This window comes from Mobula birostris, chromosome 1 (assembly GCF_030028105.1).
Source record: "Mobula birostris isolate sMobBir1 chromosome 1, sMobBir1.hap1, whole genome shotgun sequence".
Taxonomy (NCBI): domain Eukaryota; kingdom Metazoa; phylum Chordata; class Chondrichthyes; order Myliobatiformes; family Myliobatidae; genus Mobula; species Mobula birostris.
This window is the reverse complement of record NC_092370.1, coordinates 116,271,560-116,385,309: the sequence shown is the minus strand read 5'-3', so window position 1 is coordinate 116,385,309 and position 113,750 is coordinate 116,271,560. Positions and strand designations below refer to the sequence as shown.

Here is a 113,750-nt window from a genome sequence, read left to right as displayed (position 1 = left end):
ACCTCTGAGCTAACCCACTGAAATGTGTTTTGTTTTCTCACTCTGTAGTATCTTTACATGAGTTTTTGTCATTGATGAGATCACACATAAATACCAATGCTTTGTATGTAAACTAATCCTTCAAACCATCCTAAGATCCTGCCCTCCCTCTGTATCTTTTCACTCCAAGGCTGCTGTTGGTCAGGCTGCCATCTCCTGTTGAGTGAGTCACCTTTGTTTAGTTGGATTAATGGAGGAAGCATTGAACTGCTCTGCACTGCCAGAAAGGCAGAAAATATGCATTCCAAGCTTAGGAAGAGCATATAAATCCCACTTAAGAAGGCTGGTTGAATTCCAAATCTCTTCCCAATTCCCAGCTTTGGTGTCATTCGAACTCACATTATTATCTTTTACCCCTTTGAAACTGCTCGACTCATGCACTGTTTAGGAGAGAAATGGAATTAATATTTTTGCCAGTACCAGGAGTCACGGAACCAGACGAGTCTTCCCCCTGTTATTCAAAAGTGATTCATGACTTTCACCAGACTGGTGATAGACAGCTAATCCACGTGGGAGGCAGAATGAAACGGCGTACCCTAGAAATGGCGTAACAGGGCAACACATCTACCAAATGGTACAGAATCCGATTAATTGACCTGTCTACTTGGCCTTGAATCAAACCTCTTCGCATAGCCACTGAATTATGGCTCTCCAAGTCACAGGCAGTGCTCTGTGCCTGTGAGTGATGGTGGACTCTCAGCATTAAAAGTTGCCTGCTTTTAATCAGAATAACCCTTGAAAATATGCCTTATTATCTCACAGACTTACATCAAGGACTTGAGCAATGTAATTCTTCGGAAATGCTTTTCATATTTGGGGATCATCTATTAATAATCTGAAACCCATAACTTTTTAGCTCGTGATATGTCTTGACAACTATCATATATAACCTTTATTGAAATGACACTAGGCACATTCTGTTCACCATTTCTCCTTCACTGTGCAGCGCTACCTCGATTATGATTTTAATTCTCTGCGTACCGAGAACTGTCACTGTGGAATTGCAAAACAAAACTCAGAGAAGTGCACATGCAATTTTGAAAAATCTGCTTACGTTCAAGTGCAAGTAATGAATGTAACACAATTTACTGGAGACAATTTTGAATCTTACTAAAGGCCTTCCCAAATGTCTCATGCTGTACTGTAATGGCTTTAGGAGAAGGTAACATGATCACTGCTACAGCAGAGAGGGATAATGAATAATTTATTTCACTATCATAAAATGTTTACATCAACCTGATAGTCAGAGTCCACTAAATCTTATTTAACTCTAAGGAGCAATTAGATCTCAAATTTGAAAATTTATTATTTCTTGCAATTGTGGTCAGATTCCAGGCTATTCAGCCCAACAAATGCATGCTGACCCTTTAAAAATCAATCTGTTCAATTCCTTTGCTCTGCTCTCTCCTTGAACAACTACAACAACTTCTAGGAGAACTTATCCTTGTGAAGGCTTCTGTTGGGTCATAAACCGTCCTGTCAATCAATGCATAACAACTGGTTGATGTGTAGAATTGTTTCCCTTGTCTTTGTGGGTTTTTTTCCTACTGACTGTTATTCTATGTCCTCAGCTCTCTGCGATGGGGAACAGAGAGTCGCGGGGGACCCCTCAACCCGGTCCACCCTGTGACTTAATTTCAAACTTCAGTCTCTCCCCATCCCCATCAATACTTCAATTAACAAAAATCTATCAAGCCCAGATTTAAAATTAACTATTGCCCTTTGCAAAAGAGGGTGACAAAGTTTGATCATCTTGGGCAGAAGTGAATTTCTAACAATTCTTAAAATGCCAGTTTTAATGTTCAGTAATTCCAGATTCCTCTTCAGGGGCAAAGTTCCTATCCTTCTACTCTCTCAACCTTGCTTCAAGCCTTCTTTAAAATCCCCACTGGTCTTCTTAATTCTAGAGAATATAGCTCCAGTTTGTCCAGAATTTCCTCACCCCTAATTTAATAGCCAAGTTCCCAACCTTTCATGAAGTGTCATCCACCCCTCCCCAAGGACTGGTGCCCAGTGATTTGGCCTGGACTTTAATCCAGGGCTTGGGTTAAGCTTCCCAATGGACAGAAGATACAAACGCTTGGGAGTATGGATGACCAGGCTTCTATACACTATTATCAGACTCTTGGACAGACATCTCATATGCTAAAAGATAGACACTTGATCTCTCAATCTACCTGGTCATGGCCCTTGTACTTGAATTGTCCTCCAGCACTACACTTTCTCTGTAACTGTAAAATATTCTGCTTTTCTGTTTACCACTTTGAGGTTATTATGTGCAGAATGACCTTTCTGGATCAGACGCAAACCAAAAACTTTCACTTTATCTCAGTAGATGTGTCGATAATAAACTTATACTGTACCAATAATTTAGCATTGGAGGGCGATGGATGAACATTGAATGACTGGATTGTCACTCACTATCTGTTCAGTGTAACGTCCAGGCACTGAGTCATTGATGATTGTTCGTCCCCTGGGATCTTGCCCTCTAACTCATAGGTACAGATAATGCACAGCCCAAATTTTGTGTTCCTCTCCCTGGTGAGTTCAGAACAGGATCATTATCCACGTTCACTCCCAGCCATTCAGATTCAAATTCAGCTTCCTCAACAATCTGTGACAGCTCTCCAGAGTTGACGCGCTGCCCCACCAGCTGTCCACTGCCACTCTCCAATTTCCTCCATTCCCAGCATCTCTTCCTTAGGCCATGAACTCCAGTCTCGGGTCATTCCCACTTCTATCTGGTGGGTGATGAAGGCAATGTGGGACACTGGACTCAGACCTTCTTTACTGTGAGCGGGGAACATTTCACCTTTTGAAGTCACTCTCTGGCCACCAAAGGAGGGGATCACTGGGCATTGGGCTCAGCAGCAAGTGGAGTCACTAAACTGAGAGCTTGTGGATGGGTTCAGGAGATTTGGTGGCATTTTGGTGAAGAGTTCAGGGGTGCTCTTCCTCAAGACCCATGGGCCAATAACTTTCTTCAATAAACATCACAAAAGCAGATCATCTGGACATTTATGGAACCGTTAAATTTGTCCTCATTTCCCGTACCACATTAACAGCTTCATTGGCTGGGAAGATCTTTAGGATAATGTGATGTTACATAGAACATAGAATAGTACAGTACAGCACAGTACAGGCCCTTCAGCCCACAATGTTGTACCGACCCTTAAATCCTGCCTCCCATATAACCCCCCACCTTAAATTCCTCCATATACCTGTCTAGTAGTCTCTTATGAAAAAGTTTAGAGTGATGCAAGTATTTCTCCTTCTTATATCTTCTGCTTTCTTCCTCTCTTCTTTTCTCTTTTGTTCCTCTCTTATTCCCTTGTTCCCATCTCTCATTACCTTTCTTTTCTCCTGTATCCTTTATATTTTGTCTGTTAATCCACCTGCACCGATATGAAACTAGCACCACCGATTCCGGCACTGTAAATATGAGGATAAGTAGCACTTCTGTCACATATTAAATATGTTCATATAATTCCGTTACATCATCACTTTCAATGTTTCAGAAATTAAAATAAACCATCTTTATGAAGTTTCCATACAGGTTTTAACAGCAATTCTGTTTGTGGAAACAGGAGAGGATGGGAAGAGCTAACTTGCAACACACAGAAGCAAGAGAGACTGGGTTCTGATGAAGGGTCTTGGCCTGAAACGACAACAGTGTATTCATTTCCATAAATGTGGTGCTCCTCCAGCATCTTGTGTGTGTGTGTGTGTGTGTGTGTGTGTGTTGCTCTGGATTTCCAGCATCTGTAGACTCTCTTGTGTTAGGGACTGCAGATGCTGGAAATCTGGATCAACAAACACAAAATGATTGGTCATTTTCTGCCATAGATACTGCCTGACCTGACCTGCTGAGGTCTCCCAGCATTTTGTATGTGTGTGTTGTACCTGAATTACATAGCCCTTCTTCAAACATGCCAAATATTGTCAGTGTAAGTACAGTAGGAGGGATGTGCCATTTCCTGTCCATAGGATCTCCCAAAGGCCTTCACAGCCAATGAGAAACTGGCCCACTGTAGTCATTTGCTGTGTGCGCAAAATTAAACTCAGCCAACCTCTAGCAATGATAGTCAAACTTTTGATCCACGATTTGGCTGGGAAATGCAGCATGTTCATCAGCTGCTACCCACTTGCTTCTATTTTGTGCACCTGCTCACAACGTTTACTCGGGGAGGTGCAGACTTCTGGACTGTGGGATCTTACTGTGCAGCCCAGGATCTGCAGCAGTTTTAGTGTGTGCTGGAGACAGCTGGAGGATTCTGCCACGTGTATCACCTTGTCTATGGTTATCAGTCATAAAGACTATGCAACTGGTCTACTGCCTTAAGTCTTACATCTTAGACTTCTTCTCAGGGTGAGGAGTGTGAAACTAGAGGACATAGAATAAGGTGACGATGGAAATATTTTAAAGGGATCTGAGGGGCAAATTTTTTATATAGAAAGTAGCGGGTAAGTACGAACGAGCTGCGGCTGAGGTGGGGACAATGATGACATTTAGACCGGTACATGGAAAAGTCTTGGAGGGAAATGGACGGAAAATAGGCAAATCGTACTAGCTTAGACAGACAGTTCATTCACCAGGGAGCAGGAGGGCTGAAATGTCTACTTCCGTGCTCCATATTACTCTGAGGTCCCACTCGCCAGTATCCTCCCCAAGCATTTCATCTGGGAATTGTATTCCAAAATTGTCAGCGCATTAGGATTGTGGAAAAGACTTCCTTCCTCAATACCTTAATGTACATTGGGTAAATGGGAACGACCTTTTGGTCCATTGCTCCCTGAACCTTTTCCATCCACCTGTCCAAATGGGATCACTGACCCCAGCTGAACCACTTCTTCTGGTAGCTCGTTCCTATCTACCCGCTACTTTCTGTATAAAAAAAATTGCCCCTCGGGTCCCTTTAAAATTTTTCCCTTCTCGCCTTATTCTAATGTCCCCTAGTTTTACACTCCTCTATCCTGAGGAAAAAGTCTAAGATGCAAGTCTTAACGAAATTGAGTGTGCTGATCTAGGAAGGTATTACAGAAAGTCTTTTCACAAAGCTAATATGCCAACAATCTTGGAATAGGTTTCCAACAAACTGTTGGTATTTTGATAGCAGTTTGTCACATCTCCTGGTCCCGCTGCTCTGCCAGTGCTGAGTCGGTCAGCTCCAGCGGAGCAGACAGAGCCTGAAGCCTGCACTGGCCTCTCATTATCTGTATGGTAAAATGAAGCAAGCTGTGCATGAGGGAACGGACCAATCTGAGTACTAATTAACTTCTCATTGAACTCTAATGCCCCTTTTGCTGTGCTCTCTCATACTACAGACTATGATTAGTTTAATTGTGCATCAGAGGGCTCTTGCCTCTGAGCCATTGAGTTGTGGAGTTGAGTTTAAGACTCAAGAGATTTGACAGTACATTCCTTGTTGTGGTGTAACTTAGCATTGCAGACTGGTTAGAGATGATATGAGTCTATAGAACAAGCCTTACCTTTAGAAGGTGTGAAAGATCTAGCTGCTTTTCTTCTGTGTAAGAAAAGTTCCCCTCAAGCAACATTGATGAGATTGATCTTTCTGACCCCTGCGAGGCACCCCTCCAACCTACACTTTGAGCACCTCGAGCGGAGTAAAGCTCCCAGCAGTGTTCTTGGACAAAACCTGATGGGCACATTCTGATGGGTAACTAGAAGCTTGGTCAGAGGCAAGACGGAAAAAGGCGGGATTCGCAAGTTCCTGCTTTAATAAGTAAGGCAGAGATTGTGCGGAGGTGAGATTAAAGGCTTGTATTCTGTGGAGAAGTGCTTCCTCCCAAAGCAACAAGCCAACTCTCCCATGGTGTCTTGAGATTTTTGTGTAAAGCTGTGATGGAGTTTAATAGACCACCTAGTTAGTTTCTTAGACTGAAAATGAACTGTCTAGCATTCCCTGAATAGCTGAGTTAATTCTTACACCAGTGTTGTCAGCCAGTGGCTGTGTGATGTAAAATCAACTGAACAGTTTATAAATGATCACATTCATTACAAATATCACTGTTCACCTTCTGTGGATTTGGACTCCGGTCACGACAATTTAACATAAGGACATTCCCGTCTTATCTTTGGCTGAATTAAAGAGGTAAATCATGGTCAGTGAGGAGGTTGATGGAACTGTGGTACCGGCCCTGATGGGATGCAGATGCAACTGTCGAAAAGGAGCAGCACTCCTGTCAAATCATTTTCCTTGGATGTCTAGGAACAGAGGATCCGTTGGGAGGCTACTCGGCCCCTTTATGTTGTTATGCCAGAATGAGAGCCTGGCCGGATGCTTACTTTAGCTCCAAACGCTTTCTGCCTCTTGTCCAACAGTGACGTGTTGGCCCCCATCCCAGATAGGGAGAGTGAGTCCCAGATTCCCGCAGCTCCTGTGACATCAGGTTGAGATTTTAGTACTTTGTACACAGCACTGTCCAGGGGCGGCAGCTGAAACCTTTTTGTGACTCGGTCCGCTGACGGGAGTTGAGCTACAACCTTTGACCCCGAGTAAAGGGAGTGAAGAGAAAGTGAGCAGAGATGGAGAGAAAGGAAGGAGCGGGACAGGGAGGGAGGAGAGGGAGATGGGAGGATGTACTGCTGAGGAGAAGGAACAGGGAAAGGAAAGTAGGAAAGAGGAGGGTTATGGAGCAATAGAGGAAGAGGTGAGGGAAGGGGAGAGGGAGAAGGTGTGAGGGAGGCACAGAGTGGGACTACCGGCCAATTAAAAATGAAGCTTTCCCTCTATAATCACCCCGTGAGATCCTTTCAAAACGGTGTGACAGACAACAAACAACCCCATCTGCCGCCTGGACAAGTACAAAGGGAATTGGTCAATGCCCCGTTACTTCCCTTGGAACCGTCCTCATGACATAGGAATCAATATGGTAGGTAAATGTTGGAGCCATCCACTAGAGATTTACTAGGGCTGAGTATATTCCTAATCAGAGCTCCCAGGTGGAGGCATATTTTAATTATTCATCCTCAGGCATTCCGCGGCAAGACCAGCACTCCCTGTCCAACCCTAACTACCACCGAGGAGGCGGTGGGATCAGCCGCTGCCTCGATCCTTCGCAGTCCGTGTGGAGAAACTGCCTCCACGGTGGTAGTGGGAAGATCCAAGTTCAAGGAGTATGGGCAGAAGGCGGGAACAGGGCACACGCAGCGGGCATGATGGGCCGAATGGCCCGCTCCTGTTTCCTGTATTTAGACCAAGCGCTGATGAATGTGTCCCCGAGCGGAACCCGCGGGCGGCGGCGCTCCCCTGCACCTGCTGCCCTTGTCCTTGGTGGGACGGGAGACAGATTTTGGGACGTGTGTCCGAGGAGCCCTGGGCGGGTAACTGCGGTGCATGTTGGAGAGGGTGCACACTACAGCCACCCACACTGTACCAGTGGTGAAGAAAGGGAGTGTTCAGGGTGTGGGATGGGATGGGGTGGGGTGGACGGGGTGCGGAGCGAAGTGGCTGCTTTATCCTGGATCGCGCGAAGTTTCCAGAGAGTTGTTGAGGGCGAGTGGCGGGTTTACCAAATGAAACCCCTACATTGGCGATTCTCGCAAATCTAACTTATTTCTGTCCTCAGTTCCAACCTTGAGCGCAATTTATCAAAATTAATGCACGCAGCTTTGGGCCCGAATGATTTAATTGCATCTGCACCCGGTGGCGTTATTGTCGCGTGTCGGCGAGGAGCGGGCGTGGGATGTGGGACGGTCGGAGCCTGCGGACCAGAGTAAGACTGTGGAGCGAGCTGATGTGAGACGGGAGCACAGCACCCCCTGTTAGTCCTCAAACCTTTTTGCACCTTGCATTGAAAAGCCGTGGTTTCTTTTCTCTCCCCCCACCCTGATCAGCAAGTACCACAGCTCCCAGCGTCATCCGAGGAGCCGCTACAAGAGGCAGGGCCGGGACAGACGCTGTCCAGAGGTACCAAGCACATCTCCATGCGCCGATGTTGCACTGATCCTCGCCGCTCTGGTCCGGATCCCGGGCTGACTGTTCAAACTCCTCCCGAGATCGCACGAAGCCTTGGTGTCCCCGACCCCGTGGAGACGGGGCAGGATTTAAGGCGGGGGTTGAGTGCTCTGGGAGCGGCTCCGTGCGATCGGTTGTCTGGGCGCCGGCTCGCCCCATCCAGGATGTCGCGGCTGGAAGGTGCCTGAAACCGGAATTATTCGGTGCGTCTACAAAGGGGGGTGGGGGCTGCAGGGAGAGCGGCCGGAGCCCAGGACACCCCCCAGTTGTTGTCAGATTAATCCGGACACCGCTGGGTGCGGGGGAGCGGAGCGCAGAGTGAGCAAGAGGTCCGGCGGCACGGTCCGATCCCACCGCACGGCCCCGGAGCACAGATGCATTTTCGACTCTTTTCTCTGGCCCTGCTTCTTGTGAACTGCATGGATTATGGGCACGGCCTGAGGCAGCGAGGCAAGCGGAGCAGGAGAGGTCAGTGTCGGCGGCGGGACCCCCCGACCCATTCCGCAAACTTCCACCGGGCGCGCTGCAGTTTTACGCGGAGAGCTGATCCTGGGGCGCAGCGCGATGTGTCTGCGCGCTGAGGGGTTGCCCTGTCCCGGCCGTTGGCCCGGGTCATCAACCGGTCCCCAGCCCAACAGAGAGGAGGTAGAAGTCCCATCGTATCCCACCCTCTCCGCGGCCGCTGCGGCTCCTGTCCCGGGCACGGCGGTGAGTGAGGGGAGAGAGGCATGTAACTCTCCCCAGCCCAGACTGTCTCAGATCTTGCCACCTCCCCACAACCGTCCTCAACTCCCTCCGCTTCCCCAGACCCTTCCCCTTCTCCAATTGCTCTCCAGTATCTCAACCCTCTCCTTAATTCCTCTCCCTTTCCTCAAACCCCTCTCTCCTCTCCAAACTTCTCTCTACCCAGTCCCCTCTTCACTGCCCAATCTCTCTCCCCATCCTCAATCCCTTTTCCTTCCCAAAAATCCTTTCACTGCAGTTCCTATCCTCTCCCAAACACTCCCCAACTTCTCTCCCCTCCCACTCCAATCTTTCTCCCTCCCCAGCCAAATTACTTTTCCCTTCCCCTACTCTGCTCACTTCCCCAATCTATCTCCATCTCCTAAACCCTACCCAACTCCTCTCCCCTCCCATTCCCTCTCCACCTCCCTACCTACGCACAACTCTTTCCCATCCCTTCTCGCCTCCCAATCCTGTCTCCCCATTTCCTCACCGGACCACTCTCACTCTTCTCTCTAAACCCTATTTCCAATTTATACTCCTTTCTCCAATCCCCTCTCTAAATCCTCTCCCTCTCCCATCTCCCCTTCCTTTCCCAATTCTCTCCTTGAACCCGACCCCTCTTTCCTCTTTCTCCAGTCGCTCCCTCTCCTTTGCCCACTGTCCCACACGACTTCCCGGGATCTGTTTCATTTCCCCAGCGAGTGTAGGTGTAGGTGGGGCTGAGATATCCCAACAAAACTCGGAGTTGTACACAGACGTGCCCAATGCGTAGGACCACAGGGTCCTGATACATCCCGACCCTCCCCAGTCGAGGCGGGAATTCTGAGGATCAATTCCCAGCAGGACTGCCTGTTTCTACTGTGAACAGTCATAAGCTCTGAAACCTCCCTCGCCCGTACTGCATTGATGGTAGGGCCGAACCTAACCGAGCTGACAATACTGAGAGAGTGTCACACTGTGAGAGGGGTGGTCATGATGGAGTGTGGGAGGGGATGTAATGAGGGAGTGTCACACTGTCAGATTTGCGTTACTGAGGGAGTGCCGTAGTGCTGGAGGGGCGTTAGAGGCAGCGATGAGGGAGAGTCACACCACGGGAAGGGGACTAATGAGGGGCTGTTGCACGCAATACTGACGGTGTGCATTTTTACGAGTAGTCATTCACATGAGACGTTCGCTGTAGTCTTGTCTGCCCGCTCCTATTTGTGTCATTGTTTCCCCGACACTTTGTTAACAGAGAGCAGGCTGCTCTCCTTTGGTCACCGCCAGAATTTATTGCCGAATGGATATCACACTATCCTGCCATTATTACATTGCTATCTGTGGGATCTTGCTATTCAGAATTTGGCAGTCTGATTTCCAATGTGGCTGTACCTGTTGGGGCTTTGGGGTTCGAAAGGTGCTTTAAATACGGTACAAAATCCTGTAGCGTGGAAGTGTTTCGCTACCGGATCAGAGTATGTTGAACATTATTTTATAGTGTGTTTGTAATTTTCTCAGACTAATAAACAGGAGATAACTTTGCTAAGTAGCTTGTGAGGTGTCAGGCGCGCTGTAGCGGTTGACTGGTCTGGTCGAGAGGAGCGCGGCTTGTTTGTGAATCCAATCAGACATAGGGAGGCTGGCTCTCAGCTGCCCTCAAGTGGCCAGGAAGCTTCCTCTCTATCACCTGACCGAGGCGGCTCAAACCTCCACGGCTCTTAACGTGATGTCAGAATCAGAATATGATTATTTTTTAAACTTGTTTTACATAGCCTTAGTTATTCGGTTGAGGGAGTGCATCTTGCAATCAAGCACTTAAGTTGGTTCTATACCATTGCTTTATAACCACCCATTCTCCTGCAACACTCCCTGTCTCTGTAACCACCTCAACCCCTACACCTCTACATCCCTTCCTACTTCTGCGACCTCTATAGCCCTTTCAACCCTCCCTATCGCTGTAACACTGTCAGACCCCTAACTCTGTAACCACCACAATCCCTCCCTGTCTCTGCAAAACCACTCTGGTCGCTACAAACCCCATATTTGTAAAATCTCCATCAGTCTCTGTACCCCTCCCTATCCATGTAAGTACCTCCAGCCCCTCCACTCTCTGCAACTCCTTCCAGCCCTAAGCACATCGCTCGCTCTGTAACCTTCTCCAAGCCCTTCATCCCTTCCTATGTCTGCAAATCCCTCTAGTCACTACACCCCTCTCTATCTCTGTGCCCCCTCCAGCTGTACACAATCTTGCTCCTATGTACTTGTCCAGCCCTTACACCACTTCTGATCTCCATGACCTTCATGTACCTTGGTATTTCTGTAACCACCTCCCGTCCTTTCACCCCTCCCTGTCTCTTTATGCCCTCCTGCCCTTACCCTCCTCCCTAAATGAAACACTACTCCACCAGGGATGTCTTCCAGCTACTAATTCCTTAGCACCCATGTCAACTCTCCTATTGTCCTCACCATCTGATAACTCCTCCAGCCCTTGTATCCGTTCCTATTCCCCAAGTGCTCCAGCCCTTACACCTGTTCCTAACTCTGTAAACTTACACTCCTTCCCCAAACCTTATGTTAATGCAGGGCATGGTATAAATAAGGAAACAAGAAGCAAATGTAGTGGGACTAATACAATTTCCTAGAGGGACTTTAATATACAGTGCATATACATTTTGCAAAGTAAATAAGCAGTGATAGTTTGGGAAATAAAATCATGATCTTATACCAGGTGGTTTCCCAGACCAGGATATTGAGGGAGTGAAGGGGAACGGTCTGCTTTATATCTAGTGCCGTACACCTTATATCAATTGGCTTTTAGAATAATAGAATTCTGCAAAAAAATGGAAATGATTTAGTTCAATCTGGAACTAGTGTTCTAAATCTGAACAAAATAATTGGGAACGCATAAATTAGTAAATTGGGAAACAACATTAATAAATATGACCATAAATAAGCAAGAAGAAACAGTCATAGAATTAGTACATAGCTTATATCAAGAAAACTCTTCAGAGAGTGAAAGCCTGGTAGAAAAAAATTGTCCTGCCGTGACAAACAAGAGTTATAGAACGCCTTAGATCAAAGTCCATAATGTCAGCCAAAAAGGAGCTAGAAATTTTCAGATGCCAGGTAAGGGAGACTGAAACTTGGATAAAGAAAGATAAAGCAGGAAATGAGAATTAATTAGTGAGAAACATAATAATAAACTTTCCACGGATCTGGAAAAAGGGAAATATGAGCAGAAGTTAATATGGTTCCTGTATAGACTGAGACAAAGGTAGCTATAATGGAGAACGAGTAGGCAGCAAGGAAATTAAACAAATATTTGGTGTTGATCTTCACTGAAGACACAGAGAAACCTTACTGAAACAGTGAACACCAGGACGAGAGGCGGAAAAGGCAAAGGTAATTAATGTTAATTGAAGAAAGCTGGAGAGGCTAATTTAACTGAAAGACAGAAGTTTCCCAAGTCCTGCACCCCGGGGTTTAAAGAAAGTGGTGATAGAGCGAGAGAATGTACCGGATATCATCTTCCAAAGATCCATAGCTTCTATAACAGATTGGAAAGTAGAAAGCGTGGCCTACGATTAAAGAAAGAAGCGAAAGAGAAAGAGGGAAGTGTAGAACAGTTAGCTCGATATTCTGGTAAAGCAAACTGCTGGACCCCATTGAAAAGTCAGTGTGAACAGAGAACTTCAAAGATAATAAAATTGACCAGAGTCAGTGTGGATCTATGAAAACAATACCATTTTTCACCAGCAGATTTGGACTTTCACAAGGCCATTGAACAACAGGTTATTAAACAAGAATGGGAGCACATAGGGTGTGTAATGGCTTGGTTGTTTGACAGGAGGTAGGGAGAAGAAGTAGGTCACATTTTGACATTGTTGGGATGGGTGGCAGTGGCTAATGGGATTTTCAGAGATTGGTTCTGGGACCCTGCTGCTCACAATTATGAGCAGTGATTTTGCAAGAGAGAATCAAAGTGAAGTATATTGAAGCTTGCTGGTGATACAAAACGGGGTGGCATACGGGGGCAATGAGGATATGGCGGAGAGGACTGAGGTTTACAGAGATGGGCAGAATGAATGGGTGAGGACAAGGCAGACAAAATGGAGTATAGAAAGGTGTGAGGTGAAATAGTCTATTTTTTCTATTTTTGTTCTATTTTGTAGAGAAAAAAATGAATTCAGAGCATTTTCTAAATGGTGTGAGTCTGAAAGGTATTGATATTCAGGGTATCCTTGTGCACAAAACACTGGAATTTAACCCATGCAGATAGAGCAAAGCAATTAGCAAGGCAAATATAATGCTGACCTTTATTGATTTGTGTAGAAGGGTAAAAATGTCTTGTATGCTACCAGGTGAGAATACATCTGATATTTGTGTAGAAGCTTGGTCTCTGTATCTAAGGAAAGATGTATATTTTTTTGTGATGAGAGAGTGTAGCAAAGATTCACCAGAGTGATCCTGGGATGAAGGATCCCAGATGTCATCCTGGGATGTCGTACAACAGGGCTTAAGATATCTAGGTATGCACGCTCAAGAGCTTAGTAGGATCAGAGATTCTCACAGGACTTGACAGGGGAGAAGTGGATGTGATGTTTCCCCTGTCTGGAATCATTCTCATTGGTCATTCAGGACAGAGATGAGAAGAAATGTCTTCATCCAGTTGGTAAATCTTCAGAATCATTCACCCTGGAAGGCTGTGGAGGCTTCGTCACTGGGTATATTCAAGAGAAATATAGACAAGTTTTTAGATATTTAGGGAATCAATATTGGAAGGTTAGTGTAGGAAGATGGCACGAAAATAACAGATCAACTGTCATCTTATTGAATGGCTACTGGGCAAGAAGTGCTAGATAGCCTGTCCCTGTATCTATTTTTCATGTTTTACATTCTATCCCTGAACTCCTCAAGCACTGTCACTGTAACACTCTCCAGCCCCTAAACCCCTCCCTTTCCCTGCAGCCTTCACCAATCCCTGTAACCCCCTCTGGCCCCTACACCCCCACTCCCCTTATCCCTGTAACCCTTCCCAGCTCCATAATCCTTTGCCTTTGACCGAGTCCTCCCCAGGTGTACCTGGTGCACTCAGCTGCCTGTACCTGATCTCTGCACTTTCCTTCCTGAACCTCAGCTTCACTCTTCCTCCCCACAGCATCAAAGTACCTTGGGCTGATTTATGGGAGAGGCTTGGTGAGCATTGGGATCTGAATGGAGTTAATGGGGAGTGGTGAAAGGAAAATAGGTTTAGTGCAGATGGATCAGCATGTTGACATCGTGTGGAGGCTTGTGTGCTTCAGGGACTTCATCAGGTGATGCCAGCTCAGGGCCACCCATGTTGGAATGACTGTGGACGAGATCCCAGATGAAGATTGATCCAACCCCAGCTCCTGACTGGCCCACCTCCCACCTCCCACCCCCGGGCCATGCCATATGAAACAATAACAACAAGTGCAGATGGTGCTTCTTGTCCAGCACGGGCTTGCTGGCTGAAGAGACTGATTGCATGCTGAATGACTAATTAGGAACCTTAACTGTGATGTAGCTTCTGTGAGCTCCTTCATGTTGTAAAGGCAAATAGTAGTTAGCTCCATCAGCAAAGGCTCCCTTACTGGAGGCAGTAAACCCTCACCCACCCAGAGCCTGATGTAGCATGGTGTCAAGTCTCACAGGACATGATACTCCAGGTTCTTAAAGATACACTACACTTACATACACTAGAGTAGGAAGCCTCAGTCTTGGTTAAGTCAAGTCAAGTCACTTTTTATTGTCATTTCGACCATAACTGCTGGTACAGTACACAGTAAAAACGAGACAACGTTTTTCAGGACCATGGTGCTACATGAAACAATACAAAAACTACACTGAACTACGTAAAACAACACAAAAACTACACTAGACTACAAACCTACCCAGGACTGCATAAAGTGCACAAAACAGTGCAGGCATTACAATAAATAATAAACAAGACAATAGGCACAGTAGAGGGCAGTAGGTTGGTGTCAGTCCAGGCTCTGGGTATTGAGGAGTCTGATGGCTTGGGGGAAGAAACTATTACATAGTCTGGTCGTGAGAGCCCAAATGCTTCGGTGCCTTTTGCCAGATGTCAGGAGGGAGAAGAGTTTATATGAGGGGTGCGTGGGGTCCTTCATAATGCTGTTTGCTTTGCGGATGCAGCGTGTGGTGTAAATGTCTGTGATGGTGGGAGGAGAGACCCTGATGATCTTCTCAGCTGACCTCACTATCCGCTGCAGGGTCTTGCGATCCGAGGTGGTGCAATTTCTGAACCAGGCAGTGATGCAGCTGCTCAGGATGCTCTCAATACAACCTCTGTAGAATGTAGTGAGGATGGGGGGGCAGGAGATGGACTTTTCTCAGCCTTCGCAGAAAGTAGAGATGCTGCTGGGCTTTCTTGGCTATGGAGCTGGGGGATTTCAGGTTGTATACTGTACACATTCTCTGATATTAAATTGAACCATTAAACATCATACACACTATGGGACTGGTGGCTATGCGGTCACACAGTGTAGTTCACAGAATGTATTGTATAGGACGTGGGGCTTCACTTACATACCAGTCCTGAGTAAGTTGGGTGTCAGTCCGGGGGAAGGTGGGGAAAGGCGCGGAGCCCATTCTACTGCCTTGCTGAGGATTTTCTCCATTTTCTGCTTTTCAGTGCGACAAGCAACATTCTGCAGCTTTTTTTTGTTGTTTTGCAAAGTCAGGACAGTGAGCTGGGCCCGACTATTCGTAGCTACTTCTTCAATGACCTTTCCCCTCCATTGTACAGCCGAAAGTAGGGATGTTCACCTATGACTGCACAATATTCAATTCCATTCCCAACTCAGCTCATGAAGCAGCTGGTGCCTGCACACAGCATGACTTGGGTAATGTTCAGGCACAGGCTGAGTAAATGCCACGTAACATTTGAGCAATCCAAGTATTACCGTAGTGTTTGCTGGTTATACTGAGCTTTCCCTTTCTGTATGGTTGTGTGGAGGAAATTCAGACTGGTTGGCAACTGGTTAACTCGCCAGTAAGACTCACCCATTATGTGCACACATGCTGCTCTCAAGTTAGTGATTGGCCTCTTACGTTTTGATGCAGACTTCTGTTGTTTCCTTAAAAGGTTTTCAGAATGAATTGTACGATGTAGCAACACTGCTGGTGATTAGTCGAGAGGTTATGTGACACATACTACGAGATATTGTTCATTAATCTGTAATACACTGGAATTTGGAAAACACTTCGTGTTTTTTGGGCTTGTGTATTCTACTTGTTCGGTAATTTTGATTTATTTCAATGGCAGCTTTATACTGGAACAACTCCAGTTTTCTAGAGAACGGAGTTACAATGGTTGCACGATTCAAATAGACACTCATTTCAGAATTGTATCCTATTGAATTCCAGCTTAGAAAATGTCCATATTTAGATCCCAAAAGCCTGGATGCCCATATGTCACCAATGCGCATCAATATTTCTAAAGAAAACATGTACCCCAGTTGAAATAAGTTAGAAAGGTATCATTACAGCATGATTTTAGCTTAACTATATACATGCAAACTCACTTCAGATTATAAGTAAGCCCTTTAGAAAATACTCTTGAAACCTTTGGTCACAATCCTGCCAGAACTCCGCCCCACAGGTCTTCAAGCAATCCCCTGTCAGAGGTAATCTCTCAGTGCCAATCTGATAGTCAATTATAATGGAACACAAAATCTTATATACAAATAATAAACAAATATATTTGCTTCATGGTGGTTTTTAGGTCTGCTCTTTTAACGCCTGTAGCAGCTGAAATAACAAACACAAGCATCCTGTGGAACGCATTAACTTAGCTGGGAGTTTACATTTGAACGTAGGGGTTGCATGCGACAATGACTGAGGCGGTATTCTACCACAATTCAGCTCAAATAACACGAACAAACTATTGATGAGTATATCTTAGGCTGGTAGCATTCCATTCTTGAGATCAGAAAGCTCTCCGATCCTGCAACACCTCTTGACAGACCCACTCCTCGCTCGGTTATTCCATATTGCCACTTTAGCGTTTTGTTTTGCACTATTTTAGATTGCCCTACAATCTTGGCAAGATTGTAACAAAACCACCCTGTTGTTTGGAGCCTCTCACTGTCTTACCTGTTCTATTTATTATTTCTGTGTGTACTACTGGTCTGCCAGCTTCACCTGAGCCAGAAACTCCGTGGCATCCTGGTGTGTACGACAAGAAACTGATCTGAAAGTAGTGTTGCACTGTCAGAGGTGCTACCTTTTGGAAGAGACATTAACAGAGGAACCACCTGCTCTCTCAGCAGAGGTATATGGTCTTGTTGTACAATATAGTGAAGGGGGAATGATTTCTTACCAATGTCAGGCAGATACCAATCCCTCCATCCACTTCACCGAATCAAGAGATCTGATCACAGTCATATTGTTTGTGGGAGCTTCCTTGTGGCTACTACAGTGGTCATGCTTAACCAGTACTTCACTCTGTCCATCCCAGAATGGCCCATAGCTAGGAAAAGTGCAAAGGAAGTGCAACGTTTTACTCCTGTCTGAACGTGGAAGGGTAGGGATCTGTCAACTGAAAGTAGAGATCTCTCAAGTGGGCAGTCCCCTGTAGAAGTTGGCGCAACCTGCAGTGTACTGAGGGTTTGGAGACTTGGTAGATGCTCAGGAACTCGATGAGTATGATCAGCTGCAGAATAAAGATCTGTCGAAGAAAATTATATTCACCAGAATGGCTGTAAGGGTGAACAAGGCCACCGGCCAAACTTAGTTTGGCCAATTGATTGGAAGAGCTACCACAATGTTTCCTGGAGCTGCAGGGGCAGTGTAACACTACTGCCTGCTAAAGTAGACCCTGTCCAGGGTTTGTAAGTGTTGTTAAGGCTGAGGCCCATGAGGATGAGGAGAAATAGATTCTGCTTTACAACATCAGCTGGCCATGGGTTAAAAAGTGGTATCTGTGTCAAATTACTGTTTGCTTAATGAATGGTAAGTAATAAATTCTGAGAACATTGCTGGCCCGTGTGGCATTTACTTTCTGTCCTCAGTTAGATGTTTGTGGTGGAAGGACCTACTGACATAACTTTGTTGGGTCAGCTTAGGCTCGAGCAGTTGGAGAGGGTCTAGAGTCACGTGTAGGATTACTCCAGGTGAGGATATCAGGTTCTCTTCTCCTGTTGGGTTGCTGTGGCAACATAACACCTTGCTGAATGCAGTTTCCATTCCAGATCAGTCTTTTCCACATGTCTAAATGGGTTTGGTTTACTATTGTCACATATACCGAGATACAGAGGAGAACTTGTCTTGTGTACTCTGTCCAGAGCAAATCATTATACAGTACTGTACATTGAGATAGAATAAGGTGAAACCGTAACAGTACAGAATAGAATGTAAATGCTACCGACAGTGAAAGATCGTTAGCAGATGGACCGTGAGGCCAAGAGTCCATCTTATCATACAAGAGTCTGACAGTAGTGGGATAGAAGCTGTCCTTGAGCCTGGTGGGCATGAACTCTTTCTCTGAATTTGGCACTGTAGGGTAAGGATTGGCAGGAACGTGACAATTTGGAGAATTGCAAGGAGAACCAGATACCCTCATAAGTTTCACCCTGGGATTGTTGAATATAATTCTGTTTTTCAGTGTGAATGATCTTTTGCTTATATGCAGGACCCCAAAACTACAAAAAAAAGACTTGCATTTCTTTAGTGTGAAATCAAAGATCCCCAGAACACCTGAAATTCTGTAAAGTCTTTTTTTCAGTCTGGGTTGATACAGGAAACACAATGGCTAAGTTGTGTACAACAAGCTCCCACAAAGAGCAATATCATGGTGGCCTGATAATCTGGGTCTCTGATATTATTTGAGGGATAAATATTGCCCCATCCCTTTCATATGTATCATGGGATTCTTTATATGCAATGAGGGAACAGCTGGGTAGTAAAAGGGGGGTCCTGATGAAGGGTCTCAGCCCAAAGCATCAACTGTTTACTCTGTTCCATAGATGCTGCCTGGCCTGCTGAGTTCCTCCGGCAATTTTGTGTGTGTTGCAGAGAACAGTTTAAGTCCTCTTTTGAAAGACTTCTCCAATGGTTCAGCATCTGTTCAGAACTACTCAGGATTATTGACTTGGAGCCGTGACCTCCTGTGTCAGAGGCAAGAGTGGTCAACCGAGTACTCTTGGTGATAACATATTCTGTTGCCTAACAGCTGCCCTCCCCCCACCCCAGGTTGGCATTACATCGGCTCTCTAGGTCTATAATGGAAGCAGGTGGGATTTAGGCAATATACAAGTGGTGAGTGGTTATAGGGTGCTACTGGGCTCTCAGTGAAGAACTCCCAGCATGCCCGGCCTGGAGTTCGTCTACATGGCATCTTTGGTTAACTTGCGGAACTTTAGGAGCATTTTTTGATTTGAACTGATGAGAGCTTAAAAATAAATAAAAGTAAAATGTATTTATTATCAGAGCACATACATGTCACCACATACAACCCTGAGTGTTTTGTTCCTGAGGGTATACTTGGCAAATCTATAGAATGGTAACTATAAAGAGGATCAATGTAAGATCAAGTAGAACATAGAAGACGACAAACTGCAAATACAAATATCGATAAATAGTAGTAAATAACAAGAACATGAAATAACAAGATAAAGAATCTTTGAAAGTGAGATCATTGGTTGTGGGAATATCTCAATAGATGAGTGTACTTATTCTCTTTTGTTCAAGAGCCTGATGGTTGAGAAGTAGTAACTGTTCTTGAACCTGGTGGTTCAAGTCCTGAGGCACCTGTACCTTCTACCTGATGGCAGCAGCAGTGAGTGAAGATCATGGCCTGGGTGGCGAGGATCTCTGATGATGGATGCTGCTTTCCTACGACACTATTATTTCATGTAGATGTGCTTAATGGTTGGAAAGGCTTTTCCCAAGATGTACTGGGCCAAATTCACTACCTTTTGTAGGATTTTCTGCTTAAAGTCATTGGTGTTCCTACACCAGGCCATAATGCAGCCAGTCAATACACTTTCCACCATGTATCCAAAGAAGTTTGTCAAGGTTTGTGATGATATGCTGAATCTACACAGACTTCTAAGGAAGTAGAGGCACTGTCATGCTTTCTTTACAATTACATTTATATGATGGGTCCAGGACAGGTCCTTTGAGATAGTGACACCCAGGCATTAAAAGTTACTGACATTGGGTGAGAGGTTGTTGTTATGACATCACTCAGCCAAATTTTCAATCTCCCTCCTGTATGCTGATTCATCATCCCCTTTGATACAGCCTGCAACAGTGGTGTCAGCAGCAAACTTGAATATGGTGTTGGAGCTGTACTTAGCCACACAGTCATAGGTGTAAAATGAGAAGAGCAGGGGACTAAGCACACAGCCCTGTGGTGCTCCTGTGCTGATGGAGATTGTAGAGGAGATGTTTTTGACAATCTGAACTGACTGGGGTCTGCAAGTCATTTAGTCAGGTGACCAAAGGATTAGCCAGAAAAATAGGCTTTAAGGAATGTCTTTAAGGAGCAGAGAGGGGGAATTAAGAGAGGGAGCTCCCAAATATGAGCTTAGACATCTGTGAGCACAACGGCACATTGTAGGGGTTTGGAGGGAGAGGAGGAAGATTTGATGATGGAGAGGAGTGGGTTGCTCGAGAGGGCAGAGATGAAGAGATGTTGAATGCTTGTAGATTTATTGCCACATCAGTTTCTAAAGTACAGTACAGTACATTTGCTGGTGGTTGGACCAAATAGTGGGGCATTGGCTGTGGCATTTAATCTAGTTCCTTTGTTTGGTCAGGAGTCCTTTTCCTCCCTCTCATAAACACTACATTATAGTATCATATTTAAACCAAGCCTTTTGGCAGCAGTTACTAGATTTGAGAAACAAATCCAAATTTTATCCGACGGAGAAATACATTCAGATAGATCTCCCTTGTTCTCAGCCCATGCCTGCTTCTTAATTACAACAGGTATGTATGTGGGGGTTTTTCACTTTACCATTGATTATATTTTCCTTGAGGGCTACTGGTGTGGACTGAAGTGTCCTTTCTGCAGAAGAACTTTGGCGTTGTGAAGTCTGGTTACTGGAGGCAGATCCAGGTAGCTGGAGAGGCACCCTTTCTCCACAGCCTGCATCCTCTCCAGGTCACCTCTCAGTAACTAACAGTTCTTGTAATCCAGCATGACAGAGGAGAAATATAGTTAGAACCATTGAAAACTATGAAGTCATAGAGCTGTGGACTTCCAAGTTCCAACAAGGAGACCTAGAGCTCAGCCTCATTGTGTGGTTGGGTCATCTATACTGGGATCTTGGATATTTCCCTGCGTGGGGTCCAGGGATGAGGTCTTGGTCGGGGGAGAAGGTGGGTTGCTTCTGCTACAATATTAACAGTTCTACCAAATGCTTGATAAGAGAAATCATTTCCATCGGGCAGGGAAGTGGTGTAAACAAATTATCACCCAATTCTATTCTGGTGGGGAGTGGTGAGGTATTGTACTGGGAGCAAGTATACATGAATGAGTCATTCTTACCAAAATCCAGTATAATTCCCAGCTTCCAAACAAGACATTGGTGGGGAAATGGAATTTGGAACTTCCACCAACACAGGAATGGAAAATGTTTGCCTTATTTCGTGATCACTATTCTTCTGTCCGGGGTGTTGAAGCATGGACAGATATATAGTGGGTGTTTTTACTAGAAATGGCTTTCACAACTTTCAAACTTTACCCCTCCCCTCCCCCCCCCCCCCCCCCCCCATATCAGACACTGATCGAGGGTTGTTCATATTAAAAGCTGAAGCAGCCATGGGCTGGGCACTGCTTCCATCAGTCATATCAACAGTGTTTGCTGTGTAACCGTGGCAACGTTTAGACTTCTTGATTTCCCACTGCTGTCACGTCAACAGACTTCAGCGAATTGCAGTTTCATGTTCTCATTCCAGTTCTGCGGGCTCTGAGCTGACTGATAAAATCAATGGAAACCGCAGATCCATCCACAGAGGGTAGGAGACATCAGAAGGGGTGGGCAAATGGTAGCTTTGGAGGTGGTTCACCCCTTCCACCACGACCCTGTGAGCATCTGTGCACTCCTAATGCACAGCTTACCGTTGCATGTGCTCTGTCTCCACTAAGTGATTCCGGGCCAGAGATCGACAAGAGTGGCAGGGATATTGCTTTTGTTTACAACGAGGCTTGGGAATGTCCTTGAATCTTTCCTCAACCCTGCGGTCCATTGTTGCCTATCTCAGAGGCCTGAAAGGATCTGTTTAAGAGCCTGGGGTGAGGCATCCAAGTGAATGCCTGTCCAATGAGGACCATGGAGTGTAATTAGCACTTAATCCCTGAGGTGTTAATTTTCCTGTGATTTGGCATGTTTACTGAAAATAGTGCTGGTGGTATCACCCCTGTGACTTGAGGTGGTGGTTATCCATAGTCCAACTCTCAGAAGCAAATACAGCAAGTGGTCCATATGTTTTGGGATCTTGCCAGAAACTCCAGCAAGAGGAGGGGCCGCACGTGATTTGGTGTTGGGTGACCGGCCTGTCAGTGTGTCAGTGCTTAGAGAAGAATGCTCATAGCTCCTTACTTTTTAAGATAGCTGTACATAAGGGTAGGTATGGACCTTGCGAGAGAGTATAGAAATTGGAACAGGGCAAATTATGAAAGCATTTGGCAGGAACTAGGGAGAGTTGATTGGGAACAGGTGTTTTTGGGCAGGTCCTCACCTGACACGTGGAGGGTGTTTAAAGACCAACTGCTCAGAGGACAGGTCAGGTAAGTTCCTGTCAAAAGGAAGGCCAAGGATGGAAAGGTAAGAGAGAACCTTGGGAGGTGATGAAGAAGAATGAGAAGTATGTAAAGCTTAGGAAGCTGGAATCAAGCAGAGCCCTTGAGGATTATAAAGAAACTAGGAAAGAACGTGAAGGGAATTAGAAAAGCCAGCAGGGGTCATGAAAAGTCTTTGGCAAGAAATATTAAAGAGAATTGCAAGACATTCTCTACACACATCAGGAGCAAGAGGGTAACCAGGTAGAGAGTACAATCACTTGAGGATAAAGGGAGGGGGGAACATTTGCTTAAACATAGAAGATGTGGGTGAGGTTCTGAATGAGTACTTTACATCAGTATTTACCAAAGAGAAGGACCTGGAGATCAGAGTATTAATATGCCAGAGCATTTAAAGGAGGAAGCAGTGTTAGATCTCTTAAAGAGCATTAAGGTTGATAAGAGAGGCATGTTGTTTCTGGACGCTCAGTAGAAAAGCCTGGCTCATCCCCTGGTGCACTGGTAGCGCTGGATCAGCAGATCAGCAGCAGGAACTCCTACATTGATCTTCTGGTCAGGGAAGAGCAGGGGCTGGAATCCCTTCTGGCATTCAAAGGGAGACATACCGGTGGAGGACGACTGGAGGATATTGTGGATGATCTCTGCCCAAACCAATTGGGAGCTTCAGGATGCGCAGTTGAAAGAGGCAAGACAGCGCAGGAGACAACTGCTGGTTCACTCTCTCAGTCTGGCCGTTGGACTGGGGGTGGAAACTCGATGAGAGGCTGGCCGTGGCTCCTTCAAAGAGCAGAAAGACCTTCCAAAAGCAGGAAGTGAACTGTGGAACATGACAACGCTGTCTTGAGAGAAGCCATGGAGCCTGAACACATGTTGGACCATGAGTGTGGCAGTCTCATGAGCCAATGGGAGCTTATGGAGGACAATAAGGTGGGCAGCCTTGAAAAATCGACCCACAATGACCAAAATGGTGGTGTTTCCATTAGACAGGGGCAGACCAGTGATGAAATCTACTGAGGGGTGGGATCAGGGGCGGTGGGGCACAGGCAGTGGACGTAAAAGTCCTGCGGGATGCTGGCATGATGTCTTGTTCCGAGTGGAGGTGGGACAGGCAGATACAAAGTCATGGACATCTTGGGAAATAGACAGCCACCAAAATTGTCTCTTTATAAACTCCCAAGTCCATTAAATTCCCAGATGTCCAGCTAAACGGGAGGATTGACCCCATTCCAACACTTTGGAATGCACCGCAACAGCGACAAACAATCAGTTGGGAGGTCCCCAATCCGGGTCTGCGTCCGACTGTTTGGTGGCCCTCACCTCTGCCTCTATTCCCCAGATCACCAGAGCAGCAAGACACAAGTGAGGAAGAAGAGGCTCTGGATCAGCACTGTCCTCAGATCCGTTGAACTGCCAGGAGAGAGCATCGGCCTTTATATTCTTGCTGCCAGGATGATAGGTGAGGATGAAATTGAACTGTGTGAAGATGAGAGCCCACCAGGCTTGACGTGAGTTGAGTCTCTTTGCATCCTGAATGTAAGAGAATTTCTTGTGATCTGTCCAGACCAAGAGTGGATGCTCTGCCCCCTCCAGCCAGTGTCACCATTCCTCCAGGGCCTCCTCGACAGCCAGAAGCTCCCGGTTCCCAACATCGTAGTTCCAGAGAGGAGCGACAGGAAAGAAAGACACTGGGTGCAGCCGGCTATCTGCAAAAGAGCTCAGAGAGAGGCCAGCTCCAATGCCGACAATGGATGCATCCACCTTGCCTGTGAGTGGCTGCGATGGGTCATTAAATTCTTGCAGCCATTGGGGACCACCAGAATATCTACCTGGTGGTGGAATACTCGTTTCCTGTATGCACGCGGGAGTCTGCGAGGGTCTGAAGGCGGGAGACATTCCTAGTCCGGGTGTGGGAACTGGAGCATTAGCAGCAGAGATTGTCGGGGCAGCAGAAAAGGAGGATCTGCGAGATGCTGGGAGTGGGACTGATGCAGCCAGGGGCTGCTGAATTGCATTTGTGAGAACACTAGTGGCTGCCAGCTGATGCTGGCTGTCCACAGTGATCTCGTGGACGGCAGCCATGAGAGTGGAATTCTCAGACACCCGAGTCCGATGGTCTGCGGTGAGCTGTTGAACAGCTGCGGACGGGGATGATTCCTGTTCCTCCAGATGACACTGGGCTTGTCGGTACGAGATTATCTGCCTCATTGCTTCAGTAATTTCACCCAAAGCAGATTCAATTGCCTGTAGCTTGGGGCCTACCTGACCAATGAATCTCAGGGCCAAGGTCAGCCACTCTCTCTCTCTCTCTGCTGGGTCCATCTTTGTGTGGTTGAGACTTGCTGTCAACGGGTTGGGATATGGCCCAAGTGCGGAGCGAGAGACACTGAAGCAGGTCAATAGTTCACAGACTTTAATGCAAACAGAGTTAGAGGGAAAGGAAAACAATAAAAACTAGGCCAGACAGGGCCATTAACTAAAACTCTCAAATGGAAAATGAAGCCAACACTGCGGCTGAAAGGAAAATTAAATAAAAGACACATCAATGTCGGTTGACTCGGCAGTCCTATTTCTCAGGCAGCAAAACGCTGTTGTTGTGCTTTGCTCAAGTCTCGACAAGAGCTACGACGAAAAGAATGCCGTTAGATACCGTCACAATGAAATAATAATTAGCTGACACGTGCACATTCACGAGTGCAATTGCCGAATCTGCTGCGCTGCCGAATCCGTGGTTGTGACATGCTGTCTGGACTGGAGAGCATGTCTTACGAGGATAGGGGTGAGTAGCTTTCTTTTTGGAGAAAAGGAAGATGAAAGTTGACTTGATAAAGGTGTATAAGATGATAGGATGATCGAATTTCAGCTAGAGACTTTTTCACAGGGCTAATACTAAGGGGCATACATTTAAGATAATTAGAGGAAAGTATAGGGGGGATGTCAGAGGTAAGTTTTTTTACACAGAGAGTGGTGCGTGCGAGGAACACACTGCTAGGGGTGGTGGTAGAGACAGATACCTGAGAGGCATTTAAGAGATTCTCAGATTAGGCACATAGATGACAGAAACATTGCAAGGCTATCTGGGAAGGAAGGATAAGATTGATCTGAGAGTAGGTTAAAAGGTCAGCATAACATCATAGGTGGAAGGGCCGGCACTGAGCTGTAGTGTTCTGTGTTCTACATTCAAATGAAAGCTTGTTGAAGGTGAGGGAAGAGCACTGTGTGAACAGGATTAAGGAAAGCATTGGAGTGATGACACAATCTTGCTTGAAGCCAGTGTTCGATATTGGCTCTAAAGTGGATGGACTAGGACCAGAATACCATCAGAAAGAGAGGAATCTTTAGTGAGGTTGAAGGAAGTTCATGCTCAGTGGTGAGCTCTCTTTAGACGTTTAGTAGATATTGTTGTGTATGAACTCTGACTTAATTCGGATTCTCCCAGCCTTTAAAAATAGTGGGTCTGGATCATATGAACATCAATAAAATGAGACACCAGGGGTCATTTCCAGTGGGGTATAATTGAACCTTGGCCAGACCACATTTGGAGCACATCTGGAAAAAATATTGAAGGATTGGAGAAAGTGCAAAGCATAAAGGATGCTTCCGGATCTACTTGGATAAATGCATGGCTAATCCATTTCTGGATTAATGGCATTGTCTCTGGAGCAAGTGGGACTTTTTCCAGCTGGTCAGTTAGAACTTGACCAATTAGTTAGAGTGTGTCCAATATCCTGCAGGGTGGTTTCCTGGTGCTATTGGACAGGGTTTGATCTAATCTGACAGGGGTACGGAACAAAAAGTAAGTTGGTGGGGTGGTCCAGTTAAATACAGAAAGAAAATTAAATTATTCCAGTAGGCTAAACAGGTATGGGTATAATACCACATGTGGCAGGAATTACAAATATTTTAAGTGAAAGGTCTGCTGAGCATATCAAATGAATTGAAAGCATTGATCAGCACTTGGCGATCTGATATCATTGCTGGGACAAGAGTCAGTTGAAGAAAGAGCAGGGTTGGAAACTCCATATTCCAAGTCTAGAATCTTCAGGTGAGGTGGAGGTGGATATAAAAGAGGAAAGGGCATTGCAATATTGACTAAGGAGAAGTTATTGATGGAGGATATACCAGAAGGCTCTTCAAATAAGGACATGCGAATAGGACAAAGAGATACAAAGGTATGAGCAGCTTGCTGGGTCTAAATGCTATCCTCCCTATAGACAGCAGGGGTTGGATGAACAGATATGTAGCAAACTGCTGAGGGGTAATGAGTAACAACATTGTCCCCGTCGAGGTCTTCAACGCTCCTGATTTTAACTGGGGTCACGGTGTGAAAGGGCAATAGGGACTGGAATTTTTGAAATGGGATTTTCAAAACAAATCATGTTAAGAGAGGAATAGTCATTGAAAAGGGAAGAATCGTTTGATATCAAGTATAGATAAATCTTCAGGGCCTGGTGAGGTATATTCTAGATTGTTATGGAAGAAAAGAGAGGAGACAAGTGTTTAAGCAATTCACAAAAAATGTTAGAGGTACTCAGCAAGTCAGGCAGCATCTATGGAGAGAAATAAATAGTTGACGTTTTGGGCCAAAACTCTTCATCAAGACTGGAAAGAAAGTGGGCAGAAGTCATAATAAGAAGGTGGGGGGGGGCGGGGTGATGAGGTGAGGGAAAGACTACAAGTTGGCAAGTGATAGGTGAAACCAGGTGGGGTAGCAGGAATGAAGTAAGAAGCTGGGAGGTGATAGGTGGAAGAAGTAAAGGGCTGGAGAAGAAGGAATGTGATGGGAGAGGACAGTGGACCATGGGAGAAAGGGACAGAAGGGGGAAAAAGGAGGGGGTGAAGGGTAGGTGAGTAGAAGAGAAGAGATGAGAGTATAAACAGAATGGGGAATGAAAAAAGGGAGTAGGGGAAGGGAGAGAAATTACTGGAGAAATCAATGTTCATGCCACCCTCTCCTCAGGTGCTGCTTAATTTGCTGAATTCCTCCAGAATTTTGTGTGTGTTGCTTATGATTTGATGCATCTGCAAATCTCTTGAGGTTACGGCAGATTTTTAAATCCTTTCCGGACGTGGGTGGAAGTGCCCATTAACTGGAGCATAGCAAATGCGATCATTTTATTCAAGAAGGGCAGCAAGAGAAGCTGATTACATATCAGCGAGTCTAATGTCAGTTGTAGGAAAGATACAGAACAATTCTATGGGACAGGGTTGATCTCCACTTCAAAAGGCAAAGATCGATCAAGGAGGATGTGCTTAGGTAGAGATCTTGAAGAGGTAATGGTGTTAAGGGCAGTGCAGTTGGTATAGTCTACATGAACTTTAGCAAGGTTTTTTTAAAAACTGCTTCTTGGATAGGAAACTGATCAGAAGGTTAGAGTCCATGGGATCCAGGATAAGCTGGAAAATCAAACCCAACATTGGTTTAGTTGGAAGCTGATGGTTGACAGCTTCTGATTGTGGAGTGCAAGATTGTGTGCAGCACTAATAGAAACTTTCTCCTGAGCAGACATGTCCAAGGCCAGAGGGAACAGGAATAAATTGAGGAGTCAGCAGTTTGAGGAATACCTGATGATTGAAGCCTAGAACTTACTGCCTGTGTAGATGGTGGAGGCAGAGACTTGGAGAGCATTTAAGAAGACCAGCTCTTGTATCGCCAAGGCAGGGAGAACTCTGGACCAAGTGAAATGAGGTTAACATAGATGGGTGCTTGACGGTACCAAGGACATGGTAGACAGAAAGGGCTGTCTCTGTGTAGTTTGGTGCTTTGAACAAAGAACATTACAGCACAATACTGGCCCTTTGGTCCATGATGATTCTACGAGATCCCGTGAGCGTGGGAAACTCACATTGAGTGTTGAAGGGAGTGAGAGTCAGTTCCTTTGATTCAGCGAAGTAGAAGCCAGTGAGTTTTAAAAGGAGAGCATCAATGTTTGGTGGTTTAAAGGGAGCGGTGAAGGGGACGATGGGTTAGTTACAAGAAATGGGCGTCAGAGTGCCATGAGTTCATGAGCAGGACCCAGCAGCTGGTAAATGGAGTGGGAAACAACGTTTTAAAAGGAGCTGGAGCAGCAAAGTCCTGTGATATTAAAAACACCTCTAGGTTAACACAATCCCAATGGGTTTAAAGTGAGCAACATCCAGACAGCAGGAAAGAGAATGTGGGGGCTTTAAGGGGTCCAGGGCGATTAAAGGATTGAGGAACAAGAGTTCCAGTGAGTTTAAACTATTAATCTGTGATTACAGAGCAACACAGAAGCCACTAAGTTTAAAGGGAGTTGGGACAGGAACTTGGCCAGTTTAAAGAGATCAGTGTTGGGACTCCCACTGCATTAACCTTCTGGATATAGGTATAGGATATATGATGAGTAAGTCTGTAGATGTCAGGCAATCAGTGGTGGTGATGGTAGTGAGGAGGGTATCCTTAGGCTACAGGATGATATTGATCAGTTGGTAAATTTGACAGAGATGGAATTTAATTCTGGTAGGTGAGGTGATGCATTTTGGAGGACTAATAACAGTCGATGTATACAATGCATGTTCAGATCCCTGGGAGTATTCAGGAACAAAGGGATGTTGGCGTACAAGTCTAAGAATTCCTGAAGGTGGCAGCACAGATAAGTAAGGCCATGAAGAAGGTGAAGAAGAACTAACCTTCATTAACTAGAACATAGCACCTGAGGAGAGAGGTTATGGCTCAACTTAATAAAATATTAATTTGGCCACAGTTGAAGTAGTGATCACCTTACTATAGAAAGAATGTGTTTGCAGGGGTGAGGATGTAGAGGACATACGCAAGGAAGTCGCTTGAAATGTAGACTGGGTAGGTTGAACTTGTTTTCTTTGAGGGAGGTTGAAGGATACTTGACTGAATACATGAAGTTATGAGAGAGTAGATGGCAGGACACTTTTTCCCAAGGCAGCAGTGTATAAAACTAGAGGACTCAGGATTGTTAAAGGGCAGGAGGTGTAGAGGGAATCAGCAGAAGATATATTTCTCACCAGAAGGTGGGTGGAATTTAGAGCACATAGACAGAGGGGGCTCTGGAGTCAGAGGCTGCCGTTGTACTTAAGAAGTCAAACATTTGAATCACCTGAGGCATTAAAGGTTATGGACCAATTGCTGGTAAGTGGGATTAGTACAGATGGGAGCTAAATCATTGATATGTACATGATGAGCTGAAGGGCCACTTTCTCATCTATTTGACTCCATGATTCTATTAGATCCTGATGAGTTCAAAGGAATGCAAGACACAGGATCCGGTGAGTTTAAAGGGAACAGAGGAAACCGAAATCAGTGAGATTACAGGGAGAAAAAGAAACAGAAACCAGTGAGATTACAGGGAGAAGAGGAAACAGAGATCAGTGAGATCACAGGGAGAAAAAGAAACAGAAATCAGTGAGATTACAGGAAGAAGAGGAAACAGAAATCAATGAGATTACAGGGAGAAGAGAAAACAATAATCAGTGAGATTATGGGGGGGAAAGGAAACAGAAATCAGTGAGGTTACAGGGGAAGGGGAAACAGAAATCAGAGAGATTACAGGGAGAAGAGAAAACAATAATCAGTGAGATTACAGGGGGAAGATGAAACAGAAACCTGTGAGATTAAAGTGAATGCAGGAAACAGAAGGTACAATAAAATATGCAGGTTCTGGAAATCTGAACAAGAGACAATGTTTAGTCAGATTGTAGCTATGGAAGGAGGAGCAGTTAATGTTTGAGGTAAAAAAAAAGAACCTTTATCGGAAGTTGGAAAGAGACATAAATTAGTTTTAAATTGGAGAGAAGATGGGGGTGGGATGGATGGGGTAAAGGAAATAACCATGATCAGGTAAATCAAGGCTGTCAAAAGGATGAGTGATTAATGAGCTAGTTAGTGGGTAATGGAGAAGTCTGATGTGCTGAAAGTACAGGCTAATAGAAATATCTGTAGTAAGGTGGGACCAGGATCACCTTGGAGATGAAGCAGTTAGAGGCCGATAAAGAAGTGTGGTTGTGTCAATTGTAGATCACTAGGTTTATGTTAGTGGAGAGGAGGAAACAGAAACAATAAAAACAAAGTTCTGAGCCATTAAGACAGAAATAGGCAATCCTGATCTAGACAGAGAAGGTGAGTTATCAGAAGTTAAAGAATTTGATACTGAGTCTACAAGGTGGCAACGTGCACAGACAGAAGGTGATATGCTGTTCCTCTAGCTTGTGTTGCATCTTACTATGACAATTACATGGCCAGAGACAGACCAGATCTGATCAGAGTAGGAGTGGACTGGAGAATTGAAGCTGCAGCAACAAAACTCAGAATCACTTACTTTGATCCCACAAAACGATACTCTGTCTGTGCTTGAGTTCTCCGTTTTTGAGAACAAAGAGAACAGTTATGGAACTGGCTGGTGAACACGAATTGCTTTACCTTCCACTCCACCAGCCTCTGCATTTAATGGACCATTCATCACCATTTCCATCAGCTCCAGGATTCTACCAGCGGACACATTATACTCCCCCCTTCGCCGTCAGAATTTTGAAGGTGCTGTTCCTTTCACGAGACCCTGGTTTGATCTTCATCCTCACCAACCTCTCTCACTATATGGCACTTTCCCATGTAGGAGGTGCAACACCTCTCCTTCCTTCCGCCGTCCACGTGAAGTAGTCTCTGCAGGTGAAACAGAGACTGACGTACACTGCTGCTTGTTCTGTCTGCTGCATTTGCAGCTCGTGCTACAATATCTGCTATACTAAAAAAATGAGACACAGACTGGGGGATCACTTTGTGGTGCTGCTGTATTCAGTAGGCAGGCAAGGGAAATCCTGAGCTTCCTGATGCCTGTAACTTTAATACCCAATCCCACTTCCGGCCTAACTTCTCTGATTGTCCCCTCTTGTACTGTAATCATGAGCCCTAACAGGCTTATGGGATAGCATTTCATCTTCACTCTGGGTACACTGCAGCTTTCCAGAATCAAAGTTTACTCAGTTTCATTGCCTGTATAAGATAGAGTCATAGTGGTTTTAGCCATCATCTGTAATTTATCCACACTGCAATCCAGGCCTCGCCCTGTCAGTTCTTTCCTTTGTGTTACTCTTACCATTCTCAATTTATCTATAAGATAAGGTAAGGTTAGCTTTATTTGCCACATGTACATCTGGGTGCCACAGTACCATAGCGTGTAGCATCATGCTTAACAGCAGCAGTGATTGGAAGACTGGGATTCAATTCCTGCCACTGTCTGTAAGAAGTTTGCACGTTCTCCTGTGATCACATGGGTTCTCCAGTTCCTTCTACATTCCAAAAGACGGAAAAGTTAGGGTTAGTAAGTTGCGGGTGCTGGAAGCATGGCGACAGTTGTGGACTGCATCAGCGCCGCGCCTCCCAGACTGTGTTGGTAGCTGATGCAAATGGCACATATCACTGTACGTTTCGGTGTTTCAATGTACATGTGACAAAGTTAACCTTCCAGGCACCACAAAATAACTTTTCATCTCTTTCCCAGTTCTGACGAAGGGTCTTTAGCCTGAAATGCTAACTTTGTTTTTCTCCCTGCAGATCAGCTAGATGCTTCCAGGAATTTCCATTTTTGTTTCCGATCCAGAAAGTGTATTTAAAAAAAATACCTTCAGACATTAAGTGGAATGTGGAAACAGAATCTGGAAAGGTTTAACAGGGCTCACTGAATGTAAAGGTTGCAGCATACAGAATTTGGTGAGATTAAAGGAAACCTGAAACAGAGTGTAGTAATTATGGAAAAAAATGAAGATGCATTGAGAAAGTGAGTTTTAAGTGTGCAAGAAAGAGAATTCAGTAACCTAAAGTAATCCAGTAAATGGAAGAGTATGAATTTAAAAGGGAGTGGGAAACAAAGCCCTCTAAGGGAGCACTTGAATCAGAGTTTTGAGAGAGGGTGCAAAGTGATTCATCAAAATGATTCCAGGGAAGAGGGTCTTTAGACTGGAGAAGCTCAAGTTTCATTTCAGAACAGGGGATGTGAGGGAAGATTTTGAAATCAGGAAGGGTACAGGGTAGATAGAGAGAAACTGTTTTTCTTGGTTGGCAAGTCAGCAAGCGGGAGATGAAGAATGAAGATGATTGGCAAAAGCACCCAGTGACAAAATTTTTCAGATAGTGAGCCTTTGGCACCTGGAGAAGCAGTGGAGGCAGATTCAATTGCAGTGTTCAGAAGAGAGCTGTATACGTAAGTGAAAAGAAGAATTTGCAGTGTGTTGGGACAGGACTATTGTGTTTATACGAAGTACTTGTCAATAGCGGGCTGAATGGCCTGGAGTAAATGCTCTGTGATTCTGTGGTAAAATTCAAAGGAGTTTGCCAGCACCTGGTCTGAAGTAGTTTGAGATTTTTTTTTTTTGCAGAGACCTGAGGTTGTTGCAATCACTGAGTCCTGTTCTGAAACATGAACTGTAATCCTAATTCTTTAATCCTAAAATTCCCATTGGTTCTGCGTAACCTTACAAAGCAAAGATATGAACATCCCCAAGTATGTGCTTGGACTAAAGTGAAGAACTGGAAGGAGAAACAGACTTAAAATACCATTGGGGAAGAATACTATGCTTGCTGTGTTTAATGAGACCATTGCCTGCCAAGCCAGTGAATAAACTGCCTGAATTGTAATGGATTTTGAAATAAATCTGGTTCTTAGTAAAGCTCAAAAGGTGGAATCTGAAATAATATAAAGAAATATTGGAAATGCTCAGCAGGACAGCAGAGAGGCCTCAGGCCTGAAATGTTGACTGTTACTCTCCTCAGAGATGCTGCCTGATCCACTGAGTGTTTCCAGCAAAGTGTGCCATCTCACTCTTCAGAACTGTCAGATCCTGATGTGGGCAGCAAGAATCGCCCCAAAGTGCCCCTGGAGTAGTCTTAGGGCCAGGGATGATACTGTGAGACTTCTGTTAGAAACCTGCTGGACAGACCTTCTGCACTCATCTCCCGTGGAGTTTGTTTGGGGCTGGGGGATAAGATGTGAGGTGGAGCAGGGTGGGGCAGAAGGATGTTAGGGGTGCCGAATGCAGTTTTTTTAGAACGTGAAACATAGAATGCTAAAGCACAACCATGCCCTTTGGCCAACAATGTTGTGTTGACATTTTCACGTACTCCAAGTTCAATCTAACCCTACCCTCCCGCACAGCCCTCCATTTCTCTTTAATCCATGTGCCTATCTAAGAGTCTGTTAAGTGTCTCTAATGTATCTGCCTCTACCCTTACCTCTGGCAGTATGTTCCATGTACTTACAACACTGTGTGAAATCTTGATCTCTGACATCCCTCCTATACTTTTCCCCAATCACCTCTTGCATCAGCCATTGCCACCCTGGGAGAAAGGCCTGGTTGTTCACTCAATTTTTGACCCTTATCATCTTATGCACCTCTATCAAGTTGCCTCTCAACCTCCGCTCCAAAGGGAAAAATCTAAACCAGCCTGCTGAACCATTTCTGGTGTCTCTACTCTTTATCCTTTCTAAAGCATCCACATTGTTTCGAAAATGAGGCTACCAGATCTGAACATGATATTCTGTGTGTGCTCTAATCAGAGTTTTATAGAGCTGCATCAGTATCTCGTGGCTCTTGGACTCTGTCCCATAACTAATGAAGAACAATACACCATACACCTTCTTAACCAACCTATCAACTTACGCAACAACTTTGAGGGATCTGCAGTCATGGACCCCAAGGCCCATCTGATCCTGCACAGTGCAAGATTAACCCATTAACCCTGTACTTGCCCTCAAGTTTGACCTTCCAAGGTGTATCCCTTCATGGGACATAGCCCCAGAAAAGAGAGGCGTTCTTTTAGAATGGCGATACGGAGGATTTCTTTTGCCAGAGATTGGGTGAATCCGTGCAATTCTTTGCCACAGGCAGCTGTGGAGGCCAAGTCTTTATGTATATTTAAGGCAGGGGTTTATAGATTCTTGATTGGTCAGGGCATGAAGGGAGCAGGGAGAAGGCTGGAGATTGGTGCTGAGGAAAAAATTGGATCAGCCATGATGAAATGGTGCAGCACACTTGATGGGCTGAATGGCCTAAATCTGCTCCTATGTCTTATGGTCTTATAGTCTCATGGTCTGTTCTGGTTTGAACACCATCTGCCACTTCTCAGCCCATTTCTGCAGCCTATCAATGTCCCGTTGTAACCTATTTTAACCCTCAGATTCAGCTAGCGGCTTAATCGAGGGGAAAGCAGCCTCAGGCCCGGCCAAACTGGAGAAATCTCGTTTGGGTGGATGCTGCGCAATGTGTTCCCCTGTTACAAATCCGAATCACGAAATAACGAACAATACACAATATGTGATTAAACCAATGAGCTTTATAATTCTTAATTTGACTATAGGTTAGTAAAGAATCAAAAAGGAAAAGGGCCCATTCTCATCAAACAGTCTAATGTGCAATGCTGGAGCTCACTGTGTTCCAGTCTGTTCTCCATTGATTTTCCCCTCGGGCGTCGATTCCTGACCCCACTCCAAGTCCACTCCATCCTGCAGACAATGGCTTCCCCGTTCTGGCACCTTCTCTTGCCATCTTCCACCGAACAAAAGACCGCAAAACCTTCGCTCGGGCACACGAGAAAGAAAACATCTCCCCTCGTTGGCCAGCGCACATTCCTAAGTCCCCGTTGTCTCTAGTCATAACCCAAACATTGCTGCTACAGTGAAACCTTTACATTACAGCGTGTTACACTATGACAACCTTCTACTCTATTCACAACACCACCGACTTTCATGTCATCTGCAGACTTACTAACCCCCCTTCCACTTCCTCCTTTACAAAAATCACCAAGAGCAGGAGTCCCAGAACAGATCCCTGTGCATTTTAATGAAACCTAAATTAGCCCAAGTTACACAAACTAGTCAGTGGAATGTGTTGTCATCTGTGCTTTATTTTAGTGCAGCGGCTAAAAAGTTTTTGCTGCTGTCTTGTTCTATGCCATCATTGGTACATAATTGTTCTTCCCACCAGTGTCCATCCATTCAGTAATGAAGTTCTTGGTGGATTTTCTTTTCCCAACTTGTTCACGTTTTTTTTCCCACTGAATACAATCCGAGCTTCCTACTTTGTACCAGTGGCTCCTTCCAAAGGAAATGTAAAGTGTTTCGGGACACTGAGAAGGAGCAAGGTGTGTGAGAAGTGCAGGACGTTCCGCTTCAGATAATGTACTGAATCAGCTCCTGATTTGAGGCAGTGTGCTGCGTCTGCCCAGGACGCAGACATTTCACCTCTCCCGGAAGTTCCGGGAGTCTCCTGCATATTGATAGTGGCTCCCTGATGCCCACAAATTATATACAATATCATAGAAATCAATTTTTTTGAGAGCGAGCGAGAGAAAGCAAGAGAGAGCGCAACAGCGACCACGAGAGAGAGCGCGAGAGCAAGCAAGCGAGTGAGAGAGTGTGAGAGAGTGCGCGCGAGCGAGTGAGAGAGAAAGCAAGTGAGACCGCTTGAGAGCGCATAGGCGACCACGAGAGAGAGTGAGTGTGAGCGAGAGCACGCCATGGCAGAGTGTTCCAAAAAAAAATAAAACGTACGTCACCCCAGACTACACTAAAGTGTACCCCTGCCTAATAGGGGTCAAAAATAATGACAGTGTTGCTCGCTGCACTGTTTGCAACAGTGACTTTTCTATTGCCTGTGGTGGGTTAGACTGTAAAAGACATATTGAGGTGAGTTTAAAAGGTGTCATTCATTCATTAGCATAGCTAACATTATTTAACCTAGCTGGCCAGCTGCTAAGGGCTACTCTATTGCAGACATCCCACCTCTCCCGGAAGTCTCCCGCAAATTGATGGTGCTACCTCCCTGAAATTAGTTTTTGCAGGGTGGGCTGTCTGAGGACGGGTGTATTGAGTCTGATATCTCAGCACTGCGTCCTTGATGTACCTGGCATGCAAAGTTATGACTAGCGAATGGTTTCATGGAGAATTGTCTTCTGAGGTGTGGCTCGTGTTCTGCAATGAGGACTGTACAGAGTAGAAATTGGCGACGTCTTCACACCCTCTCCGAACACGGGTGACCTCAAAAGGGCCGTTTCCAGGATTGAAGCAGGGGTGGCACTGGAACTCGAGCAGAGCTTATAGGAGAGGGGGGAGAGGCTGGGGGGGGGGGGTTCCAGAGGAGGGGATGGCAGAGGGAAAAGTAGGAGAGCTGAGGTGATGGGGTAGAGACTTGCAACAGGTGGAAAGAGACGACAGTGGGAACAAATGAAAGGGTAGGGTCAGCTGAGGAGTTGGGATGGGTCACAGGATGGGAAAAGGTGATCAGGTGGGGTCATTCCCCCACCTTTCCACCAGCTCACACCCTCTCCGACTGACTACTGTTGCTGTGATAGAAGTTAAGACGAGGGCTTGCCTCCTAAAAGAGGAGTACTTTGCAGAGTTTGGTTTGGAGCTGACTCCACCCAGACAAGGGGCTGCCAGTGCATAAACCCGGGGAGTCTGAGCCCACCCGTATAGGTGGACAGCCCGTGTTTTATTTTAATGGCGAGTATCAGTTATCAGTGGGTTGGTAGGGCATCCATGTAGTGACTGGGTGCTCTGGCGCTGGAGTGCCGTGCATTCCAGGACACATCAGAATGAAGCTTGTCTGGTCACTGAGCGGACACCAAGAGCAGTGGAGCGGACGGTGAAGAAGGCTAGAGGCCACAGCTGCGTCGAACACGGACCAGCATTGACTTGTATAATGGAAACATACCAGACTGCAGATGCTGGAACATGCAGCAAAAACCAAACTGCTTAGTGGGCCGGGCAACACCTGTGGAGGGAAATGGGCAATGAACATCTGGATCAGATAAAGGTTCTTGACCAGAAATGTTATCTGTCCATTTCCCTCCACCGATGCAGCCCGACCAGCTGAGTTCTCCATTATTTTGTTCCTTTGCTTTTACTTGTGCACTTAATATTCAACCTACATATTTGCTAACATTAAGTTTTCATTGCAGGTTGAATGGTGCACCACCAACGTTAGGGTCATCTACTAGAGAAGTAAGGGCCTTGCAGTGACCCTCTCATGCTCACTGATACATAGACTCTTCCTTTACCACTGTCTCTGTGCTGCACGGTGCTCTGTCTTTCAGTCGCTGGACCTCTCTATTCTGTTAGCCTTCCCTATTACCTGAGCACTGGTGTGGTATCTTCCTGATTGTGCACTAGAATCCCTAAAGTGCAGCTTTCTGTGACTTCTCCCCAATTAAGGCATACTCTGTCCTTTCTTTTCCTTTCTCCATTACTTGCCCTTACTCTGTTTCTTTCTTCTACATTAACATCAGCAAAGTAACCCTCTGAACAACTCAGCATCTCCCCTACCCTTGTGTCTTTTGCCTCCTTCCTCCAAAGATATCAACATCTATTGCAGAAAAGCCGAGGATTCAGATCTAATTTCTGTATAGACCAATGCTCACAGGTTGCCAGCCTGAAAATGGCCCTCTGTCTCTACTCACTGCTCACTGTAAGCCATTCTGTTGCTCAAGCCAAAATATTACCTTCAATGACATGCAGTCCTTTCCTGGGACTTAACCCTTTGTGAGACACATGGTCTTACATCCTCCAGAAGTCCAAGCATCTGCTGCTTCTCCCCTACCCACTGCGGTCAATATTTTCTCAAAATACTTTAATAGATTTGTTAGACACAATTTCCATTCATGAAGCCACGCTTACTCCAATGATTAGATTGCTAACAAACACACTGCTATTGCTTCCTTAATAATTGGTTCTAACCTTTTCCCCAACAAACAATAAACATTAGGCTAATCCGTTCAAAGTTGCATGCTTTTAAAATCACTCCCTTTTCTTTGAATAGAAACATCACGCTGGTAGTTTTCTAATCCTCTGGCACTTCACCAGAATCTACAGATTTTTGGGAGATGCACTATCTCAGTAGTCACTTTGTTTAAGATCCTAAGATGCAAGCCATCTGGACCAGGGATCTTATCGTCCTTTCGCCCCATTAGTTTGCCTAATACCAATTCTCTAGGGATGGTATTTAATTCCTTCCCAGTGTTAATGGGATTGTTTGTTGTATCTTTCACTGTATAAACTAATGCAAGGTATCTCTTTAACTCCTCTAACGTTTCCTTATTCCCATTATTTCCCCAGTTTTATTCTCCATTGCACTGATGTTTACTTGTAAGTCTTCATTCCTCTTTGCATACTTAAACACACTCTTATCATCTGTTATTAAATCCTTGTTCGTTTGCTTCATGGTTTATTTCAGCTCTTTTATTAGCTTTGTTTTCTTCCCCTTTGCTGGATGGTATCATGAATTACCTCCTTAACTGCTGGTCGACTGTCTTTCCTGTTTATCTAACATCCCAATCCACTTTAGCCAACTCTGTCTGTGCTCATTCTTTTTATTAAATTGAACACCATTGCTCCTCTCAAGCTCCAGTCTCTCTCAAACTGGATGAAAAATTTTGTTATACCACAAATACTATTTCATAGAAACAATATTACTCTGGAATCCATATACTACTAAAATCCTCATGCTCTGTTTATCTGTTTGTGACCTCCAATTAGCCCAAACGGTGCATTACAGCGGCACTTTTTTTTTTGACTAAGGCGACTTAAAATGTGCAAACTTACAGAATGCATGCAAAGTTCAAGGTTATATATTAGTATAAACTTGCTCACTCGGCAATCACAACCCGAGCCGATTCCAGCTTTAGTGGAAACTGCGACGTGACACCACAACACATGGTTGTGGCCAGCCACAGCAGCACCTCACAATGCTCACAGAGCCCATTCCATCTTTCACGGAAACCGTGACGCGACACCATGACGCATGCGTACGGCCAGTCTTAGCAGCGCCTCACGATGCTCTCAGAGCCCATTCCACCTTTCATGGAAACGATGAGTGCCCCATGATCAGGAGGGAGAGCTTCTAAGCCATGGACCGGACACTTCGTGATGTATGCGGCGAGAATGAGGCCTTCGGGGGATATTTCAAACATTTGCTGTGTTGATTTCCATCAGCTTCCAGCAGTTGTGAAACGTGGAAATAATGCTGATGTGGAGAATTCATGCATAAAAAATCCTACTTATGGAGAAGCTTCATCAAGTTTCAATTGAAGAGAAACATGCAATTGAGCGAGGAAGAAGGACGATATTCTGAGTTCTTATTGGATGTTGGAGAAGCCAAGATTGAGAAAAATGAAAACAATGAAATTGAATTACCTGAAGATATGATTCTGCCAGCAAAGACTAGGGAAGAATGCATTGATTTCATCTACCTGACATTTGACAATCCTGCAGAACTGTTCTCGAGGAATTCTATCTTGGATCCTCTCAATGAAATGATGCGAAAAATAAATTCACATACATTAGACGCTTCCTTGGAATCATGAAAGAATACTGTTCCTTCAATGCCGTAAGTGAAGGAGCTAACGCCACTCATTTTCCAACAGAATTCCTTGATTCAGTCGAACTCTCTGGATTGCCACCACATAAACTGGAATTGAAGAGGGGATCTCCCATCATTTCAGTGAGGAACTCGGATTCACCAAGGCTTTGCAATGGAACGCGAATGATGGTGGAAGAACTGCACGACAATCTCATCATAGCCAAGATAAACATTGGTGCGTTCAAAAATGACATTGCCATGATCCCAAGAATGACTCTCAGTTTATCAGAAGGGGAAGATGTCCCTCTTCAGTGGAGCCAGTTCCTGATACAGTCATGTTTTGCTATGACTATACATAAGGCACAAGGCCAAACCATGGAGAATATTGTTGACCTATCTGGAGAAACCGGTATTCCAGCATGATCAGCTGTATGTGGTTTTAAGCTGGGGAAAAAGAAATGAAAACATTAGAGTATTCTTGAAGGGTGGCAGATCAACCAGAAATGTTGTCATCAAAAGTGTCCATCGTTAGACGAAGAGGAGCTATATTTGTCTTGCTATGCATCTTTCTTCTTTAATAAGCTGAGTTTTACTTCTTTAATTTCCAAAGCACATCACATCAGACTGCACTGCCTTTTTCCCAAAGGGTGCCCCAACGGGTCACCCGGTTGTCTAGTTATTTGTTAAAACTGCCTCATTTATCCGTTACCAGACACAAGGTAGTCTGTTCCATGTGACTCCAGAATGCTCTAGGAAATTGTCGTGAATGCATTCTATGAATTCATTTTTGCAGCTGCCTTTCCCAACTTCATTAACTCAATCTACATGACAATTGAAGTCACTCATCATTACAGCATTGTTCTTTCTATGCATTCCCATTATTTGCCAGTTTATGTCCCTTCCCACATCATGGGTATGCACCACTCTTGCCAGTGCCTTCTTTCCCTAGCTGCTTGCCTCTATCCGAATGGACTCAGCATCATTGGAGCTTAGTTCCCCTCTCACAGGCGGACTTACTTTCATATCATGTTCACAGTGCCACCCTCCACTTCCTTCCTATCCATCCTCCCAGAAGTGAAATATCTCTGAATATTAAGCACACAGCTTGAATCACCTTGCAATGGTCCTTCAACCTGTTCATCTCCATCTGTGCAGTTTGGAATTGGGATTGGAGCTGTTTAATATGTCACACGCACCAGGGTACAGTGAGAAGCTTTTGTTCGCAGACAAATCATTCCACATGCACGCAGATCAAGACAGTAAAAAGAAAGCACAATGCAGAATATGGTGTTACAGCTGTAGAGAAAGAGTTGTGCAAGTGAAGTTCAAGGGCCATGACAAGCTAGATTAAGAGATTAAGCGTTCACTTTCAGTGTATGAGAGATCGTTCAAGAGGATATCTTGGTGGGATAGAAATTGTCCCTGAGCCTGGTAGTACATACTTTCAAGGATTTATATATTGGGAGAGGAGAGAAGAGGGTTGGAGGAGTCCTCGATTACATTGGCTGCTGTCCTGAGCTATCAGAAACTACAGGCAGAGGGCCTGATTTGAGTCACGTACAGAGCTGTGTTCATTTTGTTCATCTAGCATGATTGCTGTTTTTCATTAGGGTGCAAAAGCTTCAGGTTTGCTATTTTTACCTTTTATTGTACATGGCCCTATTTGTCTCTCAACACCAACTTCCCTTTCTTTTGGTTTTGTGTTTTATTTGTTCTTTCACTTCATTCCTGTCCTTGTTCCAGCTCTCTGCCTGGTTTCCCATCCCAGTGCCATTCTAGCTTAAAGCTTCCCCTACAGCAAAAGCCAACGCCCCTATTAGTCTTGATGCACCATGTATGTGAGCTGCTCCACCTGATCCCACCTTTTGCAGAATTGGTTCCAGTGTCCCAGATATCTAAATCCCTCTCTGGTTCACCATCTCTTCAGCCATGCACTTACCTGTTCTATTCCCCTGATTCTGTATTCAATAGCACATGGTGCTGGAAGTAATCCTGACAATATTACTTCAGAATTCCTGCTTTGTTATTTCATAACTCCTTAAATTCATTTTATTCTCATCTCTCTTAAAGAGGATCAAAAGAATGATCCTGGGAATGAAAGGGTTAATATATGAGGAGTGTTTGATGGGTCTGGGCCTGTATCCATTGGAGTTTAGAAAAATGGGGGTGGGGCGGATCTCATTGAAACCTATAGAATATTGAAAAGCTGGCAAAAAGTGGATGTGAAGAGGATGTTTCCTATAGTGAGGGAGTCTAGGACCAGAAGGCACAGCATCAGAATAGAGGGACATCCATTTAGAACATAGTTGAGGTAGAATTTCTTTAGCCAGAGGGTGGTGAATTTGTGGAATTCATTGCCACAGGTGGCTGTGGAGGCCAAGTAATTGGGTATATTTAAAGCGGAAGTTGATTGCTTCTTGATTAGTAAGGGTTTCAAAGGTTACAGGGAGAAGGCAGGAGAGTGGAGTTGAGGGGAATAATAAATCAGTCATAATGGAATGGCAGAGCTGGTTTGATGGGCCGAATGGCCTAATTTTGCTCCTGTGTCTTATGGTCTCTGATTTTGGTGCCAATATGTACTGTACAAATTACCTCTGGTGTCCTTCATCTGCTCTTTCAAGATGTTCTGCAGCCGTTCCTGACATGCTTGACCCTAGCACCACGAACTTGCCACCTAATGTTCCCTCACAATAAAATCCACTATTGCTCAGTTCTAACACTCTCCTTCCTCCCCCTTCTGCACTCATCCACCCACACACATAAGCACAGTGGGCAGCATACACACATAAGACTCTACATGGTTAAGGGTCAGCATTTAGGTTCTGTGTGATGAAACAGGAGATAAGACCTTCTCAAACTTGTCACTAAACTACCTGCCTTTCTTTCTTTCTCTCTCTCCATCTATCTCTATCTGTCAGTCTGTTTCCCGAGCTGTCTGCCTTCCAGTAGCTCTTCAAGCTGCTCTATAAGACCATAAGACATTGGAGCAGAATTAGGCCATTTGGCCCATCGAGTCTGCTCTGCCATTTCATCATGGCTGATCTATTTTCCCTTTCAACTCCATTCTCCTACCTCCTCCCCATAATCTTTCACACCCTGACTAATCAACCTCTGCCTTAAATATACCCAGTGACCTGGCCTCCACAGCTACCTAAGGCAATGAATTCCACAGGCTCACCACCCTCTGGCTAAAGAAATTCCTCCTCATCTTTGTTCTAAATGAACATTCCGCTATTCCGAACCTGTGCCCTCTGGTCCTAGACTACCCACTATAGAAAACATCCTCTTCACATCCGCTCTATCTAGGACTCCTAAATCCCTTTGCAACTTGGAGTTTTGAATTTTCTGCCTGTTTAGAAAATAGTCGATGCTATTGTTCCTTTTACCAAAGTGCATGACTATACACTTCCCGACAGTGTATTCCAGCTGCCACTTCTTTGCCCATTCTCCTAATCTGTCTCAGTCCTTCTGCAGCCTCTCTGCTTCGTTAACACTCTCTGCCCCTCCATCTATCTTCATGTTGTCCACAAACTTGGTCACAAAGCCATCATTGAAAAACATTGATATATTACATGAAAAGAAGCGGTCCCAATAGCAAACCCTGTAAAGCACCACTAGTCACTGGCAGCCGACCAGAAAAAGCGCCCTTTCTTCCCACTCTTTGCCTCATGCCAATCAACCAATCCTATATCCGTGCTAGTATCTTTCCTGTAACACCATGGGTTCTTACCTTGTTAAGCAGCTTCATGTGCGGCACTTATCAAAGACATTCTGAAAATGCAAGTACACAACATCTACTAATCTGCCCTTTGTCTATCTTGGTTATTATTTCTTCAAAGATTTCCAACAGGTTTGTCAAGCAAGACCCTCCCTTAAGGAAACCAAGCTGACTACGGCCTGTGCTGACATGTGCCTCCAAGTACTCCAAAACCACATCCTTACCAGTCGACTCCAACATCTTCCAAACCACTGAGGTCAGACTAACTGGCATATAATTTCCTTTCTTCTTCCTCCCTCCCATCTTGAAGAGTGGAGTGACATATGCCAGTCCTCAGGAACCATGCCAAAATCTAGTGATCCTTGAAAGATCATTACCAATGTCTCCACAATCTCCCGGACCATGGAGGGCAGTCCATCTGGTCTGGGTGACTTATCTGCCTTTAAACCTTTCAGCTTCCCAAGCACCTTCTCCCTAGTAATAGCAATTGCACTTACTTCTGCCTCTTGACACTCTTGAACTTCTGGCACACTGCTAGTGTCTTCCACAGTGAAGACGGATGCAAAATACTTATTTAGTTTGTCTGCCATTTCCTTCTCCCCCATTAATTCTTCTCTAGTGTCATTTTCCAGTGGTCTGATATCTACCCTCACTTCTCGTTTATTCTTTAAATATCTGAAAAAAAGTTTTGGTGAACCCTTTGATATTATTGGCTATCTTACCTTCATATTTCACCTTTTCCATCCTTATGGCTTTTTAAGTTGCTTTATGTTAATTTTATAAGCTTTCCAATCCATCCACTGACTTCCCACTAATTTTTGCTCTATTCTATGCTCTCTCTTTTGTTTTTATGTTGTTTTTGACTTCCCTTGTCACCAACAGTTGCATCATCTTGCCTTTAGAATACTACTTCTTTAGTATTTATCTATCCAGTGCCTTCTGAATTTCTCCCAGAAACATCACCAGTGCTGTTCTTTTGTCATCCCTGCTGGTGTTCCTCTTCAATTAACTCGGGTCAGTTCCTCTCTCATCCCTCTATAATTCCTTTTACTCCACTGTAATACTGATACATCTGACTTTAGCTTCTCCCTCTCAAATTGCAGGGAGAAGTCCACCATATTATGATCACAGCCTCCCAAGGGTTCCTTTACCTTGAGCTCTCTACTCAAGTCTGGTTCATTACACAAAGTCCAATTGAGAAAAGATTTTTCCCTCGTATGCTCAACCACAAGTTGCTCGAAAAAGTCATCTCGTAGGCATTCTACAAATACTCTCTCTGGGATCCAGCAACAACCTGATTTTCCCAATCTACTTGCATACTGAGATCCCCTATGATTATCATAACATTGCCCTTTTGACGTGCATTTTCTGTCTCCTGTTGTGATTTGTTGCCCACATCCTGGATACTGTTGAGAGGCCTAGATATATCTCCCATCTAGGTCTTTTTACCCTTGAAGTTTCTTAACTCTACACACAAAGATTCTACATCTTCTGGTCCCATGTCACCTCTTTCTAAGGATTTGATTTAATTTTTTACCAACAAAGCCAACCCCCTCCACCTACCTACCTACTTATCCTTTTGATAGGACGTGTATCCTTGGATGTTAAACTTCCAGCTATGATCTTCTTTCAGTCACGTTTCAATGATGCCCACAAACTCTAACTGCATCACAAGGTCATCTACCCTATTCTGTATACTGTATGCATTCAGATGTGGAGACCTTCTGTCCCGTATTCATCACCCTTTTCAATTTTGCCCCCATGTGACACTGTAACTGATCCCTCTGACTGCAATTTTACCCCATCACCTGCCTGTCCTTCCTCACAGTCTCACTGCACTCTGCATCAACTTGTATACCAACTGCCCCATCCTCAGCCCTATCACTCTGGTTCCCATCCCCCTGCCATTTTAAACCCTTCCCAACAGCTCCAGCAAACCTGCCCGCAAGGATATTGGTCCCCCTTGGGTTCAGCTGTAACCCGTCCCTTTTGTACTGGTCATACCATACCCTCCCCAGATGGGATCCCAAAAGTCCAGAAGTCTGAAGGCCTGCCCCCTGCACCAGTTCTTCAGCAACACATTCATCTGCCAAATCATCCTATTCTTACCTTCGCTGGCGAATGTCACAGGCAGCAGTCCAGAGAACACTACCCGGGAAGTCCTGCTTTTCAGCTTTCTACCTAGTTCCCCAATGTCGTTAGTGCCAATATATACTAAGACCTCTGGCTCCTCACCCTCCCTCTTTAGAATGCAATGGACCCAGTCCGAGAAGTCCCTGTCCCTGGCACCTGGGGGGTAGCCCGAAAACTCACGTCCCTTACCAAGCAACACACAAAGTGCTGGAGGAACTCAGTGGGGCACACAGAAACTTTAACTGTCCATCCCCCTCCATAGACGCTGCCTGACCCGCTGAGTTTCTCCATATTTCTGGCATCTGCAGTCTCCCGTGTCTCCCTTACCAAGCTATTTCTTCTCCCATCTGCTGCTTGCGTGGTTTAATGTTAAATGATGCTTGGTGAGCATGTTATGAAGCTTCTTTGTTTATTGTATCGTGTTAAGGGCACTGTACATGTGGAAATTGCAGTGTGATTGTGAGTCCTGCGAAGGACGGTGTAGGGTATGTGCATGGGTTTGCTGGCTGGATTGTGCTGGATAATCGTAATGGAAGGAGAGCTTCCAATGCTTTTCACAACAGCACAACACATGTATGATGGCATAAGTTTGATGATGGGCAAATGATGCCGACTGATGCCGTGATGGTAGTTGCAGCAGGTCAATTCCTGAGCTTGTACATTCTTGCCATGATCAGATGGGTTTCCAGCCTCCTCCCACATTCCTAGGACGAACGTTAAGGGTTGGGGAGTCGAGTGGATGCCACGCTGGCCCTGGAAGTGTGGCGACGCTTGTGGTGTCTGCACAGTCCTGGCTGATTTGGCTTGATGCCATTGATGCATTTCACTGCAAGTTTGAATGTACATGTCTGGGGAAAAAAAAAGCTAATCCATCCTTTTCTTTCACACAGCACTTCCTACAAACAACAGGGTGACCATTAGTGTGTGCCCTGCTCTGCCAGATGTGGATGAATAGAAATCGTCCTCTGGCATTGGTAGTCCTCCCACGTTCTTTCACTGAGACAAAGCCATGGGATCTTTTACACCAAACAAACAGGACAATCAGGGCCTCGAATTTAACATCTCATCCACCATTGTCACCATCGTCAACGAATCATTTATCTTCTTGCCCAGAGGATCTTGCTGCACATGAAGTTGGCCACGGCCTTCCTCTAAACACCAGAGAAAGTATTTCATCAGCTGCAAAATCACTGGGGTGTGATATGCTTTGTCTGGAAAACAATACAAGTGGATTTGACCCAATCAATTAAAATGGCACAGGAAGAGTCTAGTCGGCCCATCTGTCCATGCCGGCTCCGAGAGGAGACATCCCACCAGTCCCATTCTCCTCTTCTTGTTCCCTGAAGCCTTACTATTCCCCCCCACAATGTCCACCAACTCGTCTTTGAATACTCCTTCCCTCTTACACCAGAGGCCAACTGCAGCAGCCAATCCCATCTTTTGTGATGCAGAGGTGGGGTGGGAGCCAGTGCCCCGGCAGAAATCCACACGGCTGTGGAGAGATACGCAAACTCGCACAGGCGGTGCCGGGAGCCAGACTCGAACCTGGGTCACTGGAGCGGTGCGGCAGACGCACTACCCGCTGCACTCCCTTGCTGCCTTGCTGTGACCCTTGCAGATGAGGCGTTTGCTGTCTTTTTCCTCACTAACTCAGCTAGTCCTTTTCATTAAGTCACAAGCTGCCAAATCTGGTGTCTTGAGTTTAACAGCACAATCTTGGTCACAAAGCCCAAGCCTAATTTATTTCAGAAGCAGTCAACACATGCACTTTTCCAAAGCCTTCCTGTTAACACTGAAGATACTATGGTTGCTCTGGGAATTGCATAATGCGATTATCATCGATCATATTGGACTGAGATTTGATACTTGTTTCACCAAGTTCTGGTTTCCATGACGACTACCTTGTCTCCTCTGTGTAACAACCTTGCAAAGCATTCTCCTGGCAGCTACCCGGTTGCATTTTTTCAGGTGTTAAGTGGATATATTTTCATTGGATCTAGAGATTCTAGTTTGTCAGCCCCATAAACACAATTTTGGGCATTTTCACCCTGCCTTTCTCGCTACCAACTATCCCTGAACACTCTCAGCCTCCTCCCAGGTGCTCCCATTTTCTCCCCCATCCCAGAATGTACTGGTAGGTTAATTGGTGACTGTAACTTATGCTTTGTTGCCCATAAGCGACAAAACGATTCAGAGAAGAGTTGGGGGCAGGGGTGGGTGTGAATGTGAAAGAAAAGGTTGCAAGGAGACACGGAAATGGGGTGGATTGAAAACTGCATGCACAACAAACCACAGGCATAAACCTACTCGAGTTCCTGACCCCAACCCTGATCCTGACCCTGGCTTGTACTCCCCCTCATGTACCAAGCTCAGTTTGTCGGTAAACTTTCACGTTCCCGACACCTGGTGACCCCCCCTCCCCACATCTGGCATGGCCGTATATTGGCCGTTGCTGTATCAGCACAAACAAAGCATCTTGAGGAAAACAGAGGGTTCCTGAGGAACATGAGGTGTTAACCAGTAGCACATGGCCGGCCTCATGATGATCTGTGAATGACAAGAACTTGGTGGGCAGCTGTTCCTTCCAGGTTGGTGCAAAACCAGCCTGGAAAAATGTGCTCAGCTGTGGCTTATGAGGGACAATAGATCCAAGGAGAACAAGTAGAAAATGGCTGGATATGGCAGCACTTCTGAAAGTGGGAACTGTTTACAAGTGAGTGAAGGAGGGCCAAGGTTATAGAACTCAGAACATTACAGCATAGTCCAGACCCTTTGAACCACAACCTTGTGTCCACCTGTTAATCTACTGTACGATCAATCTAACGCTTTGTTCTCCATTTTTCTATCATCCATGTGCCTAAGAGTTTCTAAAATGCCCCTAATGTATCTGCTTCTGGCAGGGAATTCCATGCGCCCAAAACTTTCTGAGTAAAAAAAAAATACTTACCCCTGATATTCCACACCCCCCCCCCCGGACTTTGCTCCCATCACCTTAAAATTATGCCTCCTTGTATTAGCTATTTCCACCCTGGGAAAATGTCTCTGGCTGTTCACTCTATCTATGCCTCTAATCATCTTGTACACCTCTATCAGGTCACCTTTCATCCTCCTTTGCTCCAAAGAGAAAAGCCCCAGCTCACTCAACTTTCCTTCATAAACATGCTGTCTAGCGCATGGGAAAATAGACTATGAGGGTAAGCTAGCAGAGAGCATAAAAACTGACTGTAAAAGCTTCTGTGAATATGTAAAAGAAAAAGATTAAATCCTTTACAGTTGTCATTGGTGGGATTTGATAACGAGGAGCAAAGGCATTTTGGAACAATCATTTATATTGTTTCTGCCTTCACAAACGAGGATACAGTCAATCCGCAGGAATGTGAGAGGATGCAGGGAAAGGAGCTGAATAAGCTTTGGTCAGGAAAACATGTGTGTAGTTGATGGCATTCAGCAGGGAAAATTTCCCCAGCCTCTGAGATCTACATCCAATAAGGAACAGGCCGCGGTAATAATAGATGGGTTGCTGATCATTTTCCAAAGTTCTGTAGACTCTGGATGAGTTCCAATAGACTGAAGAGTAGCTATTGTTACCTCACAACTTAAAAAGAGGAGTGAGAGGAAACAGGATGTTATTGACGAGTCAGTCACGGAGAAAATGAAAGATGCAACAGAGCAGAAGGAAAATGGTGACAAGATCAGAGAAAGTCAGCATGGGTTTATGAAAAGGAAATCAAACCCCCATTCTTGACAACTCTACTCCTTTTTTTTTGGTTTTGAGGATGTAACTATCAGAATAGATAAACCAATAGATGTGGTGTATTAGGACTTGCAGAGATTTGCACATAAATGATCTGCCTGCAAACTTGAAACACATGGGGTTGAGGCAAAGATAGAGAACTGGCTAGCAGACAGGAAACAGAGAAGCAGTAAACAGGACTTTTTCACGGTGGTTGGTAGATTGTCGTGGAGCATCAGTCGGATTGTTGCTGGGAACCCCCTGTTTACAAGGTGGTGATGACTTAGATGAAGGGATTAAATGTAATGGGTGGGAGGGCGAGGAGGATGCAAAGAGGCACCATTGTGATTTGAATGGCTTGAAGGAATGGGCAGATACGTGGCAGCAGAAATATAATGTGGGAAAATGTGAGATTCTCTACTTTGGTGATAAAAATAAGAAGGCAGGTTATTATTTGAATGGCAATAGATTGGGAAAAAGGGAGGTGAAATAAGACCAGTCGAGGAAGATAAACACGCAGGTGTAGCAGGCTGTTAAGATGATAAACGGCTCGTTGGCCTTCATAATGAGAGAAGTAGACTACAGGATTAGGCTTACATCACTACAATTATACAGTACTTTGGTGAGTCCATACTTTCAGAAATGATTTTGATCTCTGCTGCAGGGGGTATGTAGCAAAGAGTGATACATATGAGCAATATATAGCAACAACTTAACCCAACGATTTTTGAGAGGTGGGAGGGAAACCAGAGCACTCAGAAGAAACCTTCAGAGTCACGGGGGGAGCTTGCAAGCTCAAAATTAAAATCAGGTTCTCTGCCACCTGCCTGTATTCCACTGGTAACCTTGCCAAGAGAGTTTGATGATTTTCCTAATGTGTATAGTGCTGTGGAGTGTGAGCTGGTGTGTCCAGTGCTGGTGTGCGGATTGAGGTGTGAGATGGTGTGTACAGTGGTAGTGTTTGTCTTTCTGCTGGGACTGCCTCTCTACCTCTTCTCTTGGCCAAAGGCTTATGAGTCTGCACGTCTGCAGGCACTGTCCCAAACCCGGGATCGATAGATGGCTGGAAATCTTGTTAGTTCTGTGTGGACCCGACCTAATGCTCACCATTGAAGCCAAGTGTGTCACATCTGGTCTCCGAGTGTGCATGGGCATGGTGCTGTTTGAAGCTGTGAACTCTGCTGTGTTACATCAAGAGATGTACACTGCTACATCTGCCTTGCCCCAGAGCTCCTCTCATCTCATATGGATTTGATTTTGTCTTATCTCATCTCCAATTTTAAATCCGTTCATTGTTGCTTCTACAAGTCATCTGACCATTTTTAATTCTGTCACATATCTCTTCTATAATTATTTCTAAAAAATTGCTGATAATTAAACCTTGAAATATTTTTTACATAAACAACTGTGTGCAGGTTTATTGCAATATCTCTGCTCAAATTGACAAGGTATGGGTACTGAGAATTAAGCCTGGCTACACAGAGATTACAAAGGGAAGTTTTGCTTGAATGAGAGTCAACATTATGTTGCAGAGAAGCTGGTGTCTGCTATGTGATGATGGCTGAGGGTTCAGGGTTCATGTTTTGTTTAAAAGAAGTGGACTTTAGCACTTTTGGATGCAATTTCCTTTTTCAAATACTTTTATTTTGCTCATTATTTATGCACTGTATAAAATGCTAGCTGTGGTTTGACATAATTTATATAATTTCTTTTGGCAAGTCACCATTGTTATTTTTCACTTGTCTGCTTAGGAAGAATGTTAAAAGTTGTATTTGGTTCTAACATGAGCTCTGGACTCCAGCCCTGGGCCAGGCTTGAGAGTCCCCCAATCCCTCTGGCTCTGGTAGTCGTGCCTACAGCTCTGAAAGTCCCAAGCTCTGGAATTCTCTTCCTAGACTTCAAGGCCTATCTGGCTTTCTTTTTATTTGGAACTCTTACTTGATCAATCCTTAGTCTGCAATTACTGATATTCATCTTTGCATCTGATTTGGGATCTTTATATCTTGTTAACTGATGAATCCTTGCCAGACAGAGTGGTGCAGAAAACTATTCTGAACGGCAGCATATGGTTCTACAGGGAGGATATGGTGGCACTGGAGGAGGTGCAGAAGATTAACATGAATGGTGCCTGGGTTAGAGAATGGTCAACATTAGGAGGGATTGTTGTCTTCTTTAGAACAAAGGAGTTTAGGAAAAGGTTTATTTGAGGGATATGAGGTTAGGAAGGCCTGTGACAGGGTTAGGAGGGAGGCACTCAATAACCAGAGTATTGTGTTACTGAGTGGATGTATTATAGGGGAGGGGAAGAAGGGACCCTGAAAGGTTGGTGACAGTGTTTGTTACGAACCAGCTGGGTGTGCACCTGGATATGTTGAATGGCGTCCTTCTGTGTAGTGAATTTCCGAGTCTGAGCTACAGTGTCCATTTCAGTTCAGCAGGAAGCATAAGATGTCCAGTCTGCCCATGGCACACAGAAAAGTCACTCAGCCCAGGGGGGCTGCAGTGTCCTCTGAGATTAAACCAATGATCTACAAAGCAGAATGTAAGAAGCTTGTAATTTGTGAATTGTTGCTAACTATGATGCTAATTTAATGGTTTAACCAAATTTAAAAGTTTCTATGATGGATTTGAAGACATTATTTAGGTCCCAGTCTGCTAGTGTGAAAATAAAAGTCAGACACCTCTGTAGTCCAAAGCCAGGTGCCCTGGTAGCACAAATGTGAATTGGGTTAGTCTTGACACATCTCTGACTCTCTGTGATCTTTATTGGAGTTTTGATACTTCATTGTCAGACTGTGAGTAAGATTTCTGCTTGATCTGAAACCTCAGCTCAATCTGGCAACAAGTTCAAATCCTGGAGTTTCAAGGTTTATCTACTGGTCTTTCCTGTGTCACCCATCCTGTTACCAACTGTCCAGCACCGGACAGGTTATTAGCACAGATGTGGTCATGTATCTAACACCTAAAGTGTGACACAAGCCCATCTCCAGGGTGGAGTGCTGGACATAAGATGCCTTTGCACTTTTGTTACCTTGGGCAGAGAGGGAATGCTGAGCTTTATTTGTTTGTTAAGGAAGCCCTGGTTCCCAGTCCATGCTGGGCCCCACTCTTTAGGAAAGACATTGACAGTTTAAAGAGCTACAGTGTGTATTCTCTGGGCTGCTGCCTGGTACAGTACTTAAAACACTGGATGGAGACTTCTTGTCAGTGTCCTAGATGCAGGTAACCAGAATTATAGGAGATTGGATGAGGGAGCTGGACACAAAGTGATCAGGTTGGAGCAAGAGAGCAAGAAACCATGGGAGTCAGAAATCCAAAGCAAAAACAGAAGTTCATGTAATGAAGGCTCTGTGTGTGTGTGTGTGTGTGTGTGTGTGTGTTGGAGGTGTTTAGGGAATAAGTGCAATAGGACCATGTGTGTGTGTGGGAGTGGGGTTGAGGGTGGAGGAGGCAAGAGGGGTAAGGAATTATGTATGTGTTTTTGTGCATCCAAGTATTTATGTGTGTGGGGTGGATGGGGAGGGGAGCTAAATGTTATGAAGACTGCAGGTGTAAATGTGACCAAGATTTTGTATGCATACATGTATGGATGTGTGACCAAGACCATGTGTATACAGTATGTAGGAGGGTCAGTACTACCAGGACTGTCCATCAACCTATGCCAACATAGGTTGATGGGTCGAATGGCCTGTCTTGGTGAAGCAATGACGTGGGCTTGTCACTGTTCCATGTTTCACCTGCACTTACCATTGTTTCCAGCTCCCACTTCAGATATTGAGTTTACTCCAGATATACTAAAGGACTTCACAGTATCCCCACGTGCCAGGGGAAGCAATCCTTCTCAACTTCAGTTGTTCATCGGGTTTTGATCATTTTATCATTACTTGAGATGCCTTCAGAACTGGAAGCAGGCCCTTTTGGGGTCTGCATTTAAAGTGCTCAGACAAGTTCTAAAGCCCAGAGGAAGTATTTTCCCCAACCCCTATCCCCCACGCCCAACTCCAGAGTGTGGTGATGCTTTGTTTTACCAGTCACTGCTCTGGTATTGTTGCATGGTGGAGCTCTGAACAGGACCATGAGTTGTCCACTCAGGCATCCTAACAGTAGATTCTATTATATGGGGCAGCCGAGGCTCTCATTCTCTCTCAAATCCTCCGTTTTCCTTCACACATCAGACATCAGGACCCTTTCAGTGTCCCAACACACTCCCATGCTGAGCATTAAGAGATGTGAATCTGGTTGGTGAACAGGGGCAGTGTTACTGTGTGGTAAATGGTTGCCACCATCGTGTCCTCCTCCTAGTTCGTAATTCATTCCAGTCTCTGCATGTCTTCACGTTCACCTGCCTGATCTCACCCCCTCCACCATCGCTGCCTTACGTTTGTCCGCTTGTGTCTTCGAGCTCCAGAATCCCCTTCCTAAACCCCGCTACCTCTTGCTCTCCTGCCGGAAGCCACCCTGGCAGCTATGCCTCAGATGTGACTTAGTGTAGTTATGTTACTATGGTGACACTCCATACAGTGCACTGGGATGGACTTTCCACGTTGAAGATGCAGAGGTTGTTATTACATTTGTGTTCTAGGGCCACCCCGTGCTTTTCCACGGTCATAATGGATCGCTGTCTGTTGGGGTTTAGCACTCTTGTGAAGATATGGTTTCAGTGTGAGCTTTAGTTCCAGCTCCTGACCCTGCTGTTGGATTATCTCCCCTGTTGTTATTCTGCAGCAAACGCAGGACTGTACCCAATCTGTAAGGGCTGTCTCCTTTGTTCGAAGGATAATGGATGCCTTAGCTGCCAGCAGAAGCTGTTCTTTTACCTCCGACGACAGGGAATGCGTCAGTTTGGTGAATGCCTCCACTCCTGCCCCTCGGGGTACTATGGTCTGCGGGCGCCTGAGATGAACAGATGTGCAAGTAGGTCTCACATTATTGTATTTGCTTTGCTCTGCTTATGCTATGCTTGCACCTGCAGGCACAACTTCTTTTCACACTAAGCCCAGGCAAGGATTTGGTTTCACATTTAAGAAGCAAATCTCCAGAGTGCTCACTAGGCTGGGCAGCAGTGATGAAGAGAGGAACCTCTCTCAGCTTCACTTGAACATTTGTATTGCAGCTCCAGCCTACTTTTACTTTGTAAAGTTTCAGGGATCAGAGTGTCCCCTGGCCAGCCCATGGGTAATGGCCCAGTCTGAAGCTGTCACAAGGTTTAGGCTGTGGCTGTCTCTGAAAGTGGCTATCTACTTACCGGTTTATTTTGGTTTGATGGTTTGGGGAATACATCTTGTTCGAATGAGCAGTGCATACATGCCTCTTGCTCTGATTAACACTGGTGTATGATGTGGTTTCAAAGCCTACATTCTCTTGACACGGTTTAAATGTTAGAAATGAGTGCTGAATGTGTTTTCATTTTTTGCCGTCAAAATACTCCTCTGGTTGGTTTTCAAACCTTGGAGGCATTCTCCCTTTTCTGTGTTTCCCTGGCATTTCCTTTAATTATTGCTGGTCTCCCAGGTGGTAACTGGGCTGGGGGTGAGGGTGCGTGGAGAAGTGATGCCCAGCTGGGGTTGGAGGTAGAGGGGTGATGTTGGTGGGATTGGGGATGGAGATAGATGGGTGGTGTTTGCTGGGGTTGGGGGTAGAGGGGGGATGTTGGTGGGATTGGGGATGGAGATAGATGGGTGATGTTTGCCGGGGTTGGGGGTAGAGGGGTGATGTTGGTGGGATTGGGGATGGAGATAGATGAGTGATGTTTGCTGGGGTTGGGGATAGAGGGGTGTTGGTGGGATTGGGGATGGAGATAGCAGAGTGATGTTTGCTGGGGTTGGAGGTAGAGGGGTGATGTTGGTGGGATTGGAGATGGAGATAGATGGGTGATGTTTGCTGGGGTTGGGGGTAGAGGGGTGACGTTGGTGGGATTGGGGATGGAGATAGATGAGTGATGTTTGCTGGGGTTGGGGCTAGAGGGGTGATGTTGGTGGGATTGGGGATGGAGATAGATGGGTGATGTTTGCTGGGGTTGGGGGTAGAGGGGTGATGTTGGTGGGATTGGAGATTGAGATAGATGAGTGGAGTTTGCTGGGGTTGGGGGTAGAGGGGTGTTGGTGGGATTGGGGATGGAGATAGATGGGTGGTGTTTGCTGGGGCTGGGGGTAGAGGGGTGATGTTGGTGGGATTGGGGATGGAGATAGATGGGTGGTGTTTGCTGGGGTTGGGGGTAGAGGGGGGATGTTGGTGGGATTGGGGATGGAGATAGATGGGTGGTGTTTGCTGGGGTTGGGGGTAGAGGGGGGATGTTGGTGGGATTGGGGATGGAGATAGAAGGGTGGTGTTTGCTGGGGTTGGGGTAGAGGGGTGATGTTGGTGGGATTGGGGATGGAGATAGAAGGGTGGTGTTTGCTGGGGTTGGGGTAGAGGGGTGATGGTGGGATTGGGGATGGATATAGCAGAGTGATGTTTGCTGGGGTTGGGGGTAGAGGGGTGATGTTGGTGGGATTGCAGATGGAGATAGATGAGTGGTGTTTGCTGGGATTGGGGTAGGGGGGTGATGGTGGGATTGGGGATGGAGATAGATGAGTGGTGTTTGCTGGGGTTGGGGGTAGAGGGGTGATGTTGGTGGGATTGGGGATGGAGATAGATGGGTGATGTTTGCTGGGGTTGGGGGTAGAGGGGTGATGTTGGTGGGATTGGAGATGGAGACAGATGGGTGGTGTTTGCTGGGGTTGGGGGTAGAGGGGAGATATTGGTGGGATTGGGGATGGAGATAGAAGGGTGGTGTTTGCTGGAGTTGGGGTAGAGGGGTGATGTTGGTGGGATTGGGGATGGAGATAGCAGAGTGATGTTTGCCGGGGTTGGTGGTAGAGGGGTGATGTTGGTGGGATTGGGGATGGAGATAGCAGAGTGATGTTTGCTGGGGTTGGGGGTAGAGGGGTGATGTTGGTGGGATTGGGGATGGAGATAGATGGGTGATGTTTGCTGGGGTTGGGGGTAGAGGGGTGATGTTGGTGGGATTGGGGATGGAGATAGATGAGTGATGTTTGCTGGGGTTGGGGATAGAGGGGTGTTGGTGGGATTGGGGATGGAGATAGCAGAGTGATGTTTGCTGGGGTTGGAGGTAGAGGGGTGATGTTGGTGGGATTGGAGATGGAGATAGATGGGTGATGTTTGCTGGGGTTGGGGGTAGAGGGGTGACGTTGGTGGGATTGGGGATGGAGATAGATGAGTGATGTTTGCTGGGGTTGGGGGTAGAGGGGTGATGTTGGTGGGATTGGGGATGGAGATAGATGGGTGATGTTTGCTGGGGTTGGGGGTAGAGGGGTGATGTTGGTGGGATTGGAGATTGAGATAGATGAGTGGAGTTTGCTGGGGTTGGGGGTAGAGGGGTGTTGGTGGGATTGGGGATGGAGATAGATGGGTGGTGTTTGCTGGGGCTGGGGGTAGAGGGGTGATGTTGGTGGGATTGGGGATGGAGATAGATGGGTGGTGTTTGCTGGGGTTGGGGGTAGAGGGGGGATGTTGGTGGGATTGGGGATGGAGATAGATGGGTGGTGTTTGCTGGGGTTGGGGGTAGAGGGGGGATGTTGGTGGGATTGGGGATGGAGATAGAAGGGTGGTGTTTGCTGGGGTTGGGGTAGAGGGGTGATGTTGGTGGGATTGGGGATGGAGATAGAAGGGTGGTGTTTGCTGGGGTTGGGGTAGAGGGGTGATGGTGGGATTGGGGATGGATATAGCAGAGTGATGTTTGCTGGGGTTGGGGGTAGAGGGGTGATGTTGGTGGGATTGCAGATGGAGATAGATGAGTGGTGTTTGCTGGGATTGGGGTAGGGGGGTGATGGTGGGATTGGGGATGGAGATAGATGAGTGGTGTTTGCTGGGGTTGGGGGTAGAGGGGTGATGTTGGTGGGATTGGGGATGGAGATAGATGGGTGATGTTTGCTGGGGTTGGGGGTAGAGGGGTGATGTTGGTGGGATTGGAGATGGAGACAGATGGGTGGTGTTTGCTGGGGTTGGGGGTAGAGGGGAGATATTGGTGGGATTGGGGATGGAGATAGAAGGGTGGTGTTTGCTGGAGTTGGGGTAGAGGGGTGATGTTGGTGGGATTGGGGATGGAGATAGCAGAGTGATGTTTGCCGGGGTTGGTGGTAGAGGGGTGATGTTGGTGGGATTGGGGATGGAGATAGCAGAGTGATGTTTGCTGGGGTTGGGGGTAGAGGGGTGATGTTGGTGGGATTGGGGATGGAGATAGATGGGTGATGTTTGCTGGGGTTGGGGGTAGAGGGGTGATGTTGGTGGGATTGGAGATTGAGATAGATGAGTGGAGTTTGCTGGGGTTGGGGGTAGAGGGGTGTTGGTGGGATTGGGGATGGAGATAGATGGGTGGTGTTTGCTGGGGTTGGTGGTAGAGGGGGGATGTTGGTGGGATTGGGGATGGAGATAGATGGGTGGTGTTTGCTGGGGTTGGGGGTAGAGGGGGGATGTTGGTGGGATTGGGGATGGAGATAGAAGCGTGGTGTTTGCTGGGGTTGGGGGTAGAGTGGTGATGTTGGTGGGATTAGGGATGGAGATAAGTGATGTTTGATGGTGTTGGGCATAGAGGGGTGATGGGAGGGGGTGGAGATGGAAGTAGAAGGTGATATTTGGTGGGTTTGGGGGTAGAGTGGTGATGGGAGAGTGTGTGGATAAAGATAGAAGAGTGATGTTTGCTAGGGTTGGCAGTAGAGGGGTGATGGGAGAGGGTGTGGATGGAGAGAGGGTGATGTTCAGTGAGGATGGGGCAGAGTGATGATTGGAGGGAGTTCAGATGGAGATAGAAGGGTGATGTTGAATGAGGGTAAGGGTGCGGATGGAAATAGGATGGGTGGGGTAGAGGGGAGATGCTCCATTTGTAAGTTTGTTCAGGTCTCGTGGCTTTGTAAATCCAGACAACCCACACACACCAGTTCTAAGAGAATGGAGAACAGGAGCAGAGTTGACCATTCAACGAACAAGGGCAATGAACTCCCTAGTACTGGTAGCCTAGTTGTAGTCCCATATATTTGATGGTAACGTATTACCACTAAGACCAGGAATTATATCATGAACTCTGTTATCCTTATGTTCAATCCGGGTAGCCTCCAACCTGATGGCATGAATATCGATTTCTCCTTCTGGTAAAAGAAAATTCCTTCCCCATCCCCATTTCTTCTATTCCCTACTCTGTGTCTTACCTCTTCATCCCTGCCTAACTCCTCCCCTGGGTCCCCTCCACCTATGGTTCACTCTCCTCTCCAACCAGATCCCTTCCTGTTCAGTCCTTTCTCTTTCCTACTCATCTGACTTCACCTGTCACTTTCCCGCTATCCTCCTTCCCCTCTCCCACCTTTTTATTCTGGCATCTTCCCCCTTCCTTCTCAGTCCTGAAGAAGGGTTGTGGCCTGAAGCGTTGACGGTTTATTCACTTCCATAGATGTTGCCTGACCTGCCAAGTTCATCCACCATTTGTGTGTGTTGCTTTTACCCTGGGTGGTTTTAGTAGAAGTTAGAGGTCAATGATGGCGCTTTTGGTTTGCTGACTCTGACTGAAGATCTGTTGCAAATCATTACGAGACCCCTGCCACCAACAACATTGCACCCATGTTCCTGCCAATGGTCAGCAACACGTAGAGGCCCATGGTGAGTCCATCTTCCCTCTCCAAACAGAACATTGATAGAGTCTTCTTATTCACGACCGCATAAAAGTTGACAAGCAGCTTTTATTTCCAAAGCAGGTTAATTTTGGAACAAATTTGGAAGGTAATCTGAGAAATATTTCTTCAAAACTGTACTTGGCTGTTTTAAACCCCCAATGAATTTTCTCATTGAGTTCCTCACCGTCACTCATGGAGGCGCTCCCAGCCTTGAGGGTTCGGCCAAGGCCAGCAGATGCGACAGATGTGCTCAGGCAGCCAGCGGGGTGAGCTAACCAATGAGTGACACGCAACTTGATTTCTAATTCTTTCCCAGCTCATGAGAGAGCAAACCTGACAGGGAGCAGAAATGGGCATTGTGTTGAAGTGGCTGCATTTACTTCCATGGTCCAAAATGCCAACAGCTTGGAAACAAACCAGGAAAGTGGTCTGAGCCAGTGCTCACACCTGGCCCTCACCCTGACCCCCTTAACCCCCCTTCAATCAGATATGGTTCCCCCAGAACCCCTGATTCACTGCTTTGGTCTCTCAGAATGAGAGTGCCTTCCACAGACTTTGTTTCACTCATTCATTACTTCTTCATAATTCAAAATATTTTCATTCTATCATTTATGTGAATTTATACTATTAGTCATCTTTTTTTATATAATGCAGCTGTCAATACCTCCCTTGCCATCTCTAAGCCTGAGTAGAGAGCATCTGCAGGAAATGCCATCCGCTCCAGCCAGGGTGGTGTAGTGAAGATGTTGCTGAGTGTTTGTCAGAGGGAAGCTCTCTGATCACTGAGAGACGCACAGCTGGTTTGCAGCTGGCCTTGGGCTTTATGGGACAAGAGAGTCTGGCTGTCAGGTGTGCCTGTGGCGTACCAATGTTAGTGTTAGAGCATAAATGTCCAGCTTACTGGTGACATCTTCATCCTGAGAAATGAGCTGCTGCGAGTCAATCATCCGGAACATGAGTTATTAAAATGGGAAGCCCGGAGGATATGAGGATGGAGGCTGTCAACTAACCATCTGGCTGAGTCATAGCCAACAAGTTGCCTGTTTCCTGGAAGCAGACTCTGACCTTTTAACAAGAACACCATCAAAGGGACTAATCACACTATTCCCGATATCAGGGTGGCCCAAAGTGCCTTACGCCTGTGGTTGGAAATGTGGTCCCCATTGCAGGGAAGGTAGCACCATCAACATGTGCATGGTAGGATCCCACAAACAGCAGGATGAAAGTGAACAGATGTAGGTGCGTTAATCAAGAGATTGATGTTGGGTGGCAATGACAGGGGACAAACAAGGGCTCAGAGACACAGAGGAAGACACTTCTGAAGCCAAAGCCCTCTTCATTACATGTAAGCAGGGATTACATGTAAAAATTCCTGGAGAGAATTTGAAGGGGAAGAGCTAGTTCTTTCTTCGTTTTTTAACAGAATGTAGATGTCCCTGGCAAGACTATCACTTATTGCCCATCTGTAACTGCCCTTGAGAAGGTGGTGATGAGTGGCTTTCTTGAATAACTGCAGTCCTCCTTGTAAGGATCTCCCACAGAGCTTTTGGGGATGGAATTCCAGGATTTAGACCCTGTGACTATGAAGGACCAGTGATATATTTCCAAGTTAGGATAGTGTAGTAGATGGAAGGGAAGCCACAGATGGTGCTCCTGTGTTCCTCTTACTGGTAGAGATCCTGGGTTTCAGCTGTTGGAATAGCTTGGGTAGGGTGACTGAGTGTATTTTATAGATTGTAACCCTGCACCTACTGGGCATTGATAATAGTGGGAATGAATGTTAATAGGCAATACACAATAGGTGCAGGAGTAGGTCATTTGGCCCTTCGAGCCAGCACCGCCATTCACTGCGATCATGGCTGATCATCCACAATCAGTATCCAGTTCCTGCCTTAGAAACATAGAAACATAGAAAATAGGTGCAGGAGTAGGCCATTCAGCCCTTCGAGCCTGCACCGCCATTCAGTATGATCATGGCTGATCATGCAACTCAGAACCCTGTACCTGCCTTCTCTCCATACCCCCGATCCCTTTAGCCACAAGGGCCATATCTACCCAGATATGTGTGGCCACTAGGAGATCCCGCCCCCTCTGGCAGACAGAGCACAGGCGCCCAGCGAAACAGTCTCCTAGCCTGTGTCCCCCACCATGCACTCCCCCATCCCTTCCCACTGATCTCCCTCTCAGCACTTATCCTCGTAAGCAGAGCAAGTGCTACACATGCCCTTACACTTCTTCCCTTACCACTATTCAGGGCCCCAGACGGTCCTTCCAGGTGAGGCGATACTTCACCTGTGAGTCAGCTGGGGTGATATACTGCGTCCAGCGCTCCCAATGTGGCCTTCTATACATTGGCGAGACCCGACGCAGCCTGGGAGATCGTTTCGCTGAACACCTACGCTCTGTCCGCCAGAGGAAGCAGGATCTCCCAGTGGCCACACATTTTAATTCCACGTCCCATTCCCATTCTGATATATCTATCCACAGCTTCCTGTACTGTCAAGATGAAGCCACACTCAGGTTGGAGGAACAACGCCTTATATTCCATCTGGGTAGCCTCCAACCTCATCCCCATAATCTTTGATTCCGCTATCTTTAAGAGCTCTATCCATCTCTTTCTTGAAATCATCCAGAGACTTGGCCTCCACAGCCTTCTGGGGCAAAGCATTCCACATATCCACCAATCTCTGGGTGAAAAAGTTTTTCCTCAACTCCGTTTGGGGTGCTTGACGAGCCATCAAAGTGGGTTACTTTGTCCTGGGTGGTACTGAACATCTTGAAACATGTCGAGGATGCTCCATCTCTTTCTGGGATCACATGTGTTAAGTGTGCAATGCATTCACACTCTGATGCCGGCATCTGGGTCAGTGGACTTTTCAGTGCATGTGCGAAGGCATTTTTAGGAGTTGCTGTGGCGGATGGATGCCACCATCACCATGTTGGAAGCCCTCGTCATTAATAAAACACCCAACTCAGCTGATAGTTCCTTTGAGGGCGGCTTCTACCTAGTGAATATTTCAAGGTTTTGGCGTTTCTCTCATTAATATGATTGTGGAGGTCACTATCATAGAGCAGGTACGGACAAATAAACAGCAGCCAAATGATGAGTGCAGTGATGGAAGAGAGTGGATCTGTCAATCTGGAGATACTGTAACTCCTGTCACTAGGTACTGTTCTCCAAGTAGGATTTCTCTTCCTCTGATTACCTCCCCTCACCCTTTACTGTAAACTCCCTGGTGTCAGTGATCATGGGATTCACTAGAGAGAGAGAGAGGGGGGGGGGTGTAAAGAAAGGGAATGAGGACTCTGAGAGGAAGCTGGAATTCAATGGGAACCAGACGACTGTGTATGTCACGCCTTTGCCAATACCCCTGCAGATGCTCACTGTATGTGGGGCACTGTAGCAGAACGAGAAGCTACTCGTCAGCAGAACGGCAGGATGGAGCGACACAGATCAGTGAGTGCTCTTGAGCTGATGCTGTGAGCACACACAAGTGGAGGTGATGGAGCCTGAGGTGCTGATTCACTGCTGAAAGACGGTGAGGAGAGCTGGACAGAGATTATCAGAGTCATACAGCACAGAAACAGGCCCTTTAGTTCTATTACCTGCATTTTGCCCCTATCCTTCTAAACCTTTCCAATCCATATACACGTGGTGAGCCTTTTAAGTGTTGTTAATGTACCTGCCTCAACCACTCATTCCATATATGCACCACCCTCCAAAAAAATTGCCCCTCAGGTTCCTATTAAATCTTTCCTCTCTCTCATCTTAAACCTATGCCCTTGAGTTCTTGATTCCCCACCCCAGGAGAAAGACTGTGCACATTGATCCATGGTGATCTTATACAATTTCATAAGATCATCTTCACTTCACTGAATAAAGTTCTAGCCTGCTCAACCATTCTCCCTAAATTAGTCCCTCGAGTCCTGGCAACTTTCTCATAAACCTTTGCTGCATCGTCCCAGCTTAAACACCCAACAGCAGGGTGACCAAAACTGAATGAGAGGGCATGGCACTGAATCTGGGCTGGATAGATGAGATGCAGGAAAAGATCCTCCTAGTTCTGAACACTTCTTGAAGGTGGAGGAGTTGACAATCAGGGCTCACAAACTGGGAAATGAGGTTGGCCATTTGGGTTTCCAATGAGGAGGGAGTTCTTCATCCTGAGAGTGATGAGCTGGTATTCACTGAAGGCAGTGAGGCTAAATCTGCAATAGTGCTTCTTGACATAAAGAGTTCAAGGGGTGTGGGGAGAAATGAGCAACAGGTTAGTGAGTTTGGACAGCTTCGATCATGTTGACGATGGTGTAGATCAAAAGTGATGAACGGCCTACTGTTGCTCCTTATTTCATTGCTTCTATATTTCTCTACAGCATCTGCTCTCACTTAAATAGAACTATCTGATGCTGATGAGGCCCGCCCTGTCACCGTACCGTGTTTGGGTCTTGGGAAAGTGTGTTTGATTTATGTCCTAACCGCTCACCCGTCATCCTGTGCACCCTTGCTGTCTGGTGTTTAAACTTCCATCCCTACACCACCCCTCCCCCATGGTCTCATTCTCTGTCTCTCCCCTCTGCGAATCCTGACATCATCTAATACTGGCCTGTCAGTCCTCCCCTGGCTTTAATCACGTCTGTGCCTAGAGCTCTGGAATTCTCTCCCTGTACCCCTCCACATTTCTCTCTTCTCTTGAGACGCCCCTTGAGCCTGTCCTTCTGCCCATGCTTTTAGTTAGCCGCATCACTACCTCCCAAAGTGAATTGGTTTGGTCTGATAACTGCATCTCAGAATGATTTACAATATTAAATGCAGACTCGTCTTGAACAGGCAAATTGGGGCTGCTATTTTAATCAAATAAAGCCCATCCTCTTGTACTCTCTTACTGAAATGCTGTGGTGCCAAAAATTGTAGTCCTGACTAGGAGTGTATTTAATATGATGTAGCAGCATGGTTGCAAGTGCTGTATTAAATGGGTCAGTTATAATGAAAGTTGTATGGGAAACAATTTACTACAGCTGCTTTCCATTTCAGTACCTGGTGATACCTTCTCACTCTCGCTGTCTGTCTCTCTCTCTCTCTCTATCTATCTCTACATATTTATCTCTATCTATCTCTATCTATCTATTCCTCTCTCTCTCTCTAATTCTGTCTTTCCCTCTATCTCGGTCTCTCATACACATTCTTTTTCTTGCAAGAAAGCTTATGTGATTGCATTGTTCCAGTTAGGTTAGCAGACTTACACCTACTTCCCTTCTAACAGTAGTTTTGTTTTAATTTCTCTCCTAGGATGCAAAATAGATAATTGTGACACATGTTTCAGCAAAGACTTTTGTACAAAGTGCAAAGCTGGTTCATACTTGCACAAGGGGCGTTGCTTTGAAGAATGCCCTGAAGCATATGTACCATTGCAAGAGCACATGGAATGCGTGGGTAAGTGATCTCATATAACACCCCTTAAAGAGGGAATAGTGTAACCAGCAACTGGTTCTGTTTAAGATTTATTAACACCTTGTGGATGGTCTAATAAATTGAGTTGTGTTGTCTTGCAATTGGTTACACCCAGGAATTGCTTGTTTTCCAACCAGGAAATGAGTGCATACAGTGACCATGACATTCTTGGGATTTAGAGTTTGTATTAAGATATCAGCAATATTGTGAATATGTATCAATGGAATTTGCAAAATAGTTAAATCAGCCAGAATGGACATCTGTAACAAATCATGTCATAATGATTCGAGCTACTAAATAGATCAGAAATATACAGTCTGCAATCTTGAAAGCGCCACATTCCCTGCCACCCACAGCTTCATTGGGGGGAGGGTGGGGGAGTTCTTATTCTCATTGCCCTCTGTGTCGAGAAGTGTCTCTTGATATTGTCCCAAACAGCTCCACTTCACGGACAAACAGGAAACTGTCCCCTCTGTCTCATCTTTGGATTCTCTTCATCACTTAAAATGATTCAATAAGCTCAAGAGAATGAAAAAAAAGCAGCAGATCAAACCGTGGTTAATCCTTTAAGGCCCTGTAACTTTCTGCATTGCCCCATAACCCAAACCCATCACCCCAGCCGATCTTCCCTTACAAGGCTGGTGATAGTATACAGACAGCATAGAGTATACCTTGCCTGCATCTACCTTCCTAAGTATACTTGGGGCTGCATAAAATAGGGCACTGATTCCTTCCTCTCTGTCAACTGCAGCCCCTCTGAGACTGCGGCTGATGTTTGTAAAACGAACCCTTGGAAGTTGTTCTTGGACCAATTACCTGACTTCTTGGAAAATTTTATTAGCATTTGCTCTGTGGAAAGTCTTAATACTTAATATCTGCTGGAATAATAATAGCTCCAAATACAGAGGTTTAAAAAAAGTTAAGAGGCATTTACCACCTTTGCCCCAGGGTAGGGGAGTCCAAAACTAGAGAGCATAGGCTTAAGGTGAGACTGAAAAGCTTTAAAGGGCACATGAGGGGCAAATTTTTGAAACAGAGAGTGATGGGCATATGGAGTGAACTACTAGAGGAAGTGGCAGAGGTAGGTACATTTGGGTAGGTATGTGGCAGAATTTGGGCCAAGTGGAACCAGATCAGTTAGGTAATTTGGTTGGCATGGAAGAGTTGGGCCGAAGGGTCGTTTAACTCTATGACTATATTGTACAAGATGCAGGGATCTTGCAGAAGGTTTAGTTGCTTCACTCTTACACCTGGAATGCCTTTGTGGGTGGATCGGCAGGGGGGTGGTTGACTTCAGTCAGTGTGTGCCCAGCTAAGTTGCATCCATTCTTACACTCGCTCGGATCTGGTCTCAGCCTAATGTGCATGTTTCTGGTCTTCAGAGGGCTGTGAGGTTGGACCGTGGAGCAACTGGGGAACTTGTATAAAGAATGACAAAACATGCGGCTACAAGTGGGGGCTGGAAACCAGGAGACGGCAGATCGTGAAGAAGCCAGCAAGGGACACGATTCCCTGTCCAACCATCGCAGAATCCAGGAGATGTAAAATGGAAAAGCGGCACTGTCCAGGAGGTAAGGGAGTCGTTGAGTGGGTCTTTCATCTGAACTGTTGACTGTTGCTCTATTCCAGTATGTTATCTGCCCTCCACAATTTCTGACTTTATTTCAGATTTGCTCAGCTGCAAGTTTTTGATGTTCACTCTCTCAGAGTGCTCCCTGTTATTGTGTTGCCCTTTCAATTTTGCCCTGGTGTGTATGGGGCCAGGGAGCCTACCTTGATATTCAGTGGATACAGGAGATGTATTTGAGTGCAGAACATGCTTAGCTGTGAGCACTCTCCATGGGCTGCTGCAGAACCCTGCACTGTAGTTAACTCCTGGTGGAGCTCCACCTTTCTCCAAGGGCAAGCAACTCACTGATTGTCCACGTCCGAGGTGTGCCTGGTGGACAGTGCTGTATGTGGACTGTCCATGCCCGAGGTGTGCCTGGTGGACAGTGCTGTATGTGGACTGTCCACGCCCGAGGTGTGCCTGGTGGACAGTGCTGTATGTGGATTGTCCATGCGCGAGGTGTGCCTGGTGGACAGTGCTGTATGTGGATTGTCCATGCCCGAGGTGTGACTGGAGGACAGTGCTGTATGTGGACTGTCCACGCCCGAGGTGTGCCTGGTGGACAGTGCTGTATGTGGATTGTCCATGCCCGAGGTGTGCCTGGTGGACAGTGCTGTATGTGGATTGTCCATGCCCGAGGTGTGCCTGGTGGACAGTGCTGTATATGCACTATGCAGCTGTGGTGGTTTGCAGTTTTTATTTCACTGCCTCCTTTCACTCTTCTGTTTGCTTCTCTTTCTCTTTCTTTGCCACTTACTGCCTTCTGCGTTCTCCCCTCTCTGGTTGTTGTATCTCCTCTTTCCTCTCTCTCTTTCTTTCTCTCACCTTCACTCTCTCTGTGCTCCTTTCTCCTCCTCCCTCTCCCTATGTCTCTCTTTCCTCTCACTCTATATTTCTCCCTCTCCCCTTCCTGTTCCTTCTCTCCTCCTTTCTCTCTCTTTCCCACGTCCTCCTGTCTTTAACACCCCCATCTCTTTCTGCTGCTCAGTTTAGTGGTGTCTATCACCAATTGTTACTCATTCTCTGCAAGGATATGAGAAAAGACAGAAGCAATGATACAGTAGTTCTGTAAATCTCAACACTGTGGTGCTGTTAGCCTTGGTATCTCTGTCCTGGCTGATGGTCAGCACTTTGTGAGTTAACTGCTTAGGGTTGGACATTGCTAAAGTTTTGGTTTTTCTACAGGAAATCTGTAACATCAAACCTGGGCGTGGCTGCAAGATCATCAAGGGGATTGCTTGGGGAGATTTTAGTTTCCCTGAGAGAAGGCATACCTGACCAGGAAGAATAGAATTTAAATCTGGTGACAATACAAGGCTGAAGTGATGAAACATCAGACTGGCTGTGGTATTGTTGAACAGTGGGGCTCTGTTCTCAATCTGGACTCTGGGAACCACTAGGTCTTGGCACTTTGACCATCCCAGATTGGCCATGGTGGGAGGTGGTGAAATTTCAGTGATTTGGAGTGTTGAACCAGTAGACTGAGCTGTTAAACCTGGCAGCTCTCTGACTTTGTCCCCATTTGCCCCATGTCCTTGTTTCTCTTTCATTCTCTCTTTGTCTTCCAGTGTGATATCCAGCATTATAGCTGGTGAGCAGTGTACAGTGAGAGTATTGTGCTTGGTCATTGTACATACACAGACAGACAGACAGACACACACACACACAGACACACACACACACACACACACACACACAGACAGACACACACACACACACACAGACTGTGTGTTCCTCTCCAATCTCATTGGATTAATCTTCCCATTACTACACTTCAGATTATTTTTGCAGGAATTGACAGTTGATCCCCTTGTATCGACCTTGGCCCTTCTCCCACTCACGACCCCAGGGCAGCGCAGGGGACCTGGAGGGTGAGTTTTGAGCCCAGGGAGTGACTGAATTTTGCATCAGTGGCCCATGGTACAATACCACCCTGACTGTGTGGCCATTAATTCCCCATGATGAGGTCACAGACACACCAAGGCGTGTCTGTACCTGTGTTGAACCATGGTCAGTCTGCTGCATAAAACACCAAGCAGTGAGCTCCCAGGGTAATGACTGACTGCCACCTCCTGATGTACAATAACCAGGTCTTGACAGTACACCACTCTGTGTGCATAATGCACCCCATCGAGCACCCATGTGGCAGTGTAACAGACTGTACAGTGGTAGTACTACATCCAGTACACCTTGCAACCATCAGACAACACACTACACTCTCTCCCAACAGTGAGTCACAGAGTGATTGTACAGTGTACCCACGAGGGCATTACAGGGCCTACGGGGATTGTGTTATGTAGTGAACCGTTTACAACGTACTGCAATGTCTATGGCAAGAGGACTTTGAATTAAAAGAGTCTTAAATTGATATAAAACTGTTTTAACCATCACTGCACACTTTAAATTAACAAGCAGTTAGAGATGTGCAAGAATTTGAGTTATGTTTAAAAGAGATGTAATTGCGAAAAGTCTCTGATTGATGGCTCAACAAGTCAGGGAAGCTGCCTGACTTGCTGACTACCCCCAGCATTTTGTGTGTGTTGCTCGAAATTTACAGAGACTGCAGAATTTCTCTGACTGTCGTCTGACAGCCACCACACTGCCATTAATTGAGCCTAAGGATACCTCCTGCAGTATCCTTCCTCACCTCCAACAGGCTTGCACCGGGCCCTCAAATGGTTTAGACACTTGCTGGCTCGCAGGTCCAAACCATCTGAGCCTTTTGCTTTCCCGCTGACCTCCTCTGAGAGCTCGGTACGGGAGGCGCCCAGCTCTTGTGGTTGACCGCGGCTCGCAAACTTCACCAGCGCTGAGCGCGGGAGCGGGAGCAGAGATCCCGCAGCTGCTGCCCGTTTGCCATTGTTGTCGGCCACAAAGCACTTCCCACTAACCTCTCTTCAAGCGGCTGGACGAACACAAGACCCGATAATTTAATTATAAACTGTACCAAGTGCAGTATTTATGGATGTGGCGAAATAAGAATGGAGGAAGGAGCAGTGTGGCAGAGGAACTGGCCAGCTCTCAGTATGTTTTAAATTACACAGCTCTGGCCCCTAGGAGGTGTGAGACATCTGGAAAGGGAACTAGTTTGTGTTTTCTAGTCTTTGGTGCTGGATGGAAAATTAATTCTCTTTTTGAAAACACAAGAGCAGCAGTCCAAGTTTTATTGCTCAATGTTAAATGGTTCTCCTGTATTTATGAGCTGTGGGTGTAGGTGGGGCGGCGGCTGGCGGAATTAGGATGTCAGTGGGAAAGGTTTTTGTTTTGAGAGTTCAGCTCTTTATCTGCCGAGGAACGCTGTGGAGATGATTCTGGAATGTTTGGTGGACGATCACGCTCAGTATTGTGTAATCTAAAGGGAGAGAGAGATGCAGTTTAGTTTTATCTGGCATAAGCACACCGAAATGTCGTTTGCGTCAAATCAAAGCAGCAAAGATTGTCCGGGGGGTGGGAGGGGATCGGCCTGCACGTGTTGCCACGCTCCTGGCGCCTACCCGTGCTCACAATTTACGAACTCTAACCGTGCAGCCACCCACATGATCAGTTCTTCAAAGGGCGGATGTACAAACTCCTTACAGGGCAGCCTCGGGAATCAAACCACAATCAGTGATGGCTGGCGCCACAAAGCAATGGCGCCGAGTCGCCCCAAATCTAGTGACCAAATTCATCGGGTCACCTTCTACTGGATGAGGACTTTGACACAATGAGACCGGACTGCAGCAGATTGCCACTGCCATCACGTTGATGTAACAGCATCAGAAACGAAGTAGTAACTCAAAGTTCATCACGCCAGGCACGTTAATAATAAAACTTTTCCTGACTTTTTATGTAGTGTTTAATGCATTCAGAAGACTGTGGCCACTCGATAAAATTAGGAGCTAGGGATCCAAGTTCTCTGTACAATCACCTTAACCTGCACACCGCTCACCCTCTCTCCCTATTAGCACTAACTCTTACGGCACACTGCGTGTTGAGTGTACAAAACGGAGAGGCTAATCCAAAAATATTCTATCATCATGTTGGGGAGGGTGATCATCAGAGAGCAAGTGGAAGGCTACTCCTGTGTGCAACGGAGCACTCAGGGGTGGGCTGAGAAGTTCACAGGGAGCGATTGGGTGCTGCTAGAAGAGGTAGTGGGTATCTGGAATGGGCTGCCAACTGATAGAGAAGACAGACTTGCCACACTTCGTATGTGTAAACCCCCGGCCTCTGATAGATTGCTGAAGGAAGGAGGGAAATTGCAGAGGGTCTCAAAGTTCAGGGCAAATTTATTATCAAAGTAAGTAGAAGTCATTATATACTACCCTGAGATAGGTTTTCTTGCAGGCATCCACAGTAGAACAACAAGTACAATAGGATCAGTGAAAATCTACACCCAAAGACTGACAGGTAACCAAATGCAAAAGAAGTCAAACTGTGCAAAAAATGCAAATAATCGTCATAATAGATAAGTCTGACTGTAAACCAGATATAGGTTCAGAACAGGAAAACTGTAAATGTTTAACTCTCAGTGGTGGGGCAAAAAGTACGCACAGAAATAGCAGTTGCTTGGAGAAGTGTGGAACAATTGGAGAGAGCCCGCATGGAATTGTTAAAGGTTAACTGTATCCAAATCAGTCGGTGGAGTAATTTACAGAGAGGGTGGTGAGGCTACATGGTTAGTGTGCTACATAGAGACTCCGAGAAGGCATTTAAAAAGGTGCCTCATTACTGGCTTGCCATTGAGATTGAAAGCCAGGGAATAAAAGGTGTGGGAGCCTCACAAAAAGCAGATACAAAATTAGCCCAGTACGTGAATTGGTAGTTTTCAGACTGTGGGGGAATAGACGGAGGAATGCTGCTTTTCTTAATAAATATTAACCATTTCACCTTGGGCGTCCAGGGCACAATTCCCAAATCTGTAGATGATTCTACCTGGCTGCGTAGTGTACTGTGAAGAGTACAAGAGTAGACCAGGTTGGTGGGAAGGGGGAGAGGTGACATGTTATGGTTTGGTAAGAAGGGTGTGGAGAGTCTTGAACAAAATCCCGACAAGATAAAGAGCTGGTAAATTAAAACTGAGATACACAGAAACGACTTCTGGCTGAGGGCCGTGAATCTCTAGAATTATCTGCCCTGGCATTGTTGGATCATTACGAGTGTGTAAAGTGGAGGCGGATATGTGTTTCATAGGGGGACAGAGAAATATCACAGAAGACAAGTTGAGGCCAGCATTGATCAGCCATGATCATATTGAACAGTGGGGAAACTTGAGCAGCTGCTTGTGTTCTTGTTAGGCACAGGAAACCGAAGGGCATGTCTGAAAGAGAGATTTGGTCTAAATAGGTAGAATTCCATTGAGAATGGCAGGGCAAGTTGGAAAAACAGTTCAAAGTTCAAAGTCACTTATTATCAAAGTATGTATAGTATATATAACCTTGAGATTCATCTCCTTCCAGGCAGCCACAAAACATAGAAACCCAAGAGAACCCATAAAAAAAGACCGTCAAACACCCAATGTTCAACAACAAAGAAAACAAATTGTGCAAACAGTAAAAAGTAAGCAAATAATATTCAGAATTAAAGTTCACAAAAGTGAGTTCACAGCCACGAAGCCAGTCATCACTGCAGCAGGTCCAGGAGCCTGTTAGCTGCAGGCCACAGCCTCAGTTCAATGCAGAGACGAGTTAACCTCGCCGAGCAGCAAGCTGAGCACCAGCCCATCCCTTGCCTCTGGCCCCAACACCCTGACTTTTTTGATCTGGCCTGATGCTTAAGTCGGCCAAACACAGCTTGTTGCTTGCTCTCAGACCACTTTGATACGCGTACGTTGTACAAGAGCAAGGGATTCATAATGAAGCTTTACTGCACACTGGTTCAGGCACAACTGGGGGACTGTGTCCAGTTCTGGGCACCACACATTAGGAAGATTTAGGAGAGGATGCAGAGGAGTTTGTGGAGGACCTGCACATGTTCGATGGATTAAATCCCTAAAGATCTGGGGCCAACATCCTCACAGGAAGGTTTGCGAGAGCTGTGTAGAAATCTAAACTATCTTGTACATGAAGGTAGCACTGGGCACACCAGGAGCCAGGGAATGAGATCGAGTGAAAGGGACATGAGGATGGGTCTGGAATGCAGGAAATTCAGGATGGGCAGATTCAGTCTGCATTAGAGGGAGCCACATAAATATCTGGAAGGAAAGCACTTGAAGGCTTCTGGGGAAGAGGGTGGGTGTTCTTACATAGAGTTGCTACAGGTTCAGTGAGCTGAATGGCTGTAACGGATTGATAAAAGATTCCATAGCCTGGAAAGCAAGCAGACATTTCTGTAGCTGCAGATGTGGTACCAGGGTGGTACAAAACGGATGGAGGAGGGAACAAGGTCTTGCGAGCAAAATCTTCAGAAGCTGGGGAAGAGTTTAGGCAGGGCACTGAAGGTGGTAATTCCACATTATCTTTGGGCTCCCTACCACTGGAAAACAAAACTATGAGTATGATGCGGGTGAATGTGGGGCCGGGGAGGTAGAGGAGGAGGGAGGGCTTTGGATCCCTAGGGACTGGGTCTGGGCAAGTGGGGCCTGCAGAGGCTGATGGATCGAATGCCAGCACAGCTGGGACTAATGTCCTCACAGGAAGGTTCAGCAGAGCTGCGGAGTGGTGTAACACAACTGGGCACCAGGTGCTGGTATTGGAAAGCAGAAAGAAAGGGGAAAGCAGACCGGGAGAGCAAGAGAGAGAGAAGCAGAACTAAAGAAGAAATAGATGGTTTTCCGACAGGACCGGAGTGACGGTCACTATGACATGGTCTAAGATGGGTTAACAGTGCATTCCCATAATCACAGGAAGTGCACAAAGCAAGGTTGCTGAGGTGCGTTTACTTGCAATGTCATTGGCAGCAGCAAAGGCCGGACTAAAAAGGGCAGGAATGTGTTCTAAATACCTCAAATAGATGATCTGATCATTGTCCATTTGTTTGTGGAAGCTTGTTGTGCATAAGTTTGCTGCACCATTTTGGAGTGAATAACCAGGTGGTTTGGACCATCCCGAGATGCTGAAGGGCATTGTACTCTTTACACTCTGCTTCTGAATTCAGTTAATTTGTTTTCTAGATAACCTGTTGCACCCACAAACCAATATTCTGCAATTCATGCACAAGCACTCCAAAGCTCTCCTTGCACAATGGCACAGTGCCATTTTTCACCATTTAAATAATAATCTGATCTATTTACAAAATGAATGACTTGATTTTACCAACATTGTACTCCATCTGCCAGACCCTTGCCCACTGACTTAACCTAACCATATCTCCCTGTAGACTCTCTGCAAACTGCACAGTTTGCTTTTCCACTAAATTTAATGTCATCAGCAAACTTAGATATGATAAACATGGCCCTCTCTTCCAAATTGTTAATGTCTGTCATGAACAGCTGAAGGCCCAGCACCAACCCCTGTGGTACTCTGCTCACCATTGATTTCCAACTAGTTAAGCAACCATTTATCCAAACTCTCTGCCTTCTATTAGCTAACCAATCCTCTTTCTGTGCCAATACATTGTCCCAAATTCATATATCTTTATCTCATGTCACCTTATTAAATGCTTTCCAGTAATCCAAATATACAGCATCTACTTTTTCCTCTCTATCCACTGCATGTAAGAACTCCAGTAGTTTGTTGTACAGGATCTGCCCCCCTGAATCCATACTGTGTCTGCCTGGTGGAACCAATTCTATCCAAATCTTTTGCAATGTCTTCCTTAATGATTGCTTTGAGCATTTTCCTGACTATAGACATTAAGCTAACCATCCAATAGCTACCTGCCCTCCGCATAAATCTATTTTTAAATAGTGGTGTGATATTTGCTGTTTTCCAGTCTATCAGCCTATGACCAGAGTCCAGAGAAATTTGGTAAATTATTACAAATGCCTCTATTTCTTACAGTAACCTGGGATACACTCCATCAGAACCAGGGGACTTATCTATCTTTAGGCCCATTAGTTTACTCAAGACTACATCTTTAGTGATAGCAATTGTATCGAGGTCCTCATGTGCTGTTGCATCCATAACATCTCTTTGAGGCATGTTGGACATGTAGTCCATTGTGAAGCTGACACAAAATAGTTGTTCAAAGCTTTGACTATTTCTGCATCACCCAAAATTACTTCTTCTTTCTCATTATATATTTACTTCCACTAAACTTTTCCGCCTTATGTAATTATAGGTTTCACTTTTTTATATTCTGTGCTAGTTTACTGTCATAATCTATCTTCATTTTCTTTATTGCTTGTTTACGATAAAGATGGAATCCAGTTCCCACCTGTTCTTAGTGACTTCGTATGCATGAGTCCTGACGAAGAGTCTCGGCCCGAAACGTTGACTGTTTACTCTTTTCCATGAGGCGTTGCCTGGCCTGCTGAGTTCCTCCAGCAGTTTGTGTGTGTTGCTTGAACATGAGATGTAGAGTCCTTGGAAGCAAGTCCATAGGTTGTGGGAAAAGTTCAGTGATGGGGCAAGTGAAGTTGAATGAAGTTATCCCTTTTGGTTCAAGAGCCAGCTTCTGAAGATTTTCTCTTGTTAGTATGCGTGAGTTTCTAGCTTGATGCTTGCCTTTGTTTCTTTGGCTTTTTGAAGGGTGGCTGTCCTGATCCTCAATGATTTTGCTTTTAACTGGAATATACGTTAGTTGAGCAATATGAAAAATCTTTGAAAGTTTTCCATTGTCCTTCATCTGCTCCACCATATAACCCCATCCCTCATCTGTTTGTAGTCTCCCTTGTTCAGGTATAATGCACTGGTTTTAGATCAAGCCTCTACTTGTACGAGAAATTCATTCACACTGTGATCACTCTTCCTGAACTATAACATCATTCATTTTACCTGTCTTACTGCACAAGACCAGATTGAAGACAGCATGTTCCCTTGTACATTTTAACCCTGTGTTCAGGAAAACTATCATACCTACGCTCTGTGAAGTCCCCCTCAAGTCTGTCTCAACCAACTTGATTCACCCAATCTATATGCAAGTCAACGTCCCCCATGACAACTGCCATTCCATTTCTTGGTGTATTGCCCACGTCCCTGTAATATTATCATTAGATGGCCTATATTCAACTCCTATCAGTGATTTTTTCCCCCTCCGTTGCTGTTCCTAATCTCTAGCCAGATTGATTCAACATTCTGCACCTTAGATCTTATATCGTCTCTCACTGTTGCCCTGCTCTCATCCAGAATTAAAAGCATGGCCCCACTTCCCTTGCATTCTTGCCCATCATTACCTGATACCCTGGATATTTACTTCCCAGTCATCTCCGTCCTGCAACCACTTTTCTGTAATGGCGACTAAATCAAAAGTTCAAAGTAAACTTATTATCAAAGTACATATATGTCACCACATACAACCCTGAGCTTCGCTTCCTTGTGGGTATAATCAGTAAATTGAAGAACGTAATATAGCCGATGAAAGACCTTACCCAGCAGGGCGGACAAATGACCAACGTACAAGAGACAACGAAATGTGCAAATATAAAAGAGAATTAATAATGATAATAAATAAGCACTAACATGAACATGAGATGTAGGGTCCTTGGAAGTGAGACAATAGGTTGTGGGAACAGTTCCGTGATGGGGCAAGTGAAGTTGAATGGAGTTATCCCCTCCGGTTCAAGAGCCTGATGCTTGAGGGGTATTAACTGTTCCTGAACCTGGTGGTGTGTGTCCTGAGGCTCCTGTACCTTCTTCCGGATGGCAGCAGCAAGAAGGGAGCATGACCTGGGTGATGGGGGTCCCTGATAATGGATGCTGCTTTCCTGTGACAGTGCTAGTGCTCAGCGTAGACGTGCTCAATGGTGGGGAGGGCTTTACCTGTGATGGACTGGGTCGTGTTCACTACTTTTTGTAAGATTTTCTGTTTAAGGGTATTGGTGTTCCCATACCAGGCTGAAGTGAACCTGTCAGTATAATCTTCACCACACATCTACAGAAGTTTACCAAAGTATTAGAAATCGTGCTGAATCTTCGCAAACTCCTAAGGAAGTAGAGGTGCTGCCGTACTTCTTCATAATTGTACTTTTGTACGTGGACCAGGACAGGTCCTCTGAAATGAAAACACGGAGCAATTTAAAGTTGCTGACCCTCTCCACCTTTGATCACCCGATGGCGACTGGTTCATGCATCTGGTTTCTTCCTCCTGCAGTCAATAATCAGCTCCTTGGTCTTGCCGACACTGAGTGAGAGATGGTTGTTGCAGCACCACTCAGCCAGATTTTCATTCTCTCTCCTATACGCTGATTCGTCACCACCCTTGATTTGGCCAACGACAGTGGTGTCACCAGCAACCTTTACCCCTTTGTAATGACTTGTGCCACAAGTTCTCTGAGCATTTCCAACTGGAAGAGATTCCCAGCTCTGCATCTTCATGGCCAGGAGACAGGTAAATATTTGGAGAGTGTTGCTGTTTGTGCAGGTTAGTTGGTTACCCCCAGGAGAGTGGATGTGCCAGAGGGGATATTGTAAAGTTCAGGATGCGTGAGATGATGAAACAGTGTTACGCATTAGCAAACTATCCTGATGGAAAGTCCTTTGCTTATTTGGTCAGACTTGTCTCCTAGAGGTTCTTGCCCTAGATTTGTAATCGTTCACTTCTACTGAAATAGTGGTACAGATTGATTTCCTTTACCAACAGCATGAACGACAGTTACATGTATCAATTACCGAGGGGAGAGCTCGGCTGGTGCACCAGCTCCCCGATCATGTGTGCTGTCTTGCAGGAGTTAAGCTTGTAATGTACCCCAGGACATTAAAGCAATTGGAGAGCTTACTGCTTGTCCCCGCCTGCCTCTGAACTGCTGTGGTGAGTCTTTCATATGCTTAAAATGTGCAGATCAAGTAGACAGATAGCCTAATGAAAGCCTCACTGGGTAAAACACAAGCCTTTTACATTGCTAACCCACTGTTAAAACCCTACCCTCAATTGCCAGATTCCTACAGCTTTCCTCTTGGGCAGGAGGTCTACCTTGTACTTTGCTCGTGCATGCATATAATTTAGCTCGTCTTTCAGAAGTCCTGGTTCCTTGCAGCTGTTAGCCCACGCAGCTGTGGTCTGATCCAGCTGCCGCACTGACTCTGGGAGTGGGAGAATGGAGTCGGCCGCTGGGCTCAGTCTCCGTGTCCTCACACTCTTAGTGTGGTATAGCACAGGATCAGGCCCTTCAGCCCAGCTTGTTCATACTGACCAAGTTGCCTCGCTGATCTACTCCCATTTGTGTTCTCCCATCTGCGTGCCTGCATTTGGCCGGTATCCCTCCACCCCTTTGCTATCCATGTACATGCTTTTCAAGTGTCAACCCTTTGCTATCCATGTACATGCTTTTCAAGTGTTTCATTGTACCCATATCTACCTCTGCCTCTGGCAGCTCCTGCCATGTACCTACCACCATTCGTGTGAAAAAGTTGTCCATCAGGTTCCCTGAAATTTTATCCTCTCACCTAAAAACTATGCCAGCTAGCTTTATACTCCCCTACCTGGGGGAAAAAGACCGACTTTTATCCATGACCCTCATGATTTTATAAACTTCCAGAAGGTCGCCTCTCAGCTCCCTTCATTTCCTGGAACACAGTCCCAGCCTATCAGCCTCTCCTTACAACTAAAGCCCCCCACTCCTTGTGAAGTTTTTCTGCATCCTTTCCAACTTGAAGACACCCTTCCTAAAGCTAGATGACCAGAATTGCACACAATACTTCTGCTGCGATCTCACCAGCGTCTTGTACAGTTGTAACATGACATCCCAACTCTTGCACTCAGTACTTTGGCCAATGAAGGCAGGTGCGTCAGATCCAGTCTTCACCACCCTGTCTACCTTCAAGGAACTATGTACTGTACCCCCAGCTCTCTTCTTCAATGCTCTCCAGGGCCTTGCCTTTTGCTGTACAAGTCCTGCAGTGAGTTAACATAGTAAATGCAACACTCCACACTTGTCTGGGTTTAATTCCATCTGCCACTCTTTGGCTCACTTTCTCATTTGATCTATTTTGCTGATGTAACCTTAGAAACCTTCTTCACTGTTGAGTATACCCTTAATTTTGGTGTCATCTGGAATCTTACTAACCCTAAATGTTCTCATCCAAATTGTAACACAGATGCTGAACAATGGGAGACCCACCACCAGTCCCTGTGACACACCATTGATTATAGGGCTCTAATTTGAAAAGCAACTCTCCACTCGCACTCTGACTCTTACCACCAAGCTAAGTTTTGCACCCAGTTGGCTTGTTCATGCTAGATCCCGTGTAAAATAGTCTTCTGGGCTAATCTACTAGGGGGACCTTGTCAGATTCCTGGACAAGAGTCTAGCAGTCTAGATTATTTCAATTGTTTCACAGTCTATATTCCAAGCACGGAGACCATCTCTGTCAAGCCTCTCAAATGCTGAGGTCCGAAGAAGGTTGTTGTTCCTAGTTTAACTATTAATGGGGTTTAGTGGGGCCCAGCCAAGAGGGTCACATGACCACTTCTGGAACTAAACCTGTGGTGGGCCAGTGGACTTTGATCTCTGTGATGAGAAGTTTGCTTGACGCCTGGCTGATACTTTCATCAGCTGCTGGCTGCTGGACAGTTTTGTGACGTTGAATTGGGGCCAGTCTGAGCTGGCAGTGAGTGCCATGGATGTCTACAGGGGAACGAGGAGCTGGATCCCAGTCACAAGCCATACTCTCTTGGTGTGCTGAATCGAACCATCAAACTACTGAACTGCAGTGAGGAAAGCATTGTTAAAAGCCAAGATCTTCAGTAGATGTGGTCTGTGCCGTCTCGAAGTGTAACACCCAGCAGGCTGAAGTCAGCAGGTCTGGCTCAGTGCAAAGGTGCAAAATGTGGCAGAGTGTCAAGAGGAAATATTTGAGGTCTCAGTCCCTGCCCATTAGAGGGTGGAAATTGCATGGACCAGACTTAAACCAACATTGATTTTTTTCTTTTGAACAGAGGGAGGGTGGTGTTGGTGGTAAGGAGTGGTTATTCCCCCTACAACACATTGGCTGCGGTTCTCCTATCTTTATTGCAAAGAATTGAGCTTTTCATGAATTTGGTGGATCTGTTCAGAACACGATACTGGCGTGGTAGATGGGCTGAGTTCATTCAACACTGATAGCACAGCCGCAGAACGTTTGGGTTAAAACATAAAACTAGGCAGTCATCCCTCCAACAGCTAACAGACAATATCTGATAACATTTTGCATCTTCTCAGTTTGCACTGCTTACCCCGTGATATCTACAACATGGGAGTTACCGAGGTACTACATGTTCAAATGAGTAAGTACTATACTCTCTATCTCTTTCTCTCCCTGTTTCCCTCTTTCTCACTCTTTCTCTCTCGCTCTCTCTATCTCTATCTATTTCTCTATTTCTTTCTCTATCTCTTTCTCTTCCTGTCTCTCTTTCTCTCTCTCTCTATTTCTTTCTATCTTTTCTCCCAGGTGCACGTTCTCTCTCTCTCTCTATTTCTTGCTCTATCTCTATGTCTCTATCTCTCTCTATCGAGTATCTCTCTATTTCTCTTTCTATATCTGTCTTTCTCTATCTCTCTCTCTCTCTTTCTCTATCTCTCTCTTTTTCTCTCTCTCCTTTCCTCTTTGGAGTTATGACCTTATTTATGTTTAGCAATGTACAGGTTAACAAAGGCTGGCTTAGAATGGGGAGTGATTCCTAATTTTGGAAAGTTCTGGGAATTGGTTCTCAATATGGAAAGGCTTCTGACCACACCCTTGGCATGGCTGGTGGGTAGCAGTACTGGCATTAGGGGCTTGTTGCCAGTGTGGCAATACTTCAATAGATCTTTTAGCCTAATCTGGCGCTGGCGAAAACCATCACCTGTAGGTTTCCCACCAGTTGGGAAACTACTGTCCTGATTTCAAAATAGATCACTGGTCCTTCTTCATCACTGGGTCTAAAATCCTCCCTGACACCAGTGTGGGAACACCTTCACCAGGGAGACTTCAATATTTCAAGAAGGTGGCTCACCCTAACCTTCTCAACGATGGCATGGATGGAGAATAAACGTTAGTTCTGCTGGCAACACTCAGATCCCATGAAGACACCTAAGACAGGTATCTGCCAGTTATAGACCAGCTTATTTGAAGGCATACAGTAAAGACATTGTGACAGAAGGTTAGCCAAGGGTTCTTGACCATATGTTACCAATTTCCCTGGGCTGTTTGATAAGTATAAGCAAAAAACTTCAGAGCTAAAATCGTCAAGACTACCAGTGTAGACTTTGCTGTGGTTAGTGCAAGGATATTAGTCATCCTCTCATTTCTGATTAAGGATCTGTTAATCAACATCTGTTTTGAAGTACATCAAAGACAAATTTGATGTTTTGATTGGCTTCTAAACCATTTTGTTTTTTTTTAATGCATTGCCTACTGGCAGGGATGTGTAAACATGTAGCAGTGTGGTGGCAGGGTTGGTTGTTTAACAGCTCAGTGAGACTGAGCTGAGAGGCTGTAAATGGGGGAGAAGCAGCTACTTCATTCAGTCGTTAAGGTTGTAAAGATATATGGCATAACAGGACATTTGGTCCAACTTATCCATTCTTACCAAGTTTCCCGACGGAGTTAGTCCCATTTGCCTGCATTTGACCTATATCCCTCTAGACCTTTCTTACCCACGTACCTGTCCAAATGTCTTTTAAATGATATAATTGTACCCACCTCTGTCACTCCTTCCGGCAGCTCGTTCGATAAATCCACTACCCTCTTTGTAGAAAAGCTGCTCCTCAAATTTATTTTAAATCTTCCCCTTCCCACCTTAAACTTTTGCCCTCTAGTGTTAGACTCCCCTATCCTGGGAGAAAAACTGGCCATTCAACTTATTTACATCTCTCATGATTTCATAAACCTCTATAAAGTCACCTCTGGTAACAGCCTTGTAAATTTTTTTGTATCCTTTCCAGTTGAATAACAGTTGCAACTTTGTTAGCTGAAGTTTGACAAACTGAAGCATGGCAGAGCCCTTCAACAAAAATTCTATAAGGGATGCAGTAATTACTCTTTGCGTCTTATCAGCTCTTTGGCATAAGTGAGTTTTAGAACTAGTTACGTTGTACCAAAGTTTGTCCAGGAAACGGAAAGCACACATAATTCTCAAATGCCAGGACTTCGGTATTTTTAAACTTTATAAAGATCACTGGATGGGCATTAGCTATTATTCTGTGGCTAATTCTGTCACCAAATTAAGGGAAGGTTCTTTAAAACTTAGAGAGAGGTTAAGGGATATTTTGGGGAGCATTGCAGAGGTCGGGTGTTCAGGCCTTTGGAGAATCTGGGGGTCTGGGATTGTTCCCCTTGACATTTGGTGGAGGTTTTGATGGAGGATGGGTGAACCAGCAGGTATGGAGTGAGAGGAATTAACAAGTGGAGCAGGAGAGGAAGGTGTTGTTATCAGTTTGTTATAAAGGGCCTGATTAAGCCCACAGCCCTGATTAAGATACAGTGAAAAGCTTTTGCATGCCATTCATGCAGATAGTGCCATTCATAATTACACTGAGATGCTTAAAATAAAACAGAACACAGAATATCGTGTTGCATACACAGAGAAAGTGCGGAGCAGTGAGACTAATTAAGCATAAGGGCCTCAGTGAGGTCGATTGGGAGCTCAAAGTTCAAGGTTCATCTTTTAGTGAGAGAGACGGCAAATCAGGGGTCTGATGACAGTGGTTTAGAAGCTGTCCTTGAAGCTGGAAGTACATGTTCTCAAGCTTTCGTGTTTCCTGCTTGATGGGAGAAGGATGGCTGATGTCCTGCTGAATTCCTCCAGCATTTTGTGTGTGTGGCTGATGTCCTTGACTGTTTGCTCTACAAGTTGTGATCTGGGTCATGCTGCCTTGCAGTAGAGGCTATGGGAGCTTTTAAAACAAAAGTATTGGGTAAGAAAAAGGGGTGGGAGTTGGGATGGGAGTAAAGGCTGATCAAAGAAGTTAGCTGACATGATGGGACAAGTAGCTCCCTTCACACCTTTCACACCCTTTAGTGCTTCAAAATACCACCATGGGAATCTTCTATCTTCTATCTTTTATTGTAATCAACTGAGTCTTTTTGTTCTGCCTTAGAGCTGGCGTATTTCCTCTTTCTGGAATAACTGTTAGGCTCAGTAATCATTGGCGCGGTGTTCAATGCCCACCAGCTGGAACAGAAGTTCACAAACATGACCCATAAAGTACAGGCTGTGGGCTTAATCAGGCCCTTTCGCTTACTGCTGGTTTACGCTTCACTTTACATTTCTGTGTCTTCATTGCCCAAAGAGGAAGTGCAGTGGGCTTTTCCTTAATTATAACACAATCCGCAGCCATGGTCACAACAGTTGGCTAGGACAGTCATCCCTACAATCTAACATACCACAAATTCCCATTTGGTCCCACCACTGACCCCCAAAGATATTTGTCTTTTTTTATTTTAATGTATCCCAAAACCTGTCGGCTGTCAAATCCTCCTCTCACTCTGTTACTCTCTCTCTCTCACTCTGTTACTCACTCTCTCTCTCTCTCTCTCTCTCTCACTCTCTCACTCTCACACTCCCTCTCTTGTTCTCTCTCACTCACTGTCTGTCATTCTTTCATTATCTCTCAGTCTATCTATCTCTTTTCTCTGTTTTTCTCCCTCTGCTTACTCCACCTTTTTCATTCTTTCTTTCTTTATCTTATTCCTTGTCACTATCTTTCTATTTCTCTTTTTGTTCCTTTCCCTGTCACACTCTGTATCTCTCGCTCTGCCTCTTTTCTATTTTTCTCTCTATCTCTGTATCTGTCCCTCTCTATCTCATTTCCACCTCTCTTTCTCTCTCCATGTCACTCTCTCCCATCTTCTCTTTCTTTCTCTGTATCTCCCTCTGCCTCTTCTTCTATCAATCTGTTTCTTTATCTCCCTTCTAAGTCTGTCTCATTGCCTCTCTCTCTCCTCCCCTCCCCTCCCCCTCCCCCTCCCCCTCCCGCTCCCCTCCCCCTCTCCCCCCTCCCCCTCTCCCCCTCCCCCTCTCCCCCTCCCCCTCTCTCCTCTCCCCTCTCCCCTCCCCCTCTCCCCCCTTCGCCCTCCTCCCTCCTCCCTCCCCCTCCCTCCCCCTCTCCCTCCCTCCCCTCTCCTCCCCTTCCTGTTTCCCTTCTCCCCCTCTCCCCCTCGTTCTCATCACTTCCTCCCATTCCCTCTCTTTCTCTCTGCTGTAGGTTTTTTGTGTAACCTATATGCAGTTATTAAAATGTGAATGATCTCAGTCTTGCATGAATTGTGAATCTGCAAAGCCTACTGCTGAGTTTGCACTGAAACTTCCCTCACTCCAACAAACAATCTGCTGAAAGAACTTAATGGGCCGAGCAGCATCTCTTGGAAAGGAATTGTCGATGCTTTGGGTTGAAACCTGATGCAGGGTATCAACATAATTTCAACACGCTGACAATTCCTTGTTTGCTCCAGATTCCAGCACTGGGGGGCTAGTGGACAATGAGGAAGGCTATCAAAGCTTGCAGCAAGATCTGGACCAGCTGGAAAATGACTGAAAAATAGCAAATAGAAATTTAATGCAGACAAGTATGAGGTGTTGCACTTTGGGAGGACAAACCAGGATAGTAGGACCTAGTTACTGAGGAGTGCAGTAGAACAGAGGAAACACAGACCCATACTCTGTCCAAGTTACATGCCATCTTGGTCAATGTCTCCCATCCACTACATAATGTACTGGTTGGTCACAGGAGTACATTCAGCCAGAAACTCATTCCACCGAGATGCAACACTGAGCATCATAGGAGGTCATTCCTGCCTGTGGCCATCAAACTCTACAACTCCTCCCTTGGAGGGTCAGACACCCTGAGCCAATAGGCTGGTCCTGGACTTACTTCCTGGCATAATTTACATATTACTATTTAACTATTTATGGTTTTATTACTATTTAATTAATTATGGTGCAACTGTAACGAAAACCAATTGCCCCCGGGATCAATAAAGTATGACTACGACTATGACTACTCCCTTGAAAGTGGCATCACAGGTGCACAAGGACATAAAGAGAGCTGTTGGCACATCGGCCTTCATCAATCAAAGTACTGAATATAGGAGTTGAGATGTTGAAGCTGTATGAGAGGTTGGTGAGGCCTAAATTGGAGTATTGTGTGCAGTCTTGGCCACCAACCTACAGGAAACATATCAATAAGATTGAAAGAGTACAGAGAAATTACAAGGATATTGGCAGGTCTTGAAGACCTGAGGTATAGGAAGAGGTTGAATAGATTAGGATTGCAGAAGAATGTGGGGAAATTTGATAGAAGTATACAAGATTGTGAAAGACAAAGGTACAAGAAATGCGATATTGATGTTAAGGATACTATCAGAACGAGCTATTGAAGTGCAAAAAGATTTGTTTGTTTGTTTTATCGACTACACAAAAGCATTTGATAAAGTGAAGCACAATAATTATTCGAAATATTACAGGAAACTCTAGATCTAGATTTGAAAGACCTCCGCCTAATCAGAAATCTGTATTGGGAACAAACTGCCGCTGTAAGAATAGATGGAGAAGTGAGTCAGTTTACGAAAGTCAAGAGAGGCGTTAGACAAGGGTGTGTTTTCTCCCATGATTTGTTTAATGTTTACAGTGAAACAATATTACAAAAAATAAGAGACATCTTGGGAATCAAAGTTGGTGGTGAAAACATCAATAATTTTAGATATGCGGATGACCCTGTGTTAATCGCAAGTACAGAGGAAGAACTACAAAACTTAATTGATATATTTGTTGAAGAAAGTGCAAAAAGACAGAATGTATGGTGATATCCAAAAAGAAGGAGAATCCTATCTGCAGGCTGAGAATAAACGGGGAAGACATAAAACAAGTACAGAACTTTTGCTACTTAGGAAGCTGGGTGACATCAGATGGCAGGTGCGACATGGACATCAAAAGAAGAATAGGGATGGCAAAAGACACCTTTACGAGAATGAAGAGTATACTGACCAATACTAAACTAGGCATGACAACCCACCTCAGAGTACTGAAATGTTACGTTTATCCAGTTATGTTATATGGCTCAGAATGTTGGACAATATCTAGTAACATGAGGAAATGAATTGAAGCAGCAGAGATGTGGTTTTTGAGGAGGATGCAAAGAATCTCATGGATGAAATAAATATCTAATGAGGATGTCATGAACAGAGCAAGCACAAAAAGAGAAATAATGTATGAGATCATGAAAAGGCAACGTGACTTCATTGGACATGTGATTGGGAAAGAGGAGTTAGAATGCACGGTAATTATGGGAAAGATTGAAGGGAAGAAAGCAAGAGGAAGGCAATGACAAATGATGATGGAGACAGCAGCCAGAGAACTGGAAATGAATACCAATGAATTGATCCACTTGACCCGAAAGAGGAGTGTGGGGGCCATGGCAGTCAAAGCTCAAACCTGATGATGGTGATGACGATGATACAAGATTGAGGGATACAGATAGAGTAAATGCAAGCAGATTTTTTCCTCAGAGGTTGGGTGAGACTAGAACTAGAGGTCATATTTAAGGGTGAAAGATGAAATATTTTGGGGAACCTGTGGTCTTCACTCAGAGGGTGAAACAAGCTGCCAGTGGAAGTGATGGATGCTGGTTCAATTTCAACATTTGGGACAGGTACATAGATGATAGGGGTATGGGGGATTATGGTCCAGTTGCAGTTCAAAGGGACCGGGCAGAATAACAGCTCAGTATTGACTAGATGTGTTGAAGGGCCTGTTTCTCTGCTGGAGGCTCCATGACTCTAAGGCTTTATTTTTTGTTTGCCCATTGTGTTATCCTAATTCCATCCTCCATGCTGGATGAAAACATGTGGAAATGGAGTGCGCTGTCAAGTAAACAAATAGCAGAGACTGTGACCACTAACTAATAGAGCATAACTGTTTTTAAATTGTGATAATTGTTGAGCAAGGCCAGAGACGGAATGATTTCAACAGTTCAGCTTGTTTCACTTTCTGATCTTCTCTCACAGACTTTCAAAAATGTTAAATGTTCTTCATATATGTTCCTTTATCTTTCAGTCAGCTTATTCACTCTCCCTCTTTTTCCCCCTCCTCATCTGACAACCTAAATTCAACTTCTCTACTTCAATTGCTTTCTCAGCCCATTGGTCAGACTTGCTAAGGGGCCTTTCACCAGATCTGGCGAAGTGCAGCATAACTGGACTTTGAAGTGCCCGGGGGTTCCCACCTAACCCCGAGCAAGCACACCAGCAGCAGAAGCAAGATCTTGGCCCCCTCCCAATCCAGACCTGGCCTACCCTGGCCTTTAACAACAAGACTCCACACCTGCAATGGACAAAGTCGCATATTATTTCTTCAGACTCTGACAGGCGAGAAGAGATATTTCTACCTCTACCCTGTGACGGAACCATGTATGAGATCTTTGGTGGGCTATCCAGACCAATATCAAATCTGCGGGAGGAGCAGTGTGGGAGGGGCAATACTGAGGGAGTGTCACACTGTGGGATGGACAGTACTGAGGGAGTGTCACACTGTGGGATGGACAGTACTGAGGGAGTGTCACACTGTGGGATGGACAGTACTGAGGGAGTGTCACACTGTGGGATAGACAGTACTGAGGGAGTGTCACACTGTGGGGTGGACAGTACTGAGGGAGTGTCACACTGTGGGATGGACAGCCCTGAGGGCGAACCGCACCGTGGGATGGACAGTACTGAGGGAGTGTCACACTGTGGGATGGACAGTACTGAGGGAGTGTCACACTGTGGGATGGACAGTACTGAGGGAGTGTCACTCTGTGGGATGGACAGTACTGAGGGAGTGTCACACTGTGGGATGGACAGTACTGAGGGAGTGTCACACTGTGGGAGGGGCAATACTGAGGGAGTGTCACATGTTGGGGAATGTCGTTGTGAGGGGGTGGGGCGGCCAGTGCAGGAGTCCACACTGTCGTGGGGCTGAACTTCAGCTGAGAAGTGTAATCATTTGAATGGGTCCTCTGGCTGGAGGAATAATGGAGTCCTATTTGTGTGTCCATGTGGGCATTGCATGGGTGTGAAGGAGGGACAGGATGGGACTTGTCTTGCTGTTGTTGTTTTGTTGCTGTTCTGCTGTTGCTAGTGTTGCTCTGTGAACATGGCAGGCCTGCTACGTTGGTGCCTGAATATGTGGTGACACTTGTGTGCTGCCTCAGCCCATCATTGGGTTGTGTTGGTTGTTAATGGCAAGCCAATGATTGGGTTCAAATGCAGACAGAGCGAAGAGTTAAATTGTACCACAGAGGCAAAATTCAAAAGGGCGAAGAATGCAGGATTGAAGGTGCTGTATTTAAATGCGTGCAGCATTCGGAATAAGGTGGATGAACTTGTGGTGCAATTACTGATTGGTCAGTATGACATTGTGGGCATCACTGAGTCGTGGCTGAAAGAAGGCCATAGTTTGGAGCTTAACATCAAAGGATATACTTTGTATCAGAAGGACAGGCAGGAAGGCATAGGCGGTGGTGTTGTTCTGTTGGTAAGAGATGGAATTACAGCTTTATAAAGAAGTGACATAGCATCAGAAAATGTTGAATCTTTGTGGGTGGTGTTAAGAAATTGCAAGGGTAAAAAAAACATCATGGGAATCATATATAGGCCTCTGAATAGTAGCCAAGATGTGGGGTTGAGATTGCAAATGGAGCTGGAAAGGGCATGTAATAAAGGTAATGACATAATTGTAATAGGGGTCTTCAGTATGCAAAGGGATTGGGAAAATCATGTTGGTGTTGGATCACGAGAGAGAGAATTTGTTGAATGTCTATGAGATGGCTTTTTAGAACGTACTCAGGGAAAGGTTATCTTAGATTGGGTGTTGTGTAATAATCCAGATATTATTAGGGAGCTTAACGTAAAGGAGGCAGTGAACATAATATGACTGAATTTATACTGCAGTTTGAGAGAGAGAAGCATAAGTCAGATGTATCAGTATTGCAACGGAATAAAGGGAATTACAGAGGCATGAGAGAGGAGCTTGCCCAGGTGGATTGGAAGAGGATACTGGTGGGAATGACGGCAGAGCAGAGATGGCTGAAGTTTCTGGGAATAGTTCACAAGGTGCAGGATAGATATGTCCCATAGAGGAAGAAGTTCTCAAATGGCAGAGGTAGGCAACCGTGGCTAACCGTGGCTAAGGACTGCATAAAAGCCAAGGAAGGGGCATAATAAGGTAGCAAAAGTGAGTGGGAAGTTGGATGATTGGGAATCCTTTAAAATCTAACAAAATGCAACCAAAAAAGCTATAAGAAGGGAAAAGATGAAATATGAGGGCAGACTAGCCAATAACATAAAGCAGGATACCAAAAGTTTTTTCAGTTAGACGAGGGGTGATTGATAAGTTTGTGGCCTAAGGTAGAAGGTGTCAATTTTAGAAAATATAGCACATTTATTTTTCCTACACTTACACACTTAGTCTAGTTGTCGTGGAGCATACGGATCCCTTCTTTGTAGAAGTCGGCGTCTTGGACCTCCAGAAGTGGTTCACAGCAGGAGTGATTGATTAGCTTGTGGCCTAAGGTAGAAGGAGATGAGTTATTAACTTCAAACTTTCTGCATAATCACTCAAAGAGTTGAACTGCACATGCATGTAACAAGAGCCATATAACTCATCTCCTTCTACCTTAGGCCACAAATTTATCAATCACCCTGCTGTGGACCACCTGGAGGTCCAAGATGCTCTTGTTACATGCACGTGCAATTCAACTCTTTGAGTGATAATGCAGAAAGTTTGAAGTTAATCAGTCATCTCTTTCTACCCTAGGCCATGAACTCATCAATCATCCCTGCTGTGGACCACTTCTACAAAGAAGGGATCCGTATGCTCCACGACCGCTGGACTAAGTGTGTACATGGAGGAGGGGACTATGTTGAAAAATAAAAGTGCTAGGTTTTCTAAAATTGACCCCTTCTACCTTAGGCCACGAACTTACCAATCATCCCTCATATAAAGAGTAAAAGGGAGGTGAGAGTTGATATTGGAGCACAGGGAAATGATGCAGTGAGGTGGTAATGGGGGACAAAGAAATGACGGATGAACTTAATGGGAACTTTGCATCTGACTTCACTGTGGAAGACACTAGCAGTGTGCCAGAAGTCTGTGAGTGTCAGGGAGCAGGAGTGAGTCCCATTGTTATTACAAAGGAAAAAATGCTAGGCAAACTCAAAGTCACCTGGGCCAGGTGGACTATATCCCAGAGTCCTGAGAGAGATTGCTGAAGAGATAATGGATGCATTGGTCATGATCTTTCAAGAATTACTTAATCCTGGCATGGTCCTGGGGAACTGGAAGATTGCAAATGTCGCTGCACTCTTTAAGAATGGAGGAAGGCAAAAGAAAGGACATTATAAGCCAGTTAGCCTAACCCCAGTGGTTGGAAAAGTGTTGGAGTCAATTATTAAGGATGAAGTTTCGAGGTACTTGGAGACTAATGATAAAATAAATTAAAGTCACATGATTTCTGTAAAGGGAAATCTTGCCTAATAAATCTGTTAGAGTTCTTCAAGGAAGTAACAAGCAAGCTGGACAAAGGAGAGGCAGTGGATGTCATTTACTTGGATTTTCAGAAGGCATTTGATAAGGTGCCACACATGATGCTGCTTAACAAGATAAAATCCTGTGGTGTTACAGGAAAGATACTAGTGGTGTTCCTCAGGGTTCAGTATTGGGATCGCTGCTTTTCATATTGTTTGTCAACGATTTGGATAAAGGAATTGATTCCATTGTGGCAAAGTTTGTGGATGATATGAAGATAGGTGGAGGGGTAGGTAGTGCTGAGGAAGCAATGCGATTGCAGCAGGACTTGGGACAAATTGGAAGAATGGGCAAAAAAGTGACACATGGAATACAGTGTTGGGAAATGTATGATAATGCATTTTGGTAAAAAGAACAATAGTGCAGACTATTATCTAAATGGGGAGAAGGTTCAAACATCAGAGGTGTGGAGGGACTTGGGAGTCCTCGTGTAAGACCCCCAGAAGGTTAATTTACAGGCTGAGTCTGTGGCAAAGAAGGCAAATGCAATGTTGGCATTTATCCAAGGGAATAGAATATAAAAACAAGGAGATAATGCTGAGCCTTTATAAGGCACTAGTCATGTTGCGCTTGAAGTATTGTCAACAGTTTTGGGCCCCGTATCTCAGAAGGGATGTGCTGTCATTAGAGGGGGTCCAGAGGAGGTTCATGAGGATGATTCTGGGAATGAAAGGGGTTAACATATGAGCAGCGTTTGGCAGCTTTGGGCCTGAACTCACTGGAATTTAGAAAAATGCATGGGGATTTCATTGAAACCTACCGAATGTTGAAAGGACTAGATAGATAGGGTGGATGTGAAGAGGATATTTCCTATGGTGGGGGTATCAAGAACTCGAGGGCACAGCCTCAAAATTGAGGGGCAAACCTTTGTAACAGAGGAAAGGAGGAATTTTTTTAGCCAGAGAGTAGCAAATCTGTAGAATGCTCTGCCACAGACTGCAGTGGAGGCCAAGTCTGTGGGTGTATTTAAGGCAGAAATTGGCCTTTTCCTGATTGGTCAAGGCATCAAAGGATATGGTGTATGGGGTTGAGTGGGATCCGGGATCGGCCATGATGGAATGGCAGAGCAGACTCGATGGGCTGAATGGCCTAATTCTGCTCCCATGTCTTATGGTCAAATGCAAACAGTGCATTTCACTGGGTGTTTGGATGTATATTTGATAAACGAATCTGAATCTGAATGTGAAACTGTGTCTAGACATCAATAGTTATCCCTCAAACAACTTCACTGAAAGAAATGAATTGGCTATTATCTTGATAACAGAAAAGCTGGGTTCTGAGCCTTTGATAAGAATACTAAACCTGCTGAATTTTACGTGTTTGTTTTCCTTTCTAAAAGCACGTCGACTGTTTGTGCCTTAGCCATTAGAATGAAAGTCAGAAAGTCCAGCTTCCTGATGTAGTTTAACCTTCCCAAGGACTTTCCTCATCAAACAGTCTCCACATCAGCCATAACTTTTAGTGGAGATATTGCAGGGCAGTGCTTTTTCAGGACTCAGACTCAGGTGTGCCCTGCATTACTGATAACGAATCACTCTGCTTGAAATACTAGAGTACCAAGTCACACAAATAAAATTCTATGACCAAGGAAGTAGAGGAGGACCTTTCTCCCACATGGAGGTCCAGGTCCTTCCAGAGTTATGACCACAGGACTTATGGACACCTTGCGAAATCAATGGTATGGACAGGGTTTGATTTCTGCAGGCATCTGCAGAGGAGATTTACAAGGATGTTGCCTGGTTTGGAGGGCGTACCTTACGAGAATAGATTAGGTGTACTTGGCCTTTGCTCCTTGGAGCGATGGAGGATGAGAGGCGACCTGACAGAGGTTTATAAGATGATGAGGGGCATTGATCGTGTGGATAGTCAGAGGCTTTTTCCCAGGGCTGAAATGGCTAACACGAGGGGGGATAGTTTTAAGGTGCTTGGAAATAGGTACCGAGGGGATGTCAGGGGTGAGTTTTTCACGCAGAGTGGTGGGTGCGTGGAATGCACTGCCGGCGGCGGTGGTGGAGGCAGATACAATAGGTTCTGAAGTGGGAGGGAGAGGAGCCAGAGGTCGTGGTACATATAGGTACCAATGACATAGGTAGGAAAAGGGATGAGGTCCTGAAAGGATAATATAGGGAGCTAGGAAGGGAGTTGAGAAAAAGGACCGCAAAGGTAGTAATCTCGGGATTACTGCCTGTGCCACGCGACAGAGAGTAGGAATGCGATGAGGTGGAGGATAAATGCGTGGCTGAGGGATTGGAGCAGGGGGCAGGGATTCAAGTTTTTGGATCATTGGGACCTCTTTTGGCGCAGGCGTGACCTGTACAAAAAGGATGGGTTGCACTTGAATCCTAGGGGGACCAATATCCTGGCAGGGAGATTAGCGGGGGCTACTGAGGTGACTTTAAACTAGAATGGTTGGGGGGTGGGAATCAAATTAAAGAGGCTAGGCGTGAGGAGGTTAGTTCACTACAGGGGGATGGGAACCAGTGCAGAGAGACAGAGGGGTGTAAAGTGAGGGTAGAAACAAAAAGTACTATGGAGAAAAGTAAAAGTGGCAGGCCGACAAATCCAGGGCAAGCATTAAAAAGGGCCGCTTTTCAACATAATTGTATAAGGGCTAAGAGAGTTGTAAAAGAGCGCCTGAAGGCTTTGTGTGTCAATGCAAGGAGCATTCGTAACAAGGTGGATGAATTGAAAGTGCAGATTGTTATTAATGATTATGATATAGTTGGGATCACAGAGACATGACTCCAGGGTGACCAGGGATGGGAGCTCAACGTTCAGGGATATTCAATATTCAGGAGGGATAGACATGAAGGAAGGGGAGGTGGGGTGGCGTTGCTGGTTAAAGAAGAGATTAACGCAATAGAAAGGAAGGACATAAGCCGGGAAGATGTGGAATCGATATGGGTAGAGCTGCGTAACACTAAGGGGCAGAAGACGCTGGTGGGAGTTGTGTACAGGCCACCTAACAGTAGTAGTGAGGTCGGAGATGGTATTAAACAGGAAATTAGAAATGTGTGCAATAAAGGAACAGCAGTTATAATGGGTGACTTCAATCTACATGTAGATTGGGTGAACCAAATTGGTAAGGGTGCTGAGGAAGAGGATTTCTTGGAATGTGTGCGGGATGGTTTTTTGAACCAACATGTTGAGGAACCAACTAGAGAGCAGGCTATTCTGGACTGGGTTTTGAGCAATGAGGAAGGGTTAATTAGCAATCTTGTCGTGAGAGGCCCCTTGGGTAAGAGTGACCATAATATGGTGGAATTCTTCATTAAGATGGAGAGTGACATAGTTAATTCAGAAACAAAGGTTCTGAACTTAAAGAGGGGTAACTTTGAAGGTATGAGACGTGAATTAGCTAAGATAGACTGGCAAATGACACTTAAAGGATTGACGGTGGATATGCAATGGCAAGCATTTAAAGGTTGCATGGATGAACTACAACAATTGTTCATCCCAGTTTGGCAAAAGAATAAATCAAGGAAGGTAGTGCACCCGTGGCTGACAAGAGAAATTAGGGATAGTATCAATTCCAAAGAAGGAGCATACAAATTAGCCAGAGAAAGTGGCTCACCTGAGGACTGGGAGAAATTCAGAGTTCAGCAGAGGAGGACAAAGGGCTTAATTAGGAAGGGGAAAAAAGGTTATGAGAGAAAACTGGTAGGAAACATAAAAACGGACTGTAAAAGCATTTATAGATATGTAAAAAGGGAAAGACTGGTAAAGACAAATGTAGGTCCCCTGCAGACAGAAACAGGTGAATTGATTATGGGGAGCAAGGACACGGCAGACCATTTGAATAATTACTTTGGTTCTGTCTTCACTAAGGAGGACATAAATAATCTTCCAGAAATAGTAGGGGACAGAGGGTCCAGTGAGATGGAGGAACTGAGCGAAATACATCTTAGTAGGGAAGTGGTGTTAGGTAAATTGAAGGGATTGAAGGCAGATAAATCCCCAGGGCCAGATGGTCTGCATCCCAGGGTGCTTAAGGAAGTAGCCCAAGAAATAGTGGATGCATTAGTGATAATTTTTCAAAACTCGTTAGATTCTGGACTAGTTCCTGAGGATTGGAGGGTGGCTAATGTAACTCCACTTTTTAAAAAAGGAGGGAGAGAGAAACCGGGGAATTATAGACCGGTTAGCCTAACGTCGGTGGTGGGGAAACTGCTGGAGTCAGTTATCAAGGATGTGATAACAGCACATTTGGAAAGCGGTGAAATGATTGGACAAAGTCAGTATGGATTTGTGAAGGGAAAATCATGTCTGACGAATCTCATAGAATTTTTTGAGGATGTAACTAGTAGAGTGGATAGGGGAGAACCAGTGGATGTGGTATATTTGGATTTTCAGAAGGCTTTTGACAAGGTCCCACACAGGAGATTAGTGTGCAAACTTAAAGCACACGGTATTGGGGGTAAGGTATTGGTGTGGGTGGAGAGTTGGTTAGCAGACAGGAAGCAAAGAATGGGAATAAACGGGACCTTTTCAGAATGGCAGGCGGTGACTAGTGGGGTACCGCAAGGCTCAGTGCTGGGACCCCAGTTGTTTACAATATATATTAATGACTTGGATGAGGGAATTAAATGCAGCATCTCCAAGTTTGCGGATGACACGAAGCTGGGTGGCAGTGTTAGCTGTGAGGAGGATGCTAAGAGGATGCAGGGTGACTTGGATAGGTTGGGTGAGTGGGCAAATTCATGGCAGATGCAATTTAATGTGGATAAATGTGAAGTTATCCACTTTGGTGGCAAAAATAGGAAAACAGATTATTATCTGAATGGTGGCCGATTAGGAAAAGGGGAGGTGCAACGAGACCTGGGTGTCATTATACACCAGTCATTGAAAGTGAGCATGCAGGTACAGCAGGTGGTGAAAAAGGCGAATGATATGCTGGCATTTATAGCGAGAGGATTCGAGTACAGGAGCAGGGAGGTACTACTGCAGTTGTACAAGGCCTTGGTGAGACCACACCTGGAGTATTGTGTGCAGGTTTGGTCCCCTAATCTGAGGAAAGACATCCTTGCCATAGAGGGAGTACAAAGAAGGTTCACCAGTTTGATTCCTGGGATGGCAGGACTTTCATATGAAGAAAGACTGGATGAACTGGGCTTGTACTCGTTGGAATTTAGAAGATTGAGGGGGGATCTGATTGAAACGTATAAGATCCTAAAGGGATTGGACAGGCTAGATGCAGGAAGATTGTTCCCGATGTTGGGGAAGTCAAGAACGAGGGGCCACAGTTTGAGGATAGAGGGGAAGCCTTTTAGGACCGAAAAAACTTCTTCACACAGAGAGTGGTGAATCTGTGGAATTCTCTGCCACAGGAAACAGTTGAGGCCAGTTCATTGGCTATATTTAAGAGGGAGTTAGATATGGCCCTTGTGGCTACGGGGGGTCAGGGGGTATGGAGGGAAGGCTGGGGCGGGGTTCTGAGTTGGATGATCAGCCATGATCATAATAAATGGCGGTGCAGGCTTGAAGGGCCGAATGGCCTACTCCTGCACCTATTTTCTATGTTTCTATGTTTCTATGTTCTTTTAAGAGCCTCCTCAATAAGCACATGGAGTTTAGAAATATAGAGGGCTATGTGCTAGGGAAATTCTAGGCAGTCTCTAGAGCAGGTTAGATGGTCGGCACAACATTGTGGGCCGAAGGGCCTGTAATGTGCTGTAGATTTCTATGTCCTATTTTATGTGTTTCTGCTCGGTGGGAGTAGGGCATTCCCACCCCGAGCAACAACAGTCAGGGGCTGGGTGGAGCCGAGCAGAGCTGAGGACAGTGAAGCTGGCTGGTGGCTGCCCTTCCCATTCCTGCTCACTCTCCTGTCATGGTTGTATCTGTGATCCTCTCCCAAACAGTGTTCCTGTTCATTTCCAGCTTACTAACAGTTCTCACGGACGGAACCCTGTTGTAGCCTGTGTGGTTAAATCCGGGCGGTGCCGAGAAAGGCGAGAACATTTAGCTGGTCTGAGCAATGTTGTTGTGATTGATACTGTGCACTGGTGTCCCTCAACATCCATCATCATCCAGACAAATGATTTGAGTGAAGTGATTATGCTACGTGAGGAGAGTGCAGAGAGGCTTTCCGGTGATATCAACGTGTTAAAGGATTGGATAAGGATCTGGCTAATGGAATATAATGCTGGAAAATGCAAGATATTCGACAGGTGGAAAATATTTAAAACAGCAGAATACCATTAAACTGTGAGAGATTAAAAGGTGAGATGGTTCTCTGTGTCCCTATACACCAGTTACTGAAAGTTAGCAAGCAGGTACTGTGGGCAAAACACGAAGAATTCTGCAGATGCTGGAAATTCAAGCACCACACGTCAAAGTTGCTGGTGAACGCAGCAGGCCAGGCAGCATCTCTAGGAAGAGGTACAGTCGATGTTTCGGGCCGAGACCCTTCGTCCTTCCCAAGAAGGGTTGAATGCAAGGCAACCGGGCAAGTTTTTTCTGGAGTCAAGCAGTCACTTGATCAGCAGTGAGGAAGAAGGCAGCTGCTGCAGTGTGGTTACTGGTGCGCAGTCTGAGATTGGGTCATGCACTCGTATAAGGTTCTAGTTTGTGGAAGAGGAGATTGGGCAATGAGAGTGAGTTTGTACTCTGTGCCTTTGGCACAATGAAATATTGTCCTGTCCCATAAGATTGCTGGTAATCAACAGGGTGAGAGTTAAGATGAGCTGGGAGGTCCTAAGCTAATGTGTAAACGAGGAGGCCACACCAGAAACACACAGGAGAGTGAAAGGTTCAGGATTTTCAGGTCTTGGCCTTCACGTACATCTTGTCATCTTGTCTCTGGCAGTCAAAGGCTGCGCTGCCAAAAGGTGCTGGTGGAAATGGGCATTGATTTGCAGCAGTGTCAGGGGCTGTGTGTGTGTGTGTGTGTGGTGGGACATTTTACTAAAGGATCTCAGTCTTTATGAGGTGTAAAGACAGGGTGAATCCAGTTTTTCTCTGCCTCAGGTTGGGTGAGATGAGAACTAAGTCACAGGTTTAGTCTGATGTTGGACTATTTAAGAGGAATCTGTGAGGGAACTCAGAGGATGGTGTGAGTGTGAAACCAACTGCCAGCAGAAAGGTAGATGTGGGTTCAGTTGTAGAGAATTTAGAACTTGTAGAGAGAACATTTAAGAGAAATTTGGATGGGGACCGTGGGTGAGAGAGGTATGGGGGCTATGATCCAGGTTCAGGTAGAAAACCAGGCCAGCATGGGTTAGATGAGCTGAAAGCCTGTTTCTGTGCTGTGTAACACTATAACTCAGGATGATTTGTTTAGGGATCATTCCCCTCTGCACCAAGTTAAGGGGTCAACAATGTTCAGAGCCCACAGTGCTGGTTGGGCCTGGTTACGGAGGCAAAGGTTGCACCACCTCCCTCTTAGCCTGTCCAATAGGAAGCTTGCTGAAGGTGGGATCAGATACTGCAACGAGGTAGATGGAGAGGAGGGTCTGAGCCATGACTTGGCTTTTGTGGACCCCTGTGGGAATGGACTTGCAGTGGGTCTGTCTGTGTTTGACAAGATGAAGAAAGGCAATGTACAGCAGTCACTACTGCTCCTTATAGTCTTCATCGACTTCTTATGCCATGAAAATCATATTTCTAGTATCTCTTAAGGAATGGAATTAGCTCAATCATCTTGCCAGGTCTCAGTCTACAGAATTGAGTTCCTCAGTGCAACACCAGGAAGTGCCAGAGGTGCTGAGACTGGCAGATTACTTCGGACGTTCCTCTGATAGCTCCCTCCGACTCTCCGTGCCCAGCTGTGCAACGCCTGAGTAGGGGTGGCACAGTAGCGTAGTGGTTAGCACAGTGCTTACGGTACAGGCGACCCGGGTTCAATTCCCACTGCAGCCTATGAGGAGTTTCTACATTCTCCCTGTGACCGTGTGGGTTTCCTCCGGGTGCTCTGGTTTCCTCCCACAGCCCAAAGATGGACTGGTTAGTAGGTTAACAGGTTTGTTGTAAATTGTCCTGTGATTAGGCTAGGATTAAATCAGGGGATTGCTAGGCGTCATGGCTTGAAGGATCGGAGGGGCCTACTCCGCCCTGTATCTCAATAAATAGATACATATGGTACAGTGAAAGTGAGGTTGTGGTGGATGTTGTACTATGATTGTTACTGAAAGAGGCAGCCGCCACCATCTGATTGACAGTGCGCAGTCTGAGCTTGAGTTGTGCATTAGTGTACATCTCTAATTGTTTTAGTGCTCAATGATACCAGCCGGGGTTTCCAGGTCATTTTATGACTGGGGCAGTGTTACTCCTGACAGATGTGATTTGAGCTGCTCCTGACTGCACTGGCGTTTCTGTCAGTAGGCACACAGTGTAAGCTCTGACCCTAGTCTCCAGCCTGTCTACTTCATTTGTTTCTGGTACAACTCCTTGTGGACTGTCTGAAAGATATTACCAAACATTTTCTGTTGGATACATCCACCTGCAGAGTGTAGACAGACTAAACTCAGGGTTTTGCACTTTTAATGGAAATTCTAACAAACTTTTCAATCCACATTACTGCATTCATTTTTCATTTGATCCAGTTCATTAATAATTCATTTTGGTACCCTTAGCTCCCACGTTGCTCCATACATGATAAGACTGTCAGATTTTTCAAGCCCCTTACACTTCCACCGATTCTGTAACACCTCTGGCCCCTACAGCCTGCATTATCTCCATAACCTTTCTCGCCCCTACCCCTCTCACTATCTCTGTAACCCACTCTGGCCCCTAAATCTCCTCTGACTCTCTATCTCCATCCAGCCCTTACACCCCTCCCTATGTCTGTAACCCCTCCGGTCCTTACACAAACCTTGATTCTATAACCTACTCTGGGACCCTACACCTCCCCCTAACTCTGTAATCTCTTCTGGGCCTTAACCCTTTCCTGCTTTTGTAAACCTCTCTGGGCTCTAGCGCCACTGTCCCCAAGAGAGTAGATGCAATCTCATTTTAGAATCTCAGTCAAAAGGACAGTGTGACACTCCCTCAATACTGCTCCTCGCAAAGTACAGGGCTCCCTCAACAACTGCTCCCAAGTAGGACACTCCTTCAGTGCTGCCTCTCTCACTGTGTGACATGCCTTCAGTTTCTCAGGGACCATCCCCTGTCCGCTGAGCCTTCTCGCCTGAGATCAGCAGCACATGTACTGAAAGTCTCCAGGAGCTGTGGGCACATTTGTGGTCTAAGCATCTCTTGCAAGTTGTTACTTGGTGGGCAAAGTGTTTGAAAAATTGAGAATCTGGAGAGGAGCAGGTGGAGGGGGGTTTGGAGCAACACTCACAACACGCTGGAGGAACTCAGCAGGTCGGGCAGCATCTGTGGAAAAGATCGGTCGACGTTTCGGGCCGGGACCCTTCGTCAGGACTGTAGGGGGAAGGGGCAGAGGCCCTGTAAAGAAGGTGGGGGGAGGGTGGGAAGGAGAAGGCTGGTAGGTTCCAGGAGAAAAACCAGTAAGGGGAAAGATAAAGGGGTGGGGGAGGGGAGGCAGGGAGGGGATAGGCAGGAAAGGTGAAGGGAGGGTTGGATCGCGACAGGGAGGGGTTATTGGGTTATTTGGGAGGGGAGATGGGATGAGAACAGATAGGGATATTGAGAGAGAGGAGGGGAAGATAGGAATGTTGGATTGTTGAAGAAGGGAGGAGAAGGGTCCGGGTTGGATTACTGAGGGAGGGAAAAGGTGGAGGGTGTTGATGAGTTGAGGAGGAGAGGGAAGTTGGAGTGTTGGATTGGTGAGGAAGGGAGGGGAAGATGGAGAGTGCTGGATTGTCGATGGGGGAAGAGGATGGGTGTGTTGGGCTTTTGAAGGGGGGGAAAGAGAAGGAGGAGGTGTTGGATTGGTGGGGGGGGGGAGGAGGAGAGAGGGATTGTTGGATTATGGAGGATGAGAAATGTTGACCTGATTATGTATATCTGGTGATTTAAGCCTTTAGTTACACAGTTGGGCAGTCGATTGAGGTAAAGATTGGCGATGGATGTTTGGTGGGGCTGAGTCAGATCCTTCAGTTCTATGACCCACTTCTGGGTTGATCTTCCTACTGCTTTGTCTGAGGTTCTGAGGAGAAATCTTTAGGGACTGGTGGGATGAACTTGGGAGAGGACAAATTCAGCAGAAGATACAATCAAAAGGCTGCAGATGCTGGACACTGAAATGTATTTTCTGCTTTTGTTCCAATCGAACAGAGCTGGTTAGAGTGAGTTACAAACTTATCTCTATGTCTTGTAGCCATGAACCTAGTGTATTACTAATTCTTGAATGCCTCTATATTTTACATTCCCCGTCCCCTGCTGTGATTATTGGCTTCGTTTTTTTCTCAGATGTAGTGTTCTTTCATATTCTGGCAGACTCATCTGTGTCCTCTTTCCCTTTTGGTCTATCACTTTCTCTGTCTTACTCTTCACTCTCTCTCTCTTTCTCTCACTGTTGCTTTTTTCCCCTCTGACCCATCTTTTTCCCTGACTTTGTCAGTTCTTTCTTTCGTCCTCCATTCCCCTCCCTCCCTCTCCCTCTCTCTCTCTCACTTGCCTCTTTCCCTCTCTTCCCCCCCCCCACCGCACCAATCCTTTTCCTGTCAACAGGTTCCATCTCTGCTTTCACTTATGAACCCTGTTGTGATGTCAAGATCTGACAAACCCATGGTGAGGCCCAGTCCGCCTACCTCTCTCTAATGTAGGGCACTCCACGCCAAGTGAGAAGAGCTTACACTTCCATATATGGGTCTGATCTGCAAAATTCCAAATCACATGATGAAACTGCAGAAACTCAAAGAGAGTAAGAATAAATCTGCAAGGCGACCGATAACTTTTTCACGGAGCACTTGGGTTTGTAATAGTAGAATGTGCAAACATTCCTACAGCTATAGAGCCCTGCTCTTTGCTCAGAAGATACACCTATTTTTTTTCCCTTGCTGGCGTATGTGAGCTATGACTCAAATCGAAAAGCAGGGATTGTATTACCCTTTCAAATATCCACTTGGCTCATATCCTTCTTGCAGTGTGTGCCACTAAAAGAACATCCGGGAGGGGGAAGGAGTATTGGAATTGCAGCTTGTTCCTTCTGAGGATCGTGTCAGCCCTAGGATTGTTTTCTGGTTAGGCAGAGATTGGATTCCAGGAGCAGTGAGCATCTTTGTTAGCCTCTCCTACTCCTGCCCGTTCAGACTCTCTTGCTTTTTTAAAGTTTGACTCCTTGACATTTGAACAGTTAACCTTTAGAGTAGTAACCTGCAACCTTCTCCCATCCACCGACAGCTTGTGTTCCAGGCTGTTCCATTACAAATCTTTGGACGTCGTTTTAAATAAATACTGAATATTAGAAAAACAGCACAAAAAGGAGATGCTGAGAGTTTGAACACGTGACCCTGAATCAATCTGGAGTGTATCAGGAACACAGTCTTTAGTACAGTTGTGCTGGGTTTTTTTCTTTTGTCTACAAAGTGCTTCAGATATAAAACAGTCCAAATGGATTTCACATCCAGATTTATTCAGACTGAGGTAAATTCCAGGTCTTGCGTGTACAGAGGTAGCATAAAGCTCTGGATGCCCACTGTGGATTTTGTTTGTGGGCAGATTTTCTGATTCTTCATTCATCCTGGGCTGTAATTTGGGCCCACGCCGGCAACCGATTCCGGGCAAATCTGCCTTTAACTCTTCACATTGAGCTTTTACATCTGTTGTCATTTTAAGCAAGGATGTGCTACATCTCATTCTAAATGTTTATTAAGCCAGTATCTGGGCCCAGTGTTTATTCCTGAAACTGATAGTGACTGTCTTTATTCTCTGTCTGTGAAGGATAACATTTATCATCCAAGTTTATTCAAGTTGCGTAATCTTTCTGGTGCAGGTGTACTCATTCTGTTAAAGGTATAATCCTTCTGGTGAAGGTGTGGTCATTTTGGTGAAGGTGTAATCCTTTATGTGAAAATGTGGTCCTTCTGGGGTGAAGGTGTAATCATTCTGGTGAAGGTGTGCTCCTTCTGGTGAAGGTGTGTGCCTTTTGGTGAAGGTGAGGTCCTTTTGGTGAAGGTGAAGTCCTTTTGGTGAAGGTGTGTGCCTTTTGGTGAAGGTGAGGTCCTTTTGGTGAAGGTGAAGTCCTTTTGGTGAAGGTGTGTGCCTTTTGGTGAAGGTGAGGTCCTTTTGGTGAAGGTGTGTGCCTTTTGGTGAAGGTGTGTGCCTTTTGGTGAAGGTATAATCTTTCAGGTGAAGATGTGGTTTTTCTGGTGAAGGTGTAATCCTTCTGGTGAAAGTTTAGTCTGTCTGGTGATGGTCTCCCACAGAGCAGATGGGAGGGAGTACCAGGGTTTGGAACCAGTGAGGATGAAGGACAAATTATATATTTCTAAGTCAGGAAGTTCGTATCCTGGAGGGGAACTGTAACTGCTGCCATAGAAGTCACAGGTTTTAGTCGGTGCTGTCAGAGTAGCCTGCGTGCGTAACAGCACTGCAGCCACTCTACACAGACAATAGATGCACTTTGAAAAGAGGTTGATTGGCTGCAAACCACTTTGACGAGGTATGAGGCCATTAAAAGAACAGAAGGTGTCTTTCTGCCTAATGATGCTTCTGTTTGTTCTCTCCAGCTCTCACGTGACCTCAGGGTTGACTTTGGGAGTTACCACTGCACAGACAGTCATGCTTGTGGTCCTGAGTAACAGTGTCACGCTGCTGTCACAGTAGTACTGAGGTCGGGGATGGCATTAAACAGGAAATTAGAAATGTGTGCAATAAAAGAACAGCAGTTATAATGGGTGACTTCAATCTACATGTAGATTGGGTGAACCAAATTGGTAAGGGTGCTGAGGAAGAAGATTTCTTGGAATGTATGCGGGATGGTTTTCTGAACCAACATGTCGAGGAGCCAACTAGAGAGCAGGCTATTCTGGGCTGGGTTTTGAGCAATGAGGAAGGGTTAATTAGCAATCTTGTCGTGAGAGGCCCCTTGGGTAAGAGTGACCATAATATGGTGGAATTCTTCATTAAGATGGAGAGTGACATAGTTAATTCAGAAACAAAGGTTCTGAAATTAAAGAAGGGTAACTTTGAAGGTTTGAGACGTGAATGAGCTAAGATAGACTGGCAAATGATACTTAAAGGATTGACGGTGGATATGCAATGGCAAGCATTTAAAGATCGCATGGATGAACTACAACAATTGTTCATCCCAGTTTGGCAAAAGAATAAACCAGGGAAGGTAGTGCACCCGTGGCTGACAAGGGAAATTAGGGATAGTATCAATTCCAAAGAAGAAACATACAAATTAGCCAGAAAAGGCGGCTCACCTGAGGACTGGAAGAAATTCAGAGTCCAGCAGAGGAGGACAAAGGGCTTAATTAGGAAAGGGAAAAAAGATTATGAGAGAAAACTGGCAGAGAACATAAAAACTGACTGTAAAAGCTTTTATAGATACATGAAAAGAAAAAGATTGGTTAAGACAAATGTAGGTCCCGTAGTCAGAAACAGGTGAATTGATCATGGGGAACAAGGACATGGCAGACCAATTGAATAACTACTTTGGTTCTGTCTTCACTAAGGAGGACATAAATAATCTTCTGGAAATAGTAGGGGACAGAGGGTCTAGTGAGATGGAGGAACTGAGGGAAATACATGTTAGTAGGGAAGTGGTGTTAGGTAAATTGAAGGGATTAAAGGCAGATAAATCCCCAGGGCCAGATGGTCTGCATCCCAGAGTGCTTAAGGAAGTAGCCCGAGAAACAGTGGATGCATTAGTGATAATTTTTCAAAACTCTTTAGATTCTGGACTAGTTCCTAAGGATTGGAGGGTGGCTAATGTAACCCTGCTTTTTAAAAAAAGAGGGAGAGAGAAACCGAGGAATTATAGACTGGTTAGCCTAACATTGGTGTTGGGGAAAATGCTAGAGTCAGTTATCAAAAATGTGATAACAGCACATTTGGAAAGCGGTGAAATCATCGGACAAAGTCAGCATGGATTTGTGAAGGGAAAATCATGTCTGACGAATCTCATAGGATTTTTTGAGGATGTAACTAGTAGAGTGGATGGGGAGAACCAGTGGATGTGGTATACTTGGATTTTCAAAAGGCTTTTGATAAGGTCCCACACAGGAGATTAGTGTGCAAACTTAAAGCACACGGTATTTGGGGTATGGTATTGATGTGAATAGAGAATTGGTTGGCAGGCAGGAAGCAAAGAGTGGGAATAAACGGGACCTTTTCAGAATGGCAGGCAGTGACTAGTGGGGTACCGCAAGGCTCAGTGCTGGGACCCCAGTTGTTTACAATATATATTAATGACTTAGATGAGGGAATTAAATGCAGCATCTCCAAGTTTGCGGATGACACGAAGCTGGGCAGCAGTGTTAGCTGTGAGGAGGATGCTAAGAGGCTGCAGGGTGACTTGGATAGATTAGGTGAGTGGGCACATTCATGGCAGATGCAATTTAATGTGGATAAATGTGAGGTTATCCACTTTGGTGGCAAAAACAGGAAAACAGATTATTATCTGAATGGTGGCCGATTAGGAAAAGGGGAGGTGCAACGAGACCTGGGTGTCATTATACACCAGTCATTGAAAGTGAGCATGCAGGTACAGCAGGTGGTGAAAAAGGCGAATGGTATGCTGGTATTCATTGCAAGAAGATTCGAGTACAGGAGCAGGGAGGTACTACTGCAGATGTACAAGGCCTTGGTGAGACCACACCTGGAATATTGTGTGCAGTTTTGGTCCCCTAATCTGAGGAAAGACATTCTTGCCATAGAGGGAGTACAAAGAAGGTTCACCAGATTGATTTCTGGGATGGCAGGACTTTCATATAATGAAAGACTGGATCGGCTAGGCTTATACTCACTGGAATTTAGAAGATTGAGGGGGGATCTTATTGAAACGTATAAAATCCTACAGGGGTTGGACAGGCTAGATGCAGGAAGATTGTTCCCGATGTTGGGGAAGTCCAGAACAAAGGGTCACAGTTTGAGGATAAAGGGGAAGCCTTTTAGGACCGAGATGAGGAAAAACTTCTTCACACAAAGAGTGGTGAATCTGTGGAATTCTCTGCCATGGGAAACAGTTGAGGCCAGTTCATTGGCTATATCTAAGAGGGAGTTACATATGGCCCTTGTGGCTAAAGGGATCGGGGGTATGGAGAGAAGGCAGCTACAGGGTTCTGAGTTGGATGATCAGCCATGATCATACTGAATGTCGCTGCAGGCTCGAAGGGCCGAATGGCCTACTCCTGCACCTATTTTCTATGTTTCTAAGAGAGCTGGGTGGACAAAACTCAATTCTCTTTCTCTAACTGGTGACCACCTTTATCCCAGCCAACCATGGGGGAAGTATAGTCATGAATACTTAAGAACTAGGAACAGGAGTAGTCCATTCAAGTTGTCAAGCCTGCCCCACCATTCTCCTGTACTACCCCCATATCCCCACATTCCCTTAACATTCAGAAATCTATCCAGCAATCTTGAATGAACTCAGTGACTGTCTCTGCAGCGTGGGGGAGAGAGTTCTGAAGAGTCACCATGCATTGAGGGGAGATATTTCTCGTCCTCTTCTTCTTCACCCAACAGATTCTGAGATTCCATCCCCTGAAGGCTGCGGAAGATGAGTTGATTTGAAACAGGATTGATGCCCAGATGTTGATGGCTATGGAGATCGAGCCGAAAGCAGCTGATCCCTTCGTCTGAGACCGATACTGCTGTGAGACTCCTCAGCCAGGGGACACAACCTCCCCACACCTGGCCCGTGTCAAGCTTATGCACACTGAGGAGGTGTTGTCTCCATCAGTTATCCATTGACAGGGGCTGGAATGCTGCACCTTCCCAATGATTGTCAGCACAGACCTGACTCCAGGTGCTCACGTAGTGTGGGACCGGCCCAACCCTGGACCACACTTAGACACATCAGCAAACTCTTCAGAAGCACACCAAGCAGAATGGTCTAGCAGTCTGCAATGCTAGTAACTTGAAGACTTTAAACACTAAGATTTCCACCTCACCGTGGAATATCCAACTGATGAAGTGAACAAGTTTGATAGGCTTTTTCCATTGAGAATTGGGGAGATTGAAACAAGAGGACATGAGTTGAGAATTAAAGGGCAAAAGTTTAGGGGTAACATGAGGGGGAACTTCTTTACTCAGACAGTGGTAGCTGTGTGGAATGAGCTTCCAGCAGAAGTGGTTGAGGCAGATTCGATGTTGACGTTTAAAGTTAAATTGGATAGATATATGGACAGGAAAAGAATGGAGGGTTATGGGCTGAGTGCAGGTCGGTGGGACTAGGTGAGAGTATGAGTTCGGCACGGACTAGAAGGGCCGAGATGGCCTGTTTCTGTGCTGTAATTGTTATATGGTTATATGATACCAACCTGTAAATAGGACGTAGAAATGAAGCTGACTGAACCTCTGACTGATTTTATCTTAATTTTTGAACAAAGCATTCATAGTTTACTATCTGCTTTCAGTAACCTCAAGGCCTGGTTTCAGCAGAATGCTGAGCACCAAGCGGAGCCTCACAATCTTCACCTATGTGAATGTCATGAATTCGGGACAGGTCAGTGATTGGAGCCCACAGACTCCACGCTGCCTGGAGTGGAGGAAGCAAATACTGCACTGCTGACACAGACCACTCAGCCCCTCTGGCACTGGTGCTCCTGCCCCATAAAATCTCTTCCCACCTGTTTTCCATCCTTCCCCCCCATTACCCGCTGTCCAGCTCCCCTCCTCTTCCCTCCCTCCCTTTGGAGTCAGTTCCATGCTTCCGAGGAAAGGAGGTCTCAATCTTCATCTTTCAACATGGGAATTAACACCTTCCTAACTGGATCAGGTCACACCAACCAGTTCAGCATTCCTGCAGGGAGTCATCCATACATCTTCACCTGAGTGTATAGCACACCCGGAAATCCCAGGATCCTGACTGAAAATGAGCAGAAACGAGAGAAGATCTGCAGATGCTGGAAATCCCAGCAACACACACAAAATGCTGGAGGAACTCAACAGACCAGGCAGCAACTATAGAAAAGAATACAGTCGATGTTTTGGGCCAAAACCCGAGTCCTGCCAAAGGACTTTGACACGAAACATCGACTGTACTTTTCTCCATAGATGCTGCCTGGCCTGCTGAGGTTTTCCAGCATTTTGTGTGTGTTGCTCTGAAAATTAGCAGTATCATTTCCCCAAAACAAGCATAATCACAGCAGGCAGGACTCCCCACGGTGACCTGAGATCACATACATGTGTATGTATTTATGTGTATGTGCACATGGATGTTTGTGAGAGTGTGTGTGTGTGTGTGTGTGTGTATATGCGTGCATATCTCTTCGTGTGCATGTGTGTGTGCGTGTGCATGTGTGTGTGCGCGCGCATATCTCTTCGTGTGCATGTGTGTGTGTATGTGTCTCAGGATGTGCCATATGTATGTGTGTCTGTGTTGAGCTTGTATGTAAATTCATCTGAGTGTGCACAAGTGCACATCAATGAGTGTATCTGAGAGTATGTTCTCACAAAAGTCTGTGTATCTGCATATCTGTTTGTATACACTAGTGTGTGTGCCTGTGATGTGTGTCTGGGAGTATATGTGTATGTGAATGTGTGAGTGAGCATGTCTGACTGTATGTATCAGTGTGTGTATGTGTCTTTACTGAAGTGTCAGTGAGTTGTGTGTGTGTGTATATGGGGGGGGTGGAACAGAAGTAGGTGTGGATTACGTATAAGCAAAGCACAAACCAATGGAGGAATTCACCAGTCAACACACACAAAATGCTGGAGGAACTTGGCAGGCCAGGCAGTATCTAGGAAGAGAGTACCGTTGACGTTTCGGGCTAAAACCCTTCGGCAGGACTGGAGAAAAAAATGCTGAGGAGTAGATTTAAAAGGTGGGGGAGGGAAGAGAGAAACACAAGGTGATGGGTGAAATCTGAAGGGGGAGGATGAAGTAAGGAGCATAGAAGCTGATTGGTGAAAGAGACAGAAGGCCATGAAAGAAAGAAAAGGGGGGAGGAGCACCAGAGAGAGGGGCAATGGGCAGGCAAGGAGATAAGGTGAGAGAGAGAAAAGGGGAAATGGTGGAGGAGAGGGAGGCTGGGGGGCATTAGCGGTAGTTTGAAAATCAATGTTCATGCCATCAGGTTGGAGGCTACCCAAACGAAATAAAGGTGTTGTTCCTCCAACCTAAGTGTGGCTTCATCACGACAATGGACAAGTAAAGGTCATCTCTCTTGAAGTGTGGGAGACGGAGGGTAAACATACAGGGCTTTATAAAATCATGAGGGTGACACTGTACGTACAGTGAATGTACACTGTCTTATTCTCAGGGAAGGAAATTAAAAACTAGAGTGCATAGGTGTGAGGTGAGAGGGGATAGATTTTGGAATTCTTGCCGAGTGGAATTAGCTGTGCATGATATGAACAAAGAATATAGGACCCTTTTCTGACAATGATCCTCCTGGAATTTTAGGGTCCAAATTCCAGCAGGATCATTGTCAGAAAAGGGACCTCAGGGGGAACTTCTTCATGCAGAGGATGATGGTTATAAGGAATGAATTACCAGAGGAAGTGGTTAGGCAGGTACAATGACAACATTTGAAAGATATTTTGACAGATAGGAGGGATTTAGAGGGATATGGACCAAACGTGGCAAATGGAACTAGCTTGGTGGAAGCCATAGTTGACATGGGCAAGTTGGGTCAAAGGCCTTGTCTCCTTGCTGTATTTGCTTATGTGATTCTAAAATCAAAGAAGTCATTTGATATGGAGGCTGTCAGTACTCTGGGTACTGATCCCCAATTAGCTGAGCCTGTACCTTGGCTAATTACTGTGGAATGATGGAAGGTTGCTTTGCCCATTAACAATGGGACTACACGAGGTCCTATCATTTTTACCTTGGTCCCCACTCCCTGTATGAGAGGACTGTAAAGTTCCGTAGCATTTGCAGGGATCGTCAGCCTTACACCATGGCTCCATCTATTTACAAATCCCTTTAATGGACCTTCAGTGTCTCACAATCTCCCTTAAACTTTAAGTATCATGTACTACTGCAGGAGGTGAGCTAGCAAGTGGTACTAGAGGCAGCCAAGCACACAAGAACACATGGCACAGGAGCAGGAGAAAGCCACTGAGTCCTAATATGTGCTGCCATCTATAAGACCATGGTTGTTATGATATTGCCCTCAATTCCACTTTCCTGCCTTTTACCCACACTCTCGGCCTATCTCGAGCTTGAATATATTCAGTGTCTGTCTCTTCAGCCCTCTGTTGCAAAGATACTCTGAGGGAAGAAATCCCTCTTCATCTGGTCCAGAAACTTTGCCTCCTAGGCCTGGATCTCTGCAACCACACCCCCAAAGCAAAACTCCCAGCTTTCACACCAGCCTCAATCCCACGGTTGTAGAGTGGAAGCAAGTCATCTCTGGCTTTGCCTAAGACGACGCAATGCTCTGGCCCTGGGGGCCTGGCGTATTTCAATGAAATCACCTTTCAGGTTTCTCAGAAAACTAGAGTTCAGGCAGGTTCACCATGAAAGAACCTCTTGGTTGCAGGTGAATTTGTACAGAATAACTGGAGAAGTGAGGGGCATGTGGGAAGTGCTGGCGAGACCAGGCAGTATGCAGCAATCTAGCCTTAATCAACCAAGATTCACAAGCTCAGAGCTGGGAGGCCACACTACACTAATTAGACCAATGGCCAGAGCATTGTGTCTTATTAGGCAGGATGGGGATGATTTGCTTCCCATTCTGCAGGTTCTGAGGTGACTGAGGCTAGTGTGGGGATCACAGATGGGCAAGAGGTGGTTGATAAGGTGGGGGTGTAGCTTGTGATGTGGGGTGCTCCTTTTACCACTGTGTGGGGTTTCTGTCTGCTCTGAATCAGGACTGAGGTTGTCACTACCACCCCAAATCTTTTCCACTTTGAATTGTTCTGGGCTAGATATTCCCAGGATCAGTGGGGATGTTGCATTTCTTCAAGGAGTCTTTGAGAACATCCTTGAAGTTTTGCCTCTTGTCTGCCTCTAAGTTCTGGCTGTGGCGGCAGTCTCCTTTATGGCCAGAACACAGAAGAGGGTCCCAGGATTTTCTGATGTTAAATGAACAGCAATATATTTCCCAGGAAAGTTGGAGGGGTGGTGGTGTTCCCTTGATACTGGTTGGTGGAGAGTGCATCTTTTCATTGGAAGACTCCACAGTCTGAATCTTTCCAGGCTTCAAGAGGCAGTTTCTGTCAGAAGCCCCAGTTTCCTTAGGGTAAAGAGGGATGGGATTAGGCAGATGAACAAATGCCTCATGTCTGCAGAGACGAGAACCCTGACTAACTGTCGTTCTTTCCTTTGGCAGAGAAAAAACAGAGAGCAAAAGTGAAGGGAGCAGACAAGAAGAAGAAGAAGAGAGCTCGTGCTAAGGAACGCAAGCAATTTGTGGCGCTGCAAACCACAGGGAGCACTGACCTATAAAAAAGACAAGCCATTTAATCTACAACATACATCAAGCTGCTCGTCCTTCCTACACTCCTGCAGTTGTGCTGCTTTTGACAATATTAGTGGCAGAAATGAAAGAAAGAGGAAAAGTCCATCAAAAATTTTATTTATACATCAGGCGTTTGCTGTTCCCTGTTTGACCTGTAAAGAACAAGCTTGGTGTGGCAAAGACTCTTACAAAAGCCACTGAAAGTTTGCATTAAGATAATTTAAAACATGCAAGGTTAGCCCCTGCTTGTAGAGTTGCCCAGAGTTGGAGAACAAGATGTGTCTATTTAAATGCAGGAAGACTTTTGAACACAGGACAAGGACTGTTCATTACATGGAGTCTGCATTTTCCGTTTGTCCTACATCCCAGGAAGACCCCATATGTGTACAAGCACTGCCAAGCTGCAATGTTATGCAGGGTTTGCCACAGGTCCTAGGGACATCACCTACATAAAACGCTTTAAAGGCTATAACTGTATAATCAAAGCAATGACTGTCTCCTTGTTGCTTGACTGGTGTGTACACAGTGCTGAGTCTATCCATAATAAACTTATTCACTGTGTTTATATGTATGTATATATATAGATATATAGATATATATATATATAGATAGCTATGTATTTGTATGTGTGTGTATGTGTATATATATGTGTGTAATTTTATATATACACACACTTACACTTTAATTGTTGGCCATCTGCTTCATAGTACCTGGTACTATTTCTCTGATAACTGTATTTTGGGGTGTCCAGTGGTGTGTGTGGAGAGATGTGTATCTGTTGACATCTAATTCCTGCTCTAACCCCAAGATGGTCTTTGGATCTTCAGTAAACTGGTAAATTAGTCTACTATTGTCACATGTACTGAGGTAAAGGGAAGAACTTGTGTACCCTTCATACAGATCAATTCATTACAACAGTAATGAGGTGGTACAAGATAGAGCATGAACAGAATGCAGAATAAAGTGTTACAGTTACAGACAAATTGCAGTGCAGGTAGAAAATAAAGCACCAGGTCATGATGAGGTAGACTATGAGGTCAAAAGTCCATCTTAATGTACTAGGGGACTGATGAATAATTCTATAACAGCAGGATAAAAACTGTCCTTGAGCCTGGTGGTACATGCTTTCAGGTTTAGTATCCTCTGCTCAATGAGATGAGAGAGAAGAGAGAAGAGAGAATATCTGGGTTGGTGGAGTCTTTGATAATTTTGGCTGCATTATGAGGCAGCGAGAAATGTAGACAGAGTACACGGAGAGGAGGCTGTTTTCCGGAATTCGCTGGACTGTGTCCACCACTATCTCCAGTTTTTTTTATGGTCTCAGGAAGAAGAATTACCATACCAAGAGCTGCTGCATTCAGATAGGATGCTTTCTGTGGTGCACCGATAAAAACTGGTGAGGACCAAAGGCAACATGCCAAACTTCTTAAGCCTCCAGAGGAAGTAGAGGCGTTGGTGAGCTTTCTTGGTCTAAATGCTAGAAGTACTCAGTGGTCAGTCAGAGACAGAGTTCTGATGAAAGGTTATTAACAAAGAACATAGAACAATACAGCACAGTAGAGGCCCTTTGGCACGCACTATTGTGCCAACCTTTTAACATAATCGAAGATCAAGATAACCCTTCTGCCCTACATTGCTCTCCAGTTCTCTATCATCCATCTAAGAGATCCTTAAATGTCCCTAATGTATCTGCCTCCACAAGCACCACTGGCAGGATGTTACCACTCACTGTGTAAGGAACTTACCTCTGTGACCCTGCCTGTACTTCCCTCTAATCACCTTAAAATTATGTCTGCTTGTATCAGCCATTTTTGCCCTGGGAGGAAGTCTCTGGCTATCTACTCTATCTATGTCGCTGATCATCTTGTACCCTTCTAGTGAGTCACTGCTTATCCTCCTTTGCTCCAGAGAGAAAAGCCCAAGCTCGCTCAACCTATGTTCATAAGACATACTCTCTAATCCAGGCAGCATTCTGGTAAATCTCCTCTGCATTCTCTCTACAACTTCCTCATCCTTCCTAAAGGATGAGGCATCTAGGACTGAACACAATATTCCACACCTGTCCTGACCAGAGTTTTATAGAGCTGCAACATTACCGTATGGTTTTTAATCTCAATCCCCCGACTAATGAAGGCCAACGCATCATACACCTTCTTAACCAACTATTATCTTGCGCAACAACTTTATAGGATCTATGGATGGGGATCCCAAGATCCACCTGTTCCTCCAAGCTGTCAAGAATCCTGCCATTAATCCTGTATTCTGCTTTCAAATTCAACCTTCAACTTTTCCGGGTTGAACTCTATATGCCGCTTTGCAGCCCAGCTCTGCGTCTTGTCTGCTGCAACCTACAACCACCCTGTACACTATCCACAACTCCAGCAACTTCTGAGTCATCTGCAAACTTACTAATAGCCCTTCCACTTCTTCATCCAAGTCATTTATAAAAATCACAATGACAGGGGTCCTGGAAGATATCCCTGTGGGAGCACCTTTGGTCACTGACCTCCAGACAGAATACACTCCATCTACGATCAGCCTCTGCCTTCTCTGGGCAAGCCAATTCTGTATCCACACAGCCAGGTTTCCCCGGATCCCATACCTCCTGACTTTCAGAATAGGGGGACACCTTCTCAAACACCTTACACCACATCCACGTTGATCTACCTTCATCAACGTGCTGCCTTCATCCTCAAAGAATTGAATCAGGCTTCTGGGGTATGACAGGCCTTTTTGCTTCTGGAATACTTGCAGAGTGGGATTGAGCATGGGTTGAGAATGACCGGGGTTCAAATCCCAGCAGGTTCATTATTGGAAAACTCAGGTGTGGTGGACTTGCAGAAGGAGGAGAACGGATTCCTTAGGACAGTAACACAACTGAGAGGTCACTGTCAGCCAGAGGGAGGGCTAAGGTGGGCTTTGTATTCTAGTACTGGAAGGCTACGGAGTTGGACGAGGCTATCAAAGGGTCCAAGGAAGCTGTCCCCATGCAAAACTTAGAGCCATAAGTATAAGGGGCTCACCAATTAACCCCGTGAGGAATTCAGATGAAGGAGAGGGTGGAATTGGAGGGGCTGGCATAGAGTGGAATCACCAGCATAGAGCAGAGGGGACAAGCGGCCTGTAAAGCTGTATCAGCAATTATGGGGTTAACGCAACATCTCTGATTGGACTCTGCAGGTTTGTTTCGCAAACTGAAGGGATGGCAAAGCAGGCTGCTTATAAATAACCATTTACCAGTCCATAGAGCAAGATTGGACCCTACACCTCCAGCCACACAGTTGGTGTCTGCTCTGAGATTCAGTGCTTGCTTATATCAAAATATTCAGAGGCATGAAAGTATGCTCATGAGCCAGTTTCTGTGTTGGACGGAGACTACAGTCACTGATTGGTTTCTATGTGCTGTAACCTAGCTGTATTTTTCTTAGGTGGACTAAAGCTTTAATCTGGATCCCTCACCCACATCCAGAGCCCTGTTGCACTGTCCCACACCTTCCACCCAAAGCTCTCACCCAACTCCACCCATTACCCACCCAGCTTTAAGGTCAGGGATAGCTAGGTGAGCAGTTACTTATAGAAACTGAGTTTTATTAAAAACGTCACCCTCCCACTCTGACCTTGCCC

The 113,750-nt window shown here is 45.5% G+C and overlaps 1 protein-coding gene across 1 annotated transcript; it reads left to right on the top strand.

Annotated features, from left to right (window-relative positions):
• The first annotated feature begins 8,392 nt into the window (after window positions 1–8,392).
• rspo2 (R-spondin 2) lies at window positions 8,393–110,113 on the top strand. Its single transcript, XM_072270347.1, has 5 exons — window positions 8,393–8,486; window positions 54,165–54,353; window positions 64,389–64,532; window positions 65,933–66,121; window positions 109,998–110,113. The coding sequence occupies exons 1-5, from the start codon at window positions 8,393–8,395 to the stop codon at window positions 110,111–110,113; spliced, it is 732 nt and encodes a 243-aa protein (XP_072126448.1).
• Window positions 110,114–113,750: the final 3,637 nt, after the last annotated feature.

What these genes read in the sequence shown, in the direction of transcription:
- rspo2 (XM_072270347.1), top strand. Translation starts at nt 8,393, where the DNA reads ATGCATTTTCGACTCTTTTCTCTGGCCCTGCTTCTTGTGAACTGCATG. An exon ending in AGGCAAGCGGAGCAGGAGAG is followed by an intron (nt 8,487 to 54,164) that starts GTCAGTGTCGGC and finishes GTTATTCTGCAG; the next exon opens with CAAACGCAGGACTGTACCCA. An exon ending in AGAGCACATGGAATGCGTGG is followed by an intron (nt 64,533 to 65,932) that starts GTAAGTGATCTC and finishes TCTGGTCTTCAG; the next exon opens with AGGGCTGTGAGGTTGGACCG.